Source organism: Ranitomeya variabilis, chromosome 5 (assembly GCF_051348905.1).
Source record: "Ranitomeya variabilis isolate aRanVar5 chromosome 5, aRanVar5.hap1, whole genome shotgun sequence".
NCBI lineage: Eukaryota > Metazoa > Chordata > Amphibia > Anura > Dendrobatidae > Ranitomeya > Ranitomeya variabilis.
The window spans coordinates 85224738-85368916 of NC_135236.1; the positions used below are offsets into that span (position 1 = coordinate 85224738).

Below are 144179 nucleotides of genomic sequence, written 5' to 3' on the forward strand. Positions count from 1 at the left end.
CAAGACATGCAGCTGCTGCAACTCGAACATATATTTCAAGCACGCCGAAGACACTCTGTTAGCACCCGAGCATTCTTGGATAACGCCTTATCTGAGTACGTTCACTCAACACTACCACTGTTATATTCCATGGATATCCAGGCCATTTGAGTTCCCTTTTTTTTTTGCAGAATGTATCAAACTGTTGATTTGGCCACTCCTAACATTTCTACTATCTCTTTGATGGATTTGCTATTTTTTTCAGCATAATGATTGTCCGTTTCTCTTCCATTGAGAGTTCATGTGACCACATGTTGTGGGTTCACAGCAACAGTTTGCAAATGTGACACCTGGAATGACCTCTAGACCTTTTACCTGCTAAACTGATGATGAATTAATGAGGTAGCAACTTATTAAAGAGCTGTACTTCCTAAACCCTTACTCCAATTAGGATGTGAATACCCTCAAATTAAAGCTGAGAGTCTGCACTTTAAGCCCATTTTGATTATATAACTGTATCTTGAATATGTTTTTGTAAAGCGCTAAAATGCCAAAACTTGTTTCACTGTCCAAATATTTCTGGACCTGACTGTATATGACGGACGTATTAGACCAGGGCTGGGGGACGGGACGCTATGTGTGGTACATGGATCCAAATGCTGCTCATGTTAATCAAGCACCAGGAGTCAGTGTGGTTGTTCTGGGAAGCCATGAGTCTGTTGTGTGAACATTTGGTTGAGTAGCTCTGTATCGGTGATATCCTTCTTGAAATGGTATTCCCGTCTCAGTAAATGATTGCATAATATCACCAGGATATGCCATCACTTGCTGATCTCTGGGGGACTTATACTTCCACGGCTCCTGTGTAAATAGGTGACGTGCTGCCGAGAGCCAATCTTCCATTGTTCTGTGTGACTAGCACGGTCGTTGCATGTAGCCGATCGGCTGTCCTGTATGACCTGGGTGCTGCCGTTACTGATGTGCAGGTGATTTGTATGTTGGCTATGCTACGTGGTTTTGGTATGTTTGTGGGAGGCTCAGGGTTTGAGTTATCCTTTGTGAATGTTAAAGGGGTTTTCCACCTTCTAAATGGACCTCCCGTATATTATATCTGCCCCAGATTGGCATTTGCCCAAATATCTTCCTGTTCCAAAGTTGCTTTTGAACCCCAATCCCACTCTTGGTCTTTAGATATGGCAGCCAGGACACCTACGATTTCCTATGATGTCACGTCAATTCCAACCTCTGGACGCTGACCTGACATCACAAACGCGTCACTATACTTGATCTTTCCATGGCCGGTATTAAAAGTCAATGCTGACCAAGTGGACAGTTCAGATGTCCCATTTTTACCACTTGGTCTTGGCACTTGGAGACCACATTACTGTCCCCAGATGAGCATTTTAGTTGGGTGGCATGCTCTATAAAGGGTGAGGCTTGGAAGGGGGTTTACAATAAATCATGTACTCGTACAAGGTCCCGACAGTGCAACTGGCTTCAGCCCTGAGACCACCAGTGATCACCAATTACGATAGAGTTGGGGACCTTTCTTTCCTTCCTAGTCGTGAGGGACCTGCCTCCAAGACCATCAGTGTTAAGCAGTTGTAATCTGCGTTGTTCTTGCAGGTGTTTCTCCTACACGGCGCCATGCCGGAGCACAATGATCCCAGCCTGCCCCCGGAGGAGCGGATACGAGCCCTGGTGACAAAGGGGACGTCTGTGGAAGTGAACGATGATATACCTCCTAAGCGCTATTATCGCTCAGGGGTGGAGATGATCCGTATGGCTAATGTATATGCGGGAGAAGGAAATACTGAAAATGCCTTTATTTTGTACAACAAATATATTACGTAAGTAGAAAGACACTCATTTTGTTTTTTCCCCCAACATTGTAAGTTTGTCTCCCAGGTCTGCAGCCAGTCCGGCTCTGATCATTCCTGTGTAAGAGAGGCGAGGCGGACAGGCCACCATATCCTCTTCTTAAGGACACGGAAGAGATCGTGGCTATTTTCAGGATTTGGTGATGCAGATGCCTTTGTGGTCACCATATATACATATATTTATCTTTATGGCCTATTGCTCGAACAGATAGAATAGGAATAGATTTCTGGTCGGCGATGTTCTGATCCATTCATGGAGTACTATGTTTTGGGTAAAACACCTGGAGGGCGCAGCAGGATACCAAGAGGAAGAAAAATAATTAAAGAGATGGCTGTGCATAAAAATATTTTCCTTAACTTGCAGTTTCAGTAAAATGTTTCTTGGCATAATTCCCCTTCATCATACAGTCTGAGCGCTCACTGCCCAGACGACTCTTGGTGAGCAATTTACATAGGCATGCGTACAAAGCTATCACCTAGAGAGGTGCCGGCGGTTTCCTCTCTGATAAAGCTAGTGACGGAGTGCCTTTATCGCCTTAAGACCGGGGTCACACTTGCAAGTATGATGCAAGAAACTCCCATGGATACCTGGCACTCGGGACCGGAGCATGCGGTTGCATAGAAATACATGATGTGCATGCTCCAGTCCCGAGTGCCGGCGGTAGTGGCGGGTATTGATGCGATAGAAAATAAAGAAACCCTCCCAAAAAGTGCCTCATATTTGATATTGCCATGTCTGTAATGACCCGTGATATAACATTATATTATTATTTATCCCACACGTTGATGGTAACGAAAACAGTGGGAAAAAACAATGCCAGAATTGCTGTTTTTGTTCAATCAGCCTCTCGAAAAATGAAACTGTCTACTGAAAAAAAGCAAAAAAAAAGTTATGAGCCTCAGAACATGGCAAACCCCAAGCAAAATGTTTTTTTTTAAATTGTGTAAAAGTAGTAAATCTTAAAAATCAAACTATATAAATTTGGTATTTTGATTATGAAATGCGGAATAAAGTTAAATAGTGAAAGGTGTTTAAAAAAAAAAAAAAGAAAAAAATTGTACAGAATTTTTTGCTTTGTACATTCCACTTCCTAAAAAGTAATCAGAAAGTTGTGTGTACGAGAAAATGGCACCACTGAAAACTGCATCTTGTCATACTAAAAATACTCACACATCTCTGTTGATCGAAAATTGGAAAACTTATGGATTTCTTAATATAGTTACATGGTTAGAAAGGTTGAAAAAAAGACCATGATCCATCAAGATCAATCTTTCTCCACCAATTGTGCATTTTGTCACTAACTTAACTATAACCTATAACTTTATGTGTATTGAGGAAAGCATCCGGCCCTTGTATAAAGCTGCTATAGTGTCGGCCATTACTACCTCTTGTGGTCGGCATTCCACAGCCTCACTGCTCTAACTGTAAAGATCCCTTTCCTTTTTAACTGATGGAAAGTGTTCTTTACAGTTAGAGCACAAAAAAAAAAAATTGTCAGTGTATTTATTGTACAAAAGTCATAACTGTATATAAATTTGGTATCTCCACAATCCTGCTGACCCACAGAATAAGGTAACACTATTTGTGCAGCAAATGAAAAGCATAAAATATTCTTTTTTTTTTTTTTTTTTTTTTTTTTTTTACATTTTATAACAGAATTGCTCTTTTTTTTTTTTTCTAGTTCTCTTCTCGGTGTTATAAGTTATATGTACCCCAGCATGGTGCCACTGACAAATACAGTTTATCCTGCAAAAAAATATATAGTTTCTTCCTTAGTGCCCAAAAAGGACCGGTCGGGAAGGGGTTAAGCGCCACGCTTCTTTTGATTTATCGGGTGCTATTCTTGTGGATGATTCAATAAAATGTGATTGGTGCAGAATACAAAAATGGAATTTAAAAAGAAAAAAAATGAAATGACCTCCTGTCTCTCTTGTGTCAGTCATTCTTCGAAGTCTTCGCTTTATCTTAGGCTTTTCATTGAAAAACTTCCTAAACATCGAGATTACAAAACCGCTAGCGCGCCAGAGAAGAAGGAGACGCTGAAGGTAAGATGTATAGATTGCACGCACAGATCTTAGAAGATGTCTTGTCTGAGGTCTCGAATTGAAGGATATCCATTTTTTTAGACAATGAAGGAAGTGGCCTTTCCAAAAGCGGAAGATTTGAAGAAAGAACTGCAGCGGCGCTACAGTAAAGAGTTTGCAGAGTACCTGGACAGGAGGGTAAGTCAGTGCTGGTGCAGTCCTGTATGAGGCACAGGGTTATGTGATTGACCCCTGACAGTGTTTGCTTCTGACCCCTCAGCGATGCGAGGAAGAAGAGTGCGCCCGCCGCCTGGCCGTACTGCAGCAGCTCGACGCCGAGAAGCAGCGCGTGGCTCGCATGAAGCAGCAGCAAGAGCAGCAGGAGCAGTTTCAGGTCTTTGAAGATATGATCCGTAGGAAAGAACTGGAGAACGAGCGGCTACGGATCCTCCACCAGTTCTCTACCGACAAATCTAACACACAGATATCTGACGGACCTCTCATCCCGGGGGTCAACGAGCCGCCTGCTGCTCCACAGCTACCCACCAATGATGTCGTCCTCCCCCAACCTCCCGTGGTTGATAGGAGTCTGAAGCCAACATCGATCGGTCCCAATGAAGGCTGTGAGTAGGCTGTGCTGAAGTCACTTGTGGATAGCTGTGCTTTATCTAAGGAATGCTGAAGCATACATTAATTGCATAGAGCTCCATATTGGCTTCAGCAAAGATCTCAGTGTCTCCTCATCAAGTCAATCAATGAGAAATATGACCGAATCGCGTCCAGAAAAAAATGGGCTTCTTTTTATGTAGATGGACTTCCATTTTTCCCTGTTAGATATGTAGTAACTCTGTATTGGCTTCACAGTTTCATGTTCCCAATAGTTTTAGATATGATACAAACCGTTAGTGCCCTAAGCAACTGGATGCTAATGCAGGTCCACAAAAGAGATTTCTCCAGATCCATATCACAGAGTCTCTGTTGACTTCCATGGGGAATTCTGGGCTGCAGATCTGCGCCTGATGATGCACGCTGACTGTTTATTTTTACAAAATGCTAAAAAAGTCTTGGTTGCATCACATCTTATTATAGAATGCATTGCGCTCAACCACACAGATAGGAAACTGTTACATGAATTAGTCCTTCAAAGCATTGTCCCACTAAATACATTTTTATAGGGTAAGTGTATAATCGGGGGGGGGGGGTGTCTTACCACTTCGCCCCCACTGATTACGAAACTTCGGATGCTCTGTTCCCCATGTCAAGCAAGCAGTAGCGTACATATGTGACCACTCCTCCATTCACTGTCTGTGTGAGCGGTGGTCTCTTGTGCCAACTAACCCTCACAGATATGAAGTGGAATCACTATTCACATGGGATGCCCGTGATTTGTAGGGGTACAACTGCCGGGACACCAGACAACCATAGGATAGTTGCTAAATAAAATGTTTTGTTTTACGGGGGCGTCATTGGGGGCCACAGAAATCATGGTTAATATGCTGACACTAAGAAGACATCTTAGAAAAAGTTACCAAGAAAAAAGTGAAGGACAGCATCCAATCCGGGTGAAATATCAAAGTTTCCTTTATTGTGCTTATTGTATTTATTGTATTTATTTTTCATGCTTGAAAAAGACCTTTGTGGTTGAAACGTTGCACTTGGCACAATAAAGGAAACTTTGATATTTCACCTGGATTGGATGCTGTCCTTCACTTTTTTCTTGGTATGTATTTTTTCCATCGGGTCCAGTGGAACTAGGACTTGCATCCACATTTCTGCTGTGCTGACAGCTACCTTCTGATCTTAGAAAAAGTTGTCTCGTCCCCAACAGGTTCCACTATATGTGCTGCCACCTTACTATTTGGTTTAGTGTCGGGTAGGAGGCAGACACCACCACTGTTTGGTTCACTCGGGGGAGCGATCTGTGTCTCCCTCCTAATGGACACTAAGCCAAATAAACTAGTAGTGTGGCCCCAGGCCAGGTGTAGCTTGAAGGGAAGGAGCTGACTTTTTTTTTTTTTCCCCCTAAAATATATTCTTAGTGCCATCTTCCAGGTGGCAGCTTATTATCCAACGTTTGTGTCTCCCCCAATAAAGTCGACGAGAAAAATATTTTATAGTTTAAAGAAAGCAAATGTTCTGTTCTGCAGTAACAATATAAATGTGAGTCACACTGCAGTCTTTTTATTGCTATGTGAACCACCTCACAACCTAGGAAAGGGACGGGCCGGTAAATTTGCAACCACCTCTCCCCATGAAATGTGGACATACCGGAACGTACTTTCTTCTTCTTTCCTCGATCTGGGTTATCTCTTTGTTGCTTCCAGTTGTTGTGTCCACGGACGGACTTCGCCATGTGAGGATTCCCCAGGAGGTGTGCGTGAAGTTTCTGAGCCTTGCAGAGGGCAATACACAGAGAGGAGTGGAGACCTGCGGCATCTTGTGTGGGAGGCTGGTAAGAGAGATCACATAGAGACAAAGGCTTTCATCTATTGGCAAGTGAAACCGCAGGTCTAGAGACGTCCAAGTTTTTGATCGGTGGGGACTGGGTGCTGAGATCCCCAGCAATAGCTGGAATAAAGGGGCAGAAGCTGGGCGCTGAAGACGAGCTGGATTTGACGTCTGTAGAGTCCATGTTTGGCCTCAGGGAGAACAGAACCCTTCTCCTTTTTAGCAATTGAGTTCTTTGCACTCAGACCCCCATTAATCAAAACTTCTGCCATGTCTCTGATCTGCTGTGTAAATCTGCAGTTACACTTTAACGAATGTAAGACGTGCGGTGCATCTATGTTGTTATGAGATATTCATTGTATGTACTATCATTTTTCGGCATCATTTTTTGTCACTTGTTTATCTACTTCTTCTCCGATTACCATGTTCTAGATGCAGAATGAGTTTACCATCACCCACGTCATTGTGCCCAAGCAGTGTGGTGGCCCGGACTACTGTAACACTGAGAACGAGGAGGACCTGTTTGTGATCCAGGACCAGCATGGGCTCATCACACTGGGCTGGATACACGTATGTGAGAACAATAAAGCTTACACTGCTTTTAGTGCACAATAGCTTCTCCTAGCTACTATATACATAGGTGATCGCTTCTAGGTCAATGGAGGACCACCACCAATTATCAGAATGAAACACTTTTTTCTCTCTTAGAATAGTGCGACAGTGTGAATGCTCATCATCTGCTCCATTAATTTACTATGGGGATGCCGAGCGCTGCACTCTCTTTTTTCTGGCAGCCCTATAGAGAGTGAATGGAGCTCTCACCCAATTCTAACTGGGATAAAAATGCCACGTTCTGGCCATCAACAGGGGTCCCAAGGGGTATTCTTCCAACTGGAATACCACTTTATTCCTTTTTTATACAGTGATGACATATCACTAGGGTAGTCTTTCACTTGATTGAGGCCACACTGCAGCTTCTTTGCACAATCGTGGGCCTCCATGCACGGGATATAATTAGTTGAGGGTATTACCAGTAATACACCAATATGCACAATTCATTTTCAGGATCAGTGGGGGCTTTGTCATTGTAATGAAATATTCTAGCAATAACGTACCACTTTCAGAGAGGAATACCCCTTGAAACAGAATCTGCTATATAATCTGAGAGCAGCATAATGTAGAGATCCTGATTCTATGGATGTGTCACTTACTAAGCATCTTGCTGTAGTTTCATGAAGGTACCTTCACATTAAGCGACGCTGCAGCGATAGCGACAACGATGCCGATCGCTGCAGCGTCGCTGTTTGATCGCTGGAGAGCTGTCACACAGACCGCTCTCCAGCGACCAACGATGCCGAGGTCCCTGGGTAACCAGGGTAAACATCGGGTTACTAAGCGCAGGGCCGCGCTTAGTAACCCGATGTTTACCCTGGTTACCAGCGTAAAATGTAAAAAAAACCAAACAGCACATACTTACATTCGCGTCCCCCGGCGTCCGCTTCCTGCACTGACTGAGCACCGGCCCTAACAGCAGAGCGGTGACGTCACCGCTGTACTTTCACTTTCACTTTACGGCGCTCAGTCAGTGCAGGAAGCGGACGCCGGGGGACGCGAAGGTGAGTATGTACTGTTTGTTTTTTTTACATTTTACACTGGTAACCAGGGTGAACATCGGGTTACTAAGCGCGGCCCTGCGCTTAGTAACCCGATGTTTACCCTGGTTACCAATGTAAAACATCGCTGGTATCGTTGCTTTTGGTGTCAAACACGACGATAAACGCCGGTCTGACGACCAAATAAAGTTCTGAACTTTAATCAACGACCAGCGATATCACAGCAGGATCCTGATCGCTGCTGCGTATCAAACTAAACGATATCGCTATCCAGGACGCTGCAACGTCACGGATCGCTAGCGATATCGTTTAGTGTGAAGGTACCTTTACTCTTGTGTTTTATCAGCAGGATAATCTCACTGCAGGACTAGATGTCATGTGCCTGGCAGTCCAGCTAATCCGTGTAACCCCTCCCTCACCACTGATTGGCAACTTGCTGGCAGTGTACACCGGAAGCTGCCAATCAGGGGTGTGGGCGGGGTTATACACAGCTCGGCATTCTGAGCACTGCTAGATCTACAGCAGAAAAACTGGGATTCTATCAAAACTGCAGCAGACAGTCCAGTAAGTGATACATTGCTGGTATCGGGGTCTCTGTCCCTACATTATGCTGCTCTCAGATTACAGAACAAAAACCTGCTGACAGATTCCCTTAAATACATGTCTTTTACTAGTGGGTGAAAAACTGTGCTTTGTTTTATCCAACTGCAAAAGATGCCTTAGATAAGTAACCAAACACCTAAAGTCTGACTTTAGGGCATACAAGGATTGGTTTAGCATGAGTTTAGCCAACGGTTTCCCTTGTTCCCTTAACTATGGCAATGTGCATGCTCTACTCGATCGAGCATACATGCATCTGTGGGAATCTGGAGACGTAGATCTGTGGGCCCTACCTTATATGTATGGGCATTTTTCAGCAGTTCCGTATAATGGATGTTGCCTTAAATCATTTTCAACACAATATTTAGCTGAATTGACCGACATTGCCCATTTTGTCTCATCTTCTATGGGTGATTTTCTCCATATTGTAAGTTTGCAGTCAATTTTTAGTGCCCATGAAAAGGTGAAAAAAATATAAAGAGCTGCTAGTATGCAGGATGTCAGCCCTACTTCTGGCATGCAGCAGACATGGTGGGGGATGGGGAATCACAGTCACGAGGCATTGCTGTATATTTTTATTCTTAGACACATCCCACTCAGACCGCCTTTCTCTCCAGCGTGGACTTACACACTCACTGCTCCTACCAGATGATGCTCCCGGAATCTATCGCCATCGTCTGCTCCCCCAAATTCCAGGAGTAAGTACCTGTGTATCTCGGTACCTGTGTGTCTCGGTCCCTGTGTGTCTCGGCACCTCTGTGTATCGGCACCTCTGTGTCTCGGTCCCTGTGTGTCTCGGTCCCTGTGTGTCTCGGTCCCTGTGTGTCTCGGTCCCTGTGTGTCTCGGTCCCTGTGTGTCTCGGTCCCTGTGTGTCTCGCTCCCTGTGTGTCTCGCTCCCTGTGTGTCTCGCTCCCTGTGTGTCTCGCTCCCTCTGTGTCTCGCTCCCTCTGTGTCTCGCTCCCTCTGTGTCTCGCTCCCTCTGTGTCTCGCTCCCTCTGTGTCTCGCTCCCTCGGTGTCTCGCTCCCTCTGTATCTTAGTACATGTCATTTTAGTATTGATAGGCGCTTGAACGTTGGTAACTATTAAAAAAAGCGTCACCACTTAGCATAAAGTATAGATCCCCCATCCTGGAGGTTCTTTGGCTGCTATAGGGGCATTGCTTGACATGTAATTGCTTGTTAGGCCTCATTCAGACATCCATGATTTTGCTTGTACGGAAAAACATGTTCTGCGTGTCATAGGTGTTTGGTCAGTGTTTCAGTGGTGATTTTCACATATGAAAAAATAAATTGCAGATTTCCTTATCCACTACCATGTCAATCACAGACAGCACATGCACCCATAGACTTGTACAGGTAATTTTGATCCGTGACTTAAAGATGATTTTTTATTTATTTATTTTTTTGACACATGGTGGCAAAAAACCCTGGACATGTGAATGGCTCCATAGACTATAATGGGTACATGTTCTATCAAGTAGAGTACGTGATTCACGGAGGTCTGAATGAGGCCTTAATGTCGTGATTGTGACTGCAGTATGTAAGGTGATTGACATTGCAGCAGCGGCCGGAGGGCCTTTCTAAGATCTACCTACAAGGCTCCCACTGTCAGTCCATCTGCTTTCCTGCAGCGCGATCGGATACTGCCAATGGTTTGCTGTGGAAACATGGAGGCATAACCATGAGCTTTGTGTCATATCCTGCCAGATGAGGGATCTACCATGCCACCTGTCAGTCAGATCTGTACAATGTGATCAAAGGATCATATGTTCAAGTTCCCTTGAGGGTCTCGTAAGCATTGTGTAAAAAAAAAATGTTAAAAAATATATTTTTATCTATAGAAAAATATGTATCTATATACTTGTGTTAATTATGGAAACATAATCTATATATATAATTGTCTAAGGGTTTTTCCGTCTGTCTGTCTGTCTGTCCTGGAAATCCCGCGTCTGATTGGCCTGGCGGCCTCGACCGATCCAATCAGCGATGGGCACAGCATGACGACGATGATGTCATAATGGAATTCCCGCGTCTCTGATTGGTCGAGGCCGCCAGGCCTCGACCAATCAGCGACGGGCACAGTATCGACGTAGATGTCATAATGGTTGCCATGGCGACGATGATGTCATAAAGGTTGCCTCGACCAATCAGCGACGGGCACAGTCTGCCGCGAATCACATACTACGGGGACATGCATATTCTAGAATAAAACCAAAACCACCAAAGAACAGAGAGGCAGAGAGCAGTCCGATTATTAGAAATATACAAAAATACTTTATTAGCTAAAAAAACAGGAAAAAACATGACAGGGGGAATTATCCCCATACAATCATCAGCATGTATCCATATGGACAGGGTAAAGGTGACTATAGTACATAGAGAAAATCATCATTTACTAGCCGGCAGAAACCATACATATACCAGATTAATATGTCAGACAATCAGTGTAAATATACTATGGATCCTAGTCCTACATCAGTGGAAAAAAAAAAGCCTGACATACAGCAAATCTAAAATATACATACCGGGCAGTGTGGAGGTATATCAAACCAAATTAGCACCTCACCCACGTCCACCCCGACGCACGTTTCGGCGGATGCCTTTATCAAGGGGTACGGTGGTATAGTGCTGGGTTTCGTATATATATAGGGAAGGGGGCACACAATAATGACTGGACTAGCCAATCCCATCAGATTGCCTCCCAGGTGTACTCAGGACACACCTGACGCCGCACAACAGAAAACCACATGGGGCCCCATGCGTTCCTGAGATACCGGCGCCATGGCGCCGAGGACAGAGGGAAACAGTTCCGGGGTGAAATCAAAGAGTACGCGCGTGCGCACATCATTAAGATCTGTCATTGAACAAAGACCGCAACAGGATACACTATGCGGCCATATTGCTGTCCACAGACATGCGCAAATAGTATTAGTGTTGCCAACCGCTAGAGGATTACAGCAATGATAGCAGCAGCCATTTTCACGTAGTCCGACATGCGCAGTAGAAGCTGCGTAGATATGTTAGTAAAGGCTGCAGCGAGATTGCGGAGGGTAAGTAAATTGTCAGTAAGGTATATAATGGCAGGTATCACAGTAGTCCATATATACCCATATCTTATTTACTGATCAAAGTATAAATGACCAATATTACACTCATGCAAAAATCGCCATAGCCTCCATGGATTGGAATAGCCCATACACATTAAATAGGGTCACACAGGAAAAAGGACATAACAGAAAATATCATAAAAATACAAAAACAATTTATGAGAAAATGTGAAGAAAAAAGAAAAATTTAGGACAGTATTCAATATAGCTTTATATATTTTTTAGTAAATTCCTCCCCTTACTTGAGAATATTGTCTCCAGACAAAAAATCAAAAAAATAAAAGAAATCAAAAAATCACTCCATGGTCCGAATAACAGCCCTAGCAGATATGAAAAATGGCCGAGGTTCATATTATTCAAGTTTTATCTATGCCCATAAATGCATGCAACAGAAGATGTGAATAAAGTCCAAGTGGATTTCTTCGACCATACTGATCATTATCTGCCTGGTGATCCATGTTTCAGAGAAAGATGCAATGTCCATGGAGATGATAGACATCAATATTGGGAGATAGCCAGATGAACGTCCGTAATGTGCCACACATCAAAACTAAAATATAGAAATAAGACCCATTAAAATCAAATAAAACCAAATACATGCGGAGATATATATAGAGGGAGCACAAACAACCAATGGACTACAAAAATGGGGCAAATGAAATATTTTCGTTAAGGCCTTCCGGATGGATAGTGCGGAGACGCCATATCCATTGCGTCTCCAGTCTACCCAACCTCTTAGAAAGTTGGCCCCCCCTGATATTTATTTTTAAGGTGTCAATACCCCTCACTCTTAACAATGAGGCATTACAGCCGTGAAACTCCTTGAAATGTCTAGGTATTGTATCAAGTTTGGATGCATCCACATGGCCACAGGACGCCTGTATCCCCAAAACATGCTCCCTAATGCGGACCTTCATTTGGCGGGTAGTCAATCCCACATACATAAGTCCGCATGGACAGGTAGCATGATATATTACATACCGTGTGACACATGTAATATGTGATCTGATAGAATATATCTTAGTCCCACTAGAGTCAGTAAATGTGTCACAGGTATCCACATTGGGACAGGCGACACAGCGGCCACATGGATAGCATCCAGCCTTGGGAGCAGACCTCTCCAGGAAAGTTGGAGGATGTTGACTCACATGATGACTCTGTACCAAACAATCCCGGAGATTCCTAGCACGTCTGAATGTCATCAGGGGTCGAGATGGGAGGAATTTCCCAATAATTGGGTCTACCCTTAATATAGGCCATGCTTTCTCCAGAGACCGACGTATCTGATCAGACTGGCTACTAAATGTGGTGATAAATCTACTTTTTCCAACTGAAGAGGATCGTATAGGAGAACCATAAACCAATTTATCCCGAGGGGTATGCTTGGCTCTCAAATATGCCCTTTTTATCGACCTCCCACTATATCCACGTTCTCTAAATCTCTGGGACAGCTCCTCCGCACGTTTTTCAAAATCAATCATGTTAGAACATATTCGCCTTATACGGAGGAACTGCCCCACCGGGATAGATTTTACCATATGCTTTGGATGTCCAGAAGTAGCATGCAGAAGGGTATTGGTTGATGTTTTTTTACGAAATATGTCCGTATTTAAAATACCCCCACTGTTTTTCTTAATCGTGACATCCAAAAAGATCACATATTACATGTGTCACACGGTATGTAATATATCATGCTACCTGTCCATGCGGACTTATGTATGTGGGATTGACTACCCGCCAAATGAAGGTCCGCATTAGGGAGCATGTTTTGGGGATACAGGCGTCCTGTGGCCATGTGGATGTATCCAAACTTGATACAATACCTAGACATTTCAAGGAGTTTCACGGCTGTAATGCCTCATTGTTAAGAGTGAGGGGTATTGACACCTTAAAAATAAATATCAGGGGGGGCCAACTTTCTAAGAGGTTGGGTAGACTGGAGACGCAATGGATATGGCGTCTCCGCACTATCCATCCGGAAGGCCTTAACGAAAATATTTCATTTGCCCCATTTTTGTAGTCCATTGGTTGTTTGTGCTCCCTCTATATATATCTCCGCATGTATTTGGTTTTATTTGATTTTAATGGGTCTTATTTCTATATTTTAGTTTTGATGTGTGGCACATTACGGACGTTCATCTGGCTATCTCCCAATATTGATGTCTATCATCTCCATGGACATTGCATCTTTCTCTGAAACATGGATCACCAGGCAGATAATGATCAGTATGGTCGAAGAAATCCACTTGGACTTTATTCACATCTTCTGTTGCATGCATTTATGGGCATAGATAAAACTTGAATACTATGAACCTCGGCCATTTTTCATATCTGCTAGGGCTGTTATTCGGACCATGGAGTGATTTTTTGATTTCTTTTATTTTTTTGATTTTTTGTCTGGAGACAATATTCTCAAGTAAGGGGAGGAATTTACTAAAAAATATATAAAGCTATATTGAATACTGTCCTAAATTTTTCTTTTTTCTTCACATTTTCTCATAAATTGTTTTTGTATTTTTATGATATTTTCTGTTATGTCCTTTTTCCTGTGTGACCCTATTTAATGTGTATGGGCTATTCCAATCCATGGAGGCTATGGCGATTTTTGCATGAGTGTAATATTGGTCATTTATACTTTGATCAGTAAATAAGATATGGGTATACAGGTCCTTCTCAAAAAATTAGCATATAGTGTTAAATTTCATTATTTACCATAATGTAATGATTACAATTAAACTTTCATATATTATAGATTCATTATCCACCAACTGAAATTTGTCAGGTCTTTTATTGTTTTAATACTGATGATTTTGGCCTACAACTCCTGATAACCCAAAAAACCTGTCTCAATAAATTAGCATATTTCAACCGTCCAAACAAATAAAAGTGTTTTTTAATAACAAACAAAAAAAACATCAAATAATAATGTTCAGTTATGCACTCAATACTTGGTCGGGAATCCTTTGGCAGAAATGACTGCTTCAATGCGGCGTGGCATGGAGGCAATCAGCCTGTGACACTGCTGAGATGTTATGGAGGCCCAGGATGCTTCAATAGCGGCCTTAAGCTCATCCAGAGTGTTGGGTCTTGCGTCTCTCAACTTTCTCTTCACAATATCCCACAGATTCTCTATGGGGTTCAGGTCAGGAGAGTTGGCAGGCCAATTGAGCACAGTAATACCATGGTCAGTAAACCATTTACCAGTGGTTTTGGCACTGTGAGCAGGTGCCAGGAAGCATGAAGTGCTCCAAAATCTCCTGATAGCTAGCTGCATTGACCCTGCCCTTGATGAAACACAGTGGACCAACACCAGCAGCTGACATGGCACCCCACACCATCACGGACTGTGGGTACTTGACACTGGACTTCAGGCATTTTGGCATTTCCTTCTCCCCAGTCTTCCTCCAGACTCTGGCACCTTGATTTCCGAATGACATGCAAAATTTGCTTTCATCAGAAAAAAGTACTTGGGACCACTTAGCAACAGTCCAGTGCTGCTTCTCTGTAGCCCAGGTCAGGCGCTTCTGCCGCTGTTTATGGTTCAAAAGTGGCTTTACCTGGGGAATGCGGCACCTGTAGCCCATTTCCTGCACACGCCTGTGCACGGTGGCTCTGGATGTTTCCACACCAGACTCAGTCCATTGCTTCCTCAGGTTCCCCAAGGTCTGGAATCGGTCCTTCTCCACAATCTTCCTCAGGGTCCGGTCACCTCTTCTCGTTGTACAGCGTTTTCTGCCACATTGTTTCCTTCCAACAGACTTACCATTGAGGTGCCTTGATACAGCACTCTGGGAACAGCCTATTTGTTGAGAAATTTCTTTCTGGGTCTTACCCTCTTGCTTGAGGGTGTCAATGATGGCCTTCTTGACATCTGTCAGGTCGCTAGTCTTACCCATGATGGGGGTTTTGAGTAATGAACCAGGCAGGGAGTTTTTAAAAGCCTCAGGTATCTTTTGCATGTGTTTAGAGTTAATTAGTTGATTCAGAAGATTAGGGTAATAGGTCGTTTAGAGAACCTTTTCTTGATATGCTAATTTATTGAGACAGGTTTTTTGGGTTATCAGGAGTTGTAGGCCAAAATCATCAGTATTAAAACAATAAAAGACCTGACAAATTTCAGTTGGTGGATAATGAATCTGTAATATATGAAAGTTTAATTGTAATCATTACATTATGGTAAATAATGAAATTTAACACTATATGCTAATTTTTTGAGAAGGACCTGTATATGGACTACTGTGATACCTGCCATTATATACCTTACTGACAATTTACTTACCCTCCGCAATCTCGCTGCAGCCTTTACTAACATATCTACGCAGCTTCTACTGCGCATGTCGGACTACGTGAAAATGGCTGCTGCTATCATTGCTGTAATCCTCTAGCGGTTGGCAACACTAATACTATTTGCGCATGTCTGTGGACAGCAATATGGCCGCATAGTGTATCCTATTGTGGTCTTTGTTCAATGACAGATCTTAATGATGTGCGCACGCGCGTACTCTTTGATTTCACCCCGGAACTGTTTCCCTCTGTCCTCGGCGCCATGGCGCCGGTATCTCAGGAACGCATGGGGCCCCATGTGGTTTTCTGTTGTGCGGCGTCAGGTGTGTCCTGAGTACACCTGGGAGGCAATCTGATGGGATTGGCTAGTCCAGTCATTATTGTGTGCCCCCTCCCCTATATATATACGAAACCCAGCACTATACCACCGTACCCCTTGATAAAGGCATCCGCCGAAACGTGCGTCGGGGTGGACGTGGGTGAGGTGCTAATTTGGTTTGATATACCTCCACACTGCCCGGTATGTATATTTTAGATTTGCTGTATGTCAGGCTTTTTTTTTCCACTGATGTAGGACTAGGATCCATAGTATATTTACACTGATTGTCTGACATATTAATCTGGTATATGTATGGTTTCTGCCGGCTAGTAAATGATGATTTTCTCTATGTACTATAGTCACCTTTACCCTGTCCATATGGATACATGCTGATGATTGTATGGGGATAATTCCCCCTGTCATGTTTTTTCCTGGTTTTTTAGCTAATAAAGTATTTTTGTATATTTCTAATAATCGGACTGCTCTCTGCCTCTCTGTTCTTTGGTGGTTTTGGTTTATTGTCTGGCAGTTGGTCCAGTATGGTCCTGTATTCTGGGTCCCAGTCTATGAATATATGAACAATCCCTATCTGGGTAAATAATTAATATGGTGGTGACCTTGTATTGTTCCACGATTTTGTTCTTTCATATTCTAGAATACCCGATGCTTTAGAATCGGGCCACAATCTATATATAATAATTCTTGTCTCCTTATTTTTATTTTTTTATCCCAGAACAGGAATTTTTAGATTGACGGACTATGGCATGAAAGAAATTGGTGACTGTCGAGAGAAAGGCTTTCACCCCCACTGCAGAGACCCTCCCCTGTTCTGTGTAAGTGTAATATTGTGTGGAGCATTGCGGCTTAAGCCTCCTGATCTTGGCATGTCAGGCTTGACATCACTCTTCGCAAGGAGAAACGTTACCCTTTGTATCCCGGTCAGACGCCTCTCACCTAGCCAAACTAGAGCTCACACTTCGCGCTGACGAGGGAAAGTAGGGCGAAACAGTTTCTGCAAATTGAGATTCTGGGTTTGGCTTTTATCCTAAATCATGTGACAAGGCTCGTTAGAGAGTCGATATTGACTTCCTATTAGTGGCGCTAGAGTTCTAGTCCTCTTCCTCTCTGAAGAGACAATTTATTATAAAGAGTGAAATCCTGGAGGCTTGTAATGTTCTTTATACCCTCCGGGTGGCCCCGTTCTAGCAGCGTCCAGTCTCTATTTCAGTTGGCCCCTTTCTTCCTCACTGGATTTTCTCGTGATGCCATCTCTGTACTTCTGACCACAAAGGTCAGTTAAATCCCAGAACTGTAACCGTGCAGTTATCAACCAGCCCCCTAAGGCTACTTTCACACATCAGGTTTTTGCCATCAGGCACAATCCGGCGAGTTTTGAAAAAAAACGGATCCGTTTTTTTTTTCTCGCTGGATCCGTTTTTTTTTTCTCGCTGGATTCGTTTTTTTTTTCTCGCTGGATCCGTTTTTTTTTCTCATAGAGTTATATTAGCGCCGGATTGCGCCTGATGGCCACACGTTTCATCCGTTTTTTGCCGGATCCGTCAAAAAAGCTGTTTCCGGCAGACAGAGAAAACGTACAGAGAAACTTTTTTTTGTTCCGGCAAAAAACCTGATGGTGCCGGAATCGGTGCCGTCCGGCTTTTCTTACAATGGACGCCTATGAGCTCCAGACTCCACCTTCCAGGCTGAGCATGCCCTGTTCGCATGTTCCAGATATCTCTCTATCTCTTTTTACTATTGATGCTGCCTATGCAGCATCAATAGTAAAAAGATATAATGTTAAAAATAATTTAAAAAAAATAAAAAATCGTGAAATTCTCACCTTCCGGCGATGCTCCCGTTCCCAGGGATGCATTGCGAAATGACCCCAGATGACGTAGCATCACACGAGACCACTACGTCATCACAGGTCATCGCGTAATGCATCCCTGGGAACGGGAGTATCGCGAGAAACGGGAAGGCTGCGGGGGACGCCGGAAGGTGAGTATTCTGGATCCAGCGGAAAAACTGATGCGGCGCATCAGTTTCTCCACTACTTTCACCGGATCCAGCAATCCGTCCTGCCGCTAGATTATGCTTGACGGCACGGGACGGATGTGTGAAAGTAGCCTAAGACACCGGATACATGAGACCCCCGGAGAGGTACCATCCTGATGACATGGGCTGAGCATCACAATACCCCTGAGCATCACAATACCAGTCAATGTGTTGGCATTACGACTCTGAGGGTACTGCAAAAATTAAGTCATAAAAAATCCTGGGCGGACGGTCACAGTGCCCTAGGGCCCCCTATTCACACTGGACTAAAGGTGGCTGAATTCACGACAGCCTAATGTGTATTGGGGGTCTCCAGTCTCTTCCCCCAAAAGATGTTGTGGAAGAGAAGGATCCAGTTCTTACAATGTCCTCTTGTTCTCCAGAAGATAAGCCGCTGTCTGGTCTCATAGAGATCACAGGAGTGTTCAGGTGATCCGTGTGGTCCTGTGTAGGGAGCAGTCGGGGGAGGTGGCTGTCGCCCGAACGATCATATCTAAGGCTCTGTTGGGGCCTAGGTCTAAAGCCCTGGAAAACTGAATTCAGGCCTAATCGCTTAGGGGGCCGTTGACCATAATCATGCAGACTGAGTCACTGTGTGTTCTTTTCAGCCACATATTTGAGACAGACACCAAAACGAAGACAACCACATTTTGACGCCCACCTCGAATAGGCGGGTTCAGTAGAAAATGATGTCCTTGAGAACACCCTGTGACTGTCTGCAACAGTACAGCCAATAGTTCCCTGAGCACATATGCCTGAATCTTGTTTTCCAGCCCTTTGGATGTAAACCCGACCGAGCTACTGATGTGGTGATCAAATGTTCTGTGAACCTAGCCTAATGTGTATGGGGGCCTTTACGTTTTTCCCCCTTTATGATGCCACTCTTATTTTCTCCCCTATAGGCCAGCAACCACACTACAATCTGTCAGAAGGACGTCACGGTCATGGACCTACGATAACTTCTCCAGTGTCTGCCAACTCCCAGACTCTACGTCTTCACCCCCCGAGTTGCCAATGAGCTTCCTACAAAGAGCTGTCTGCAGAGGAGGACTCTCCAGCTCAGAGCGGAGATTTGCTGATCTATCAGGGTTGTGGCGGTTGTGCCGTGTCGCCTACGGTTATCGCCTGGTATTGGCTAGAGAACTATACGGAGCAGTGTTCCTGGCTATACCCGGCTTTCTGACACCAAGGGCATCTAATTGATTGGTTGCTTTCCTCTCTACAAAATTAACAGCTTGTAACACATTTGGTGCTAGAGTTTCCTTTCATAGATATTGGCGCTGCACATTTTCCAAAAATGTTTTTTTATGTGTTTTCATTATTTTTTTTTTTTTTTACTTTTTTTTTAAAAAATACAGCCGAGCTCTAGGTAATCCCTTTTAGCAGCATTTCTGCACATAAGCATGCTTTCTTTATTCAGATGTTATTTTAGTAATGCAAAATTTGTATATAATTTAATTTATTTGATTATTTTTTTCCCTAAACAAAAGCCAGAAAAAAACTGATATCTCACTGTTTGATAAAAGAGGATAATACTGTATAATGTTTATTTTCTAGCAGCATTAAATATTTTCAGTGCTTCCTGAAGGTGATCAGAGGTGTGGGGCTGTTATTACTCTGTGTCATCATACTCAACGGACTGACTAAGGCAGGAGGACATTTAAAGGGAAAACCTTAATAGGGGTCACCCCGTGCCACTTCTGTTTCGGAGATGGATGGTGCGGATGGTGCGGATCACGTTCTGGACACATATTGCAGACACGTACATGGTTGGCAGGTATTATGCACATGATTTACTCTAGTAAACAGGACTTGTGCACACCGCCTGTCATTCGTGCCCCTGTCTCTGTAGGTCTGTGGGGCCGTAACATGATTAAGTGGCGGCGGACAAGCACTTTAATAGTTAATAGTAGACATTCACTCTAACTTCTTCCTACATAATACAGTTCACCTGATTGACAGCCACATTCCACATTAATGGCTAGGATTGCAGAATGCTCTGATCCTGGCGAAACGTGATCAGTCCTGATTAATGACCTGTGCACATCAGCTCTGCCTTAGTGATTAAGGGGTTGACATTTTCGCAGCCCTAGGTCTGGCTATGGACTCTAGGCTTGTTAATTATTAGTGCCTGTTAGAACTGTCTCCTTTTTTCTGTAGAAGTGCACCGCTCACCTGACTTCCTGTTGCTGGGCAGCAGTGCGCTTCCGCTGCAGTGACAATTTGGAAGAGCGCCATTGTTGCGTTTCTAACCCGAACTGTGTGCTCTTCCATGCTACAAACAGAGGCAGCTTTGCATCTGCAGCGTTGGAGGAGCACAAATCCAGTGAACAGAAGCAAATGAGACGCTCCAGGGGTCCGGCCAACTGCAGAGCAGTGGTCACAAGCTCAATTGGAAAGAGGTTGTAAGCACCTGACATGTTCTGCTAGAGTGATTGAGGCATTCCATCAGAGAGGACTGACCCAAGATGTCTTGTACCACACGGCCACCATGCCACATCAGATTATGGACAACTAATAGCTAAAGGTACCTTCACACTAAGCGACTTTGCAGCGAGAATGACGACGATCCGTGACGTTGCAGCGTCCTGGATAGCGATCTCGTTGTGGGCCGATCTGGGCCGCGCTTAGTAACCCGATATTTACCCTGGTTACCATTGTAAAAGTAAAAAAAAAACACTACATACACTCACCTTGTGATGTCTGTCACGTCCCCCGCCGGCGGCTTCCCTGCACTGAATGTGTCAGCGCCGGCCGGCCGTAAAGCAGAGCACAGCAGTGACGTCACTGCTGTGCTCTGCTTTACGGCCGGCCGGCACTGACACATTCAGTGCAGGGAAGCCGCCGGCGGGGGACGTGACAGACATCAGAAGGTCAGTATGTAGTGTTTTTTTTTTACTTTTACAATGGTAACCAGGGTAAATATCGGGTTACTAAGCTCGGCCCTGCACTTAGTAACCCGATGTTTACCCTGGTTACCTGGGTGCTGCAGGGGGACTTCGGCATCGTTGAAGACAGTTTCAGCGATGCCGAAGTCGTTCCCCTGATCGTTGGTCGCTGGAGAGAGCGGTCTGTGTGACCGCTCCCCAGCGACCACACAACAACTTACCAACGATCGCATCGCTGGTCGTGATCGTTGGTAAGTCGTTTAGTGTAACGGTACCTTAAGGCCTCCTTTATCAGCCTCGGAAGAGGGGAGATGCATCGAGTGTATTCATCAGCGTTACGAGGTTATAGAGTGTTTTGTGGGGTTGTGACCTGTACAATATCGGCACACATTACCGCATGGGTTGTTAAAAAGAAGTGAGGGGGGGCACTTCCCACTCACTACTTCTCTGCATTGCTCCCACTGTACCTAATGGGTTCATTAACTCCTTGTGCATCTTTTATATGTATAACCCGGAGTGTAACCATGAGTGTTATGAGGGTATAGAGTTTTCTGTGGTGTTATGATCTTTACCTTGTGGTTATGATATCATCACTAGTGATGAGCGAATATACTCGCTACTCAAGATTTCCCGAGCACGCTCGGGGGTCCTCCGAGTATTTATGACTGCTCGGAGATTTAGTTTTCCTCACCGCAGCTGAATGATTTACAGCTATTAGCCAGCCTAAGTACATGTGGGGATTGCCTGGCTGCTAGGGAATCCCCGCATGTAATCAAGCAGGCTAGTAGCTGTAAATCATTCAGCTGCGGCGAAAAAAACGAAATCTCCGAGCACTAAAAATACTCGGAGGACCCCTGAGCATGCTCAGGAAATCTTGAGTAACGAGTACACTCGCTCATCACTAACCAGCACACGTTACTGCATGGACCGTGGATAACTCTGGTTCTCTGTACTGCTCCTACTGTACTGAGTGGGTTTATTAACTCTTTATGCATTTTTTGTATATATTACTATTTCATCCTTACAATAGCAATCTATATCACTACATGAGTTGCGATTAATAAGTGAATGGTATTTTTCCACTCGACTTGGTTCTCGGCACCACACCCACTGCACCAAGTGGGTCTATTAACTCATTGTGTATTTGTGCATAACCAATCCTCCCTATCTCCTCCTATGTCTTTGGATCTTCATACTGGAGTCCTTCCTTATGTATTATTACATCTTGATTTTTCTTTACTGAACCGTGCCACAATGGGGATGTCAGCAGCACTTTCTTATCTGTAAAGCACTGAGCAGCTTATTCCTCTTTTCCCTCGCCCCATTACTTTAGCCCCTAACACATTAATTAGGGATAGGAGGGACAGGCGGGGGCGCCAATCTCGTTATTATAGGGTGCCAACCTGTTAGGCAGGCAAATATATATAGAGGCATCTTGGGCGACATCTATACGCCCAGACCTCGCCTGACCTCATCTTATGCCATTATACATCCCTACTTCCATAGATCAATGAACCTCCCTGATCTATCATATTATTCATACAATAACATCTTCCTTTTTCTGCTGACATACATTTATCCTTTTCTAATTAGGAATCTTCTGCTCCCCTCAGGGCTCTGCAGGGGGAGCCGGCGATGGACATGGGTGCCATTGCACAGGTATAGGGAGCCAACCTCCGCTGGTAGGTAGTGCAGTAACAGAACACGGCAGGCACCTCCCTATAATATTTTCATTTTTGTACCTAAGTGTCTGGTGGTGGTGTGTTTTTGTTTTCGTTTGCTTTTTTTTCACGCTTTATAATTTTTAGAACATATATATTTTATTGATACAGATTACCGTAAGTTATATTTTATTACTGCAATATAATGTAGGATTTCACCTCCTGAATTCAAATATGTCTAATTTTTTTTCATCAGGTGTTTTTTTTTTTTTTTTTACTTAGTTTTTATTTTAGCATTTTTTTTATGGTTTGCCATCAGATGATTAAACTAAATAATTTAGTGTTCTAATCAGTGTGTGATCAGAGGAATGAGGTCTTCTGTTATGTTAAAAGACCAAATAACAAGATTATGCAAGTTTATTCCTATTCAGAACACGCTTAGATATTGCATCTTTGTAAGTAGACAGCCAGTAGTGATATGGCAGTCAGTCTGTTATTGTATTTGTTCTTCTGTTGATCCAAAGTGTTTTTCCTGTTACTCATACTTTATTAGTTGTTATACATTTTTAAATAATGCCAAGACCAAGGAAGTCTTTAAATCATCCAGACCATTTCTTATATGTGTGTGCTGAACTGACGTTCAAGAGTCGGAGATTAAATTTTACTCCTTTGGTTAAAAAAAAACACTTCATTTCGGGTGTAAAGTTGGTGATCTCGAAAGTTAGTGGGCACCACATATTTGCTGTTAGGCTTCTTACTGGTTGGAAAAACAGTTCACTTCATGTCATTTGCTTTTCCGAAGGTTTGGAGGGAACCCTAGGACCGTTTAACAGACTATTTATGCTTAACAAACAGTAAAGGAGTTGCATCTAATACAAAATATACAATTTATTGCCCCAATTTGCCATCTGCAATGAAGCCTGTCTTACATCGCGAAGAGCTTCCTGTACCCAAGTGTCCAGATTTTGTGTCTGTAAAGGACAGCTCTGACTCTAACCGTAACTTATGAGGAAGCATACAGTGATCCTACTTTCGAAGTAAGTTGCTCATCAGAACCTCACTTCTTATCTCAAGAAGATCTGAACAACCTTTTCCGTGATTTAGACTTGTCTAAATAACAATCAGAGCTTGTAAGGATGGAATCTTCTCCACAAAGACACGATTAAATATTGATGATTTGAAAACTCTATTTCTCTGAAGAAAAAGGCATCGTTTTTTGTAGTAAAGTTCTGTGATGGAGGCCCTTGGACATCAACAGTGGGCAGACGAGTGACGATTGTTCGTAGACTCGTCAAAAGTTAGTTTGAAGGCCATTCTTTTGCATGATGGTAATAACGAAAATATGGAACTGCTGTTAGGAGAAAGTATGAAAAATATAACTGGAATATTTGTAGAGGTTTGAATGTGATTGCTTTATTGCCACAAATATGATCGGTGATGGACGATGAACAATTTCAGGAACTGTTAAATCCATTGCACAAAGCAGCCTGCATGTCCTTCAAAAATGTCTCCCCCCTTCTGTTCTCGGAAATCCAAAAGCAGAAAACTACGATGATTATAGTGAGTGATCTTGTGAAATCATGCCAAACTGTGGGATGCAACATGTTCTTAAAACTTCATTTTTTGGACTCCCACCTGGACTTCTTCCAAGAAAATCTTGTGACCAGCATGGGGAGCAGATTTCTACAATTGAATGGAAATACCCGTGCAAATAGAGCCCCAGCATGGACCATGAAGAGAGACCATCCGAAAGCAAAATATTTTTGTAAATTATAATCAAAAATTTCTAAGTGTATTTCATAAAATGTTGACTACATAAGTATTACAAAGGTCTACAAAAAATTTTTTTTTCGGGTGACAAGGTTTTTTGAATGAATTTAGGGTATTTTGAGGGTACTGAATTAAAAAAAAAATTTGCTGAATTGGTTCTAGTTTTTGAGATTCATCCATGAAAATAATGCATTCCCCCTACTTGTGTGATAACAAAGGCAATAGCTTTTTGGTCTGTCTTTTGAATCTTTAACAGTGCGTTAGGTAATGAAATATCCCACACAATTACCATATTTTTAGGGCTATGAGACACACTTTTTTTCTCCAAGTTTGGGAGTAAAATGTGGGTGCATGTTATACTCCAAACGTAGCTTACCGGGGGAAGGACGCAAGGTCGATGCTATAGGAAGCCGGCAGTGGTAGGTTTGGGGTGATGTTGCAGACCCTGGGCTAAGAGTAGGGCATGTCCCAGCGGTGCGAGGCAGGAGCGGAGTGCTCGCTTTTCACATTGACCTTGGGGTGGGCTTCAGGAAAATGGCGCCGGTTGTCAGTATGTGCACGGATTGCGATCTCTGGTCAATGACAAGCCAAGATCTCAATCTGCACATTCGCTTACAACCGACACCATTTTCCTGATACGGATAATAGCAGAGAGATTGGGATTCGGAGAGTGCGGTCTTGAGCTGGTGGTCTCACCATCAAACGTGTGTCTTGGACTGTAGGAGGTCTTGACAAGAGGTCAATTCTCTCAAATAAGGAGAATCTAATCTACTTATTGTCTGTCTCCAGGAAACACATCTTATTGAAAATTCTAGATGTCTGTCTAATGCAGGGGTGGGGAACTTCAGACCTTTTATCTGGCCCCTGGGCAGATTCCTGGGCAAGGGTGGACGCTGACAGCTTGGGGCCCCTGTAAAAGAAATATGTCTGGGCCCCCCTTCTTTTATGGTGACAAAGCTACAGATATATATAGCCACACACATACAGATGCATCTCACAAAATTAGCATATCATCAAAAAGTTAATTTATTTCAGTTCTTCAATACAAAAAGTGAAACTCATATATTATATAGAGTCATTACAAACAGAATAATCTATTTCAAGTGTTTATTTCTGTTAATGTTGATGATTATGGCTTACAGCCAATGAAAACCCAAAAGTCATCTTAGTAAATTAGAATATTTTATAACACAAGCTTGAAAAAATTATTTTAAAAACTGAAATGTTGGCCTAGTGAAATGTATTTTCAGTAAATGCACTCAATTTGGCATCAGTTAGTGCATCAATGCGGCATGGCATGGAGGCGATCAGGCTGTGGCACTGCTGAGGTGTTATGGAAGCCAAGGTTGCTTTGATAGCAGCCTTCAGCTCGGCTGCATTGTGGGGTCTGGTGTCTCTCATCTTCCTCTTGACAATACCCCAGTGAGGGTCAAACTGTAACGAAGGACAGCGTTATACATAATAAGTGAGTACACTATATACTAAGGGACTGCTGTACATAAGTGAGTACACTATATACTAAGGGACTGTGCTGTACATAAGTGAGTACACTACTAAGAGAGTGTGCGGTGCGTTATAAGTGAGTACACTAAATACTAAGGGACCGTGCTGTGTAGAATAGTGAGTACACTAAACACTAAGGGACCATTCTATGCATAAGTGAGTACACTATATACTAAGGGACCGTGCTGTACATAATAAGTGAGAACACTACATACTAAGGGACCATGCTATTCTTAATAAGGTTGCATTCCTGTATCCGTGTGCAGTGTCGGTGTGCTACCTGCTTTTACAGACGCATTGAGCATGTCCTATTCTGATCCTCAAAATTGGATCAGAACAGAACGTTCTCTGACCCTCATGGATCTCATTCTCAGAGCCGTGATTTTTACGGATGTGTGAAGAGTTTCATATCATCATACGAGTCTGTGTGCCGTCCCATTAAAAAAAAAAAAAAATCTGTCCGCACATGGACATTTCACACTGAATGTTAGAATACAGCCTAAGGGATTTTACAAATAACATTATCACTCTAAGTCATAATGTGCAGATACTGATTAATATTTACATCCAGTGACCACTGGTGACTCATCTGATTAGTCATTTTCTGCTGTTTCTTCTCCATCTGGTCAGACCTTCATTTCGACTTCTCCCACCCATGACTCTGTCTAGGATTAAGGAGCAGGAGACGTACAAGGTCACTTTTTTACCATTTAATTTAACACCTGTTTCATAGGTGAGACCCTATGGGCAGTTATCGTAAGGCAATATTCATCTTTTTACTTCTTGCAGGTCTAAGTTGTAGTAGGAGCTACCTCCTGAGATTGTTAATTAAAAGGGGTGTTAACGGTGTGAGACATGTAATGACTGACAGTCTGCTCTCATAATCACACACAGCTCTGCAGTGATATCAGACATTACAAAGTGTCAGCCATTACATATCACACTGGTAACTTCCCATTTCATTTGCAAGAAGATGTGGAGGCAGAGTCTCGTGGAGATCTATGTCTGGCCCAAAGATCTTAACTGCTCAATTCCATATTAAGAATAAAGTGCATTTCTCTGGAATACGACATCAGATCGCAGCTATCAAGCTATTACTTTATTCAACTTTCCATGCCCTGCATGCCTATATAGATGGCTTAGCAGGGTCGATCCTACAGGAAGATTCCCTTTAAGGGGTTAAAGGGAATGTATCATCACAAAGTGACATTCTGTATATTATGGTGCTGTCACAGTCCCCTCTGTCGGTTACTTATTTTTCATGGGACCAAAAGGTTTCAATGTTAAAATTCCAGATGCCCGATCCTTATTTCCCCGACATCCTTCCCACACACATTAGATGGTCAACTGGTAGCGCCAGGAGTTGGGCTTTATAGTATAACACTTTTTATGAGGTTGAAAGGTCTGTTTATTTTTCGCTCACGTTTACCATTAAACCACATCATTGGCCATTCTAAAGGGTATTTGCTGACATGATTAGAGGATTTAGATAAGACTTTGGTATGTCTTTAGTGCACCCTAGCTGGAAGTTTCACGCTTGTTTAAAGGTCACTTGTTTTTCATGGATAATAGGCTAATGAAATTAGAATTTCCTTCAAAATAAAAATAAAAAATCACCGGTAAATATAAAGTCAACCGCCCTTGGCCGATCGAGGGGCTTTTTCTGCTGCCTCCCCCATAGATGTGTATGCTCGGCTTTATTGAGGAGTATGGAAACTCCAAGGAAATTCTCATTCTTAGTGAAATAGACATAAAGTCAAGACTAACTTATATTCATTTTTCCTTTTCGTATAATGCTTTTCATTTGGAAGACTTCAAGGTGTTTTGTCCTATAGGTCGTGTGTCATAGATGTCGGCACCAGTATGATCAGAGTAGCTATAGATCCCCTGATGCAGTACCTTTACAAGTGTGTAACTAAAAGCTTCGTCTTAACATGGCAATGTTTCCTGCAAGGCAATGAGACTGTGGAGCTACGCGTTTCTCTCTATTTCCAGGGCACAAAAAACAAACAAGCACCAGACAAATAAATCTCCCAACATGAGAGGTTATAGACAAGAGCGCCTTCCGGCCCGCAGCTCATTGGTGTGGCCTTCTCGAGGATTGACAGAAGATATTGTGAATGTCCATGACCTTTGGCCTGAACTTTTCTCCTATCTTATTCTAGTCCAGGTCTGTGCCAAAATGACTCGTACTGATTGACAGCTTGGTTCCTATTCTGTGGATTAGAAGAGAGCTGTCAATTAGTGGTTGGTGGGCAGGGTTGAATATCCCATTCTCAGCAATGTCACAAGGTCAAACATGACTTTAGCACTGCAGCTGATAAAGTGGGATTTCATAAGAATCTGCTTCAACGAGCCCATTAAGTGCCCCAGTGCTGGAATCTGAGTGTCCATCACTTCCTTAGGGTACCGTCACACAGTGAAATTTCCATTATCGTTACGATATCGCACTGTCTGACACGCAGCAGCGATCAGGGACCCTGCTGAGAATCGTACGTCGTAGCACATTGTTTGGAACTTTCTTTCGTCGCTTGATCACCCGCTGACATCGCTGGATCGTTGTGTGTGACAGCGATCCAGCGATGTGTTCGCTTGTAACCAGGGTAAACATCGGGTAACTAAGCGCAGGGCCGCGCTTAGTAACCCGATGTTTACCCTGGTTACAAGCGTAAACGTAAAAAAAACAAACAGTACATACTTACATTCCGGTGTCTGTCCTCCGGCGTCTCAGCTTCTCTCCACTGTGTGAGCGCCTGCCGGCCGGAAAGCGAGCACAGCGGTGACGCGGTGACGTCACCGCTGTGCTTTCCGGCTATGGTGCTTACACAGTGGAGAGAAGCAGAACGCCGGGGGACAGACACCGGAATGTAAGTATGTACTGTTTGGTTTTTTTTACGTTTACGCTTGTAACCAGGGTAAACATCGGGTTACTAAGCGCGGCCCTGCGCTTAGTAACCCGATGTTTACCCTGGTTACCCGGGGACTTCGGCATCGCTCCAGCGCCGTGATTGCAAAGTGTGACCGCAGTCTACGACGCTGGAGCGATATTCATACGACGCTGCGACGTCATGAATCGTGCCGTCGCAGCGATGGAAATTTCACTGTGTGACGGTACCCTTACACTTCCATCAGATAGGGCAGCATTAACCTGATTATCTTTAAGACACTAATTAGAGTAAGGAAAAAATATTTAAAGGGATATGTGATTTGTATGAACTCTGCTGATAAAAGTTGAACAGAAAGGGGAGAGTTCAGTAAAAAGGGCACATTGTGATAGTAGCGAGATGGAATAGTTAAGAATAGTTTTCAGGATATTTGGCAGCACCGATCAGAGTCCAGGACGGGCGGACAAATTGCACAACAAAAAAGTTAATGAGAATATAAAAAACATGCAAGATCAGGGCCGGTCTGTGTAACCGTCATTGCCAGTGTCTGTACCGTCCAGACTAAGCAGAAAATAAGTAAAACTGGGGTTATTATAAAACTATGGGCTCAGGCAGATGACCGTAATAATCGGATGAGTTCTATCTGCCGTTTTGATAGACAGCACTCTTCTCATGTCATTCTTTGGGGCCGTGCATATGTCCGATTTTTTTCCTTGGATAAAGATTGTCCGATGATAAAGTCGCACAACATGCCCGAGTTGGATCTGATATTCAGATCGCACTCGGCCACACAAGTCAATGAGTGCATGGGAAACATCGTCCCCTATACCTGACTTCAAAAGCAGGTTATCAGCTATGTACAGTTTCCCTCCTGCTATAAAACCTGTTGATTGTCACGTTCTGGCTCTGAGGGTCAGGATTTCATCCCAAATCTAATATAGAAAAAAAAATCACCACCATCTGCATGTCCATCACTCAAGCTCTGATCCCTAGCAATATAATATCTATTAGCATTATGACATCTCTTCTCATTGGCTCCTTGTCACTATTTAATACCACTCTCTTAGAAGAAGGCACGCCAGCCAAAACGCGCGTTGGGGTGGTGGCACCACAATATTCAGGTAATTTATTACGGCTTATACATTTATGTCCTCTGCAAGGCCATTATTTACCAGCTGATATGTGATAACTACCTCAGGACACCAGTGTGTGGTAGCTCCCAGGTTATCTCAGCCATTTACTTACTTCCTAATTTATATTTTACTACTTATATTGTTTTGCAATTTATTACACATGTATATTACTTTACCATGCTTTGTTGCGGTGCCACGTTCTGGCCATTCTCTGTCCTCACCCTAGTTATTATTAGTATGTACTATTTTAATCTTTGAATTAATAAATATAATGTTTTATATTTTCACTGTTTGGTGCATTCTTTCTATATGCTCGTCATGCTGAACCATTTACTCCTATCTGTATATCAGTACAGTAGTTACACAGTATTTTTTTTATGTACTGTTTATGCTATCTACTTAGATACTGTATCAGACTTAAAAGCCAGACAAAGAGGTCAAAAGAAGTCCAGAGTGTCAGACTTTGTAGTCCTTATCCTTGTTGTACTCATTGGCTTTGTCAGGGTTTTTTCTGAATCCTGGTTTCAGGACTTAAGGTGGAAGCCCCAAATGTAGTCACGAAAGGAGACTCAAATGTGGTGTGAAAGTGGCCTCCTTCGGTAAATCATCATGAGCTTGTATCCTCCTTTCTCTGTTTTGTAGTTTCCTAAATCTAAATGTCCTTGTTATTTGCCTGAATTAATATTTACCCAACTGGAGAGACTCCACATTGCCGAGTCCCTTTTAGCTCAGGTGGATTTGCTGGTTTCAGACTCTGCCCCATAGAGTCATCAGACACTCTGTTAAAAGGACGGGTGGGGGGTGCGACGATCACAAATGAGCAGGAGCACTATAGGGGTAAAGACACAAGAAAAGAAAATGGAGGTAAAACTGGAAGACTGTTATGTCTCTGAGGAATATGGATTCATACTACAAGACCCCCTGGTGAGCTAAAAGCACTTATTATTATTATTATTATTATTATGCATTGCTTATATAGCCCTACCATATTTCGCAGCACATTACATACCTTATTATTTATTATAACACATTCTGCAGCGCCGTTCACAGATTACACTCCTGGTCCCACTGCAGAATCTAACTGGACCCAATTTACTGAGTGTTTTTTTTTTGTTTTTTTTTAAAATTCTAGTGGGTTTTTTTATGTGGTGGAGAAATCTATGGGTCACCTTAGGGTAAATTCATATATCGTATAAAATATTAATAATTTACAATGCAAAAAAACACAAGCGCAATTAATATTGGGAACGTTTTTAAATAATTTCTGTCAATTTGTAGTGCAATTTTCAATGTGGAAGGTCACTGATTACACATTAGAAATCTTCAACAAATATAGAAAAGTCTGGAATGTATTTCTGAATTGGAAAAATATAGTGTGGAAATTGACTTGTGTATGTGTTTTGGATTTTTTTTCCATCCATTGGGCTATGCTATGAAAGCACAACATCTGAGATTTTGCTCTTATGCACCCGGACTTCTGTAGCATCTACAGTCGCTCCTCTGGTCACTCACATTAGTCTTTGACCCCAGTGGGGTAAACAATATCCTTTTTCTACCTCCATAACTTAGCAAGCCTACTACTATTTTTTGTGTGTATTAGAAATCCAATTTTAAAGAAAAGGAAACAGACAGACTCCGAGCAGATGTGACCCCGGTTGGATTAGTATTTATGCCTCCTGTGTTGTCAAGAAGATAGAATCTAAAGCATGGATGTCAAACTCAAACACACAGAAGCCAAAATTAAAAGCTTGGACAAAGTGGTGGGCCAACTTTGATATTTGTTTAAAAAAAATCAACAATTGAGGAAGTTTTCCCTTATCAAATATAACAATTAACTTTTTCATATGGAAACAAACTTAAAGGGATTGTCCCACGAAAAAAGTACATTTTAATTAATAGATCTTAGAATAAAATATTGGAATAATATAATATGTTATGTAAGAGCAGTAAAAAGCATACAGCTACATGGCCTAATTTAATTATGTAATAATAAAGGATTAAAAACCTTGAACATTACAGATAAAGTATGATGCAAACAAAAGTGCCCCCAAACAGTGAATTCTTCCACAGTACCCTCCACACATATGGTATGATGACCCTACTGTACACCCTCCCTCAATCCCCCTGACAAAGAATGGTGACCTCATCACAGTATGGTTCTCGAACTGTAATCCCCACACAGCCTTACTTACAGTATAAATGCCACAAAAAGTGCTCCATACAGTATAATGGCCCCACATGATGCTCAGTACAGGATAATGGGCCCGGCTGGTGCTCCATATAGTATAGTAGGCACCACATTGTGCTCGATAAAGAATAATGGGCACCATATAGCCCTCAATACAGCATAATCACCCAATATAGTGCCACATACAGTATAATGGCCACAAAAAGTGCTCCATACAGTATAATGGCCTAACATACTCCTCCATAAAGTATAATGGCCCAACATAGTGCTCCATACAGTATAATGGCCCCACATAGTCATTCATACAGTATAACTGGCACTCACATTGCATTCCATACAATATAATGGCCCACATAGTGCTCCATACAGTGTAATGCACCCCATATAGTGCTCCATGGAGTATAATGGCCCCACAGTCCTCTATACAGTATAACAGGCACCTACATTGTGTTCCATACAATATAATGGCCCCACATAGTGCGCCATAGAGTTTAATGGCCCCACACAGTGCTTCATACAGTATAATGGCCACAAAAAGTGCTCCATACAGTATAATGCACCCCATATAGTGCTCCATGGAGTATAATGGCCCCACATAGTCCTCTATACAGTATAACAGGCACCTACATTGTGTTCCATACAATATAATGGCCCCACATAGTGCACCATAGTTTAATGGCCCCACACAGTGCTTCATACAGTATAATGGCCACATAAAGTGCTCCATACAGTATAATGCACCCCAAATAGTGCTCAATACAGTATAATGGCCCCACATAGACCTCCATACAGTAGAATGGGCACCTAAATTGTGTTCCATGCAATATAATGGCCCCACATAGTGCTCCATACAGTGTAATGGTCCCACACAGTGCTTCATATAGTATAATGGCCACAAAAAAGTGCTCCGCACAGTATAATTGGCCCAAGATAGTCCTCCGTACAGTATAACTGGGTCCTGCATTGCCTTCCATACAGTATAATAGAACCACATAGTGCTCAGTACAGTATATTGGCCCCACATAGTGCTCCATACACTATAATGGTCCCCACAAGGTGCTCCATACAGTATAATGGGCCCTACATGGTGCTCCATACAGACTAATGGGCACCACATGGTGCTCCTTACATTATAATGGGCAACACGTAGTGCTCCATACCATATAATGCACCAAGAATAGTGCTCCATACAGTTTAATGCACCCCACATAGTGATCCGTACAGTATAATGTGCTCTATATAGTATAATACGCCCCACATAGTGCTCTCTTCGATATAATGGGCAGCATAGTGCTCCATATGGTATAATGTGCCCCACAGTGCTCCATACAGTATAATTGCCCCACACGGTGCTCCATACAGTATATTAGCCCCACATAGTGCTTCATACAGAATAATGGCCCCACATAGTGCTCCATGCAGTATAATGGCCCCACATTGTAGTCCATACATAATAATGGGCACATACATTGCTCCATACAGTATAATGTGCCCCACATAGTGCTCCATATAGTATACTAGGCCCACATAGTGCTCCATACAGTATAATAGACCCCACATAGAAACATACTCACCTCTGCCCATTGTCCCCTGCTCCGGTCTCTTCATTGTGTTTTCAGATCCTTTGAACGTCTCTGTACAGTGGATGCACTGTAATGACGTAATCACACCCACTGCACTGAGACATCAGACTCAGAGAGTGAATGATGGGAAAGAAATCATCTGATGCTCCCTCCTCTATCATTGCTTTCAACTGTGTTGTCATCCAGGACTCAGGAAAAGCATCATGGCTCTACAAATAAAATCCAGTGAAATCTGAGCTCCAAAATCCAAATGCCCTCCTCCTTCTGAGCCCAACTGTGCCTAAACCACAGTAAGCGGCGAAGGTTTGAAATTTCTATAGCAGAGAGAGCCCAATTAAAATTTTACAGGGTGTGTGTGGCCAGAATCACAAGCTGAGCACAATATATGGGGACCCTACAAATAATACTGTATATAGGGGCTCATACACTGTATGGGGGCACAATGTATGGGGGCACTAAACTGGCAGATTTACAATTCTTCAGAATAAAGCTTGGCATGGATGTTACAAAATTGTCTTTGCAGCTGTAGATGAATCAATTGAGAGATGCAATTTCTACAATGGGGTCACTTTTTTTTTCTGCCGTTCGCAAATGTCGTCCGCAAACTATTCTAGCAAAATTTGTCCTCCAAATGCCAAATAGCGCTCCTTTCTTCTCAGCCCCGACATGTGGCCTAACAGTAGTTTCTGAAGACATATGGTGCATCACTGCTCTAGAGGGAATTTGCTCAATAAATTGTGGAGTCCAGCTTCACCTATTAATCCATGTGTAACAGACAAATTTGCAGTAAATACAAAAATAACATTTTCAAAATTACTTTTATTGTGAATAGTTAAGCAAGTTGAAGATGAAATGATCTCTAAAAGGCCTATTGTTAAAGATGACGTCTAGTTTGTATTTTAGGCAAAAAAAAATATTGTAATTTTTTATTTTAAAAATTGGCAAAATGGAAAATGGGTCGATGCAAAAGTTTGGGCACCCTTGGAGATTCATGTGTGCAGATAACTTTGACCAAGGTTTCAGACCTTAATTAGCCTGTTAGGGTTATGGCTTGTTCACTATCATTAGGAAAGGCCAGGTGATGCAAATTTCCCAGCTTTACAAAAACCCAACATCCTCTTACCTTGTGCCAAAAAACAGTAGCCATGGGTTCTTCTAAGCAGCTGCCTAGCACTATGAAAATGATGGAGGCCACAAGCAGGAGAAGCCTATATGAATCTGGCAAAGCGTTTTCAAGCTGCCCTTTCATCAGTTCAAAATGTAATTAAGAAATTACAGTGGAGGTCAAGATAAGGCCTGGAAAACCATGCACAATTTCAGTGAGAGCAACTGGTAGGATTGCTAGAGAGGCAAATCAGAACCCCCGCTTGACTGCAAAAGACCTTGAGGAAGATTTAGCAGACTCTGAAGTTGTGGTACGTTGTTCTACCGTTCAGAGTCACCTGCACAAATATGGCCTTCATGGAAGAGTCATCAAAAGAAAACCTCTCCTGCATCCTCACCATAAAATTCAGAATCAGAAGTATGTAAAATAAACATCTAAACAAGCCTGATGCATTTTGGAAACAAGTTTTGTGGACTGATGAAGATAAAATAGAACTCTATAGCCACAATGAGCAAAGGTATGTGTGATGAAAAAAGGGGACAGAATTTCAGGAAAAAAACATCTGCAACCATTAAGCATGGGGCGGATCAATCATAAACATGTGGGAAATGTTGTTTGTTAATTAATTTGTACAGCATGACTAACTGGTTTAAGAATACAAAGATTGAAAGTTTGAAAATTGTGAATTTTTCTAAGTTTTTGCCCAAATTCTGATATTTTCACAAATAAACGCAAAACATATCTACCTAAATTACCTTTAACAGAAAGTGAAATATGTCTTGAAAAAACAATCTCAGAATCACTGGGATCCATTGAAGCGTTCCAGAGTTATTACCACATGATATGACACTGGTCAGATATAAAAAATTGGGCTTGGTCTTTAAGATTATAATTGGCAGCTTTTGTGTGTTTTGCTCTAAGGGTATGTGCATACTTAGGTGGGATGTCTGCGGATTTTTCCGCACCTGTTTTTCTAAATCCGCAGGTAAACCGCACTGCGGATTACCTGCAGATTTACTGCGTTCTTTTTGCGGATTCCACCTTCGGATTCCTATTATGGAGCAGGTTTAAACCGCGGCGTAATCCGCACAAAGAATTGACATACTGCGTAATAAACAACTCAGCGTTTCTGCGCGGTATTTTCCGCAGCATGTGCACTGCGGATTTTGTTTTCCATAGGTTTACATGGTACTGTAAACTCATGGAAAACAGCTGCAGATCTGCAGCGTCAAAACGGCAATGTGTGCACATACCCTTAGAGTTTTGCCTCTTGGTTGATGTAATGTAACAAGCAAAAGGAGGATAACATCAGGTGGGATTCTCAGGCACGGGTTGTCCCCACCAGCTGTTTCTCCATGATTCCGGCCCCAAACATGACTCCTCCACCTCCTTGCTGACGTTGCAGCCTTGTTGGGATATGGTGGCCATCCACCAACCATCCACTACACCATCCATCTGGACCAGGGTTGCTCGACGCTCATCAGTAAACAAGACTGTTTGAAAATTAGTCTTGATGTATGTCTGGGCCCACTGCAACCGTTTCTGCTTGTGAACACTGTTTAGGGGTGGCCGAATAGTAGGTTTATGCACCGCAGCAAGCCTTTGCATGATCCTACACCTTGAGGTTCGAGGGACTCCAGAGGCACCAGCAGCTTTAAATATCTGTTTTCTGCTTTATAATGGTATTTTGGCAGCTGCTCTCTTAATCCAGTGAATTTGTCTTGTAGAAACCTTCCTCATTATGCCTTTATCTGCATGAACTCTGTCTGTGCTCTGTTTCAGTCACAAATCTCTTCACAGTATGATGATCGCACTTAAGTTTTTGTGAAATATCTAATGTTTTCATCCCTTGTCCAAGGGATTGCACTATTTGATGCTTTTCAGCAGCAGAGAGATCCTTTTTATTCTCCATATTGCTTGAAACCTGTGGCCTGCTTAATAATGTAGAACATCATTTTTAAGTAGTTTTCCTTTAATTAGAATCACCTGGAAAGCTAATTATCACATGTGTTTAAGATTGATTTCTGTGATCCATTGAGCCCTGAGACACAATACCATCCACAAATTTATTTGAAAAACAAAACAATTAAATCTTTATGACACTTAAATCCAATTTGCATAATAATTTGGAACATGGTGTATATATATAAAACTGATTGAAACCATATCAATAATTAGTATTAATTAATTGGAGTGTTGAAACCATTAAAAATAACTCTTACTACAGCAGTCCAGAAGAAAGACTATGCTTCTGTGCTGGGGTAGTGGGAACCTCACTAAGTTTACTGAGGTTGTTGTTGAACTTGTATGCGCTCTTTCACAAGGAAGAAAACTTCCTGTGTTACCTTTCATTGCTGTTCACTGTACGCCATTATACGCATTATTTATTATTTAGCACTGTGCCTTTTTGTATGTTCATATCAAACATGGTGGTAGCTCCTGGAATTAGCCTGGGAAGGTTTGGCCTCAGGCACCATGACTTGTGCATATTCAAACCATTAATGGACCTTATTTAACCCCTTAACGCCGAAGCTTTTTTCGGTTTTGGGTTTTCGTTTTTTTGCTTCCCTTCTTCCCAGAGCCATAACTTTATTTTTTCTGTAAATGTGGCCATGTGAGGGCTTGTTTTTTGCAGGACAAGTTTTACTTTTGAACAACACCATTGGTTTACCATTGTCATGTACTAGAAAATGGGAAAAAAATTCCAAGTGCGGTGAAATTGCAAAAAAAAGTGCAATCCCACGCTTGTTTTTTGTTGGGCCTTTTTTTCTGCTAGGTTCACTAAATGATAAAACTGACCTGCCATTATGATTCTCCAGGTCATTACGAGTTTACAGACACCAGAAACGCCTAGGTTCTTTTTTAAGTAGGTGATGAAAAAAAATTCCAAACTTTGTTAAAAAAAAAGAAACAATTTGCGCCATTTTCCGATACCCGTAGCATCTCCATTTTTCGTGATCTCAGGTTGGGTGAGGGCTTATTTTTTGCGCACCGAGCTGATGTTTTTAATGATACCATTTTGGTGCAGATATGATCTTTTGATCGCCCGTTATTGCATTTTAATGCAATGTCACGGCAACCAAAAAAAGTAATTCTGGCGTTTTGACTTTTTCTCTCTCTACGCCGTTAAGCAATCAGGTTAATCCTTTTTTTATTGATAGATTGGGTGATTGTGAATGCAGCGATACCAAATATGTGTATGTTAGATTTTTTTCATTGTTTTATTTTGAATGGGGCAAAAGGGGGGTGATTTAATCTACGGTATATATTTTTTATATTTTTAAAAACATTTTTCTTCAACTTTTGGCATGCTTCAATAGTCTCCATGGGAGACTAGAAGCTGCCATAACTCGATCGGCTCTGCTACATAGAGGCAATGATCAGATCGCCTCTATATAGCAGAATTACTCACTTGCTATGAGCCGGTTGTCATGCCAACACACCGGTGACCCGCGATCACGTGGTGGGTGTATTTCCGGCACAATTGCCGTAAGCACTTGTTAAATGCTGCTGTCAGAGTTTGACAGCGGCATTTAACTGATTAATACCTGTGGGTGGATTACGATTCCACCCGCGGCTATTGCAGGCACATGTCAGCTGTCCAAACAGCTGGCATGTCTTGGGAAAGATGTGGGCTCACCACCGGAGCCCACATCAAAGGGAGGGAGACAGACATTGGCGTAAATGTACGCCCAATGTCGGAAAGGAGTTAAAAGACGTCTCTTCCCGCCATAAGCAGAAAGAAGCACATGCTACCTGGTTATGTGGTGTACAGTTGGGGCCAAAAGTTTTGAGACTAACACAAATTTTGCTGTGTCAGTATTTTTAGATCTTTTCGTCAGATGTTTCAATGGTTTTCAGCATTTATCAAATCATGATAATTGATATAGTAATTGCTTTATAATTGATAATTGTAAAGCATTTCACAATTATCAACATTTCATAAATTCATAAATTTTTAATTGACAAATACATCAATTTTATGCAAAGACTCAATATTTACGTATTGTTCCATATTTTTCAAGGCTTCCTGACCATCGCCATGGCAGCTGCATATCAGCTTGTGGGCCAAATCCTGACAGACCATTCTTGCCTAATCAGTACTCGTACTTAGTGTTAGATCTGGGATGTTTCTTGGCCATGGACCCAAAATTTCAAAGTATTCTCCAGTGAGACACTTAGTTACCACTCTGCCTTGTGACATGGTCTCTAACATGGAAAACCATTGTTCACCATCAAATTGCTGAGGATGGCTAGGAGAAATTGCTCTTGGAGGATGGTTAGATCCCTTTCTTTATTCATGGCAGTTTTCTTTGGAAAAATTGTGAGCGAGCTACCTCCAAGTATAAGGTGTCAGAGGGCGGTAGTCGTGGGCAAGCTGCTGCTCCATGTCGCCCTGGCACTTTACAGGAAAATCGTGTCCCAGTCCCAATGTGCTGTCACGTGTAGGATGTGTTACACTCTCTTGTAGGCCGTAGGCCTCATCTGTCTCAAGGCCTTCAACTTCAGGAGCCACCGCACATGAATCAGTAGACACCCAGTTCGTTTACAGCCTCAATCCCCTGATGATGCCAGTTACTCTGGCGAAACATGTCTGGGAGGCTTAGGGCAATTTTTCAGATAACACTAGGCAGTGTAGGTTGATATGGTATAGGTAGCGGCCGAACCTGAATCCACATGCCTTCTATTGAATATATTAATGGGGTAATGAGTATCTTATAGGACATGCGTTCAATCTATAATTAACCATTGATATATTGGTGTCCCCAATACCACACTGTCCAGTGCAAGATTTAATTTTTTTTTTGATTGGTTTAATAAAGTATAATTCTTTTAGGTCTTTAGTTAGGGTTACTTGCCTTAGGCAATTTGTTATTTACCCAGTACGTTTCAATACACTGAAGTTTACTCAACAGTTGAAGTGCATCAGATTGTAGCATGCAGTAAGGGGCACAACACTCTCCATTTCTTGTTTCCGTAGACATGCTGGAAATGTACTGTACTATCTATTCTTCCTAGAGTTTCCCTACGTTCACTGATGATGTCAGCCCCAGGAATTCCCATTCCAGTAACGCAGTACACCCGAGATCCGTTACCTCTCCCACATGCGGTTCCACGTCCATCTTGATCTGTACGGAAGGGGTTGAGGTACCACAGCAATTGTCTCGAGCCTTGAGCTCCTAACGTTGCAGGAATCTTCACAGTGAATTTTTGTAAGGCCCTGTACCCCTCAGAACAATATGTACTCGCTTACACTATCAGCCCACTGCACCTTGAACTTGACCTTATAGATCTAGCTAATAAACTCTGTCCCAGCCAGTTGTAGGAATGATCTCTTTTATAAACACTGTGCATCATATAAAAGTATTCACTAAGCATAGTTCCCTCACAATGCCTATCACACTCTATCTTACCTTATACGTATGCTGCGCTGTACATTACCAACTTTATACATTACGTATACACTATGCATATCACCTTTACATGACAATTCACTTTATATCACATGAATACTTAACCCCTTCATGACCTTGGGATTTTCCGTTTTTCCATGTTCGTTTTTCGCTCCCCTCCTTCCCAGAGCCATAACTTTTTTATTTTTCCGTCAATATGGCCATGTGAGGGCTTATTTTTTGCGGGACGAGTTGTACTTTTGAACGACATCATTGGTTTTACCATGTCGTGTACTAGAAAACAGGAAAAAAATTCCAAGTGCGGTGAAATTGCAAAAAAAGTGCAGTCCCACACTTGTTTTTTGTTTGGCTTTTTTGCTAGGTTCACTAAATGCTAAAACTGATCTGCCATTATGATTCTCCAGGTCATTACAAGTTCATAGACACCTAACATGACTAGGTTATTTTTTATCTAAGTGGTGAAAAAAAAATCCAAACTTTGCTAAAAAAAAAAAAACAAAAAAAATTGCGCCGTTTTCCGATACTCGTAGCGTCTCCATTTTTCGTGATCTGGGGTCAGGTGAGGGCTTATTTTTTGCGTGCTGAGCTGGCGTTTTTAATGATACCATTTCGGTGCAGATACGTTCTTTTGATCGCCTGTTATTGCATTTTAATGCAATGTCGCGGCGACCAAAAAAAACGTAATTCTAGCGTTTTGAAATTTTTTCTCGGTACGCCGTTTAGCGATCAGGTTATTGCTTTTTTTATTGATAGATCGAGCGATTCTGAACGCGGCAGTACCTAATATGTGTAGGTTTGATTATTTTTATATTGATTTATTTTGAATGGGGCGGAAGGGGGGTGATTTAAACTTTTATATTTTTTTATTTTTTTCACTTTTTTTTTTCACTTTTTTTTTACTTTTGCCATGCTTCAATAGCCTCCATGGGAGGCTAGAAGCAGGCACAGCACGATCGGCTCTGCTACATAGCAGAAATCTGATGTTCGCTGCTATGTAGCAGAAATGCAGGTGTGCTGCGAGCGCCGACCACAGGGTGGCGCTCACAGCTGCCGGGGATCAGTAACCATAGAGGTCTCAAGGACTTCTATGGTTACTATTCAGAAGCATCGCCGACCTCCGATCATGTGACGGGGGTCGGCAATGCGCTCATTTCCGGCCGTCCGGCCGGAAGTGCCGGTTAAATGCCGCTGTCTGCGTTTGACAGCAGTATTTAACTAGTTCAAAACAGCTGACATGTCCCGACTTTGATGCGGGCTCACCGCGGAGCCCTGCATCAAAGCAGGGGAGCTGACCTCGGACGTACTATCCCATCCGAGGTCAGAAATGGGTTAATACATTTCAAAACTCCAGGACATAGTTTACACTTCACATGACACAAAGACGCATGACACTATTCACATGACGCAATTGGTGTCTTCAGGGGCAGGTCAAGCTAATGCACATAGCTGGGAGCTGGTTTTCCCCACTCTGGTGAGGGGCAATATCCATTGGCCCCCTAGCCTAAAAATAGCAGCCCGCAGCTGCCCAAGAAAAGGGACATCTAATAGATGAGCAAATCTGGCCCTTTGCCCGGCTCTTCCCACTTGCCCTGTAGCAGTGGCAAGTGGGGTTCATATTTGTGGGGTTGATGTCACCTTTGTATTGTCTGGTGACATCAAGCCCGCGAGTTAATAATGGAGAGGCATCTGTAAGTCACCTATCCATTACTGTCATCGCCCAGTCCATAGAAGCCAAATACAATACAAAGGTGACATCAACCCCTCCAACTATCACCCCACTTGCCATCGCACTAGGGCAAGTGGGAAGAGCGAAGCTAAGTGCCAGATTCTGTCTTTAGGTATGATAATAATATTGGCAAATACCTATGATTAGAAATGTAGTATAGTTCTTCTAATTTGCTATGTCACTTACCCCACATGCAGGGCATTGCAGTAGCTTAGGTATCCATGGTTATGATCACTCATATTGTGACAGTAAGGTAGTTGCTAGTGGTTGTAACCATGGATACCTAAGCTACTGCAATGCCCTGCACATGGGGTAAGCGACATAGCTTATCAAAAGAACTATACTACATTTCTAATTGGAGCTATATTTGTGAATATTATTCCTATTACACCTACTACTTATTGGGATAAGATTTTCGAGGAGGAAATACCCCTTAACTCAACATCAATTTTCTGAGTTTATGTCTGAAAAATAATTTCTCACAAATTATGTTAGATTCTTTGTTACCGTTACAATTCCGAACATCCAAATGGAAACCAAATGGACCCTGTTTCTTGCAGGAATTTCTGTTTTCCTTTTTTTTTCTGTTCCTGCAACAGAACAGAAAAAAGAGCTGTCAATTAGAGTGTGAACCCAACCTGAGACAGATTCCGGGCCTGCAGGGAATTTCAGCCCTGAAGTTCTGAGAGTTAACTGTGCAGGTCTACAAGTTCTAACCCTCTTACAATATAAGATAATTAATTTACTTTCACTGTGACCATACACTAAAGGTACCGTCACACTAAGCGACGCTGCAGCGATAGCGACAACGATGCCGATCGCTGCAGCGTCGCTGTTTGGTCGCTGGAGAGCTGTCACACAGACCGCTCTCCAGCAACCAACGATGCCAAGGTCCCCGGGTAACCAGGGTAAACATCGGGTTGCTAAGCGCAGGGCCATGCTTAGTAACCCGATGTTTACCCTGGTTACCATCGTAAAAGTAAAAAAAAAACTGTTTACCCTGGTTACCATCGTAAAAGTAAAAAAAAAAAAAAACACTACATACTCACCTTCGCATCCCCCGGCGTCCACTTCCCGCACTGACTGAGCGCCGGCCCTAACAGCAGAGTGGTGACGTCACCGCTGTGCTTTCATTTTCACTTTCCGGTCCCGGCGCTCAGTCAGTGCAGGAAGCGGACGCCGGGGGACGCGCAGGTGAGTATGTACTGTTTGTTTTTTTTACTTTTACGCTGGTAACCAGGGTAAACATCGGGTTACTAAGCGCGGCCCTGCGCTTAGCAACCCGATGTTTACCCTGGTTACCAGTGTAAAACATCGCTGATATCGTTGCTTTTGGTGTCAAACCTGACGATAAACGCCGGTCTGACGACCAAATAAAGTTCTGAACTTTCTTCAACGACCAGCGACATCACAGCAGGATTCTGATCGCTGCTGCGTGTCAAACTAAACGATATCGCTAGCCAGGACGCTGCAACGTCACGGATCGCTAGCGATATCGTCTAGTGTGACGGTACCTTTAGTAGTATGTTCACACTGAACAGCTGGATGAGGAATAGAGCTGGAGTGACAGAGGCTTCAGATATATAAATAGCTCTTCAGCCTCATTTACATATCAATTCAAACTCTGATTTCTCAGTAGTGGGGGAATGAACTTGGCCATGTAAATGTGTTGTTGGGCTTGTCTTTGAAAGAGCTACACATGCAAATAAACTGTTTGGGGTGTGAAATCCTGCTGACAGATTCCCTTTAAGGACTAGGCGATTTTTTTTTATTTTTGTGCTTTCATTTTTTTCTCCTCTTCCAAGAGCTACATTTTTTTTTATTTTTCTGTCAACACAGGTCCCCAAATTTGAGAAACTCCTATTGGCTGGAGAGTATTTATTCTAATTGTATATTTCTGCATTTTTTTAAACAAAGGTTAAACTCTCTGACTACTACAAGCCCTGGACGGACATAGCAGAACATTTAGCTGAACTGATAGAAACAAAGAAACTTCGGGATGAAGTCAGCAAGGTGAGTGTGGTATTTCAAGATTTTGTTGATTAATGATTAACAAATAACAATCATTCTATGTAAACAAGAAACAAAGAACAAATATAACACCCATATATACTTTACAGTCATTGCCGAAAGTGTTGGCGCCATTGATATTGTTCCAGAAAATTAAGTATTTCTCTCAGAAAATTATTGCAATTTTGTATGTTCAGTGTCAGCTGGGTTTGCGTCCTAGGTCATGGGTCTTCAATCAGGACAATTTCCCCAAACATACTTCAAGAAGCCCCCAGAAATGGATGGAAACAAAGCACTGGACAGTTCTGAAGTGACCAGCAATGAGTCCAGATCTAGATCCCATTGAACACCTGTGGAGAGATCTTAAAATTACCGTTGGGAGAAGGCGACCATCAAATAAGAGAGACCTGGAGCAGTTTGCATATGAAGAGTGGTCAAAAATTCTAGTTGAGAGGTGCAAGAAGATTATTGATGGTTATAGGAAGCGATTGATTGCAGTTAATTATTCCAAAGGGGGTGCAACCAAATATTAAGTTGAGCCAACAATTTTGCCTGGACCATTTTTAGGGATTGTTTGTGAAATTATGTCCAATTTGCCTTTTTTTCTTTGTTTTTTTTTTTGTGTTGTTCCCGTACACACAAAGGAAATAAACATGTGTATAACAAAACATGTGGAATTGCAATAATTTTCTGGGAGAAATACTTAATTTTCTGGAATTATTTTATGGGCGCAAGCGCATTCAGCCATGACTGTTTATATAAATTCCACATACGGATGTAACAAAGGTTGCCTGACTCGGATAATTCAGCACTTTGCTATCATGGCACAGACAAGTGTTATTCGACACCCGTCTTGACACCAGTCAGTGGCTTCTGCAGAGTTAAGGTTTTCTTGATGACTTTTAGTGAGAGAACCTTCTTTGACACGTGATCAGGATGATGTGTTGTGAGTCATAATAACCTTTGCTACTTTTGCATATAACGAACACTACGCAATCTAGACTGGAAGACACAGTTCAAAGAGTTTGACTTGGTACAACAAAACCACAAATCTGTTCCATACTTACCAAAAATTACTACTCAAAATTTGGGATATTTAAAGGGATTGTCTGGCTTTAAAAAAAAATGTTTACCCTGAGCAATGATCACTTATAAAAAAAAAAAATAATAATCTGACCTATACTTACTGCTGTCATCCCTTCTGGATCCAGTGGAGGTCGTTCTAATGGTCTGCACTATAAACATGAGCAATAATGTCACCTTTCCTCTTCTGTGAAAGGATTGAGACTTGTGGTTAGCTGCAGCGGTCAGGTGATTAGAACAGCAAGTCCTTGGATGTTCCAGCGATGACATGCAGTTCAAGTCACGTGACTGCTGCAGCCAATCACTGGTGCAACCACTAAGGTAGCTTGTGCTGGATCCACAGAGGTGAATGCTGGACCACGAAGGTGGCAGCAGGTCAATCCTTTTACAAAACCTTTGAGTCCCACCCCAGGACGTCAGGGAAAGGCCTAAAACAACCAGGAACAGAGCTGAAACACTAAGGTTCCACTAAGTCCGACCCCTCGGTGGGAAATTCTCAGCAAAATTATAATTATTGACCAGTATAGATCCAAATGAGGTTGTAAAACACCTATATTCTACCATCACCAAAACAGGGAAGACAAGAAACGTTTCGACCTTAAAATATAGGTAGGTCTTTTTCAGGCCAAGGCTTGAAAAGCCATTTCTATAGGGAAATTCTACGAGAAAACGTGATGCCGTCTGGGAGGAAACTGAGGTCATTATTGGAGCTTCCAACATGGACAATAATCCCAAGCTACCCCAATGTCCATCATTCAGACCCCAATAACCACCTGAAGAAGTCACAGTTGCGTTGCATAGTCGTTACTGTCACAAGTGCAGACCCTTTGGAAAGGCAATAATCTTCAATATTTGGAGTAACTCTTTCAAAAGACATTGGAGATAGACTTGAAAATGTTTTTTAGCGTAGAGTTTCGGAATCCACAAATAAATAGACCAAATGTAGAAGTACAGTACTAAGTTTCAGCACCAGTGGGCAGCAGCACATTACAAACTCTCACTGTTCCTCTATAATGGAGATATAAGGACCGTCCACATTTCACTGCTCGGTGATTACCATGTTCTGTGTTGCTCTGTGTTGTACCAGTCAGTTATTGCAGCTTTACGTGATACAAACCAACATTTTTGTCTTTTTCTCTAGATGCCAGAACTTGGCATACAGCACCTCAATGGGCACAGACACTTCCGCTTGGCCCGAGTGATCCTCAGTCATATAGTCATGGGCTATGTATGGCAGAACGGAGAGACTGGGGGAGTTAAGGTGAGCAGATCTCCCATTTAATGGCTTGGAAATTAAAGTTTTGTTGAAGCGCAACTTTCTGACATTTATGGTATGTCCTGTCAATGTACCATACATGCCCCAGATGAGAATTTCATTTCCAGGCAGACTTTGTTCTCTCATATTGCCAGCCACAGTGTGTTTGGTCCTGTTGTCCTTTTCTTTAGTACTGGGTAAAACAAGCCTTTTGGACGTTACATATTATCCCACCAATTTTTTTTTTTAAATTGGATAAGCAGTGCCAGGGGTATCTAGCAGCAGTGGCGTAACTAGCGACCAATAGGCCCCTATGCAAAATTTGGACCTGGGCCCCCACCTGCATGTTCGTCAGATGTATGGGTCCTTATAGCATTCCAGATGCCGTGAAAACATATGTGGCGCCCCAGGGTCCTGGTCGTCACAGTGGTATTGCTTTCCTCCAGGGGAGAGTCATGGTACGTTCGGAGGCAAGGAAGGATAACGGCATCCAGGTACCACAAGCATGCAACACATTCACACTCCAGGCCACCAGGGGGAGCTTTTGATTCTATTTACTAGGTGACTCCCCATATATATATATAACTGGTAGTCTGTAGGGAAAGTTAGTCAGTCCTTCAGGGAAGCTGTTCCTGGCAGGAGAGAATTCCTGTCAGAGGACGGAGGAGAGGGTCCACGGAGCTGTGCATGCCCTAAGAGCTGCAGCTCCCAGAAAGAGACATTTTGAAGGCAGAATTGTATTGCAGCGAGCGTGAAGGAAAGCAAGGCACAGGAGAGGATACCAGAAGGGGACCAGCCCCGAACAGGCTGCCTCCTTCTGAGGCGCAGAACACCGGTGGCCGGAACACCGAGGTAGTAAGGACCTCTATGCCTTACTTCAGAGACCGGCAAGACAGCTAATTGCATGTTACCTGTCCGCACCTACACCCAGGAGGCACGGTGGCACCCCTCAGAGGCAGTGGTATGCTAGAGTCCCTATAAACTGCCTCAAGCCACCAGTCATACGGGTTTTGTCCTATCCGACTTCGGGGGACAGAGAGAGAGACACCACATCTGTGAGGCCCTTATTTGAAGCTTATGCAGTAAGGGACTACACCACTACAGCGCAAGGGAAGGCTATTGATTTCAACCTGGACAAGGGGACTCTGGACTTGCCTCCAAAGCGGCCGGACTCTACCTGCCCTGTGATCTGGTGCCCTGGACTGTGGCTGCTGAAGACTTCAGTAAACGAGGTAAAGAGACTGCAAACCTGTGTCCTCGTTCTTCACTACACCTCTCACCATTCTACCATCTACACCAGGGGTCCCCAACCTGTAGCTCAGAAGCCACATGTGGCTCGCGGTCCCATGAATTGTGGCTCGCGACTGTCTGCCAGCTTGATGAATTAGCTCCATGTCTAGCAAACAGGTATGAAGGGCACATCTCAAAATGGTGAATTTTGTGAGTAGCCCTGCACAGAAGAGCAGATCTGGATGCACATATACTGGTCTTAGGGGTTTAGAGGTGTTTTAGGTATGGTACACTAGAAGATGGTACTACCTGTTAGAGGAGATGCTCAAAGCTGGATGTGACAGTGTGTTGGGAGTCCTTGATGGGAGAATACTGAATGGGGGGTATTGTGGGAACCCATGGATCTCAGTTTACTGCTTTGGAGTGATTTTTGTGCAAAAGCTTTGGTTATCATTATACCTGTAATGGGGGCTTTGGTTGCCACTACTTTGAAGGGGGTGAGAGCTGAATGTGGCTCGCGACCCTCTCTAAGCTGAATGTGGCTCTCAAGGTCAGAAAGGTTGGGGACCACTGATCTACACACTGGGAAGCCCTGGGGATATACTTCACCTGTGGGAAGGTATACTATCTAGCTGCCATAACATCACCCCAGTGGACCCCTTAAGCAGCGTTGGTCACCCTGACCGAATACCACTGTCAGGACTCTGAACATTTTTTACCTTTTGTGCATTACTGCCCTTTCCAAGATGGCGTCTTTGGTCTCATGTGCACTGTGTCTTCCTGCTATAAAACTCCACCCCAGCCTTCAGTCTGTGCTAGAGTATTCTGCCTTGCATCCAGCTCCTGACCTCTGATTACTCCCTGCCTATATACCTGCTCCTGTGAACCTGTGTGGTGATCCTGCTACTCTGCTCTGAGTTCCTGCTGCATACACCAGTTTCCAGTAATCCTCCTTCATCTGCTGCTCGTGTTTACTTCCATCTGCATTTTGCTGGACATGAAAGCTGTTGCTGCTCTGCAAAAACCTGAGACTATTAACCAGGCCTCCCTGGTTGAGCTAAGATATGATTTGAACTGCCTTATAAGCATATCTATCTGTGTTTGGACTAAGACAAGGATTTATTCGTGTCAAGTATCCTCAAGAATAACTGTGCTTCAAAGACTTTCTGTTTGTTTGCATTTTCCTCTGAAGTTTCCTATAGACTGCTAAGCTGCGTTTAATACTTACACCAAGTGTTGTGGACTTGAGTTTCTCTCTGCACCTGTTTGAATCACCGTGTGATAATATAGACTTTACCACATATAAAACTGTGTCCTGTAGTTGTCTTGTTCCACGCAAAGAGTCTCCTGAGTTATCCCCTATAATTATTATAACCACAGGTGGCGTCACGAACATAAACTTTATCTCTTTAAAGACCTTTCCCTTTTATACGGACGTCCCAGGGCCACGGACCAGGTCACAGCCACCGTGACATCCCCCTGTGAACCGCAGGACTCGGTACCGAGTACCCCCTTGCCCTGACGGGGCGCTCCACATACTTGTTCGCCCTGTAACTATGTCCTCATTTTGTAATAATGTCCCTATCTCATGCCCCTTCCTGTAATAATGTTCACCATCCTGTGCCCTTTTCCTGCAATAATGTTTCCCATTCAGGCTCCTTTCTGTTCTAATGTTTTCTATATCCTGAGACCCTTCTAGATATAATGTCCTCCATCCTGGTACAATGTCCCCATCCAGGTATAATGTCCATCTTAATGGGCTTCTCCCTGTAATAATGTTCTCCATCCTGGACCTTCCTTGTAATAATGTCCCCCATCCTGGGACCCTTTCAGGTATAATGTCTCCCATCCTGGTACAATGTCCCCATCCAAGTATAATGTCCCTCTCAAGGGCTTCTCCCTGTAGTAATGTCCCTGTTCTGCAGCTCTTTCTCAACAAATTAAAACAAATAAATAAACGATTCTACTCATCTTCTGCTGCTCCAACAACATGAAGCGTCCTCTTCCATAGTCGGTGCAGATGTTGGCAGCTGACTTCAGCGTGCAAGTGACGGGCAGTGCATAACATCTCCACCTTGCGCCGCCAGTGACTTGCATGCTGACGTCAGCTCCCGGCTTCTGATTGGCCGAGAGCGTGTATAGCAGTGCAATGACCCAGCGGGTCTCTGAGCCACAATACATTTCAGCTGAATTTGCGTCCTCTGGTGGACATCCAGCTGATATCGCTGCTAGTGTCAGTGGGCCCCACTCCCACACATTATGCCCCTGTCTGGCAGCTTCCTTATCAAACAACAAAGTCAGGCTTTGCTTTATCCTTGGCAAAGATTTGTTTCATTAGAAGGAATTCCAGAAAAACGTGCAGAAATGTCAGAACCAAAGTGACCTCTGTTTGGTCAGGTATGGGAAAAATTGTGCATGGCTACTGTAAAGGAAGGCCGGTAGGAGAGACCACGTGGCCATGAAGGCGAGTGCCAGTACAATGTCGGTATAGTCATTCCTACAGTATTAGTCACAGGTAAATCACCCCTGTGATGCTGGAGAAAACCTTTATCTCCTGGAGTTTCATGAGGAGCAGCCACTATCCACACATAGACTGAGCAGGAATAACTGATGGACTTTAGTACGGGATTGTCATTCTGTAACTTTACTCCATAGCGAGCGCTCATATAAATGTTACAACCAATCTCGGATTGTTCCATCTAGGAAACCAAATGAAAGGGAACTTGTCATCTGATTCATGCTGCTCCAACTGTGTGAACATGAGCCTCCTCGTCTAGCATCAATAACACAGCTCTGGCGGAAACAGGGTCCTAGCGTGAACATACCCCAACACTGCCACAGGCCCTGCGTCTTATGGCCCTTTCACACAGGATTTTCTCTTATATTTAGTGACTCCGTCGGGGCTTACCTCACTATGTCGGGGCACGGTCATGCATTGTTTTCGCCCGTGTATGTCTATTGGAGGCGGACAAATGAGTCACCCTGCCAGGGCCGTGGGTTACTCGGTATCGGGTCCTGCGTTTCACAGGGGGATGTCACGGTGGCGACCCGGTCCATGGCCCTGGACGGCCCATGTAAAAGGGAAAGGTCTTTAAAGGCAATAAAGTTTATGTTCGTGACGCCACCTGTGGTATTCGGTCAGTGGGGGCTGACGCTGCTTTATGGGGTCCGCTGGGGTGATGTTATGGCAGCTAGATGGTATAACTTCCCACAGGTGAAGTGTATCCCCAGGGCTTCCCAGTGTGTAGATGGTGAATGATGAATAGTGCAGTGAAGAATGAGGACACAAGGTTGCAGTCTCTTTACCTTTACTGAAGACTTCAGGCAGCCACAGTCCAGGGCACCAGATCACAAGGCAGGCAGGGTCCAGCCGGCTTGGAGGCAAGTTAGGAGTCCCCTTCTCCAGGTGGAAATCAAAGCCTTCCTCTAGCGCCGTAGTGGTGTAGTCCCTTACTGCCTATGGCTTCACATAAGGTACTCACAGATGTTATCTCTCTCTCTGTCCCCCGGATAGGACATAACCCGTATGACTGGTGGCTTGAGGCGGTTTATAGGGACTCTAGCATGCCCCAGCCTCTGAGGGGTGCCACCATGCCTCCTGGGTATTAGGTCGGACAGGTAACTTGGAGTTCAGCTGTCCTGCTGGTCTCTGATGTAAGTCATGGAGGTCCTTACAACCTCGGTGTTCCGGCTACCGGTCTCAGAAGGAGCCAGCCTGCTCGGGGCTGGTCTCCCCCTGATATCATCTCCTGTGCTTTGCTCTCCTGCATGTTCACTGCAATCAATTCAGCTTTCTGAATGTGTCTTTCCAGGAACTGCTGCACTGCGGCTACACAGCTCCGTAAGCTCTCCTCTGCCTCAGACTGATCCAGTCTGTTTCCTGGCAAGAACTGTCGGACCGATGTTCTTTCCTTCTCAGTTTCCTCTTTCTGCCAGGAGCTGCAGACCCCCACGTCTGCTCAGCTATTCTCCTATCGTACCAGCTCCACCTCAGCTGATGTTCCACGACAAGCTCCCTTCTGGCAATCTCTCTCTCTAGCACATCTTTCTGCTTCCTTCCCCTCTGTCTCTCTGACAGGAACTGACTGAAACTCTCTAACTACTTTCCCTCCAAAACTATCATATATCTGGGGAGTCACCTAGTAAATAGGATCAAAACCTCCCCCTGGTGGCCTGGAGTGTGAATGTGTTGCATGCTTGTGTTTACCTGGTTACAGTTATCCCTTCTTGCCTTCAAGCGTAACATCACTCTCCCCACGAGGAAAGCAATGCTACTGTGATGACTAGGACCCTGGGGTGCCACACAGAGAGATGTAGTCTACTGACGCTTGCTGTCCATCTCCAACCATTATAGTCAACGGTGCCAAACATCCAAATCCCAAAGATGGGAGTGGTTTCGAACATAGGCCCCAACGTGGCCACAAAACGTAGGGAGTAATGCAATGTGAAAGGGATCCTAAGGCAAGAACAAGAAAGTGTCAAAATAACATACTTGGTGGAACATAAAGACGTAGCAGAGCTAAGTTTGTCATATTGGGTCTACATTGGACGATACCAGTGCGTTGATTCATGGCCAGCATGGTGTAACTGGAACAGACTATACATTAATGACATTTTACACAATATTCTACAAAACTTTTTTATGACGACCACACCAATTTTTCATTTGACTCAGGTGCTGCCTCGCAATCTGGCCATGCCATATCATCAAGTGTCCCAGACCCTTGGGCTGCCGCTGATCATGGTCCATGCAGACTTTGTTTTGGCTAACTGGAAACGGAAGGATCCTGCGGGGTAAGTGAAGCTCTGGATTTAGTGTCTATATGGCCGGGACTGTTGCGGATTTCAGCTTTCAGCAGAATCATCCAATGCTTAGAGTCAGACTATGTGGGAGAATTAACTGTTTTATTTGGATACACAGTAACCATTATCTGCATCATCAGACTGCATTTTGGGGGTGACAGACTCCCTTCAATAATCTTTTAACACATTGCCATCTGTCTACGCAGCACGGTCCCTCAAGCATAAGTCTGCAGCTGTTGTTTACTCCAATAATAACATGTGCTCGGCCTTCACGGAAGGGGTTAATAACAATAAAATGTGTCCTGAACCCTTTGCCTGGCGCTATGAATAGAGAAGATATATTCTATTGTTATATGGCACACAATACATTTTGAGTAGATGGAAATCTCATTACGGGCTGGGATAGCCTTTGGCAACCTTCTCTCCGTACTAATTGTTTGTTTCCTTCCTTTGTCGGCTCCCGGGGATTCTTGCTCAGACCTCTGACAATAGAGTAAGTGAAACTCCATAACTTTTAGTGTTCTCTTTGATGTTAATTAGGGGGTGTCACACTGGGGTACACACGGAAAGGAATGCTGATAGAAACTGTATAATGATAAGTTGTAAGCTCTGTGGATGGACTGATTATTAAAGGTGCATTATGGGAGGAGCGCTGCTCTGCAGGACAGTGCAATTATGTGGGTTCAAGAGTTTGATTTGCAAAGGGCTCATCTGAAGAGCACATGTTCTTATCGTCAATGTTAGGTGCTGGTCTCAGACAGGGCACTATGTACATGTCCCCCGTCCATACACTGTAGGAGTCACTATGAGCGGGACCCCTCCATAACTAACTAGACCACCTGTAATCAGTCAGTGCTTGAGAACAACAGGGTGATGGCATGTAACAAAAGCAGTCACCCTGTATAATGTGAGCCCAGCTACACCGGCATGTGTGTGCACGTCTGACTGTTTTCAATAAAAACAAACAGAATTGTGAATACAGCTCTGGAGTATAATATAGACTGTGACTTGGAATCAGTACAAGAAGAATTTATGTAATTATGTATTTTAATTTCTAATCTACTTAGATAAGAGGTTACACTGGATGGAGAAAAGTATTGGGACACACAACTTAATCATAAAGTTCAAGTTTATCATTGAGGAGCATTGACCCCCGATGTATAACCTCCGGCCACCCGCCATGCTATCTGCCTCTACTAACATGTGAGAGAATGGGTGGTGCAGAGCTGCCCAATACAGCGCGCGCTTTTAATAGGGGCCATCGGGGTAACAAGTCAGATCGTAACATTTCTTCCCTCCTAAATCTTCCCCATCACCTGTGAGGGATATTATTGGGAAATGGAGGAACCGCAGTAACTTAGCCATGAAGTGGAGACCCCGCAATGTCACCGAGTGCTGAGGAGCAGAGGGCAGAAAATTCATCAATGCTCTGCTGACTCCGTAACTGCAGAATCCAAACCTGCTCTGGCATTAAAGAAGCACTCCTCCCATCAAAGCTTTTATCCTCCTAATCATCAGGATTTGAAGAGTATAAGTCATCATATTATACAGCACTGTGTACTACCCAGTTACTCTTTTCTCTGCATTCTGTAGAAACAGGAAGTCTCTTGTCCACTGCATTGATCATTTCCCTCTTCACCTCCTGACCCTGCTGTTCCCTCCTCCCCCTGCCTTAGACTTTTGCAGTGACCCATGACTTATACAAGGAAAGTTGACCTCCTATTTCTACATAGAGCTTAGAAGTATTTAGCTCGTCAGTTTTTAATTACGTGATGTCATAGATCTAATCGAAAACAGAAGAATTAACTGGGTAGAAAGGCAAAATGAGCAATTGTAAATACAAAGTGCCATATAATATGATGATAGTAATATATTAAGAGGATAACATTTTTGATGGGAGGAGTGCTTCTTCAACATCAACATAAAAACTGTGACCTCTTCCTGAGCTTCGTGACTAAGCAGCTGCATGCAGTCTTACATCACCAAGCACAATGCCAGGCACTGGTTATAGTGGTGTAAAGCTGCCTGTGGATTCCGGATCAGTGGAAATGGAGCGCCCCCAAGGGCAGCGGGGTACTCGGTACCGGGTCCCTCGGTTCGCGGGGGGATGTCACGGTGGCTGACCCGGTCTGTGGCCCTAGGGACGTCCGTGTAAAAGTGAAAGGTCTTTAAAGGGGAAGCGTTCGTGACGCCACCTGTGGTATTCGGTCAGGGTGACCGACGCTGCTTTAAGGGGTCCGCTGGGGTGATGTTATGGCAGCTAGATGGTATACCTTCCCACAGGTGAAGTGTATCCCCAGGGCTTCCCAGTGTGTAGATGGTGGATGATGAGAGGCGCAGTGAAGAACGAGGACACAAGGTTGCAGTCTCTTTACCTTTACTGGTGGCTTCAGCATCCACAGTCCAGAGCACTAGACCACAGGGTAGGCAGAGTCCGGCTGGTTTGGAGACAAGTCCTGAGTCCCCTTGTCCAGGTGGAAATCAGTAGCCTTCCTCTAGCGCCATGGTGTTCTAGTCCCTTACTGCTAAGCTTCTCATAAGGTCTTCACAGATGTTGTAGATGTTATGTCTCTCTCTCTCTGTCCCCCGGATAGGATAGGACAAACCCGTATGACCGGTGGCTTGAGGCGTTTTACAGGGACTCCATCATGCCCCAGCCTCTAAGGGGTGCCACCTTGCCTCCTGGGTGTAGGGCGGACAGGTAACATGAAATTAGCTGTCCTGCTGGTCTCTGGAGCAAGGCATAAAGGGTCGTTGCTCCCTCGGTGTTCCGGCTACCGGGATCCTGCGCCTCAGAAGGAGGCAGCCTGTGTAGGGCAGAACTCCTCCTGGTATCCACTCCTTTGCTACGACTTCTTCTCACCCTCTCTGCAATACAGTTCTCCTTCAGTGTCTCTTTCTAGAAGCTGCCGCACTTAGGGCAGGCACAGCTCCGTGTCCTTCCTCCTTGATCTCTGACAGGATCCCACCCCTGTCAGGGACCAACTACCTGAGCAGAGCTCAGCCAGCAACTAACTCACTTCCTCTCCAGGCTACCAGTTTTACCAATGTGAGGAGTGCCCTAATAAATAGGAGCAGAGTTCCCCCTGGTGGCGGGAGTGTAAAATGTGTTGCATGTTTGTGATACCTTGATGCAGTTGTCCTTCTTTGCCTCCAAACATAACATCACTCTCCCCTAGAGGAAAATGACATTACTGCAACGACCAGGACCCTGGGGCGCTGCAGAAACGTGTTCTGTGAAGAGAAGAATCACATTTTTCTATCTGGAATCTAAGGAATGACTTTGGGTTTGATGAATGCTAGGAGAAAGTTACCTGCCTGACTGCATTGTGCCAGCTGTAGTTTGGTGGATGGTGGATAATGCTATGGGGTTGTTCTTCAGGGTTTGACCTGCATCTTTTAGTTCCAGAAAAGAGAAATCTTAATCCTTCAGCATGCAAGACATTTTGGACTATTATAGTTCCAACTTTGTGGGAACAGTTTGGGGAAGGCCCTTTTCTGTTCCCCATGATTGTACCTAGTCCATAAATCAAGGTCCATAAAGACATGGTTGGAGGAGTTTGGTGTGGAACAACATGACCGACCGCACAGAGCCCAGACCTCAATCCACCCAACACCTTTGAAGGAACCAAAACAGAAATTGTGAGCCCGGCCTCTCCTCCAACATCAGTGTCTGACCTCACAAATGATCTTCTGGATGAACAGGCAAAAATTCTCACAGACACCTCCAAAATCTTGTAGAAACCCTTCCCAGAAGAGTGGGAGCTGTTATGGTGGTAAAATGAGGGAGAGCGATGATGGGGACCACCATAGTAATGCCTATGGATTTAGAATGGGAGGTCATAAAAGCTTCTGTAGGTGTAATGTGGAGGTGTCCCAATACTTTTACCAGATACTGTAGAATTTCTGCCCAGCATGTGCTGTGTGAACAGTGCCAGACTACTGGGTGTCCGATGGCTGTCATTGGGCCCAGGTCAGTAAAGGATATCTACAGCAACCTGTTGACCTCCTCTCTCCTGCCCATAGGAACCTTTCCACCATTGTGTCTGTCCCAGGAGGTGACAGTCTGCAGGGCTTTGTTCTCGTCACATTACTTGTGGAGGTGGCAGCAATTCCAGCAGTAAAAGTGAGTACAAATGTCGTATCTACTGTAAGGACGGGAGTCTGCAGTGAGCAGATCTTGGGAAAGTCTTGTGATGACGTGGATGAAGTGTGGGCGGCCTGGATTCCATTTATCTGTGTTGTGTGTGTGTTTTTCTCAGGCTGCACGGAGATAATCGGCGTCTATAATCTGTTATAAGGACACGGCGCTAAACAGTGCGACATGAGAAAACCACTGTTTGTGTTACACATGAGTCTGCGCGATGTGTCATCGTTTTTACCGTACTCCGTCCTCACGCTAATACCATAGTAGTGCCGGATCTTGTGCCCAAGATATGCCTGGTAGGAAATGCATGTGCTGACGGGTCTGAGGTAAAACCAAGGATTGTACAAAAAGTGCACACTGACCTCAAAAGATGACCCCTCATTCCCATAAATAAATACATCCACATGTCATACTTGGCAACATCTTGCTTAAAGGGGTTGTCCGGCCTTAGGCAACAAGACTGCAGTCACTATGTAATTGCAGATTTGTAAATCGTTACATCGCTGTCAGGATTCTCAGGTGCTGATGCCAGGGGTGGCAGATACGTGAGGGCAAGTATGCGATTTGTATACATGTGGTCACATGCAGACTAGACGTGCGGTTAGACTCGTCTAGTCGGAATGTGTCCGGGAGTATGCAAATCACATATCTGTGGTCACATGACCGCCAGCACCTGGTGCCAGCATCAGAGAATACGAACAATCCCTTTAATAGAATAGAGATTAGCCGTCGTTTTATGTAAAACATTAACAGTACACATGAAAATAAGCAACTTTGTAAAAATATATTATCAGCAAAATCTGCTTGTTTCTCCTCCTGGACTGATCTTTCACTCTTAATTCATGGGTAAAATCTGATTTCAGCAAAGACAGATTTTACCATTTCTGAGATGGGATATGGCAATTGGTGCTTTTAAAGTTCTAAGGAGAAGGGAGGAGCTAGAGGAACGCACAGACGTTCTTGCTGTAAGTATTCCTAAAATGACAGTTACATTTCTCCATAGAACTTTATGAGCACCAACTGTCATCTCCTATCCCAGTAATGGGAAAGTCTGTAATTACTGAAGACAGATTTTACTCAGAAATTGTGAATTTTGAGAATGAAAGATCAGTCGTCGCGGAGAAAGAAGCATATTTCTCCAATAAAATATAATACAAAGTTTCTTATTTCCACATCTTATTGATTTAAGAAAAAAATAGTTCAATGATGGTTACTCTGTAATGGGAACCTATTGTCAGCATTTTATACCCCAAACTAAGGGCACGTATGTAAGAGTGCTTTAATGCTGAGTAAATCTGTACCTTTCGGGTACAAATCCAGTTTTTCTGTATTAGAAAAATCCATAGTTGAAATTGTAAGCTGATTTGGTGCAAGTGCAATGGGCAGGACAATGCACTTACAGCTCTCCTGTGTCTATCCCTATTCCCCATCCGGGACTTTTGACATCTATGACAGTGCCTTTAGCTAAATTGCAGAGTGTGCCACTTTTATTTAAATCACTTGAAATAGAGAGTAAGGGGCCCCACTAAGCGGGGGCCACCTGTCTCCAGCTCCCAAACCTTTGAACCAGACACACCATACCCACCAGCAAGGACTGGCACACTAACACCTGCTGGGCTTTGTCCCATGCCAGTAGATCTTCAGGACATTTACGCCTGGGGCAAAGGCCAAATCTGCCTCCTCCCAACTACACCCGAGTATGGCTACCTACGGAGATCATGCCATGTGAGATAACATATGAGGTGCAAGTTCCAAAAACATTAGGTTACTTACTAGAAGTGTTGACATGTTTTCAGAGGGGCATATAGAATAAAAGGGGAACTCCTCTCACACACAAACTAAATGACTTGACTTAAAGAGGATCCATCAGCTCTCCTTACAGGTCTGTTTTCGCAGATATTAGTATACACTATGAAATAACAATTCTGAAACATTACTTTTTGCTATTCCTCATGGTGTTACCACTCATTCTTGTCAAAGGGGTGTCTCCCTGCGGAATGGTATTGTCAGCTCTGATTGGACACTGTCAGAGAATGTGGAGACACACCCCCAATTGGTGGGTGTCTCCCTGCGGAATGGTATTGGCAGCTCTGATTGGACACTGTCAGAGAATGTGGAGACACACCCCCAATTGGTGGGTGTGTCCCTGCGGAATGGTATTGGCAGCTCTGATTGGACACTGTCAGAGAATGTGGAGACACTCCCCCAATTGGTGGGTGTGTCCCTGCGGAATGGTATTGGCAGTTCTGATTGGACACTGTCAGAGAATGTGGAGACACTCCCCCAATTGGTGGGTGTGTATCTGCAGAATGGTATTGACGGCTGATTGGACACTGTCAGAGAATATGGAGACACTCCCCCAATTGGTGGGTGTGTCCCTGTGGAATGGTATTGGCAGCTCTGATTGGACACTGTCAGAGAATATGGAGACACTCCCCCTATTGGTAACACCCATTTTCTAATACATTTTTGTAGGAATAACAGAGGAACAACACAACAGGTTACTAAGAAAATGTTCTCCAGAGACGTTAGGTAGTAACGTTACTGTGTTAAAATAGTTGGTTGAACGGAGCGGCCCTGAGAACGATGCAATGTTGATATTCTGTGTTTTACCTTCTGGGCAGTCTATGATCAGGACAGTGAGAGCCGTCCAAGAGGAAGACAGTAAGACGCTTCTTCCAGCACTGCAAGACCTGCAGCAATCCATAATGAAGATGAGTGCAGCTCTGCAGCTCATGTACGGTCAGTGAGTAGGTGTACTTCTGTTATTCCTCCCCCACTCCAACCCTGATTCTCAATTATTTCCCCAGGCAGCCTGGTCTAATGTGTATGGGGTCTTAAAAGGCTTGTTCAGTTTCAGATAATATTCAGCCTTGGCTGCAGTTTGTTAAAAAAATAACAAACCATGATATATTCACCTTTCCCAGGTCCATCTGTACATTTACATGAGATCAATAGCTCTGTAGATGCCACACCCCCTTCAGAGCCGATGATCTCACTGATTGGCTGCCGATCTGTTGATGTTACGTCAACGCCGCAACTAATACCAGGCACCGGGAGAAGTAGATGAGACTCAGCGCTGGACCTGGTGAAGACGAGTACATAGTAGCTTGTTATTTTTTTTAATAAACTGCAGCCGGCAGTTATCCAAAATGTAACAAGCCCTTTAATTCCATGTATGCCCATTCGTTGATCTGTTGTGTTTGCCCTAAAATGTACAATTTTCTTCTTTCCTTTAGATTACGTGGACTCTGATGTGTATTACAACACAATCCGCATATTCCTGTCCGGGTAAGTAACAAATATACAATATTGCTCACTCTGATAAAGAATCCATAACTTGGACATAAGTAAAACAACTAAACCCCTAGATCCACAATGGTCATGTTTTCTTTGCTTTGTATTGTGACTCTTGACCAGAACGAAGCTACTTTGACAAAGAACATCCTCCCCCCAAAATGGAAACTTACGGAGGGGCAGGTCAGGAAGGTTTTTTTTTCCTTACAATATGGAAGTCCAAAAATTAACTCCACCCATTCACCTGAGGTTTGGATGGACTGGGGTGGCCATGTAAGCACACGAGCACCAACCCATAGGATGTACAACTGCAGTTCCCTTCTCCGAACACCCTATATAAAGTACCCTGAAAGCCACAGGCTCCCTGGCATAGCCACTGAGGAGCCCTATCAGGCTAGACCTACATGTCAATGACTCAGACTTCTAATAGTTTGATTTAGGATAGTCCACCAATGACATCGCCATCGAGAGCAACCCAGTTCTTTTCTCAATGGGAATATTAAGATTTACTGTTTTTCATACCAAGACTGATGGAGGTCTGTTGGTCACTTCCATTATATTCGTACCGCGCAGTAGTAACTTCAAACTGACTGCCAATTCCAGCCGAGTGAAGTTATTCACCCAACATTACTAAAAACTACGGAAACTCTTGTTTTGAGAATGGAGAATCTGGGAAAGATGTCTACTCCCATGCACCACCCCATGATCCGTAGATTCTTGATGCAATTCTCCACAATATTGTCAGATCATTAAAAATAAAAAAAGGTCGATGTTTTGGCCACTTGGGGCCCTTTTCAAGCCAAATAGAGTAAAAGGTGAACAACAGAATCTAGAAAATTCAGAGAGGCCTGAGTAGTGAAGACAACTTGATAATGTAAGTCCATGGGCAATTGCCGACCGGTCCCCTAGATAAAACCAAATTATTTCTATCTTTTTGGAGGCATGAGAAATGCAGCCTTATCTTTTACAATGCTTCTATTACTAATGTTTTTGATTGGAAAATATATGACTAGGCAGGGCAGATTACATTCACCATACCATAAATAAAACACAAGATGTGTGACATTGGTAAACTTAATGGCCACAGCCTCTGCAATATGACTAATAGAAACTCATTACCATAACAAACATAAATAACATTCCAAACATTCAAAAAGTTCTGTTGAACTGAGGAGATCTTGGATGTGCTCATACCAACAAAACCAAAATAACTGCCCCCCCTTCCCCAGTTGCTCTACCCTGGAATGACAAGTCTGTCCCAAGGTACTGGATCCATTTCAGAACCTGTTCTCCGGGACTTCTTCTTCATGATTCTATGATTCTGTGACCTCCCTGGAGGGAACAAGTCTGGTCATTGAGTAGTAGTGGAAGCTTCAATGTTTGGAGGGCATAACAGATCCATTTGTCGTAGCACTTATGGAAATGGGTGACCATAATTTTGATGGACCTCAACTACCCCAATAAGTCATCCATGCTGTCCAAACTGCAGAAAACACAAATCTGATCTAAAACATAGTTTGAAAAAATAATCAAGGACTATAGGGAGAGACCTGACTAGTCCAAGCCCCCAACTGGCTTTCCTCGCCCTTGCTCCAGATGATTGACAGGTCTCTCCCGATTGTGCAGCCAGGCTCTGCTTGATGCTGCCTGTTGTTCGTGCAGCATTAATCTAATGACAGGTTCCCTTTAATCCTGTCTCCTGCTCCACTAAAATCCTCCCATAACTATTCTTATACTCCTAGCCCTCCACCCCAACTGATTAACCCTTTCTTAACCCTCCGTCAGGCGCAATATAGATTCTCGTCAGTTCAGGCGCAATGTGCCTGACAAGCACAGGTCAGAAAACCACCTATAGTAGCTACATATTTCAATTTCAGGACTATAGAAGTAGTCAGTGACCTTCATAGGAATGTATTAAAAGAGATTACACCAAATCAGATGCAAAAAAAACCATTTATTAACCATAAACTTATTAAAACGAAAAGTACCACTTTTTGGTAGTAACGCCAAATAGGCTCCAGTTATCTTTACTTAACTATTGCTTAAATATTAAATTATGGCAAAAAACTTAAAGGATATTGCACTTAGATGTTACTTAATTATTTTCTACTCATCTTCAGTGGTTTCAATTGCAGCAGAAGCAGCACAGGTACACTTAGAAAAGCAAGGCTGGCAGACGAAAGTTGCATGGGAAAGGCAGATTGATTCTTTACATATTTTGCAGTCATATTTAGAAAGCCTTCTGAAACCAGATACAAATGAGCAGGTAGTACAACTGCGTCTTTTAGAAGGTGGTAGAGTCGGTGTTTGTCCTGAAACGTCCGTGGGACGATATCTCTTCAACCGGTGTTGCAGGGCAAGGGGCATTCCAACCGTCTTTGTACTTCTTAGGCTTAGCTCTCCACTCACCAGTTCATTAGCCAATTGTTTTAGTTACATTCTTCTGCGCATTTGTTTAAGTTCATTATCGAGGTAAATTACTTGTGAGTTGATGCCACCCACATTCAGCATTGTAAAGAAGATTACCATCGGCCAGTGTTTGGTATTTCGACTTACATTGAAATTGCCACACATTTGGTCAGCAGTGTCAACGCCGCTTTTGGTCAAATTATAAAAAGTTATGATTTCTGGTTTCCTTAGCTCCCCAGACTCTGGATCAATGGTGTAATCATTATGTAATGAAGAGACCAAAATCACATTTTTCCTCTCGCGTGGGATGTAAGAAACTAAAATCTTTCCATTACTGAACCCAAACATAGTGCTATACTGTTGTTTGCCTTTTGTATATAGAAAATCTGGCGGCAGCTGCCTTTTGTTTTTTCTAACAGTTCCCACATATGACAGCTTTTTCGTTTTTAAAAAATCAATCAGATCAAAGTCAGTAAACCAGTTGTCAGCAGTGATATTTTGACCAGATCCAAACATTGGCTCAGCAATTCTCTTTACCACATCACTAGGCTTGTTGCTCACATTGAAAGGACCTGGTGGCTGTCTTCCACAATAAACTTCCATGTTCATAGCGTACATCATCCTTGCATCAACCATGGCAAAAATTTTAATTCCATATTTGTTTGGCTTCGATGGTATATATTGCCGAATACCACATCTTCCACGGAAACCTGGAAGCATCTCATCAATAGTGAGGTTTTGCCCCGGGCAATAGCTTTTTTGACAATTCATAATAAATTGTTGAAATATGTCCCGAATTGGTGCAAGCCGGTCATAACCTTTTTGTTCTGTCCGGGTACTTCGATCATTGAAACGGAGGCAATGGATCAGGACTTTGAATCGTTTCAGATTCATCACAAGGCTGAATTTTTCGATGCCATCACCGTCTGTCCCCCACAGCTCCTCCAAACTTTGCCTATTTGCTCTGAAAGCACCAGCTAGGTATAACAAGCCAATAAATGCCTTGAGTTCAATCACATCAGTGTTTTTGATGTCCCTCTCTCTGGAGAATTGCTCTTTGATTGTGTCAATATACTGGTTAGTGAACCGAACAATAGTTTCCAACATGCTATCTGTAATTAGATTACTCCAACATTCCACTGCAGTTTTAGCTTTTCTAGCACTTCCAATAACTCCAGGAAGGTGTGTAATAATATTGTGGGATTCTCTGCGCTGTTTGTTCTTGGGTGCCTTTTTGTTCCACTTTGTATTTTTATCTTTGCCCAAATAATAAGCTAGATCTGTGTCTGTTTCCTCTGTATCAGTGTCATCACCATCCTGCTCTGTTCCAGAATCAGTGTTACATTCTGCTACCTCATCTTCAGATGAAATGTCACTAGATTCCTCTAAATCCTCAGTTACTGCTGGTTCTTCCTCATCATCTTCTAACAAAAAAATCTTCATTTCTTCTAAATGAAGGGGTTTAGATGAATCATACTGTTTTCTGGCCATTGCAGCAGAAAATCTGAAGCAAGAGAGAAAGAGTATGTGTTAGGGCGCAATGTGCCTTAGAAGCCACCCTCCTTTTGTCTAAGAAAACAGTACTTATGTACACTAACTTAGCATTAATCCTTCATAAAACAAGCTAAATACACAATCGTGATGAATAAAAAAAGAAAATACTAACCTTTCAATTTGTGTTGAAATCAGGCGCAATGTGCCTGAGAAGCCAAAGTGTTGATATCTGCTCACTAGAAGGTCTGCTGAGTCACTGTGATATCAGGTTTCACAGAGCCTGTAGAGTCAGGAGATAACTAGGATGGGTGGGGTTTTCTGATAAGTGGGCAAGGAGAGAGAAGTGAAACTAATTACTGTGTGCCTGTCAGATGTATTGCGCCTGACGGAGGGTTAATGACCAAGCCCTGTCCAGGCTTGATCCATTATGACTAGTGATGAGCGAATATACTCGTTACTCGAGATCTCCCGAGCATGTCCGGGTGTCCTCTGAGTATTTTTTAGTGCTCGGAGATTTAGTTTTCCTTGCAGCAGCTGAATGATTTACATCTCTTAGCCAGCATAAGTACATGTGGGGATTCCCTAGCAACCAGGCAACCCTCACATGTACTCAGGCTGGCTAGTAGCTGTAAATCATTCAGCTGCGGTTATTAAAACTAAATCTCCGAGCACTTACAAATACTCGGAGGACACCCGAGCGTGCTCGGGAAATCTTGAGTAATGACTATTCGCTCATCACTAATTATGACCCTATCTTTTCATTATTCATATATTTGAAATAATAGAGGCAAATGTATAGACTGCGGTTTTAGTTTGATCTTTTTTTTCTGGTTTTATTACTTCCTTGATCTTTTTTTACATAGTTTTCATCTGTGAGAATATGCAAGAATGCCATCCATTGTTTCTTAGAATTTCAACTATTTACTGTCCAAGTATTGAACTCCATTCCCTCCAGTTCTATATATGGAATTTCTCTACTTCCCAGGAAATTGTGGAATATTCTCCATTATAGTTACTCATAGATAAATCACTCCATGGGACAGCCAGAGATTATAGGTCAGCATCTTACATGTTTTATTTAGATATTGGGAATCCATTCTGAAGACCTCTGGGTTTCCGAGTTACTCATCCGTTATTATCAGTTACTAAGAAAGTAATGACATCTCAGAATGCAATCTAATGTTCTGCACTGGTCCTACTTCTTCATTCTCATGTTAAACCTTAGGTAAAACAATTAGTTAGAGTTTCTGTCATGGAATTAGATAACTGTAGGTTCTTGCTTTTACACTACTGTATGGCCTAAGTGTAAAAAAAATGTTTAACTTAATCTGCTTCGTAAATATCTACCAATAGATCATCCTATCATAAAATTTTACATTAAAAACATGTCCATAGTACTACACTCCTTAACATTGTAATTGCAACATCAAGAAGAAAAGGTCATGGAATTATGGCAATCACAGGATGGATAGACATGGTAATTACCGTATGTACAAATGGTGAAAAATGGAAACAAACATCTCGATTTATTCGATATCGAGTATGAGAACCACGTGCATGAATTCATGCACTAACATATCTTGGCTGATATTAATGAGTTTATTAATGGTTGTCTGAGGAAGGTTCTACTGCTCTAAATGCTCTTGGGGAATTCATCAAGATCTGCCGCTGGCAGCTCCCTTTGCAACTGTCAATCAGTGACATCCCAGATGTCATCAATGGGAGACAAGTCCGGAGATGCTGTAGACCTTGATGTCACGTTTAGGGCATGCAAGTCTTTCACCGTCACATGAGCGACATGCGACCTGGCATTTTTGTGTTGAAAAAATGCTCCTGGGACACCTTGCAGAAACGGTGAAAACACTGGTCCCATGACCAAATCAATGTATGTATGTTCATCCAGCTCTCCTATGAAGTGCACATAATACATCACCCAGCTTTGCACATAGACTTCCCTGCTCTTTGCTTTCATATGGTATGTTCATCCAGCTCTCCTATGAAGTGCACATAATACATCACCCAGCTTTGCACATAGACTTCCCCGCTCTTTGCTTTCATATGGTATGCCTTTCAGCTAACCCCAGCTTGCCCTGTGTTATTTATGACATTGTTTACTTAGTCTCGATTGTATGCATCTGGTCCACCCTTAATTCTCTGACCAAGATGAGCAGAGACCACTCCTCTCTGCTCCACACCTGAACGCACTTAGTTTTCCATATATTGCATAGCACAAGTCTGCTAGACTTCAGTCTGCAGTGTGATTTCTAGAAGTGTGTTCTAAAAGTGTGGATTACAGTAGAATTAAAACCTGAATTGAACCTGAAGGGAACTGAAGGTAACTGGCCAGTCACTGCAAACAATGTTTCTGTTTGTTGTCACTTTTACCCCTATAGTCTTTCACTTTCTGCTACCTCCCCCAATCCCCACACCAAGTAAGGAACTGTTCATCTCCTCTTCAATCCTCCCCATCCATCTCACCTCCTCCTCAGAACTGTTCCTTAACATACAATCCTCTGTCTCAAAGCACAGGCAGCCCCCTCACGCTCTCTCCTGCTCCCACCTGCTAACACTATCTCTGCTCCTTCTCACTGCTGGTGATATCTCTCCAAATCCTGGTCCTCCTCACCACATTCCCACAGTCATTTCTACCTCCCATCCATGCTCCATCACAAACTTCCGTAACCTCTCTAACCTTATACCCATTCGCCCAGCCCCCGCTTCCCCAGTCCCACTAACAGGAGCTCTATGGAACGCTCGCTCTGTCTGTAACAAGCTTTCCTACATCCATGATCTTTTTGTTACTACCAAACTTTCCTTCCTCGCCATCACCGAAACCTGGCTGACCCCTTCTGACACAGCCTCTCCTGCTGCACTCTCTTACGGTGGCTTCCACCTTTCTCACACACCCCGCCCCAGCAGCAAGCATGGTGGAGGAGTTGGTTTTCTCCTGTCAGATAACTGCTTCTTCACCCCAATCCCACTGCCACCCTCTGTTACCCTCCCTTCCTTTGAGGTGCACTCTGTGCGCATCTACTCCCCCTCCAACCTCCAACTGGCTGTCATTTACCGCCCCCCAGGGCCAGCCACCATCTTCTTTGACCACTTCACCACCTGGCTACTTCATTTCCTTTCTGCAGACATCCCCACTATCATCATGGGCGATTTCAACATCCCCATTGACACTTCCCTCTCAGCTGCCACTAAACTTCTATCTCTCTCTTCCTCCTTCGGCCTCACTCAATGGTCTTCTGCAGCCACTCACAAAGATGGTCACACACTGGACCTCATCTTCACCCGCCTCTGCTCCCTATCTAACCTCTCTAACTCACCTCTTCCTCTCTCTGACCACAACCTTCTCACATTCTCATCTCTCTTCACTCCATGTCTAGAGTCCCCACCCCACAAACTGTCACACCCTCGCAGAAATCTTAAACATCTTGACCTACATTCATTCTCTGAATCCCTCCTCCCTCTCACAGACATAAGTTCCATACACAACGCGGATGACGCTGCCGCTCTATATAACACCACAATAGCTGTAGCTTTGGAATCTGCTGCCCCACTTACACATACCAAAGCTTGCAAAATCAACAGACAGCCCTGGCACACCAGCCTGACCAAAGAACTGAGGCGAGCTTCCAGGGCTGCTGAGCGCAGATGGAAAAGATCCCACTCCAACGACCACTTAATCGCATTCAAACAGTCCCTCACTACTTTCAAGACCGCACTCGCCACAGCTAAACAAACCTACTTCTCATCTCTCATATCCTCCCTGTCTCACAACCCTAAACAGTTATTCAACACCTTCAATTCTCTCCTCCGTCCCCCAGCACCTCCTCCCTCCTCACTTATCTCTGCTGAAGACTTTGCCTCATTCTTCAAGCAGAAGATTGATAACATCAGAGACAGTTTTGGTCAACAAGCCCCAGAGCCCTTCCTCCCAACTTCCCTACCCTCCACCTCCAAAACCAACTACTCCACCATTACAGAAGATCAACTCGCCACTCTACTCTCAAGATCGCATCTCACCACCTGTGCACTTGACCCGCTCCCATCCCACCTCATCCCAAACCTCACCACAATCTTCATCCCAACCCTAACCCATCTCTTCAACCTATCACTAACAACTGGTGTTTTCCCCTCAAGCTTTAAACATGCCTCCATCACACCTATCCTCAAAAAGTCCTCTCTTGACCCATCCTCTGTATCTAGCTATCGCCCTATATCACTTCTCCCCTATGCCTCAAAACTACTGGAACAACACGTCTACCTTGAACTGTCCTCCCATCTCTCTTCTTGCTCCCTCTTTGACCGCTTACAATCTGGCTTCCGGTCACACCATTCCACTGAAACTGCGCTAACTAAGGTCACCAATGACCTCTTAACCGCCAAGAGCAAGCGACACTACTCTGTTCTCCTCCTCCTCGACCTGTCGGCTGCCTTTGACACAGTGGACCATTCCCTATTATTACAGACCCTCTCATCCCTTGGCATCACAGACTTGGCCCTATCCTGGATCTCATCATACCTAACAGACCGGACATTCAGCGTCTCCCACTCACACACCACCTCCTCACCTCGCCCCCTCTCTGTCGGAGTCCCACAAGGTTCAGTCCTTGGGCCCCTGCTCTTCTCCATTTACACCTTTGGCCTGGGACAGCTCATAGAATCTCATGGCTTTCAGTATCATCTCTATGCTGATGACACACAGATCTACATCTCTGGACCAGATATCACCTCCCTACTAACCAGAATCCCTCAATGTCTGTCCACTATTTCATCCTTCTTCTCCGCTAAATTTCTGAAACTTAACATGGACAAAACAGAATTCATCATCTTTCCCCCATCTCACGTGACCCCCCCAACGAACCTATCCATTACAGTAAATGGCTGCCCACTCTCCCCAGTCCCACAAGCTCGCTGCCTCGGGGTTATCCTTGACGCTGATCTCTCCTTCAAACCACATATCCAAGCCCTTTCCACTTCCTGCCGACTTCAACTCAAAAATATTGCACGAATCCGTTCATTCCTCAACCAAGAATCTGCAAAAACCCTAGTCCATGCCCTCATCATCTCTCGCCTTGACTACTGCAACCTCCTGCTCTGTGGCCTCCCCTCAAACTTTCTCGCACCCCTCCAATCTATTCTAAACTCTGCTGCCCGACTAATCCACCTGTCCCCCCGCTATTCTCCGGCCTCTCCCCTCTGTCAATCCCTTCACTGGCTCCCCATTGCCCAGAGACTCCAGTACAAAACCCTAACCATGACGTACAAAGCCATCCACAACCTGTCTCCTCCTTACATCTGTGACCTCATCTCCCGGTACTTTCCTACACGCTCCTACTCCCCTCTTATCTCCTCTTCCCACAATCGTATACAAGATTTCTCTCGCGTATCACCCCTACTCTGGAACCCTCTACCACAACACATCAGACTCTCGCCCACCATCGAAACCTTCAAAAAGAATCTGAAGACCCACCTCTTCCGACAAGCCTACAACCTGCAGTAACCACCGATCGACCAAACCACTGCATGACCAGCTCTACCCTCACCTACTGTATCCTCACCCATCCCTTGTAGATTGTGAGCCTTCGCGGGCAGGGTCCTCTCTCCTACTGTACCAGTTATGACTTGTATTGTTCAAGATTATTGTACTTGTTTTTATTATGTATACCCCTCCTCACTTGTAAAGCGCCATGGAATAAATGGCGCTATAACAATAAATAATAATAATAATAATAATAATAATAATGTAATGCCGAGCTATTCAATTTTATATATTTAATCCTGAAAGGTAGGCAATGTTTATAAAACATATACAAAGTTGGTGCAAAATGGGAAAAAAACAATATACAATCACATTGGATAAAAGGGATAGCAAAAGAAAATTACTAAACCTGTGTCACTCAAATGGCTCAGAGCTAAGGGAAGGGAGGCACTCCTTAGGAAAACGGACAGAACTACAGCAATCTGTACCTAACAGGACTGAGAATTCACCAAACCCATATTGTGCTTATTATTAGATAAAGGTTACGCTCACATACATCCTCTTGGTTAGCTTATGTGGGGGTTGGTTATGGGATGTGCTTAGTCTTTCCAAATTTTATGGATACACAACTTACAGGATATCTTCGTCCCTAGAGGTTCCATTGATATGTGTGAATGCGTTATATTCTCCCTTTGATGTCGAAAATATATCTCCCATAAATATTGGATTAATGCAAATCACAATATTCATCACTGGCTCCAAAAGGTCTGGGAGCTGTGTTTGATCTGGGGAAGCTTATGCTGGGAAGCGTACTTCTCCGTCTCTGCATAAATTAATCTCAGTCTTCATGTCTTTTTCCTAGAGCATATCTCCTGTTTTAATTAGCTGGTCACTGTAGGAGGCCCCTACTTCAATAGAGGCTGACATGTCAGCTCTCTCTCACTTCCCCAGTTATAAGCTTGTCTCTTACCCAGCTATAAATAATCCATATGTTCAATGTGAGTGTGATATGTCCTCTCTCCAGAGATGTTTTATGGATTTTAATTTTTGTCTGCCTTCCAGAGATTAGTTTGTAGACCTCATCAATAGCAACCAGGGCGTGTAAGTACATGTATTTCTGCATGTGGTGCTCACACTCGATATTGAATAAATTGAAATATTTCAAAAATTTGGTTTCCATTTTATCATAATTTGCATATCAATAACATGTTTATCATCCTGTGATTTCTATAACTCCATGACTTTTCCATCTTGGTGCTGCATTGTTAATGTTGAGTAGTGTATAAAAGTAAACTTAGATTGGCTTCAAAGAGCGCCTCCCGCAGTGGAGAACCTGACATTGCACAGGCACATGTTTTTATTTTTTGTGGGAACTGTGTAATTCTTCGTTAAATTCAATTTCCCACCATGCGGAGTAGCCTCTGGGGTCTTCTGGTACTTGAACAAACAGGTCCACCTTCCATTCAAGAGGTTTTCTCGGTTCCACTGGATAGACAGTATGTTTGTCTTTCTGTGATTAAACTTCAATAAGCAAAAAGTTGGACTAGTCCACTGTGATGTACAATGATAGCTAATGGGGATTAGCAATATCCGGCTCTATGTATGAGGATAGAGGAGGCTTTCAAATACGTCCACTCACATGTATTCATTGGTCGTAAGTAGTGATGAGCGAATAGCATTGTTGCTTGGGTTTTCCCGAGCAGGTTCGGGTGGTCTCCGAGTATTTTGGCATACTCGGAGATGTAGTTTTTGTCAACGCAGCTGCATAATTTACGGCTGCTAGACAGGCTGAATACATGTGGGGATTCCCTAACAAACAGGCATTCCTCACATGTATTCAGCCTGTCTAGCAGCCGTAAATCTTGCAGCTGCATGGACAAAAACTAAATCTCCGAGCACTAACAAATATTCGGAGATCACCCGAGCGTGCTTGGGAAAACCTGAGCAACGAGTTTACTTGCTCATCACTAGTCATAAGTAGTGATAAGCGAGTATAATCGTTGCTCAGTTCTCCCCGAGCAAGCTCGGGTGGTCTCTGAGTATTTTTGTGTCCTCGGAGATTTCATTTTCGTTGCCTCAGCTGCATGATTTACGGATTCTAGACAGGCTAAATACATGTGGGAATTCCCTAACAAACAGGCATTCCTCGCATGTATTCAGCCTGCCCAGCAGCCGCAAATTATGCAGCTGAGGCGACGAAAATGAAGTCTCCGAGGACACAAAAATACTCGAAGACCACCCGAGCGTGCTCGGGAAGACCCGAGCAACAATGCTACTCGCCCAACACTAGTTGTAAGACATGAATGACAGGGGCAGCTGTTACATTATAGAACAAATTCCCACAAATTGTCTTCATGGTAATTTGAGGATTAGCTCTGCTTTATTTTTGGCTTGTAATACAATTATGCTTTATTGGAAATTTCAATAGAAAGCTCAAAGTTTAGGAATTTTCACACCAAACTCCAGATTTGCAATGGGATTTCGACTTTTTGTTTTTTTTGGATTCTAATGTTACAGTCTTTTATGCGATCAAGTGTGTTCCAACCACATATAATGGACCAAAATAACAGTGTGGAGTCATTTTGGGTGCGCATGCACAGGTTAGTCTGCATTTTTACTGTGACATTCTTTCCGCCAACATTTTTATGTATACGCCATAGATTCCCCAAGCACCTGTCCAAATACCCCTGTTAATCTCACAGATGTCACCATGTAGCACCTACCACATATCACCCCTTGGAATGCCTGCCACCTCCCTTCATCACTCGGCAATTACAGATATATAATTTGTGCTCCTGTGCACAGGGGCCCAAGAGGTAAGGGGGCCACGTCTCCAAAGCAGGTGGAAATGTGCATTATGATGAGCTGCAAGGGCCAACATAGTGTTCTTACACGGGGCCCTCTTCTCTCTGTGTCCGCTCTTGAGATGCCCCATATCAGTTACAATTCCTGCAACAGGTGCCCCAATGACAACCACAAATGTCCCCCCCCACGGCTCGTCTGTAAAGTCCCAATAGATAGGAGCCCTTCTTGCCCGATCAGCCCTACCTAAACCCCATCTCTACCTTTTCCCTCGCACCTTCAAGTCTTCAATTTTCCACTGTTCTGCTCCCACAGGGCAAAGGGGACCCCAAACACATCAGTTGATTGGCCAACCCTGACAAATTTTATGTGCATGATAATGGGCCACCATAGCACCATTATCTTGGTTCCTGCCTCACCCCAAAACCTTGCTTATTCTAAGCCCCCACTATCTGCTCCTTGGTTGGAGGTTCTCCTTGGTCGTCCATACTGAGTGCGTCTGGCTGGCACGGTTACTTTCTGGCACAATACTCAGTATAAGGCTACATTTCCACTTGCGAGGAAAACGGAGGAGTGCAATCCGATAAAAAATCGGATTGCACTCGGACCAATGTTATTCAATAGGTGTCTTTTCATTTGCGATTTTTTTCTCAGCCGAAATCGGACTGAGAAAAAAATCGCAGCATGCTGCGATTTGCTGCGAGTCTCGGACGAGACTCGCCAATGCAAGTCAATGGGTGCGAGAAAAAAAACGGACGGAATACGGACCATCCGTATTCCGTCCGTTTTTTACGGATACATCACCATTCTGTGGCCTAGAACACTGTCCATGGTCCTGTAAATGACTGTAGAAAAATAGTTGCAGAGAAATAAAACGGATTGCATACGGATGTCATACGGATGTAAAACGGATGGTGCGATTAAAAATCGCATTGCACTCGCATACGCTACATCCCTTTTTTCGGTCCAGATTACGGACCGATTTATCTCTCGGCAGTGGAAATGTACCCTAATCCCTATTGTACAGAGTAATATGATTATTCCAATTTTGTCATTCTCGTTTGACCACAAATAGATAAACATGTTGGTTAGATGTTTTCCAGGGGTTATATATTCAGAAAGGTTAAGATTTTCATTCAATGGTAATTAGAAGTATTTGAAGTTGTGGTTTTGGTTTACAACATGCATTTTAGTTCCCAGGAATTAGCTGTACTGACTCCATCTGGAGGCCAATGTCTGCTGTTATTCCATTCTTTATTTAATTAGATGTTATAAAATTTTAATAGATGCTTTTAAGATTGCGTATTGCATAGTAAAGTCCTCAGGGTTGTGAGGGCTCAGCATTTCTTTGAGTTTGTGGTCATCTACTCCCTCCACTAAATGTAATGTTCTCAGGATAGAACAGTTGTTGCCTCTTTTCTACCTTATTTTGCTTTCATAAGTCTTCGAAATGCAGGTAATGTTCTTTTGGGTTTTATTTTTGCAAATGTATCTGTATTCTCATTTTCCATGTGGTTTATTCTAACTTGCATTAGAACCATTTGGACAGTTTTAGGTGATTACTTGATGGACAAAGGAGCGACCTAAATTGTGAAATGTAAAGAAGTTTCCTGATTTCAGAAAACCCTCGTCCCCAGGCGTAGTTTTTTCGTTAAACTCTGCCTTTCTCACCTTCATCAGGCCCAGTGCTCCAGTCTCTGCCGATGCTTTTCAGTTTATGCTGCAGTAAGGTGCAAGAGGGCGGATAACTGTGGTCGAGCTGCTGCTGTTCCATGACACCCTGGCACTTTACAGGAAATTTGTGTGCTATCCCCAGTGTTCTGTCTCGTGTAGGGTGCGTTACACTCACTTGTAGACCGCAGGCCTCCGCTGTCTTCAGTTCTCCATGTTCAGGAACAGCTGCACCCAGATTAGGGGACACCCGGTTCATTCCAACACATAAAAGTTTACTAGACTGTTCTGATCATAACACGCAGTATCGGGCTCAGCACCCTCCATTTCTTGTTTCAGTAATACAGTACATTTCCCGCTTTAATTTCCGTTCTGCATGGACTCTCTCTACGCTTAATGTTCCTGCCAAACCCATGGATTTCCCATCCAGTCCCACAGTATTGCCAAGATCCTTTACCTTTCCCACGTCCATCTTCCTCTGTACAGAAGGGGCTGAGGTGCTCTCCATAGCACCTGTATCGAGCCTTGCGCTCCGGACGTTGCAGGAATGTCCGTAGGGAATTTTGTAAGGCCTCATACCACTCAGAACAATATGTACTGCTCTTGCTATCAGCCTACTGCACCTTGAACTTGATCTTGTCACACTACTCAACAAACTCTCTATCTGCTTAACTATCAGGAAGTAGTCCTTTTTAATGGCCCTTTCCCCCTCCCAATGTGGGCTAATCCCAAACATTAACTGTATCTTGTCCTATTGTCCTACTTTACCTACAGTTACTATCTATCTTTATTCTAAGCACTAATCTATGTCTCATCCTGTGCTTACCCTGCAATATACAGTAAGAATTACTTATACATTACACTTTACCATACCACAGTAAATGGTAATTCACGTTGTATCGCTTACTACACAATATACACAAAAAAAAGCAGGACATAGTTCGCACTTCACATAATACAATACAGAAAAAAAAAATAATAGTAACATCTTTCGGGATAGAATATATATATATATCAATATATATGAAATATGATATTAAAAATAGAAAAATATATAGAATAAAACCACCTGGTGTACTAAAAAACAATTGAGTAAATAATTACTCACAGAGTGCAAGAAACCAACACTATGGAAAAACATAAAAGTTCCCAGACAATAGTGATAATAGTATTAAAAATGTCTTTATTGATACAAATGACAGTAGTGTAATACTTAAAACAATTAAAAACTGTGTGCACACAATAAAATGAAATTTCAACCACACTGAAAATAGAATGGGATAAAGTAATATATATATTACGACTAAAAAAGGTATAGCTTATTGGACCTAAGGTATATCATAAGGGAATGAAACATATGCAGCAATACTGCCTTAACCCCTTTCTGACCTCGGACGGGATAATACATCCGATGTCAGCTCCCCTGCTTTGATGCGGGCTCCGCGGTGAGCCCGCATCAAAGCCTGGACATGCCAGCTGTTTTGAACATCTGACATGTGCCCGTAATAGGCGCGGGCAGAATCGCGATCTGCCCGCGCCTATTAACTAGTTAAATGCCGCTGTCAAACGCAGACAGCGGCATTTAACCTGCTCTTCCGGCCGGGCGGCCGGAAATGAGCGCATCGCCGACCCCCGTCACATGATCGGAGGTCGGCGATGCTTGTACATTGTAACCATAGAGGTCCTTGAGACCTCTATGGTTACTGATCGCCGGTAGCTGTGAGCGCCACCCTGTGGTCGGCGCTCACAGCATACCTGATTTTCTGCTACATAGCAGCGAACATCAGATCGCTGCTATGTAGCAGAGGCGATCGTGCTGTGCCTGCTTCTAGCCTCCCATGGAGGCTATAGAAGCATGGCAAAAGTTTAAAAAAAAGTTAAAAAAAATGTGAAAAAAATTTAAAAAAATATAAAAGTTTAAATCACCCCCCTTTCGCCCCAATCAAAATAAATCAATAAAAAAAAAAATCAAACCTACACATATTTGGTATCGCCGCATTCAGAATCGCCCGATCTATCAATAAAAAAAAAAGCATTAACCTGATCGCGAAACGGCGTAGCAAGAAAAAAATTCGAGACGCCAGAATTACGTTTTTTTTAGTCGCCGTGACATTGCATTAAAATGCAATAACGGGCGAACAAAAGAATGTATCTGCACCGAAATGGTATCATTAAAAATGCCAGCTCGGGACGCAAAAAATAAGCCCTCAACCGACCCCAGATCATGACAAATGGAGACGCTACGAGTATCGGAAAATGGCGCAAATTTTTTTTTTTTTTTAGCAAAGTTTGGAATTTTTTTCCACCACTTAGATAAAAAAATAACCTAGTCATGTTAGGTGTCTATGAACTCGTACTGACCTGGAGAATCATAATCGCAGGTCAGTTTTAGCATTTAGTGAACCTAGCAAAAAAGCCAAAGTGTGAGATTGCACTTTTTTTGCAATTTCGCCTCACTTGGATTTTTTTTCCCGTTTTCTAGTACATGACATGATAAAACCAATGACGTCTTTCAAAAGTACATCTCGTCCCACAAAAAATAAGCCCTCACATGGCCTTATTGACGGAAAAATAAAAAAGTTATGGCTCTGGGAAGGAGGGGACTGAAAAACGAGCACGGAAAAACGGAAAATCCCAAGGTCATGAAGGGGTTAAATAGGATGGGCAGTAAAAAAATGTGCTATAAAAGTATAAAAATATATAGTGTGAAAATTGTGCAAGTTGTGCAAAAAGATATACAGTATCACATAAAAAAGGTACCAACCTAATCAATCATTTTCCATATAGGAATACAGTGCAATGCAAATAGTAGTCACAAATTAGGTTAAAACCAAGAAAAAAATTATGCCATTAAGATATAAAGTGAACAGGAATATGCCAAAGTATACAAGAGGGGAAAGTATATATATGGGGGGATATTTCTTTAAGGTCGGTATGGTCCAGGTAATGTGCACACCCCGACGCGCGTTTCAGAATTATTTTCCTTCGTCAGGGGGTAGTATCTCATTTATCCCATTCTATTTTCAGTCTGGTTGAAATTTCATTTTATTGTGTGCACACTTTTTAATTGTTTTAACTATTACACTACTGTCATTTGTATCAATAAAGACATTTTTAATACTATTATCTCTATTGTCTGGGAACTTTTATGGTTTTCCATAGTGTTGGTTTCTTATAATAGAATACAGGTACAAAATACAGGAACTGCGCATGCTCGGCCAGCTGATCGTCCACTGGGAGGACGGATAAAGCTTGCAGACAGAATATCGCCTGTGGGCAGACTTCAGCAGTTGAAGGCTTGTTATTTTTTATGGAGCATAATTTTTAATAACTGTAAATTACAAAACCATGTATTTTCACCTTTTCTGCTTAGATAAATGTATTCTTTACGGGGGCACAACCCCTTTAACCCCTTCACCCCGAAGCCTGTTTTCAAATTCCTGACCAGGCCATTTTTTTCAATTCTGACCACTGTCACTTTATGAGGTCATAACTCTGAAACGCTTCAACGGATCCTGGTGATTCTGAGAATGTTTTCTTGTGACATATTGTACTTTATGATAGTGGAAAAATGTCTTCAATTTGACTTGCATTCATTTGTGAAAAAAAACAGAAATTTGGCGAAAATTTTGAAAATTTAGCAATTTTTAAACTTTTAGTTTTTATGCCCTTAAATTAGTGAGTCATATCATACAAAATAGTTAATAAATAACATTACCCACATGTCTGCTTTACATTAGCACAATTTTAGAAACATAATTTTTTATGTTAGGAAGTTATAAGGGTTAAAAGTTGACCAGCGATTTCTCATTTTTACAACAAAATTTGCAAAACCATTTTTTTTTAGGGACCACCTCACACTTGAAGTCACTTTGAGGGGTCTATATGACAGAAAATGCCCAAAAGTGACACCATTCTAAAAACTGCACCCCTCAAGGTGCTCAAAACCACATTCAAAAAGTTTATTAACCCTTCAGGTGCTTCACAGGAATTTTTGAAATGTTTATAAAAAATTGAACATTTAACTTTTTTCACAACATTTTTACTTCAGATCCAATTTGTTTTATTTTACCAAGGGTAACAGGACAAATTGGACCCCAAAAGTTGTTGCGCAATTTGTCCTGAGTACGCTGATACCCCGTGTGTGGGGGTAAACCACTGTTTGGGCGCATGGCAGAGCTTGGAAGGGAAAGAGAGGCGTTTGACTTTTTAATGCAGAATTGGCTGGAATTGAGATCGGACACCATGTCGTGTTTGGAGAGCCCCTGATGTGCCTAAACAGTGGAAACCCCCAACAAGTGACCCCATTTTGGAAAGAAGACCCCTAAGGAACTTATCTAGATGTGTGGTGAGCACTTTGAACCCCCAATTGTTTCACTAAAGTTTAGAATGTAGAGCCGTGAAAATTAAAAAATCATTTTTTTTCCACAAAATTATCTTTTAGCCTGCAATTTTTTATTTTCCCAAGGGTAACAGAAGAAATTGGATCCCAAAAGTCATTGTCCAATTTGTCCTGAGTACGCTGATACCCCATATGTGGGGGGGAACCACCGTTTGGGTGGATGGAATGGTCTGCGGGCGTCACGTTGCATTTGCAGAGCCCCTGATGTACCTAAGCAGTAGAAACTCCCACAAGTGACCCCATATTGGAAACTAGACCCCCCAAGGAACTTATCTAGATGTGTTGTGAGAACTTTGAACCCCCAAGTGTTTCGCTAAAGTTTATAACACAGAGCTGTGAAAATAAAAAATATATTTTTTTCCACGAAAATGATATTTTAGCCCACAAATTTTTATTTTCCCAAGAGTAACAGGAGAAATTGAATGCCAAACATTGTTGTCCAATTTTTCCTGAGTACGCTGATACCCCATATCTGGGGGGGAACCACTGATTGGGCGCACGGCAGAGCTCGGAAGGGAAGGAGCGCCGTTTGGAATGCAGACTTTGATGGAATGGTCTGCGGCGTCACATTGCATTTGCAGAGCCCCTGATGTACCTAAGCAGTAGAAACCCCCCACAAGTGACCCCATATTGGAAACTAGGCTCCCCAAGGAACTTATCTAGATGTGTTGTGAGAACTTTGAACCCCCATGTATTTCACTACAGTTTATAACACAGAGCCGTGAAAATAAAAAATCCTTTTTTTTCCACAAAAATTATTTTTTAGCCCCCGGTTTTGTATTTTCCCAAGGGTAACAGGAGAAATTGGACCACAAAAGTTGTAGTCCAATTTGTCCTGAGTACGCTGATACCCCATATGTTGGGGTAAACCCCTGTTTGGGCGCACGGGAGAGCTTGGAAGGGAAGGAGCACTGTTTTACTTTTTCAACCCAGAATTGGCTGGAATTGAGATCGGACGCCATGTCGCGTTTGGAGAGCCCCTGATGTGCCTAAACAGTGGAAACCCCCCAATTCTAACTGAAACCCTAGCCCCAACACACCCCTAACCCTAATCCCAACCATAACCCTAACCACACCCCTAACCCTAATCCCAACCCTAATCTCAACCGTAAATGTAATCCAAACCCTAACTTTAGCCCCAACCCTAACCCTAACTTTAGCCCCAACCCTAACCCTAACTTTAGCCCCAACCCTAACCCTAACTTGAGCCCCAACCCTAACCCTAATGGCAAAATGGAAATAAATACATTTTTTAAAATTTTATTATTTTTCCCTAACTAAGGGGGTGATAAAGGGGGATTGATTTACTTTTATAGCGTTTTTTTATGATTGGCAGCCGTCACACACTAAAAGACGCTTTTCATTGCAAAAAATAGTTTCTGCATCACCACATTTTGAGAGCTATAATTTATCCATATTTTGGCCCACAGAGTCATGTGAGGTCTTACTTTTTGCGGGACGAGTTGACATTTTTATTGGTACCATTTTCGGGCACATGACATTTTTTGATCGCTTTTTATTCTGATTTTTGGGAGGCAGAATGAACAAAAACGAGCAATTCCTGAATTTCTTTTAGGGGGGCGTTTATACCGTTCCACGTGTGGTAAAATTGATAAAGCAGTTTTATTCTGCAGGTTAGTACAATTACAGCGATACCTCATTTATATCTTTTTTTTATGTTTTGGCGCTTTTACACAATAAAAACTATTTTATATAAAAAGTAATTGTTTTTGTATCGCTTTATTCTGAGAGCTATAACTTTTTTATTTTTCTGCTGATGATGCTGTATGGCATCTTTTTTCTTGCGGGACAAGATGACGTTTTCAGCAGTACCATGGTTATTTATATCCGTCTTTTTGATCACATTTTATTGCATTTTTGTTCAGCAGTATGATGATAAAGCATTGTTTTTTGCATCGTTTTTTTTTTTGCGGTGTTCACTGAAGGGGTTAACTAGTGGGATAGTTTTATAGAGCGGGTCGTTACGGACGCGGTGATACCAAATATATGTATTTTTATTGTTTTTTTTTATTTACATAAATAAATGAATTTATTGGAAAATATTTATTTTATTTTTTTTTCTTTATTTGCGGATTTTTTTTTTTTTTTTTACATTCTATTTTTTTTTACTTTATAACATTGTCCCAGGGTGGGACATCACTATATTTCATCAGATCGCTGATCTGACACTTTGCATAGCACTGTGTCAGATCAGCTCTGAGCAGACGCCGGTAAGCCACCTCAGTGAAGGACCCGGAAGGAGCCCCGCGGCCATTTTGTATCCAGTGACTCCTTCCAGAACACCGGAACAACGCGATCGCATTGCGTTGTTCCCGTGGGAGAGCGCCACCAGAGGGATTAAATGCCCACGATCGGCGCTAGTGCCGATCGTGGACATTGCTGTGGGGTGTCAGCTGTCACATACACTGTGAGACTGCGCGATCGTGCCGCCGTACTAGTACTGCGGTTTGCGGGAACTCAGTTCCCGCAGAGCAGTACTAGTACGGCGCATGTCGGGAAGGAGTTAATTATGGGTTTTGGGTTCATGCTCTAGATCACCTGCCCCCTTTAGTAATGACAAGGATGATACAGGTCGGTCCTGCTACCAATGTTAAATAATATATTGTGGGATTGGCTCACTCGGCTGCTCTCGGAGTCAGACACAGGAACGTTTCTTCTGCTGGTTTATTTAAACCAGTGCAGGATTTAACCAATTAAACTTGGCCTTTCTGGCATAACGGCAAAACAAAAGATAACTTATAGCACAGTCCATATGCCTGTGAGATTTGCCCGCTCTGGATGCAACAAACTTCAGCTCCCACTGGAGCTCCAGACTGGAGACTTCCCTTCCTCCAAACCTACAGACAGAGAAAAAAACTCAGTGGCAGGACATTTAACTTGCGGATTACAACCTTGAGGTGAAGATTTGGTGTGTAACCGCCCAGTCCATCTCTTAAAGCTACTCACAAAAAAATCCAACCCTGTCATGGATGATTAACCCCTCTCAGCACAGAACATGCTGGAGAGAAACGTCTTGGTTTCACGGTACATAGCAATCTTCATGATATATATTATTATTATTATTTATTTATTTAGCACCATTGATTCCATGGTGCTGTACATGAGAAGGGATTACATACAAATTACAAATATCACTTACAGTAAGCAAACTAACAATTACAGACTGATACAGAGGGGTGACGACCCTGCCCTTATGGGCTTACATTCTACAGGATGGTGGGGATGGAGACAATAGGCTGAGGGTTGTAGGAGCTCCGGTGTTGGTGAGGCGGTAGCTTCAGTAGTGGTGAGGAGGCAGCGGGGTCAGTGCAGGCTGTAGGCTTTCCTGAAGAGGTGGGTTTTCAGGTTCCGTCTGAAGGATCCGAATGTGGTTGATAATCGGATGTGTTGGGGCAAATAATTCCAGAGGATGGGGGATATTCTGGAGGAGACTTGGAGGCGGTTGGGTGAGGAGCAGATAAGTGTGGAGCAGAGAAGGAGATCTTGGGAGAACCGGAGATTACGTGAGGGAAGATATCGGGAGATTAGTTCAGAGATATATGGAGGAGACAGGTTATGGATGGCTTTGTAGGTCAGTATTAGTAATTTGAACTGGACACGCTGAGGGAATGGGAGCCAGTGAAGAGATATCTCCCCTCACTTACATTGCGAGTGACCTTGACACAATATATATAAGTAATGTAGTTGATTGGTAGAGTTTTCTAAGAGCTGTAATAAAATATGGTTTACAACTAAATTAGTTTAAAGAAAAATCAGATTAATAGCAGTCAATAGTGAGGCATTATCATTACCAAATTTATTTTCCTACATCTCCACAGTGCCAATCTAATTACGTCAGGCAGACTGGTCACTGGGGACACACATTTACAATAGACATAGCTGTTTATATGGGGTTGTCAAGCATTATGTCCATAGCAACCAGAAAATGTCAGATTAGTAAGGTCTTGATTTTAAGAAAGTGGACCCTAAATGCTCTAAATTACTTAAAATAACAAACACAGCAGGTTCTCGCCCTTCTAGAGTGAAGCGCCAGCTTCCTGTCGCCAACACATCTCGATGTTTTGGCTGGAGTGGTGACATCACATCGACAATGTGCCACACTGCTATGCTGTACCTAATCACTGAGCTCAGCGGTTGGGGTGAGGTAGACGGCAGGAGCTGCTAAGCTCAGCGATTAGCTACAGTGGTGATGCACGCTGTCGACATGACAACACTGAGACATGAGCCCCCGACCTGACAATGGAAAACCCCTTGAAGAGCTACTGAACTGAGTGTAGAGGAGGGGTAAAAATGGATTGTAATATTTAACTCTAACTGAGATTCATAAGTTACTTGGTACCTGTCCAAGATGGATCTGATCCTCGTTCTAACATGGCTTTATCCCTTTATTATCCGACCCCATTCCCTTTCTGTTGCTCTTTCTGGCCTCTTTGCCCATGGCTTCAATTTAATGACTTTTGTTTATGAAGATATTTTTAGCTAAGTCCTCTAATTCCCAAGCTCCCCGGAAAATATTATCTTTAGAAACTTCCTAAATATTCCCAGGGGACCTAAAAATATGTAACCTCAGAAGAAACTCTAGTGGTATGTAGAAGGCCATAAATGAACACCAAGCCCCATTAAAGTCCACTCTGTGATTTTTAGAGCTATTGTTCACCATTGTTTCTATTTCCTAGAATAGTTCAGTTTTTTTTTTTTTTCACTTTAGCTTGGTATATTTTGTTTTCCTAGAAGTCAGGTCCATACGATATTGCACAATCGTCAGAGTTCAACATGTGTATATATTGGGAAGTTTATCAGACACAGGTCGGATGGGCACAGATAACATTTAAAAAGAATTTAGGATGATTTTTTTCAATGCTGTGAGCTGTAGTTTAGGAGGTTTTTCATCTAAAAAAATTGATCGATAATGTCAGCTGAGATGGGAATGCCATGGTTTCACTCCTAATCACATTGCTAAGGCCGGGGTCGTACTTGCAGCGGCAATGTGAGAAACTTGCGCGAGTCTCTCGCCTCAATACCAAGCACTGCCGCCGACACTCGGGACCGGAGTGTGCGTCTGCATGTACTTCTATGCAGCTAAGCACTCTGGTCCGAACCGCTGGCGGCAGTGCCGGGTTTTGAAGCAAGGGACTCGCGCAAGTTTCTCGCATTGCCGCTGCAAGTGTGACACCGGCCTAAAGCTATAATTTGCTCAGCTTCAAATTTGAAGGGGGGAGGTTGTTGTGGATATTTAAAAACAATTTGGGCACAAAAATTTCAAAAATTCAAATATACATACCTTAACTTTACTCCTGCTTCTTATTGCCAATGTCCATCCTCTTATTTTGTCCTTCAGTTTCGCCAATAACGGCTGCAGCAGAGGTATTCTGTCCATAACAATGTCATTTCTACTTCTGTTACTGATGTGAATCGGACTCTGTTCATACTAGCTTTTGAGATCCATTTGTAAGGGATCCAGCTGAATATAAAAATAGAAAGAAACAAACATAGATGTAGACGCAAACCAACATTTCTGTTTTTAAACACATCCGTTAAAAAAGAAAATTTTGGTATCAGTTTTTTTTATTTGTTTGCATCCATTTTTTTTTTGTCTATTATTACTGTCTCTGACTACCTCTTTTGTTCTACGTGCAGTGCTTAAAATTTTATCCGTTACACAGAAAGAATAGTGGATGTCCATTATGATCCATTTTCTCTAAATTATCAATTTAAATAAAAACAAAAGTGTCCATTTTGTAGGCTATCTATCTTTTTTTTGGGCAGGGAAAAAAACAATTGCCCAGACCAAATTTTCTTGTCCAGCCAAAATATGAATAGCAGATGCGATCTGAAGACATTTTAGGAAAGGAAACTAAAAATTTAGAAAAGAAAAATAAAATTTTAGAAAAGAAAAATTAAAGCTAATTGGTCCGTAACTGAAATACAAATGAAAATGTGAACATAGTCTAAGTATGCAAAGACCAGGGTGGGGATATAGATAATTCTGTAAGTTAAATATATGGAAACCTTATAAAAAAAATTTAAAGGGGCCTTCCTATACCACATTGTTTTAAAGGGATTTTCCAAGACCAAAAAGCAACCATCTATTATTAAAACTACAAAAAGTAATATTTTTGTAATTGTAATATTCTTGCACTTTTGATAGTTTCATTTTTTTCTGCAGTGTTTTCATTTTTCTATATTTTTTTTATCCCAATAACTTGGCACAGAGCATTTCTTTGGGATTTGATTGAAGCACTTGGGTTCCTTCACTTTGACTTCTTCAGCCCATTAAAATTCCATGAAAAGCACTGATGAGGTAATTGGGAAATTCCAGATTTCCAGTAGTATTAGAGTTAAGGGGTAAGGTGATACAGAGAGAAAAAAGTTCCAATTCTCCAATTATGTCAGTGTGCCATATTGTGGACATGTAATATTTTTAAACGGGATTTATTTTTAAATGGCATTTATAGTGGAAAAAACTGGAGGGACAAAAAGCGCAATGGGGTCTTATCCGGATATTAAGCAGGGAAAATGTGGGCAGTTGTGCTCACCTGATCAGGTTGTGTGCTCACAACCACTGAAAAAGCATAGGCTGCTATAGAACTACCCTGATGAAGAAGGACGCATCTCCTTCTAAACGCGTCGGTCTCCCTTCTGGTCTCTGTGCCTCCCCGTAGCAGGTGTGACGTCACATGCTGTGCTTCGCGTCAGCAACTTGCTCTCTTGCTCGTATCCAGGGACGCCACCGGCTGGGGCTTTCCCTGGCTCTACGCAGCTTCCTCATTGTGCTACTGTGCTGAGGATGATTACTCTCGCCTGCCCGATCCTCTGCCTGCACTTCTGCACGCCGGGCCTCTCACCGTAGCATCAGGACGGACTTCACCTCGGTATACAATGCTGTCCTCCCACCTTGATTAGGACGGACCTCATCCCGTTAATCTACGCTGCTTTCCTATTTTAGTGAGTCTCGCCCCGTTGTGGCACTAATTGTGTTTTCAGTTTTGTGCCCGCCCTTTCTTCCCTGACGGCACGGGGTATACCACAACTTGTGTCCTGCAGGGCAATACAGTACGCACACCATTTTATTCCCTACAGCCTCACCATGTCTCTTGACTATAGTGCCCAGTACAGGGGTTTGATGGGGATTGTGTTTGCACTAGCACAGTAGTCTATTATTTCATCTTCTTTCATTTTTGCATCCCTTTAGCGCGGAATCGGTTATATTTATATTTATTGGTCCTTTATTTGACAGTGGTGGCACCTACCTGTCCTGTTTCCTGCTGCTTAGGGAGTGATTTGTCCTTTGTGAGTTAGTGTTTCATTATACTCCAGACCTACAGTGTTGGAAACGTGAAAAACTAGAATCAAATGGGTTAAAAGTGAGCTGCCATCAGAAGGTCGATGAGACAGGAACCAAGTATCTGGTTTATTAGTCAACGCGTCGAATTATCAAACTTCTTCACCACTGTGGTTTGTCCTGATGAAGAAGTTTGAAACTTTGAAACACATACTTGGATTTCTGTCTCCTCATCATCCTTCTGATGGCAGCTCAGTTTTAACTCAGTTCTTCAAGTCAATGGGATTTATGACATTGGGTTTATATTTTGCATTTACTTGCAGCTGGAAGGATAACCCCAACATGCAGGAGGGTCTGCTCTATGAAGGTGTATCAGACGAACCCCTCTATTTCTCAGGGGGAAGTGCTGCTCAGAGCTCGGTGTACCATGCCTTTGATGAACTTTTGGGAATTCAGCACCAACCTCAAAGTGGTAAGTAATGGGACAGGCATAGCATCTGTGTTGGAGGCTAATGTTTTAGGATTAGACGCTAGGAAGGGCACTAATTGCCTTGAATGCATCTTTGATTATTTTTCTCTTAACTTCAAATTTGGGCAAAGTAGACGGGCACTTCAAAAATTGAAAAAACATTCTTATTAATAAAGTAGTGGGCAACATACTGTGCTTGTGCTGGTCAATATCGTCTTGTGTTCTTCTCCTCCTGCAGCTGATTTTCTCATCAAGATGCGCAGTTATATGCCTCCTGCCCACAATAATTTTATTAATTGGGTTCGAGAGGCCCCGAGCTTGTCCGAGTTCATAATCAGATCTGAAGATCCAACTCTCCTGTCAACTTTCAATCAGTGTATCTCTGCACTCACAGAGCACCGCTCCCTGCATATCCGCATTGTCTCTAAATATGTGAATGCAGCTGGTGTCCGGGCCAGGATGAAGAAGAATGAGAAGGATAATCAAGGGCAAGACCAGCAGGAGAGGGGTACTGGTGGGTCACAAGCTTTGACCTTTTTAAAGAGTGTTCGCGACACCTGCAAGGAGGGACAGCTGAGGCACAGTAATCCAGGGGACCATTGATGCAATTCTCCTCTATAATTCTCTTCTTTCGGAGGTACTCACAAACCATGAAGGATCTGTTTTTCAGACATCTCACAATATCTAGAAACATTAAAGGATAACTGCACTCTAACTAGATTGGATTATGATTAGAACTCCACCATCAGGGTGTTTACTTACTAGGAGACCAAGGTTTTACAGTTTTAATGGTGCACCATGGTCTTGAGTCTCCTACCTGTTCCAAGAGGAACGTCTTTTTTTTTGCAACTAGTGTTTGTCATCTCTATAGATCGAGCGCTACTAACATCCGTATTAGTTGTCCAATTAAAAACTACCATACACGATAACTTTTAAATTATCAGTCTTTTAGTATAATACTTGTAATATATTAAATTGCCATTTAACTTTTCTTTCTGGATTTTGTTTGTTTCCTTTTTTACCATTTGCATTTTTATGTGTCAAGATACATAGAGTATATGTAAAGACCAACAGGCAATGAAGGTCATGTATGGTGAACCTGTAGGCCAAGAACTCCATATTGGTTGGAGGCTAATGATGAAGGGCAGTAGAGCTGAGTGGATCGATTGTAGGACACTGGCCCAGCAGCCACATTAAAATTCTGTATTTGCCAGAAACGACATCGTGTGTGCGTCATACCATAATAATTACATAATTCCAGGGTACAAATCAGAAGAGCGTTCCAGGGTGTCAAGGATAACAGCTGGGGGTCACACATATCCCACCGCTGCCACCAGTTTGTCAGGGCAATGCAACGCCATTGTCTCCAATTGTAAGGGCAACTACACAATTGACTGACGAGTGATGGACAATTCCGTGGCTGCTTCCATGACTAGGACAGTTATTGGGGAACTCACAGCGACCATATGATATATACACCTCAGGCTTCAATGCATGAAGTATATATATATATCCTGTTATGGTCACTGACAGCTACAATAACAAAAGAAACAGGAGCCACTACTAGCTGTCAGCACCAATCGTTTATAAAGGCCTATTGGACACCCATTACACGTATTGTATGACTTCAGGGGTGCGGTTTACAGAGCAAGAGGAACAGAGCTATTAAATTTTATATATTTATTCCAGAAAAGTAGGCAGTGTCTATAAAAATATATATACAAAGATGGTACAAAATGAGAAAAAAAAACAATGCGATATATACAATTACATGAAATAAAAAGGAATAACTAAAGAAAATAATTAAACCTAATGTCATGGAAATGGCTCAGAGCTTAATGGAGGGAAGCACTCCGATTAGGAAAATGGAACACTCACAGTAAATGTATGTCTTCCAGAATGAGCAACCACAAAGACCCAAACTATCATTTTTATTAGCTCAAGGCTATGCCCACATACCTCGCCTTGATGAGCTCATGTGGGGGCTGGTTGTGGGATGGGCTAGGCTCTTTAGTATTTTATGTGATCCCCAACTTACAGGATATTTTTGCTCCTGGAAGTCCCAGGCGATAGATATTGTTGTTATGTTTCTTATCGCAATTTTACCTGTCTATAGAAATGAAACCTAACATAGATAGCACTATCCATGTTAAGTTTGAGGGCTTCTGCTGGCCTTATCGTGATGTGAGTGGATACGTTATGTCCATCTCTTTGCTACAATGCCGAAAATATATCTCCCATACAGATCGTATCGATGCAAAACTCCAATATTCATCACTGGCTACTGGCTCTAAAATATGTAAGAAGATGCTTTGGTGAGGGGAAGCTCTATCCTTGGGAAAGGTACTTCACGACTCTGATTAAACAAATCCCAGTATTGCTGTCTTTTTCTCAAAGCATTTCTCTGTTGTAATTACCTGGACACTGCAGGAGGCCCCTAATTTAATGGGGGGTTGAAGCGTTAGCTCTCTTTCTCACTTCCCTAGTTATAATTAGTTTATTTTTCCCCAGCTATAGTTAATCCCATATGTTCAATGTGAAGTCCTACTTCAATAAAGATTGAAGTGTTATTAATTAATCCCATATGTTCGATGAGAGGGTGATATGTCCCCTCTCCAGAGCTGTCTTTAGGATTTTAATTTTTCTCTATGACACAGGGATTCCAGCATGTAGGAGGAAGTTCACAGGGCTCCTTTTCAGCGACCTCAGAGTACTGATATGGCTTCTGGACCAGGGTCCTGCGAATTTATTTTCTCATCTCCTATTGATTTAAATAGAGCTAGGTTGCAATAATTGGCAGGCGGGGCCCTGCTTTGGGAGAAAATAGCCATGTTTTATTTATCCTGGATAGGCTTATTATTACATTGAAATGTGAGGGGATCAACTCTAGGTCTTAGCTCCATCTTTGGATTTTGTCTCCTATGTTGATCATTGCAAAGGGCAACATTTGGGCTCCTTTCCCAGTTTTGAAGGCAGTTTTCAATCTAGTGGGGTACAATGAGTCGTGACTTTATAGTTCTAACCTTACAAATGTAGGTCTACACCCGCTAGAAAAACAGATTTTCCATTTCTTGTAAGTATTCAAATACAAAATGAAGGTAGCTCCTGGGTCCTAATACAGTATCTGTGAATGAGTGAGTAAGTAAGATGATAAAGACATTGTTGACCACACAGTTTGTGAAGTAGGAGCATTTGGATTGTAGCCTGAGGCCCAGTGTAGAAAATGTTCCCAGCCTTCTCCCACGGTGTCTCAGTGGTACAATTATAACAAAGAAATAACTGATTTTCGCATGATAAACTTTTTGCATATTCTAATAAAGAGCTGAACGTTTTGTTCCACTTCAATATCTTTGATCATGAAGCCATATAATATCACTTGGCCCAGGATAAATATTAAATTGTGGGGTGATATTGTGTAAAAAAAATAATAAGACTGCCAAGGTCATGTGGCAACGATTCTGACACTGGCTTAGACTTTAGCTCCAGCCGTGTCATATGCAGTAGCGACATTGTCTGCAGAGTAATATACAGGCACAAGGAGGCATATATACCATAGAGGTAGATCATGGGGCCCCATGAGCTATCAGGCCCATACCAACTTGAGTGCATCTTTTATGTTAATGGGTGGAAAGGACCTTTGGAGGAATTCCTTCTTTACATTATGTCGTATTGGGGACTATTACAGATCTCAACTTTCAAACATTGTGGGACAATTAATTGTTTTACAACAATCATTATTTAAATAATCACAACATGGATGATTACAGGAAGACACCTGACATATGCTAATTAAAGAGGTCATACAATGCAGTATTACCAAACTTTAATAAATGACAAACTGTAGTTCCACTTGCTCAGCATGGTTCCCTTCAGCACAAGCCTGCAGCTGTTGGATACTCTCAAACAGGGACCCCATGTTCAGTACCTCTTTTTGTGACTGAAGTGCTGATATGTATCTGTCGTCTGTGCTCTGACAGATATGAACTGTTAACAAATTACATGGTTGGCCATTCATTCGAATAATAATATTTTCCCGGTAGCGGTTATGGTGGGGTAAATGTTCAGATGGTTGAGGCTTTAGAAGGATTGTGATCAACTGATCACCAGGCTGGCTGCTCAATTTCAAAATTGGGGCATCAAAATGGACTTGAGACAAGCCCTTCAGTTTTATTCTCCTAACCTAGTCCCCCCCCAGTGCCATACACCCAGCATGGGACATTATGAGGTGACATTTCACAGAATTCAATAGTTTGGACGACTTTGGATTAGGAATGGCGTTTCATGTCCCCTCCTGACAGGTTGTATATACATGTCCATAGTTTACACCTCTATCTGTTAACATCATTTCTCAGGCCTGTAGTTTATATATATTTCAGCTATTTCTGTCCCATGCAATTATGAGAGATACTGTGTTTTCTTTCCACGTCAATTACGGATTTTGGGAAACTTTTAGGTGTTTGCGCTAATAATAGTTGAGCGTTGGAATGTCTCCTTCCCATAAGCGGGGGTGTTTAGAAGAAATAATTGCAATTTCCAATAGATCTGTGTACATCACAGGTCACCATGGCCAGTTTATAGCGAATGTCACCATGTGGAAGTGATCATGACATGCACTGATGTTTGTGTGTCTTTCCAGAAACCATGAATGGCATGTCTCATTGACGCAACAATGTCTCGTAGCTTCGGGCTGTGCTTAGTTTCCTCATTCTGGATGTTGTGCAGAATAATTTATCCTAATTTTTCAAAGGTTCCAAGATTACTAAAGAGATAACTACAATTACACCAGACTTAATTTTATAAATTAAAAACATAGTGTACATCTAAAACAAATTAAAGATGCATACAAATTAAATCTCTAAAGCGGATTCCCACTAAGGGAATGGGTGGACTGCAAAACCAAGACAGGTTAATAAACTTGGGGTTAAAAAAAATACAAAAAAAGCTTAGGGGTGATCTTACTACAATGTTCAAATATATGAGGGGACAGTACAGAGGTATTTTTAATGATATTTTTACATCTAGAGGCCTGAGACGGGAACAAGGGGGCATCCTCTACGTCTAGAGGAAAGAAGGTTTCATCATAATCACAGATTCTTTCCTGTAAGAGCAGTGAGACTATGTAACTCTTCCACATGATGTTGTAATGGTGGATTCACTACTAAAATTCAAGGAGGGCCTGGATGCCTTTCTTGAAAGACATAATATTACAGGTTATGGGTGATAGATTCTGTAATGGGGCGCTGGTCCAGGGAGCTAATCTCAATGCCATATTCGGAGAAAGGAAGGACTTTCTCTTCTAATATGAGGCATCTGCTCCATGGGGTTTTTGCCTTCCTCTGGACCTACATGTTAGTCTATAGATTTAACCTGATGGACTTAAATCTACATTCAACCTTAAAACTATGAAATATCCATAAAATCTAGAAAGTATTGGGTGGTGCAGCTTTTTCAAAGTTATCAGGGGAATAATTCTTACGGTCTGGTACAGACTGCAGTCTATGTCCCATTTCATATCCCTGCATGGATTACATGACTGCTCCTCAACCCAAAATCTAAACTCTCCACAGTCAGCAGCCATCACACGATCACAAACGGCTCTTCTTGTTCCAGTGATAATGTCCATCCATTAATTTGTCTAGAAGAATGGAAGATTTTCTGCCTCTATGTCGCCTTTTCTCAATCTTACTGAATACACAAATCTGCAAGGGTAAAATTGTTTGGAATGTAAGAGGTGATTTTTACATACTTTCTATCCCAGAACGAAGTAAAAATATCGAAAAAATTCTATCACCTCCAGTTTTTTCACAAACACTGACTCCATAGGGTTTTCCTTGTACCATACTTTGACCCCTTTGCGTGACCTTTGTTGGATGATTTTTGTGTCATTAGATTGGTTAGAATTTAATGGACGCTGTGCTGCGATTGGCTGCTGTGGGCAGAGAAGATTTTCTTAACCCAGCTTCCAAAGAGTGTGGTGGTGTCCATAGCATCCAATCATAATAAATCTTTCATTTTACCTCAGCAGTATAAGAAATGAAAGCCACTCAGTAATTGGGTGTTATGGGCAATAAAGACAGAATTTTTCTTAGTCACAGTTCATAACAGTGTGGTGGCGTCCATAGCAACCAGTCAGAACACAACTTTCGTTTTACCTCAGTAGTATAAGAACTGAAAGCTGCACTGTGATTGGTTGCTCTGGGGAGCACAGGCAGATTTTCTTTTAGACGTTAGGCTTCTTTCACACTTCAGTTGTTTGGCGTCAGTCACTTCCGACATAGTGACGGATCAACGGATCCGTCACAATTGTTGAGAAAACGGTTCCAACGGATCCGTTTTTTTGACGGATCCGTTACTTGGGGGTTGTCTGGGAAAAGTATCTACTTTTTGGAGCATGCGCAATTGAAAAACGGATTGGGGCGACGGATCCGCCGAAATGACGGTCGCGACGGATCCGTCGCCCATAGGCGGCCATTCTATGGAATGACGGACACGACGGATCCGCCGTGAACCGTCATTTCGGCGTTGACAAAAAACGTTTCAATGTCCGTCTATGTCTAGACAACGTCCGCCAAATTTCGACGGATCTGTCGCATGACGGATGGAACTGACGACCATCCGTCACAATCCGTCGCCAATGCAAGTCTATGGGAAAATAACGGATCCGCCAAAAAAAATGACGGATCCGTTATTTGAGGAAACTGGCGGTTTTAGACTGACGCCAAACAACTGAAGCGTGAAAGAGGCCTTAGAGTTCATAAGAGTGTGGTGGTGCACTTACCACAATTCCTTTCAGTATTTAGTGGTTGTAGTGGATTAAGAATCTGTTTCTAACTAGTGATGGGCGAACCACCCGATGTTCGGGATTGGCAGGTTCGCCCGAGTTTTTTTGTAAAGTTCGAGCTCGGGGCCGGAGATGACACGAACTTGCGTCCGAACCCCGATCTCAGACTTTACATATATGGGAAGGGTAGGGGGAGCTGTAGAAAAAAGCAGAACTTTAATAATAAACATGGCCCCATAGAACCCATTCATACAATAAAAACACAAAACGCTTTAATTGTGGATAAAAATGGCCGTGTAGTTTATTTAGGGTTACATAAATTAATTAATCACCAATAAATAAACTCCTTAAATAATAAAACCAAAGTACCAAACTTTTCCAATAAACCAATCCACCCAGACATGGGTGATTTTCCCACAATTAAACTACACGACAGCAAATTTACAAGAATTCAGGGGAGGGAGGGTGGGGTCTTCTTTATCTTCTTCCGCTGACAGAATGACCAGATACCACAAAACAGGTGTGTATATATTCAAAAAAAGAGCGGCAAAGCTGCTAACAGCCAATAGAAAACCGTTTCAATAGCTGCCAAACATACCAGAAAAAACTGGATAAAACCAGTTTCACACTTTCAGAGATGACTGACCTGACCTTTACTTGACCTTTCTTCTGACAGAAAGCCATATTAAATGACAGGGTCCATGTGGCCATGAGACCCCCGCTATATTTCTTTCAGGTTTACGCGGGGGGGCTAACATTATAATTATACTTACCTGTCCAGTGACGCGTCCTCCTGTTCCACTGTCTCCCGACCACATCTGCTTCTGGGGCTGCTCAATACCTTCTGCTGATATTCACTTCACTTGGCAGTCTTCAGCTTCCGCACAAACACTGCCTGAAAAAGCTGAAGACTGCCGAGTGCAGTTAGTGAGCGTATGCATCGCTGGACAGGTAAGTATAATTATAATGTTTATTATTAATTTTCTGCTTTCTTTTACAGCCCGAACTGGTCCTGAACTGTAACACGGGTTTCCCATGGAAACCCGTGTTTGGGACCATGTGATCGAACACGGTCCCAAACTTTACAATTCGGGTTCGCCCATCCCTATTTCTAACATCGTGATCGAAAAGGCTACAAGTTGCTGTTGTAGGAGGGTGGCTCTGATAAAGAAGACGCTGTGTCAGCAAAAGTGTTAAAAAAGTAGTGTTATATTTTATCCCTATGGCCGCTGTCTACCTCAACGTGTATCACAAGCCCCTAACGGGATTCTTGTACCATTTGTGCACAATTTCTCTTCATGACCTTCCATACGAGCAAGGTTTGAAAAAGACCCAAGATAGGGTCGAAATGTTACCTTTGTCTTCCTCATTTGACCTGACCGGTGAATTTATTGCACTTTTTTGTGATTGAAATAAATCTTTTTCTTTACTAAAAATATGATTTTTTGAGTGCGACTGTTTATCTTTATGAATGTCAGGACAGTCTTGGACCTAAGGTCTGGAAGAGGTATAGAGAGTCATGCCTCTGTTTCCCTGATGAGGAAGATTTCAGCCAGGTAGCAGAATGAGGTGAAGATGGTGGGTCTTAAGGCCCCGTCACACATAGCGAGATCGCTAGCGAGATCGCTGCTGAGTCACAAGTTTTGTGATGCAACAGCGACCTCAGTAGCGATCTCGCTATGTGTGACACGTACCAGCGATCAGGCCCCTGCTGCGAGATCGCTGGTCGTGTCGGAATGGCCTGGACCTTTTTTTGGTCGTTGAGGTCCCGCTGACATCGCTGAATTGGTGTGTTACCCTGGTTACCAAAAAAAAACAAACACTACATACTCACCATCTGATGTCCGTCAGGTCCCTTGCCGTCCGCTTCCTGCTCTGACTGAGATCCGGCCGTACAGTGAGAGCACAGCACAGCAGTGACGTCACCGCTGCGCTCTGCTCTCACTGTACGGCGGCACTCAGTCAGAGCAGGAAGCGGACGGCAAGGGACCTGACGGACATCAGATGGCGAGTATGTAGTGTTTGTTTTTTTTGGTAACCAGGGTAAACATCGGGTTACTAAGCGCGGCCCTGCGCTTAGTAACCCGATGTTTACCCTGGTTACCCGGGTGCTGCAGGGGGACTTCGGCATCGTTGAAGACAGTTTCAACGATGCCGTAGTCGTTCCCCTGATCGTTGGTTGCTGGAGAGAGCTGTCTGTGTGACAGCTCCCCAGCGACCACACAACGACTTACCAACGATCACGGCCAGGTCGTATCGCTGGTCGTGATCGTTGGTAAATCGCTATGTGAGACGGGGCCTTTAGGATAGTTCGGGGACAAGGACTGATGGGACACAAAAGCAAGGGAACATCACTAAAAAGAGATACTTTGTCTTAATCTGTATGCTGCAGCCATGTGTAAATGATTTGCACAGTAAAGTCAGACCTGTTAACCTGAACCCAAGATCTTCTGCCTTGTTTGTACCTGGGATCGGTCCCATGGACAGGGAAGGTAACAAAGGCTTCCGAAGTAAGAGTGAGTAAAGAGCATACTCCACCACACCACACACTCCACCCAGATATCCATTTAGTACAGGTGTTGCAGGGCAATCAGAACTCTGTTCCGGCCCACAGCAAACACAAAGTGGTGTGCCCCGGCCCCGCTTCACTGTCGTAATACACCCGACAACTTTTGTTTCATTTGTGGTTGCTTTGTAGTGAAGAAACAATGAAGGAACATTATACAGTAGACTTCGTTAGAAAAGTGTGTTTTACTTTAGTGTACAACAGGGTGATCAGGACAAGCTCCACATGTAGTGTGTTCTGTTTATGCAGAAGAAATACAACAGTGGTCTAAAGGGAATTGCAAAATCATAGTGATGACTGCTACTTTTGTATGTGCAATGTGGAGGGACTCAACCATAAAAATAAGTAAGAAATTATATATCTGGACCTCCCATCAGCGATTTGCCCTGTGCCTCAGAATCCAGGAATGCGTCTCCCTTCACCTCCGGGAAAACTTGAAGATACACCTGATTCAGAAAATTCAAGACATTAAGTGCAGGAATCTGATGAAGATTTTCACGCTAGTCCCAACGAGCCACAACTTTTTTCACAGTTGAAATTAAATGATTTAATCAAGGACTTGGACCTTCCTAAATATTCTGCAGAACTTTTAGGCTCTAGACTAAAGAAAAAGAGCCTTCTAGCTCCAGTTTTTCATGTTACAAAAGCAAAGAAAAGGAATTAATTCCATACTTTTCTCAAGACAGTGATCTAGTGTATTCCTGGGCTGATGAAAAAATGTAACATTGAGTGCAGTATGAGCGAGTGCAGACTCTTTATTGATTCATCCATCCAAAAAAAAGTCTGAAAGCTGTGCTACTGCACAATGGCAGCAAGTATGCTTCATTACCTGTAGGGCGTTCTATGCACTTAAATGAAAGCCATAAGAATTTTTTACTTTATTCTCAAGAAACTTAAATAAAAGATGGTGATCTGAAAGTTCTGTATTTGCTCCTTGGCAGCAAGGAGGATACACAAAGTACCGATGCTTTTTGTGTGAATGGGACAGTTGGTATAGGACTCATGACTGGAGCCAAAAAAGTTGGCCAATGAGAACATCTTTGATCCCACTAAAGTTCTCCTGCCACCACTCCACATTAAGCTTGGACTGATGAGGCAGTTTGTGAACACTGTACCGAAAGGAGAGACTTTTAAGTACCTGTGTACCAAGTTTCAGTGACTGTCCAACGCAGAACTGAAGGAAGGCATTTTTATGGGTCTGTATGTTCGGAAACTCATGAACCATGACGTATGGGGATTTTCCAACTGATCTTGGAGGCCTCCTCTGTTACTGAGAGCTTCAAGGTCATTCCAGTATAGATGGCAAGTATGGTTGGTATAGAGTCGGACTGAGGAGCATTCTTCTTACCGGGGTAAAAGTTTCTTAGAGTGCTCCTTCCTTCTATACAGAGCATGTGTATTCTGATCACTGGTGGACACAGAAAGAAGAGGGCCACTGGGCAAAAACAATATATGGGCAGACTAATAGCTAATCATAATTCATAATTTCACCTGCTTTGGAGGTAGAAATAAGCCCTCTCTTGGGCTCTGGTATGACGGCACAAGTCGTACCAGTGGAATATCCACCCCTGATTCTGGAGCGCCCCCACACCGCCGCAGGGCCGAGGGGTACCCGGAGCCGGGCCTCTGGGTCTCAGTCCTGGGGTTGTCACGGTGGCTAGACCCGGTCCGTGGCCCTGTCTGTCAGTGGGGGACGTCCGGTGAAATCAGTGGTGTTGTAACGGTGCAGTTGTGGGGTGCAGGTCGCGGTAAATAACGAGGACACCAGGTTGCAGTCTCTTTACCTCTTTACTGGAGATCTCTGAGTCCTCAGTCCAGAATACGGTTCACCAGGCTGCGCAAGTCCGGCCGGTCCAATGGCACCTCCAGAGTTCACTTCACAGGTGGAAATCGGTGCCTTCCTTCTTAGCGCTATGTGTTGTAGTCCTCCCCTGCTGTGCTTACGGAAAGTACCCCACAACCGTTGTGTCTGTTTCTTAAGTTCCCTCACAACTCGATTAAATGATGTTCTTCTAATCTTCCGTCCCTTCCTGATGTTACAGTTAGAACGGCACCCGTTTGTCGGATAGGCCTGGAGTTCTTCCGGGACCCTAGAGACGCCCCTCTCCCGCAATTGCCTCCCAAGACTTCATAGGTGATATGTGTTAGACAGCCCGCCTTAAACTGACTGTCCTGCCGCTGTTTAGAGTATTGCTTGAAGCTGAATGTTATAATACTCCCTCGGCGTTCCGGCCACCGGTAGTGCGCCTCAGTAGGGTGTTGCTCCGGTCTTACAGCACGACCCCTACTGGAATTCTCCTATTGCTTGATCTCGTTTCTCACTCAGCACAATCTATCTCGCTTCTAGTCCTTTATTGGGTCCCGCCGCTTCCCGGAGCTGGCGCGGACCCGTTACGTTCTTTTCAATGCCAAGCCTCTGTCAGGATCCCACCCCTGACAGAGACCCTACTGTCTCTTCCTCCACAACACCCTCTGCCACTAGGTGTTGCTTCGTCCAATCCAGTCAGCTTTTTGATCTAACTTCCTGCCTGACCCCCAGTTTACCCACTATGGTGGGGAGTGGCCTAATGAATAGAACCCTTAGCTCCCCCCGGAGGCCCGGCTGTGAAATGTATTGGTGTCTGTGATACCTGGTCAGATGAACTCCTTCAGTGCCATCGGACGCACCATAGCTCCCCATAGTGGCGGAGCCACAGTACTGCAACGACCAGGACTCTGGGGCGCTGCACTCCCCCCTGGTTAAACACAGTACTCCGGGACTGGGAAGAAAACAACAATACAAGTTTAGCAAAAAGACATACAATTTTGTTGAGTGCAAATAATAAGTATACTTGAACAGAGCTTCCATTTATGGGAGGTGAGGACACTTGAACGTTACAAAACATGGTTAAATATTAAAACATTATAAATTACAGGCTATAAATAACTCCTGTTACCCAACCGGGTATTCTACTAAGTGCAAAAACTGCTGAATAATACTTTAACATTGCCCTTAAGGACATACACTCTATATCCACCAAAGGCCTTCCTATAATCACATTATAAGGTAAGTTAACTTTTTCATTCTCCTTCTTTGAGTCTGCAGGACCGCCTGTCCTATCGGCACCAGACCTACTGCCTCTCCTTTCTATTACAGGACCGTCCCGTTCAGCCAGGACCTACTGCCTTTTCAACTGCTATACATAGTATAGGACATAACATACTTTCAGTTTTAGAAGCTTTGAGCCATCTACGTATGGCTCCTAGGAGGACTCGCTACCTAACCCCTACGGGTTCACTTTCTGTCCTCTGTAACACATTACTAACTCTTTCTTAACTTTCTATGGAGGACTCAGGGTTTACCTTCTATCCCCATTTTCTTATCAACATTATCAACTATCTTCTTAGATCATCAACCTTCATTAATACTTTCTTACTTCCGACTATGCAGGACACTCTGTCTACCCCTAGGGGCCTACTGCACCTTCCTTCTGTCTCTCAATCTTTCTTCTAAGGAACATTATCAGCATTTCTTTACAGTTAACCAGTTGGATACATATAACTTTTACATGTAAGTATCATCATTTTCTCTTATCAAACATCATTGCTATCTATCAGTCTTAAAGCAATACCATTTCTTTAAGTGCAACACGTGAACATCCCCTTTAAGAGGGGACCAAGTCTTTAGGAGGTAGCATTTGTTCTCTAGCTACCAGTCCTTTCTCAGCAAAAGCTCCGGTATGGTATCTTCACAAAGAGTCTTTAAGTAAAACCAGTAGGGAACACCCTTAAGAAGGTGTAAACTATTTACAAAGAAGAGTTTGTATCATGCACGGTCCATGATTACTGCAGTTCTTTCAACTTGTGCAAACTTGAGGAAAAATAAACAAACAAGAAGGATCCCGGGTCAGCAAAGGGATCCCTTTAGAAAGTTAACCCTGAACGGGTTTGACAGCAAACAGTAAACAAAGGGAGAACTATTTACATTGTCAAAGCATTCATGCTTACTCATTTTCAGAATCCCTCACGAGGCGCCACCTGGCGGGTAAACCCCTGCAGTCCAGGTTCCAGGTCCACTCCTGCTGCCAGGTACACCCCATGGGTTCGGGTCTGTTGCACAACCAGGTCATGTGCGGTGATAAAGGTCTGTGTTCCCACTTCTCTCTGTGCTGGCACAGCAGGAACACCAGTCACTCGAGGAGGCGCCTCCTTGGCCACTACAGTGGTGGTGGTGGTGGCCAGACTGCAGGTCACAGTTTCCGTTAGTGTACAGGTGGGGGTGACCAAGGTGGCCACAGACCGGTCACACGGGGACACTTTGGCTACAGGGGCCGGTTTTTCCGGCACCTTGGGCGGGGGTTCCATTGGCCTCTTCTTGCACACATTCAGAGCGAACCACCCCTTCTCCCTGAAATGTCTGGTGTAGATGACACTGTCTCCCGGGTAGAGGTCTCGATCGGGGTGGCCCTCCCTGAGGTGCGACTCAACGTCCCGGCGGTTAACAAAGACCTCCGCGTATAACCCCGGTTCTTTAATAAAGCCCCAGCCTCCTCGGAGCTTAAAGGTGGTGACGATGCCCTGCCTGCGCGGGGCCTGGTGAGCGATGGGGTCCTTGCGGGCCCGATCCTTTACTGCCAGGTCCTTCTGATGGTAAGCCTCCATCCCAGCCCGGTACGCCTCGTCCTCTTCCTTCCATTGCTGTTCCAGCTGGGCCTGGTATGTCTCCCAGCTCAGGGCCTGCACCATCTCCCCTTCCCGCGTCTCCACCCCGGGGAATCCCATGAGGTCGGGTCCGGGGTTCACCCAGCGGTATACCGTGCGCTCCGCACGGGCCTCGCAGGACAGGGTGATTGGTGTGATCGGGGCCTTCATACGATGTTCCATGCCCGTAGCTTCCTCCCAGGGCAACAGACGTTGGAGCTTATGAGTCCCAGGGGGAGGGGGCGCTGCAACGGGGCCCACTAACACACCCTCTGCTGGCGGGGCAGGATCGGCGGACTCACCAACCGGTGCGAGTTCACTTTCCGCGACAGGTCCCGCTGGTTCCTCCGGTGAGGTCTCCGATGTCCGGGAACTCTCTGCCGGCACCACTAAGCGCGGAGCCTGGGCCCTCACATTCAGTTGGAGAAGTTGGTTGAATAAGTCCTCCATCTCGGCCCTCAGGAATCTGGTGTTGTCCACGGAAGACGGGCTGCGGTGCTCATCCGGGTAGTCGGGGGAGATTTCCACTTCAACCCCACTGTCGGGTTCAGAGCTGCTGGCCATGGCGTCCTCCACGTGGGTCGCTTCCTGGTCTCTTTCCCGCTCTCTCCTTCGTGGGCGGTGTCGTTTTCTCGGTCTTCGCCCTCCATTGAGGATTAGGAGGCGGATCTCTGCCGCTGACGGACACGTCCTCACCGTGCAGAAATATTTAGACTGGGCGGCCATTGTTTTTCGCGCTCTCCAGCTTGCCTACGCCCACTCCACGCCCCTCTTCTCTTCCTGCGCTCTCCTCAGCGCTGTAATGGCGGCGGATTTTGGCGGTAAATGGCGCAGCACAGTTCTTGCAATAAAGTACAGTCCAAGCACAGTAAATCACAGTCCCAAGGCACACATGACCCGATTCTTCAGGCTTAAGTAGATCCTGTTCGTGACGCCAAGTTTGGAGCGCCCCCACACCGCCACAGGGCCGAGGGGTACCCGGAGCCGGGCCTCTGGGTCTCAGTCCTGGGGTTGTCACGGTGGCTAGACCCGGTCCGTGGCCCTGTCTGTCAGTGGGGGACGTCCGGTGAAATCAGTGGTGTTGTAACGGTGCAGTTGTGGGGTGCAGGTCGCGGTAAATAACGAGGACACCAGGTTGCAGTCTCTTTACCTCTTTACTGGAGATCTCTGAGTCCTCAGTCCAGAATACGGTTCACCAGGCTGCGCAAGTCCGGCCGGTCCAATGGCACCTCCAGAGTTCACTTCACAGGTGGAAATCGGTGCCTTCCTTCTTAGCGCTATGTGTTGTAGTCCTCCCCTGCTGTGCTTACGGAAAGTACCCCACAACCGTTGTGTCTGTTTCTTAAGTTCCCTTACAACTCGATTAAATGATGTTCTTCTAATCTTCCGTCCCTTCCTGATGTTACAGTTAGAACGGCACCCGTTTGTCGGATAGGCCTGGAGTTCTTCCGGGACCCTAGAGACGCCCCTCTCCCGCAATTGCCTCCCAAGACTTCATAGGTGATATGTGTTAGACAGCCCGCCTTAAACTGACTGTCCTGCCGCTGTTTAGAGTATTGCTTGAAGCTGAATGTTATAATACTCCCTCGGCGTTCCGGCCACCGGTAGTGCGCCTCAGTAGGGTGTTGCTCCGGTCTTACAGCACGACCCCTACTGGAATTCTCCTATTGCTTGATCTCGTTTCTCACTCAGCACAATCTATCTCGCTTCTAGTCCTTTATTGGGTCCCGCCGCTTCCCGGAGCTGGCGCGGACCCGTTACGTTCTTTTCAATGCCAAGCCTCTGTCAGGATCCCACCCCTGACAGAGACCCTACTGTCTCTTCCTCCACAACACCCTCTGCCACTAGGTGTTGCTTCGTCCAATCCAGTCAGCTTTTTGATCTAACTTCCTGCCTGACCCCCAGTTTACCCACTATGGTGGGGAGTGGCCTAATGAATAGAACCCTTAGCTCCCCCCGGAGGCCCGGCTGTGAAATGTATTGGTGTCTGTGATACCTGGTCAGATGAACTCCTTCAGTGCCATCGGACGCACCATAGCTCCCCATAGTGGCGGAGCCACAGTACTGCAACGACCAGGACTCTGGGGCGCTGCAATTCTGACTCTAAGTGCGGGGTTCTGTGACAGTTCTTCTATAAATGTCTGATAAAGTTCTTGGTTTGAGCACTGGTTTTATACAGACAGTGTAAACTCAGCCGCAGATGCATATACGAAAATTCCAGGAGAAATGGTCTCCAAACTAATTGGCTCCACAGTTAGCTCTTATCCTGAACTTTTGGGCCATTATTTTGCCACAATAGCACTCAGTGGAAAATTGTCTGGTACTCTGATGGGACCAACCCAAAGTACAGGGGCGTAACTACCGCGGTCGCAGGGGTCGCAATTGCGACGGGGCCCGCAGTGCTTAGGGGCCCCTAAGAACTCTGAGCTACAAAATGGGCCGCCGGCCCTTTATAAACCTTCTTTACAGGCCCTGGTGCGCGTGCACTCTCTCAGTGCATGCGCGATCACAGGTGGGACTGCACTTGTCACGGCAGCAGAGCCCTCCACCGCAGAGAGCCGCACACCACAACTATGGCTGCAGCTGCTCTGTGCGCACAGGACCTAGGATGAGGTCACAGGAGGGGAGGAGTCGGAGTCACATGATCAAGGGCTTCCGTGTAGTGCAGGACAGTATTGCAGTGCTGGTCGTCATCATGCCGGAGGAGGGTAAGTTTTTGTGTGAGGTCAGGAGGGGTTTGTGTGGATGTAGCAGAGCAGTGTGTGTATGAGGTGTACAGAGCGGAGCCGTGTGTGTATGAGGTGTACGGAGCGGAGCTGTGTGTGTATGAGGTGTACAGAGCGGAGCCGTGTGTGTATGAGGTGTACGGAGCGGAGCTGTGTGTGTATGAGGTGTACAGAGCGGAGCCGTGTGTGTATGAGGTGTACAGAGCGGAGCCGTGTGTGTATGAGGTGTACAAGGCGGAGCCGGGTGTGTATGAGGTGTACGGAGCGGAGCCGTGTGTGTTTGAGGTGTACGGAGCGGAGCCGTGTGTGTATGAGGTGTACGGAGCGGAGCCGTGTGAGTATGAGGTGTACAGAGCGGAGCAGTGTGTGTATGAGGTGTACAAGGCGGAGCCGGGTGTGTATGAGGTGTACGGAGCGGAGCCGTGGGTGTATGAGGTGTACAGAGCGGAGCAGTGTGTGTATGAGGTGTACAAGGCGGAGCCGGGTGTGTATGAGGTGTACGGAGCGGAGCCGTGTGTGTACGAGGTGTACGGAGCGGAGCCGTGTGTGTACGAGGTGTACGGAGCGGAGCCGTGTGTGTACGAGGTATACGGAGCGGAGCCGTGTGTGTACGAGGTATACGGAGCGGAGCCGTGTGTGTACGAGGTATACGGAGCGGAGCCATGTGTGCAAGGTGTACGGAGCGGAGCCATGTGTGCAAGGTGTACGGAGCGGAGCCGTGTGTGTACGAGGTGTACGGAGCGGAGCCGTGTGTGTACGAGGTGTACGGAGCGGAGCCGTGTGTGTACGAGGTGTACGGAGCGGAGCCGTGTGTGTACGAGGTGTACGGAGCGGAGCCGTGTGTGTACGAGGTGTACGGAGCGGAGCCGTGTGTGTACGAGGTGTACGGAGCGGAGCCGTGTGTGTACGAGGTGTATGGAGCGGAGCCATGTGTGTACGAGGTATACGGAGCGGAGCCGTGTGTGCAAGGTGTACGGAGCGGAGCCGTGTGTGTACGAGGTGTACGGAGATCATAGACGCCGGTATAGTTGAATGCGACGGCGGGGGGGGTGAGTTGGTGGCGGGGGGAGGCGGATCGAGCAGCCCATGACTGGCACCGGCTCTTCTGGCATTTGCCAGAAGTGCCCGATGGCCAGTCCGGCCCTGCTCTGACCTGCCGGCCCCGGGCCCCTGACCTGCCGGGCCCGGTCGCAGTGGCAACCGCTGCAACCGCGGTAGTTACGCCCCTGTCCATACTGTACAATGGCCACACATAGTGCTCTATACTGTACAATGGCCACACATGATGCTCCATACTGTACAATTGGCCACACATGATATTGCCTACAGTATAATGGCCACACATAGTTACTCCTACACACGCGGCTGAGCTCCGTACACCTCGTACACACACTGCTACGCTCCGTACACCTCGTACACACACGGCTACGCTCCGTACACCTCGTACACACACGGCTCCGCTCCGTACACCTTGCACACACGGCTCCGCTCCGTACACCTCATACACACGGCTCCGCTCCGTACATGGAGTACGGTGCAAGGTGTACGGAGCGGAGCCATGTGTGTACGAGGTATACGGAGCGGAGCCGTGTGTGCAAGGTTTGCGGAGCGGAGCCATGTGTGTACGAGGTATACGGAGCGGAGCCGTGTGTGCAAGGTGTACGGAGCGGAGCCGTGTGTGCAAGGTGTACGGAGCGGAGCCGTGTGTGTACGAGGTGTACGGAGCGGAGCCATGTGTGTACGAGGTATACGGAGCGGAGCCGTGTGTGCAAGGTGTGCGGAGCGGAGCCGTGTGTGTACGAGGTGTACGGAGCGGAGCCATGTGTGTACGAGGTATACGGAGCGGAGCCGTGTGTGCAAGGTGTACGGAGCGGAGCCGTGTGTGTACGAGGTGTACGGAGCGGAGCCGTGTGTATGAGATATACGGAGCGGAGCCGTGTGTGTACGAGGTGTACGGAGCGTAGCCGTGTGTGTACGAGGTGTACGGATCGGAGCCGTGTGTGTACGAGGTATACGGAGCGGAGCCGTGTGTGCAAGGTGTACGGAGCGGAGCCGGGTGTGTACGAGGTGTACGGAGGGGAGCCGCATGTGCAATGTGTACGGAGCTCAGCCGCGTGTGTAGGAGTAACTATGTGTGGCCATTATACTGTAGGCAATATCATGTGTGGCCAATTGTACAGTATGGAGCATCATGTGTGGCCATTGTACAGTATAGAGCACTATGTGTGGCCATTGTACAGTATGGACAGGGGCGTAACTACCGCGGTTGCAGCGGTCGCCACTGCGACCGGGCCCGGCAGGTCAGGGGCCCGGGGCCGGCAGGTCAGAGCAGGGCCGGACTGGCCATCGGGCACTTCTGGCAAATGCCAGAAGAGCCGGTGCCAGTCATGGGCTGCTCGATCCGCCTCCCCCTGCCACCGACTCACCCCCCCCCCCGCCGTCGCATTCAACTATACCGGCGTCTATGACGCCGGTACAGTTAAATGCAATGACGGAGGAGAGAGCGTCTACAGACGCTCCCTCTCCCATCATTCCCCGCTCTGCCTCTGACACTGCAGGTGCGCGATGACGTCATATCATCGCGCACCTGCTGTGTCCCGGGCAGACTGCAGCCGAGCCGGAGATCGGAGCAGGAAGCAACGCTGGCAAGAGGAAAGGTAAGGAGAGTGTTTTTTTGTTTTTTTACTGGACTGTGGGGGCATTCTCGGGGGGGGGCGAGAGATGCGGGCTGTGCTGTATAGACCACTGTGCGGGCTGTGCTGGATAGACCACTGTGCGGGCTGTGCTGGATAGACCACTGTGCGGGCTGTGCTGGATAGACCACTGTGCGGGCTGTGCTGGATAGACCACTGTGCGGGCTGTGCTGGATAGACCACTGTGCGGGCTGTGCTGGATAGACCACTGTGCGGGCTGTGCTGGATAGACCACTGTGCGGGCTGTGCTGGATAGACCACTGTGCGGGCTGTGCTGGATAGACCACTGTGCGGGCTGTGCTGGATAGACCACTGTGCGGGCTGTGCTGGATAGACCACTGTGCGGGCTGTGCTGGCACCCAACACCATATTGCAGTGCAGGGGATTCCTCCTGCACAGCAACAGTCCGAGGCGTATCTAGGGGAAGGGGGCAGCCGGGGCACGTGAGAGACAGGAAGCCGCTCCAGTCATCACGATGAGACAGCTTCTCAATCTGTTTTTTCCCCCTCATACATCTCATGTACCTCTGAATGAGATCGTATTTAAGAGAAAGCCAAAATAACCCCGGGACAGAAGGCGAGAGCAGGGGGGAGGTGCGGGACAGAGCCGCTTTAGTCAGGAGAAGCTGAGGAGCTGCAGCCGGTTTACATCAGCCACCCCTGTACCAGAGAGGAGATTGTGAGGTGTGTGTGTGTGTGTGTGTGTGTGTGTGTGTGTGTGTGTGTGTGTGTGTGTGTGTGATATCTGTAGTGTGTGTGTGATAACTGTAGTATGTCTGTGTGTGTGTGATATCTGTAGTGTGTGTGTGATATCTGTAGTGTGTGTGTGTGTGTGATATCTGTAGTGTGTGTTTGATATCTGTAGTGTGTGTGTGATAACTGTAGTATGTGTGTGATATCTGTAATATGATGTGTGTGTGTGTGTGATATCTGTAGTGTGTGTATGTGTGATATCTGTAGTGTGTGTGTGTGATAACTGATGTGTGTGTGTGTGTGTGTGATATCTGTAGTATGGTGTGTGTGTGTGTGTGATATCTGTAGTATGTGTGTGTGTGTGAGGCAGCGGCGTAACTACCACGGTCACAGCTGCAAGCGGCTCTGGCAGGTCAGGGGGCCGTGTGTCCCCTTGAGCCTGTCTCCCTTATGATTGTGTCCCCATGTGCCAGTCTCCCTTGCCCATTAGTCCCTGTGTGTCCCCATGTGCCTGTCTCCTATGTCCCCTTGTGCTTGTGTCAGTCTCCTTTGTCCCCTTGTGCTTGTGTCAGTCTCCTTCGCCCACTAGTCCCTGTGTGTCAGTCTCCCTTTCCCACTTGTCCCTGTGTGTCCCCTTGTGCTTGTATCCCTTGTGTCAGTCTCTTGCCCACTAGTCCCTGTGTGTCCCCTTGTGCTTGTCCCTTGTCCCCGTGTGTCCCCGTGTGCCAGTCTCCCTTGTCCACTAGTCCCCATGTGCCCTTTGTGTCAGTCTCCCTTGCCCACTTGTCCCCATGTGCCCCTTGTGTCAGTCTCCATTGTCCCCTTGTGTCAGTCTCCCTTGCCCACTAGTCCCCTTGTAACCTTCTCCCCTGCCTCCTAGCCCCCATGTGTCCCCTTGTGCCTGTCTTCCTTGCCCACTTGTGCCCTCTCCCCTGCCCCCTAGTCACCATTTGCTCGTGTCTTTCTCACTGCCCCTGTATGGAGGGGCTGCATTATACTATGAGGGGGGCTGCATTGTATTCTATGGGGGTTACATTGAATTTTATGGCGGGGGGGGGGCCCCATTTGGAAGTTCGCACCGGGGCCCATAACTTTGTAGTTACGCCACTGCCAAAGTATATATACTATTGACAAAAAACTAACAAACTGGGATTGATCATCAATTCCAACTTCTGCTACTGGTTGGTGTTGGCTCCTAAAGAGGACCTATGATTGCCATATAGTTCCAGAGATATGGGTCTTTTTATTTAGTGCTAATTTTCCAAAAAAGCCTTGCCCACAGAATCCTTTGGAGTGTGTCCTTAGGCTGCTCTGCATAACTACCCTGTAAGCCACACTCCTTTGGTAAAGACCATAAAATTACCAGAAAATAAGAAGGTCAATATCTATGGACTCATATGGAGGATTTAAAAACAAACAAACAAACAAACCATATACTAAAGGTACCTTCACATTAAGCGACGCTGCAGCGATAGCGACAACGATGCCGATCGCTGCAGCGTCGCTGTTTGGTCGCTGGAGAGCTGTCACACAGACCGCTCTCCAGCGACCAGCGATGCCGAGGTCCCCGGGTAATCAGGGTAAACATCGGGTTGCTAAGCGCAGGGCCGCGCTTAGTAACCCGATGTTTACCCTGGTTACCAGCGTAAAATGTAAAAAAACCAAACAGTACATACTTACATTCGCGTCCCCCGGCGTCCGCTTCCTGCACTGACTGAGCGCCGGCCCTAACAGCAGAGCGGTGACGTCACCGCTGTGCTGTACTTTCACTTTACGGCGCTCAGTCAGTGTGGGAAGCGGACGCCGGGGGATGCAAAGGTGAGTATGTACTGTTTTTTTTTTTTTACATTTTACGCTGGTAACCAGGGTAAACATCGGGTTACTAAGAGCGGCCCTGTGCTTAGTAACCCGATATTTACCCTGGTTACCAGTGTAAAATATCGCTGGTATCGTTGCTTTTGCTGTCAAACACAACGATACACGGCGATCGGACGACCAAATAAAATTCTGAACTTTATTCAGCGACCAGCGACATCACAGCAGGATCCTGATCGCTGCTGCGTGTCAAACTAAACGATATCGCTAGCCAGGACGCTGCAACGTCACGGATCGCTAGCGATATCGTTTAGTGTGAAGGTACCTTAAGGGGAGCAGGGGTAATAAAATAAAAGCAAAAACTGCCTCTTTTCATTTTATTACAGGGCATTTTTAAGGGCCTTGTAAACATTAAACTAAATTTGTCAGAGCCTGCTGATATTGGTGTGACTGGCCAACAGTCTCATGTGTATGGAGGCCTCTCGACTCCTCCTTGACTAATGGTTTCTGAGGAGATAAGGGCTGAATTTTACCACCCATCCCACCCTTTTGTTATTCATGAGATAATCTGCTATCTTTCCCAACTCCCCTAAACAACCATATGTATAGGAGAGTCAGAAGAGATGGCTGACAGATATTTATTGTTTATGAGAGCCTTTATTCTAGGTTTGTTCATCACAACTCCATCTTTTAAAAGATGTCACTGCTGATCTGGCATCCAATCTTGGTGCAAATCCCAGTTTGACACTTAAATTTGTTCTGCCAGTTTATGTCCGGTGTTTCTGTCACCAGTATCTGCCTTTGGGCAAGGTGTGAGGCAGATTTTTTTCCTATACATGGAATTTCCCACTACACTAATGAAACTCAAAGATCACCTCCACAAACGAGGAAAATCCACAAACATATCCTGTCTTTGTTGCAAGAGGGCTGGTACATAATCCTTAGAAGACAGACATCAAACCTGTGATCCTTGGTTTACAGTATGGGAAAGAGTCAGGCATCCAGACATTGCCACATATTTGTCTGTGACCCAAAAAAAAGAAAAAAGAATCCAACTAGAATGTAATTTGTGTGGCATTAGGAAAGACTGGGCATTTGCTTTTGCTCATTGATGTCGCTTTTATGTTTCTCCTCGGGCTACAGTAGAAAGTTTATTTTACTGTCTGATCTTTACAGTAAAGCAGGATATGAAGGCTGCGCCCAACGAATGCAAAGTATTCAGGCGATAGACAAAATGGGATTGAGACACAGAAGTTCGGTTCAAACATGGCTTCTTCTGTTCTTTATAATTGGTGTACTAAATAAATGTAAATATCTTTACATCCAAGTACAAAACACAAATTAACCCCTTTACCCCCAAGGGTGGTTTGCACGTTAATGACCGGGCCAATTTTTACAATTCTGACCACTGTCCCTTTATGAGGTTACAACTCTGGAACGCTTAAACGGATCCCGGTGATTCTGACATTGTTTTCTCGTGACATATTGTACTTCATGATAGTGGTAAAATTTATTTGATATTACCTGTGTTTATTTGTGAAAAAAATGGAAATTTGTCGAAAATTTTGAAAATGTCGCAATTTTCCAAATTTGAATTTTTATGCCCTTAAACCACAGAGATATTTCACACAAAATACTTAATCAGTAACATTTCCCACATGTCTACTTTACATCAGCACAATTTTGGAACCAACATTTTTTTTTGTTAGGGAGTTATAAGGGTTTAAAGTCGACCAGCAATTTCTCATTTTTACAACACCATTTATTTTTTTAGGGACCACATCATATTTGAAGTCATTTTGAGGGGTCTATATGATAGAAAATAACCAAGTGTGACACCATTCTAAAAACTGCACCCCTCAAGGTGCTCAAAACCACATTCAAGAAGTTTATTAACCCTTCAGGTGTTTCACAGGAATTTTTGGAATGTTTAAAAAAAAATGAACATTTAACTTTTTTTCCCAAAAAATTTACTTCAGCTCCAATTTGTTTTATTTTAGCAAGGGTAACAGGAGAAATTGTACCCCAAAAGTTGTTGTACAATTTGTCCTGAGTACGCCGATACCCCATATGTGGGGGTAAACCACTGTTTGGGCGCATGGCAGAGCTCGGAAGGGAAGGAGCGCAATTTTACTTTTTCAATGCAAAATTGACTGGAATTGAGATGGGACGCCATGTTGTGTTTGGAGAGCCCCTGATGTGCCTAAGCAATGAAACCCCCCACAAGTGACACTATTTTGGAAACTAGATCCCCTAAGGAACATATCTAGATGTGTGGTGAGCACTTTGACCAACCAAGTGCTTCACAGAAGTTTACAATGCAGAGCTGTAAAAATAAAAAAATCATAATTTTTCACAAAAATGATCTTTTCGCCCCCAATTTTTTATTTTCCCAAGAGTAAGAGAAGAAATTGGACCCCAAAAGTTGTTGTCCATATGTGGGGGTATACCACTGTTTGGGCGCATGGCAGAGCTCGGAAGGGAAGGAGCGCCGTTTGACTTTGCAATGCAAAATTGACTGGAATTGAGATGGGACACCATGTTGCGTTTGGAGAGCCCCTGATGTGCCTAAACAGTGGAAACCCCCAATTCTAACTGAAACCCTAACCCAAACACACCCCTAACCCTAATCCCAACCACACCCCTAACCCCAACCACACCCCTAACCCTAATCCCAAACCTAACCACACTCCTAACTCTAACTCTAATCCCAACCATAACCCTAACCACACCCCTAACCCTGACACACCCCTAACCCTAATCCCAACCGTAAATGTAATCCAAACCCTAACCCTAGCCCCAACCCTAACCCTAGCCCCAAACCTAGCCCTAACCTTAGCCCTAACCCTAATCCTAGCCCTCTGTTGTGAATTTGCTTTTTGCTCCCTCTAGTGGTTACTAGTTTTTTGACTCTGGTTTTTCTGTCATTCCTTTTATCCGCACCTGGGTCGTTAGTTAGGGGTGTTGCTATATAAGCTCCCTGGACCTTCAGTTCAATGCCTGGCAACGTAGTTATCAGAGCTAGTCTGCTGTGCTCTTGTCTACTGATCCTGGTTCCAGTTATATCAGCTAAGTCTGCCTTTTGCTTTTTGCTATTTGTTTTGGTTTTGTATTTTTGTCCAGCTTGTTCCAAAACTATATCCTGACCTTTGCTGGGAGCTCTAGGGGGGCTGGTGTTCTCCCCCCGGACCGTTAGACGGTTCGGGGGTTCTTGAATTTCCAGTGTGGATTTTGATAGGGTTTTTGTTGACCATATAAGTTACCTTTCTTTATTCTGCTATCAGTAAGCGGGCCTCTCTGTGCTAAACCTGGTTCATTTCTGTGTTTGTCATTTCCTCTTACCTCACCGTCATTATTTGTGGGGGGCTTCTATCCAGCTTTGGGGTCCCCTTCTCTGGAGGCAAGAAAGGTCTTTGCTTTCCTCTACTAGGGGTAGCTAGATTCTCCGGCTGGCGCGTGTCATCTAGAATCAACGTAGGAATGATCCCCGGCTACTTCTAGTGTTGGCGTTAGGAGTAGATATATGGTCAACCCAGTTACCACTGCCCTATGAGCTGGATTTTTGTATTCTGCAGACTTCCACGTTCCTCTGAGACCCTCGCCATTGGGGTCATAACAGTTTGCCAGGCCAGTATTAAATGTTTAATGCATTGCAGAAGAGGGATTATAAGAAAGAAGATTCTGAGTTTTTTTTTTTTTTTCTTCTTCCCCTTTACCTCAGAGTGGCTATGCTTGCTGCAGACATGAATGTCCAGACCTTGATTACAAGTGTGGACCAGCTGGCTACTCGTGTGCAGGGCATACAAGACTATGTTATCAGAAATCCTAGGTCAGAACCTAAAATACCGATTCCTGAACTGTTTTCCGGAGACAGGTTTAAGTTTAGGAATTTCGTGAATAATTGTAAATTGTTTTTGTCCCTGAGACCCTGTTCATCTGGAGATTCTGCTCAGCAAGTAAAAATTGTTATTTCGTTCTTACGGGGCGACCCTCAGGATTGGGCTTTTTCGCTGGCGCCAGGAGATCCGGCATTGGCTGATCTTGATGCGTTTTTTCTGGCGCTCGGTTTACTTTATGAGGAACCCAATCTTGAGATTCAGGCAGAAAAGGCCTTGCTGGCTATGTCTCAGGGGCAGGACGATGCTGAAGTGTATTGCCAAAAATTTCGGAAATGGTCCGTGCTGACACTTTGGAACGAGTGTGCACTGGCCGCTAATTTTAGAAATGGCCTTTCTGAAGCCATTAAGAATGTTATGGTGGGTTTTCCCATTCCCACAGGTCTGAATGATACTATGGCACTGGCTATTCAAATTGACCGGCGGTTGCGGGAGCGCAAAACCGCAAATTTCCTCATGGTGTTGTCTGAACAGACACCTAATTCGGTGCAATGTGATAGAAAAACCGCAAATTCCCTCATGGTGTTGTCTGAACAGACACCTGATTTAATGCAATGTGATAGAATCCTGACTAGAAATGAGCGGAAAATTCATAGACGCCGGAATGGCTTGTGCTACTACTGTGGTGATTCTACACATGTTATCTCAGCATGCTCTAAACGTATAGCTAAGGTTGTTAGTCCTGTCACCGTTGGTAATTTGCAACCTAAATTTATTCTGTCTGTAACTTTGATTTGCTCACTGTCATCTTATCCTGTCATGGCGTTTGTAGATTCAGGTGCTGCCCTGAGTCTCATGGATCTCTCATTTGCTAAGCGCTGTGGTTTTACTCTTGAACCATTAGAAAATCCTATTCCTCTTAGGGGTGTTGATGCTACACCATTGGCAGCAAATAAACCGCAGTATTGGACACAGGTTACCATGTGCATGACTCCTGAACACCGCGAGGTGATACGTTTCCTGGTTTTACATAAAATGCATGATTTGGTTGTTTTAGGGCTGCCATGGTTACAGACCCATAATCCAGTCCTGGACTGGAAGGCTATGTCAGTCTCAAGTTGGGGCTGTCGTGGTATTCATGGGGATTCCCTGCCTGTGTCTATTGCTTCTTCTACGCCTTCGGAAGTTCCGGAGTATTTGTCTGATTATCAGGACGTCTTCAGTGAGTCTGAGTCCAGTGCACTGCCTCCTCATAGGGACTGTGACTGTGCTATAGATTTGATCCCAGGCAGTAAATTTCCTAAGGGAAGACTGTTTAATCTGTCGGTACCTGAACATACCGCTATGCGTTCATATATCAAGGAGTCTCTGGAGAAAGGACATATTCGTCCGTCTTCTTCCCCTCTTGGTGCGGGATTCTTTTTTGTGGCAAAAAAGGACGGATCTTTGAGACCTTGTATTGATTATCGGCTTTTAAATAAGATCACTGTCAAATTTCAGTATCCTTTACTGCTGTTGTCTGACTTGTTTGCCCGGATTAAGGGTGCCAAGTGGTTCACCAAGATAGACCTTCGTGGTGCGTACAACCTTGTGCGCATTAAGCAAGGTGATGAATGGAAAACCGCATTCAATACGCCCGAAGGTCATTTTGAGTACTTGGTGATGCCTTTTGGGCTCTCCAATGCGCCTTCAGTTTTTCAGTCCTTTATGCATGACATTTTCCGGAAGTATCTGGATAAATTTTTGATTGTTTATCTGGATGATATTTTGTTTTTTTCTGATAATTGGGATTCGCATGTGGAGCAGGTCAGGTTGGTCTTTAAAATTTTGCGTGAAAATTCTTTGTTTGTCAAGGGCTCAAAGTGTCTCTTTGGTGTACAGAAGGTTCCCTTTTTGGGGTTCATTTTTTCCCCTTCTGCTGTGGAGATGGACCCAGTCAAGGTCCGAGCTATTCTTGATTGGACTCAGCCCTCGTCAGTTAAGAGTCTTCAGAAGTTCTTGGGCTTCGCTAACTTCTACCGTCGTTTTATCGCTAATTTTTCTAGCATTGTGAAACCTTTGACGGATATGACCAAGAAGGGCTCCGATGTAGCTAACTGGGCTCCTGCTGCCGTGGAGGCTTTCCAGGAGTTGAAACGCCAGTTTACTTCGGCGCCTGTTTTGTGCCAGCCTGACGTCTCACTTCCCTTTCAGGTTGAGGTGGATGCTTCGGAGATTGGGGCAGGGGCCGTTTTGTCGCAGAGAGGCCCTGGTTGCTCTGTTATGAAACCTTGTGCCTTTTTCTCTAGGAAGTTTTCGCCTGCCGAGCGAAATTATGATGTGGGCAATCGGGAGTTGTTGGCCATGAAATGGGCATTTGAGGAGTGGCGTCATTGGCTCGAGGGTGCTAAGCATCGTGTGGTGGTCTTGACTGATCACAAAAATCTGATGTATCTCGAGTCTGCTAAACGCCTTAATCCGAGACAGGCCCGCTGGTCATTGTTTTTCTCCCGCTTTGATTTTGTTGTCTCGTATTTACCTGGTTCAAAGAATGTGAAGGCCGATGCTCTTTCTAGGAGCTTTGTGCCTGATGCTCCTGGAGTCGCTGATCCTGTTGGTATTCTTAAAGATGGAGTTATCTTGTCAGCTATTTCTCCGGATCTGCGACGTGTGTTGCAGAGATTTCAGGCTGATAGGCCTGAGTCTTGTCCACCTGACAGACTGTTTGTCCCGGATAAGTGGACCAGCAGAGTCATTTCCGAGGTTCATTCCTCGGTGTTGGCAGGTCACCCGGGAATTTTTGGCACCAGAGATCTGGTGGCCAGGTCCTTTTGGTGGCCTTCCTTGTCAAAGGATGTGCGGTCATTTGTGCAGTCCTGTGGGACTTGTGCTCGAGCTAAGCCTTGCTGTTCTCGTGCCAGCGGTTTGCTCTTGCCCTTGCCTGTCCCGAAGAGACCTTGGACACATATCTCCATGGATTTCATTTCTGATCTTCCGCTATCTCAGGGCATGTCCGTTATCTGGGTGATATGTGATCGCTTCTCCAAGATGGTCCATTTGGTTCCTTTGCCTAAGCTGCCTTCCTCTTCCGATCTGGTTCCTGTGTTTTTCCAGAACGTGGTTCGTTTGCACGGCATCCCTGAGAATATTGTGTCAGACAGAGGATCCCAGTTCGTTTCCAGGTTCTGGCGATCCTTTTGTAGTAGGATGGGCATTGATTTGTCGTTTTCGTCTGCTTTCCATCCTCAGACTAATGGACAGACGGAGCGAACCAATCAGACTTTGGAGGCTTATTTGAGGTGTTTTGTCTCTGCTGATCAGGACGATTGGGTGACATTCTTGCCGTTGGCTGAGTTTGCCCTTAATAATCGGGCTAGTTCCGCCACCTTGGTTTCACCTTTTTTCTGCAACTCTGGTTTCCATCCTCGCTTTTCTTCGGGTCATGTGGAGCCTTCTGACTGTCCTGGGGTGGATTCTGTGGTGGATAGGTTGCAGCAGATCTGGAATCATGTGGTGGACAACTTGAAGTTGTCACAGGAGAAGGCTCAGCGCTTTGCCAACCGCCGCCGCGGTGTGGGTCCCCGACTACGCGTTGGGGATTTGGTATGGCTTTCTTCCCGCTTTGTTCCTATGAAGGTCTCCTCTCCCAAATTTAAACCTCGTTTTATTGGGCCTTACAAGATATTGGAAATCCTTAATCCTGTATCTTTTCGTCTGGATCTTCCTGTGTCGTTTGCTATTCACAATGTATTTCATAGGTCCTTGTTGCGGCGGTACATTGTGCCTGTAGTTCCTTCTGCTGAGCCTCCTGCTCCGGTGTTGGTTGAGGGCGAGTTGGAGTACGTGGTGGAGAAGATCTTGGATTCTCGCCTCTCCAGGCGGAGGCTTCAGTACCTGGTCAAGTGGAAGGGCTATGGTCAGGAGGATAATTCCTGGGTGGTCGCCTCTGATGTTCATGCGGCCGATTTAGTTCGTGCCTTTCATGCCGCTCATCCTGATCGCCCTGGTGGTCGTGGTGAGGGTTCGGTGACCCCTCACTAAGGGGGGGGGTACTGTTGTGAATTTGCTTTTTGCTCCCTCTAGTGGTTACTAGTTTTTTGACTCTGGTTTTTCTGTCATTCCTTTTATCCGCACCTGGGTCGTTAGTTAGGGGTGTTGCTATATAAGCTCCCTGGACCTTCAGTTCAATGCCTGGCAACGTAGTTATCAGAGCTAGTCTGCTGTGCTCTTGTCTACTGATCCTGGTTCCAGTTATATCAGCTAAGTCTGCCTTTTGCTTTTTGCTATTTGTTTTGGTTTTGTATTTTTGTCCAGCTTGTTCCAAAACTATATCCTGACCTTTGCTGGGAGCTCTAGGGGGGCTGGTGTTCTCCCCCCGGACCGTTAGACGGTTCGGGGGTTCTTGAATTTCCAGTGTGGATTTTGATAGGGTTTTTGTTGACCATATAAGTTACCTTTCTTTATTCTGCTATCAGTAAGCGGGCCTCTCTGTGCTAAACCTGGTTCATTTCTGTGTTTGTCATTTCCTCTTACCTCACCGTCATTATTTGTGGGGGGCTTCTATCCAGCTTTGGGGTCCCCTTCTCTGGAGGCAAGAAAGGTCTTTGTTTTCCTCTACTAGGGGTAGCTAGATTCTCCGGCTGGCGCGTGTCATCTAGAATCAACGTAGGAATGATCCCCGGCTACTTCTAGTGTTGGCGTTAGGAGTAGATATATGGTCAACCCAGTTACCACTGCCCTATGAGCTGGATTTTTGTATTCTGCAGACTTCCACGTTCCTCTGAGACCCTCGCCATTGGGGTCATAACAGCCCTCACCCTAACCCTAGCCCTAAACATAACCCTAGCCCTAACCCTAAATTTCCTAAATGGGAAAATGGAAATAAATACATTTTTTAATTTTTTTAATTTTTCCCTAACTAAGGGGGTGATGAAGGGGGTTTGATTTACTTTTATAGCGGGTTTTCTAGCGGATTTTTATGATTGGCAGCCGTCACACACTAAAAGACGCTTTTATTGCAAAAAATATTTTTTGCGTTACCACATTTTGAGAGCTATAATTTTTCCATATTTTGGTCCACAGAATCATGTGAGGTCTTGTTTTTGCGGGTCGAGTTGATGTTTTTATTGGTAACATTTTTGGGCACGTTACATTTTTTGATCGCTTTTTATTCCGATTTTTGTGAGGCAGAATGACCAAAAACCAGCTATTCATGAATTTCTTTTGGGTGGGGGGTATTTATACCGTTCCACGTTTGGTAAAATGGATAAAGCAGTTTTATTCTTTGGGTCAGTACGATTACAGCGATACCTCATTTATATTTTTTTTATGTTTTGGCGCTTTTATACGATAAAAACTATTTTATAGAAAAAATAATTATTTTGCATCGCTTTATTATTTTTTCACTGATGATGCTGTATGGCGGCTCGTCTTTTGCGGATCAAGATGACGTTTTCAGCGGTACCATGGTTATTTATATCTGTCTTTTGATCGCGTGTTATTCCACTTTTTGTTCTGTGGTATGATAATAAAGCGTTGTTTTTTTGCCTCGTTTATTTTTTTACGGTGTTCACTGAAGGGGTTAACTAGTGGGTCGGGTCGTTACGGACGCGGCGATACTAAATATGTGTACTTTTATTGTTTTTTTTTATTTAGATAAAGAAATGTATTTATGGGAACTATTATTTTTTTATTAATATATTATTTAGGATTTTTTTTTTATTTTTTTCTACACATCTGAATATTTTTTTGTTTACACTATAACATTGCCCCGGGGAGGGGGGCATCATGTTATAGTGTAAGATCGCTGATCTGAAACTTTGCAATGCACTAGCGATCTGACGTGCACTGCAGAGAGGCTTCCCGGCGCCTGCTCTGAGCAAGCGCTGGTAAGCCACCTTCCTGCAGGACCCGGATGCAGCCCCGCGGCCATTTTGGATCCGGGGCCTGCAGGGAGGAGACGCTCGGTACAACGCGAGCACATTGCGTTGTACTGAGGGTCTCAGGGAAGACCGCTGGGAGCCCCCTCCCTGCGCGATGCTTCCTTATGCCCCCAGAACACTGCGATCATGTTTGATCATAGTGTTTCAAGGTTAATGTGTTTTGGGGTTAATGTGTTTTGGGGTTAATGTGCCAGGAGCGGTCTGTGACCGCTCATGGCACATAGTGCCGGAGGTCAGCTGCGATAGTCAGCTGACACCCGGCCGCGATCGGCCGCGTTCCCCCTGGGAGCGCGGACGATCATTATGACATACTATCCCGTCAGTGGGCATATGGGCCCACCCCACCTCAACGGGATAGTACGTCACATGTCAGAAAGGGGTTAAAGGAGTTGTCCACTACTCAGCCAACCCTTTCTGAATCCCTGTGTTTTCCCCCAGTAAAATAGTAGCACCTACAGTGGGTACGGAAAGTATTCAGACCCCTTTAAATTTTTCACTCTTTGTTTAATTGCAGCCATTTGGTAAATTCAAACAAGTTAATTTTTTTTCTCATTAATATACACTCTGCACCCCATTTTGACTGAAAAAAAACAGAAATGTAGAAATTTTTGCAAATTTAATAAGAAAGAAAAACTGAAATATCACATGGTTATAAGTATTCAGACCCTTTGCTCAGACGCTCATATTTACAGTACCTTGCGAAAGTATTCGACCCCCTGGAACTTTTCAACCTTTTCCCACATATCATGCTTCAAACATAAAAATACAAAATGTAAATTTTTGGTGAAGAATCCACAACAAGTGTAACACAATTGTGAAGTTGTACAAAATTTATTGGTTATGTTAAATTTTCGTGGAAATTCAAAAACTGAAAAGTGGGGCGAGCAATATTATTCGGCCCCTTTAACTTAATGCTTTGTTGCGCCACCGTTTGCTGCGATTACAGCTGCAAGTCACTTGGGGTATGTCGCTATCAGTTTTGTACATCGAGAGACTGAAATTCTTGCCCATTCTTCATTGGCAAACAGCTCAAGGTCAGTGAGGTTTGATGGAGATCGTTTGTGAACAGCAGTTTTCAGCTCTTTCCACAGATTCTCGATTGGATTGATGTCTGGACTTTTACCGGGCCATTCTAACACCTGGATAAGTTTATTTGTGAACCATTCCATTGTAGATTTTACTTTATGTTTGGGATCATTGTCTTGTTGGAAGACAAATCTCCATCCCAGTCTCAGGTCTTTTGCACACTTCAACAGGTTTTCTTCAAGAATGGTCCTGTATTTGGCTCCATCCATCTTTTTTTTTTTTTTAATTCGTTTATTAGTTCAGAATTCATTAATTATACCATGAAATACAAACAGTTGCAAAACATCTTCATACCAGAAGTTACAAAGGTAGTAGAATGGGCATGGTAAATCATTAGTTCCTTATAAGAAAATACCTATTATACAACTTAACAACTCTAACCATTAACAGTAAGTCGCCGAAAGAAAAACAGATTTAAATCCTGCTCTATGAGCGATGCCCCCGAAAACCACAAGCCCACCTTCCCATGTAGATGTCTAGTTAGTGTAGACTATAGAGTACGACAAGAGGAATTCCATCTGCCCCATATCTTCTCGAATTTACCTGGACATCCTCTATTTTGATACATTGTTTTTTCATATGGGATAATTGAATTCACCAGATCAATCCAAACTCTAAGGGTCGGGGGAGAGCCACCAATCCATCTTAACGCTAATACCTTCCTTGCCAAAAAGAGCGTCTCTCGGAGAAAGATCCCAGTATAGTGATCCCAAGTCTCCGTATCCCACACCCCGAACAAACAGGTCAATGTTTCGAGCGGGACAGGGATCGACAGTAAAGACGTTAATAATGTCGTTACCTCTCTCCAGTAATGGAGAACTACAGGGCACCTCCAAATCATATGGACAAAATCTGTATCAGGCATATGACACCGTAAGCAATCTGACGAATGTAAGCGGCCCATTTTAAAAAGTCGCATCGGGGTCAAATAGGCCTGATATATGATATATAACTGGGTCATCCTATTATTGATTGAAGGGGAAACTTTAGTTGAAGATTCAAGAATATCTTCCCATTCCTCTCCCAGTACATCGGGAAGGAGTTCCTCCCATTTCCCCTTGACAGAATTGATGACAGACCCATCTCCCACGGATAATAAATATGTATATAGAGAGGAAATAAGTCCTTGAGGACCCTGTGATTTGAGGATACCTATCAAAGGTAGAGAAGAGATCGCCCGACCCGTACCTACATTTCGTATGTGCGATTGGAAAGCTGATCTTAGTTGTAAATACCGGTAATTGTTCAAAGGTTACAAAACCCCCCTGGTTATGTATATCACTCACCGAGAGAACACCACGGGAGATCCAGAAATCAGTGGATGGGTGATTTAGTAATTCTGGCATATAACCATTATTCCACAGTGGCATTTCAGCTATGACATCCACAAATTTAATAATTCTTTTTATTTGCCTCCATACCAATCTCGCCAGCCGGAGCATAGGCAACAGACGACAAGCACTAACTTTCTCCATCTCCAAAAATCCCAGTGGGCAATCAATCCGGGCAGAATGAATTAAATGACTCTCGGAATTAGGTAGGGAGCTATTAGGCATCCACTTACTTATCGCCTTAGCCTGCCCAGCAAGATAGTACAGATAGAGGTCTGGTAAAGCCGCCCCACCCCCCTTTTTTGGTCTCTGTAGAATAGATAGTTTGAGTTTGGGCCTGGTCTTCCCCCATATAAAGGATGTGATTAAGGAATTTAATTTTGGGAAAAATGACGGTACAGCACTATGCTGAAAGCAATAATTGAGTTTGGGAAGCAGTATCATGGCTCCATCCATCTTCTCATCAATTTTAACCATCTTCCCTGTCCCTGTTGAAGAAAAGCAGGCTCAAACCAGGATGCTGCCACCACCATGTTTGACAGTGGGGATGGTGTGATCAGGGTGATGAGCTGTGTTGCCTTTATGCCAAATATATGGTAAGTAAGAATTTTTGAAGAGTCAAAGGCAAGAAAAGCGCAATTCTTGAGATGTTTTAAGGTGAAGGAGACATGAGCGAGTGAGTGATTAGATATAGAAAGCGAAGTTAAGATGTGATTCAAATATAACCTAAAGACAGAGAGCATGCTGCTTGAAGTTACCATAGTACCACAAACAGAAATTGCAATATCGGATTAGGTAGGTTAGTACAGGGAGAAAACACAAGAAGCTTAGTTTTGGAAAGATCCAGTTTTAGGCCACGTTCACACGTTCAGTATTTGATCAGAATTTTACATTAGTATTTGTAAGCCAAAGCCAGGAGTAAGATAATTAGAGGAAAATTATAATAGAAATGTCACCACTTCTGCATTTATCACCCACTCCTGATGTCGGTGGCTTACAAATAATGATGTAAAATACTGACCAAATGCTGAACGTGTGAACATGGCCTTAGATACAGGGAGGACATAATGTTAGAGACAGCGGTATTTTGTAGTAATGCAGAGGTGATGTCAGGAGAAGATTTGTACAGTATACTTGGATGTCATCAGCATAGAGATGGTACTGAAAACTACAGTAAATCTGCCGATGGTTTGTGCGATATTGGTAGTATAGCGAGAATACGTGCTGGCGTGCTATTCCTTTCATTCCCACCAGAGTTATATTACGGGATCAGGTGCTCCAGATAACGGACAGGTTGGAAATGTGTCTTCCATCTAATGCTATGTTATTATGTCTAGGAAACTGTTTATAAGCACAGCACGTAAAAGAAATGATGTTCTTCACCGAAACATAGCTGGCAGTTCCTGTGATTGCCAGGGCTGCTCAAAACAGTTCTGTTGTGTTAGATGTACCCCCGCCAAGTCTATCGTCACCATCTTCTGATTGTTATTTCCCTACAAGTCAACCCAGGATAGTAGAGATCCCGGAATAGTCAGAATAGGACACAAACTACGTGACAAAGACAGATACAAAGTCCCGATGGGGGGACTGATTCTAGGAAATCTAGGGCAGTGAATGGAGAGTGACACAGGGACATGGAAGCCATTACGTGCTTTATGGGGTCCCTCATGTAAAATACAATCAATCACACACATTTTTATATTCTCTGGTGTGTATTACATAATGTGATCAAAAGAGAAAATATAAAGTAGCAGAATGCAATGTCTAGAATGTGGAGAGAAAATTACTTTTTTTTTACATTTTCCATGTAACTATTTATATTAATAAAAATACCCTAAAATCTTGCAATTTGAACTCTGGCGTCTAAGACTAATATTAGGCTGATACTTCTTGTTCTGGAGAGATAATTTTTCTGTGATTATTTATTATGCTCCTTTATAGTTATCTCTTTTTTATGATAGGCAGGATTACAATGAAGGATATTGCCTAGGTAGATATCACAGGTAGAGACAAGCAGATTGCTTTGAGTGTCCCCGGTCCATGGTCAGTAATTTATGGCTGTGAACAGGAGCTAAAAAGGGTATTGGGTATTTTAAGAAATGTTTAATAGGTTAGGCCAGGTTCATATTGCGTTAACAGCAACCCGTCCAACACATGCGTTAACGGGCTGCTGTTAACGCAAGTGCCGATGTGTCATCGCGGTAGCGCAGATAGAGCTAGCAGATGCTCAATCTGCGCTAGCAGTGATGGACCCAGAAACGCTGCAGCCCGCGTCTGAGGGTCCGTCACTCAATGACGGCACATAGCTAGCGCAAGCCCACAATGGGCGTGCGCTAGCGATGCATCCGACATTGGACATAATGGCGGCGTTAACGGACTGCGTTACACCGCGTTATGCCGCGGTGTAACGTATTCCGCTCAGGCTCCACTCCAGCACCACCTCTTTAAGGCTGGGTTCACATTACATTATAGGTGTCCGCCTATAACGTAATGTGAACCCAGCCTTAGAGTAGAGTACAGCCCTGCCAAAAAGTCTACCTTGTGTTGACAGGATTAGAATTTCTTTAGCCAAAATAAAAGCTGATGGTTATATATGTGATATGGTGTTCGATGTCAACTGTTAATGTATGATTGATGAGGATGTGGTGCGGAAGTGGGTGGTGGGACTGTGGAAGGTTGAGGGGTGGAGGTGGTGCTGGAGTGGAGCCTGTGCGGAATCTCAAAGGGGCCAAAAAATTTGCCAATATGTGGCACTGAAATCACTGGTGGCAGCCCTGATCCTATATAATACAGCCTGTCTCACTGCCTCCTGCTGGTGATAAGTTTCTCCCTGTCAGCTGTATACCAGTGTGAAGATTCATATTCTAAATACAGTTGAGATTCTGCACACATAACGCATAGTTATGTAAGGTCTATGTGAGTCAAGAGAGTTTTAAAACTATTCAGCTAAACAATATATAGGCACACCTACTGGGAACAAACAGAGGAATAAGAGGAGTTTAGAAAAGATGTCTCTGATAGATGGCAGATGGGTTAAAAAGCTGACAATATCATCCTGTAGTTCACAGGAAGTCATAGACTGACTTCCTCTGTACACAGGAGAGCATGCACTGGACTCACATGAAACTGCTGTGATAATACAAGGTTTAATATGTATGGAAGCAACTGAGCTGCAAGGAAATAAGTTACACTACTTGAGAATATTACTGGGGAGTTAATGTTTTATATATGTAAAAACACTAGTGATACTTTATAATATAATTTGATAGTTTTTCCTGCGGTCCTATACAAAACTAAAGAACACATTTGATTATGAGATATGACATTTTCAATGATTGTTTCCATAAACATTTAAGCAAATTCTATCTCTTTCAACCTTTATTCTTCATGACTGGGCAGATTACAACTTTTAATATACTTCTTCAGAAATTATACAACCACTCTCATTTTTTATTAACTCATATTATATATTAGCATAAATAACGTGTTAGCCTTAAAGACGTTGTCCACTACTTAGGCCGGGGCACACTTGCGAGTTCAATGCGAGAAACTCACGCGAGTCTCTCGCACCAAGTTCCGGCACTGCCGTCGGAACTCTGGACCGGAGCATGCGGCTGCATAGAAATACATGCAGCTGCAAACTCCTGTCCCGAGTGCCGGAACTTGATGTGAGAGACTCGGCGAGTTTCTCGCATTGAACTCGCAAGTGTGACCCTGGCCTTAGACCACCTCTTTTCATACCCCTCACTTGGCCCTCATAAAATAGTAAAGCATATACTCACTTGCTACGCTGGTGCTGTTCCTGCGATGTCAGCACTCGCGGTCCTCTCCATTGTTGTGACATGTGGCACCGGCGTCACTGTCCCCACCTCCTGTCGAATTCAGCAGGAAGAAGAAGCTGCAGAGCGGACGTCCTCGTCGTGTTCAATTTGTTCAAAGGTGGAGACAGTGATGTCAGCACTGATCACTCCCTTGCCCGACATCATCTTCCTGGTAAAAAAAAAATGGCAGGCACATGCACAGTGCGCCTGCCAAGATCAACAGGCCGGTACAAAGCAAAAATAGGACATTTTTTCTATTGTTTCCTTTTGATCACTTGGTGCAAGTGCAAAGACTGTACAATGTAATAGTGATGTCAGGCGGGGTGGCGAGGTGTGGGTTTTTCACATGTGGTTACAGCAGTGGAATCGAGATAAAAGTGTGTGAGTGTGGGACTAAGGGTACCGTCTCACTATACGATTTACCAACGATCACGACCAGCGATACGACCTGGCCGTGATCGTTGGTAAGTCGTTGTGTGGTCGCTGGGGAGCTGTCACACAGACCGCTCTCCAGCGACCAACAATGCCGAGGTTCGCTGGTAACCAGGGTAAACATCGGGTTACTAAGCGCAGGGCCGCGCTTAGTAACCCGATGTTTACCATGGTTACCAGCGTAAAAGTAAAAAAAAAAAAAACGTACATACTCACCATCTGATGTCCGTCAGGTCCCTTGCCGTCTGCTTCCCGCTCTGACTGAGTGTCGCCGTACAGTGAGAGCAGAGTGCAGCGGTGACGTCACCGCTGTGATCTGCTCTCACTTTCCGGCCGGCAGACAGTCAGAGCGGGAAGCAGACGGCAAGGGACCTGACGGACATCAGATGGTGAGTATGTACGTTTTTTTTTTTTTTACTTTTACGCTGGTAACCACGGTAAACATCGGGTTACTAAGCGCGGCCCTGCGCTTAGTAACCCGATGTTTACCCTGGTTACAAGTGAACGCATCGCTGGATCGCTGTCACACACAACGATCCAGCGATGACAGCGGGAGATCCAGCGATTCTCAGCAGGGTCCCTGATCGCTGCTGCGTGTCAGACACTGCGAGATCGTAACTATATCGCTAGAACGTCACGAATCGTGCCGTCATAGCGATGAAAATGCCACTGTGTGACGGTACCCTAATACTCCTAGACACTGAAGATTACCAGCAGTTGCTTTTTCCCCTAAGATCTTAAGATCAGATCAGCACTAGACAGTCTGAGTGCAAATACTGTAAAGTGTGTGGCTGCATGAGGTTGCAACTCTGTGTCAGTGACCAAAGATTGCAAGGCTGGCCAGTGGCACAAGGAGCAGAGCCAGGGAGATGGCCAATGCTATGGACAATGGAGAGGAGAAGGAAGACGATGTTGCTCAAGCAGAGGGGGAGTCCAGCCCAGGCTCCCCAAGGAGCCAGTCGCCGGTGGTTAGTCCCGTAGTGGGCTGCTCACAATCTGTCCATCTCCCCAGCCAGGCAGGCTCAGATATACTCCTGCAAGTTGCACTAGCCAGACTCAAGGCAGGAGGCAAGACCTTCTACGAGATGCTCATGCCAGCAGCCGAACGTCACAAGGCAGCCGCAGTGGAATGTCGCAAAGCAGCAGCGGAATGTTGCAAGGAAGCCGAGCGCGAGTACCAGTGACAAATGCTGAAGTTCCAACTCCAGCTTCAGCCACAGAGCCCAGACAGTCGTGAGTCCCTTGAAATCTGGGTCCCGAAGCTACGGGCGAAGGACTTCCTTCTACTGCACAAAGGAGAGGACTTGAACACTTTCTTGCTGGCATTTGAAAAAAATTGCCATCAATACCATCTACCTAAGGACCAGTGGGTCTGATTCTTAACCCGTCACCTCAGGGGTAAGGTGCTGAAAATCTTTGGGTACATGCGAGACCAACCTGAGCTATGAGGATATCAAGCAGGTTCTGGTCTGGCAGTATAACTTGACCTAAAGGCGTATCTAGGGAGGGGTAGCTGGGGCATGTGCCCTGGGCGCAGCCGTCAGGAAGGGCGCAATTGGTCAGCATAATGTATTGGTCTGAAGTGACTCCCCCAGATGATGCATTCTGCCGTCCCCCCAGACTGGGAGTTTGCAGTTACCTGAGCCGACTGTCAAGCTTACAGTAGTCTCCGAGAAGCTGCAGTGATAAATTGTACTTGCGTCTTTCAGACATCTTTCAGAAGCGAGTACAACTGAAGCTCCGACTGCCGGGTCAGAACGACATCAGGAACATGATCAGGTGTAGTGATCACGCAGCTGATGTCATTTGCCGGTGCACATTGATGGTAAATGCTCCTCAATAGTGGAGCTGAAGAAACCAAAAATTGAATGTAATGAGGGGAGGGTTGATTTAGTGTGGGGGTATTTACAGAATTGTGGATTTGGTGGAGGTATTTACTGTGTGTGCCGGGGAGAATTAGTGTAGTGGAGCTGGGGGAGATTTACTGTGTATGGGGTGTAAGGTGGCAGCTTTACAGATCATGCATGGGAAGTATGTGTCCCCGAGCTGCTAAGCCTCTTTGATTTAGGTCCCGGAGTGCTGAGAGGTTTTTAATGGGCCCAGATTATGGGTCTAGATTTTACGAACAGCTGAAAGAGCTTGGTGGGATCAGCTGCTTACTTACCTCCAGTCCAGATCTTGGAATGTCTGATTTAAGGCAGCTGTTGCTGTCTCACTTTGTCTGCTTGTTTGCAAGGTGAGGAGGCCTTGCATGTGCTGCTCAGACCTTGCTGGAGTCCGAGAGAAAGGGACGGACATTTAAACAGCTATGCCCATGTGTTATATGGACTAGTTATTTTCCATTTTTGTTCTGTTATACCTTTTTGCACCTGGAAGAGGCTTTATATTTTGTTAACCCTGACGGTTTATAAACTTTTAATAAACCGCCTATTCGTTTTGAATCAACACACTGAATACCGTGTGTGAAACAGCATCTACCACAGAGCCGATCCTTCTCAGGGAGTATTTACTGTGTGTGGGTATTTACTGTGTGTGGAGTTGTTTACTATGATAGGGCTGGGAGAGATTTACTGTGTGTGGGGGAAATTTACTATGTGTGGCGGGGGAGATTTACTGTGTGTGGTGGGGGAGATTTACTGTGTGCGGAGGGAGGATTAGTATAACAGGAGGGGGGGTGATTTGAGGACACAAGTTTGTGGAGCAAGGAAGGGACAGGTGCAGACACAATATGGGGAGATGGGAGAAATTTGAAGACACAATATGAGGAGCAAGGAGGGAAATGGGGGATATGTATGAGGGGATGGGTTCAGACACAGTATGAGGAGCAAGGGGAAAATATATACGGGTACAGTATTGAGAACGAGGGTGATGGGATGGGTGTGGGCACATTATGGTTGTTGGGGAGATATGTGAGGAGGCAGCATGAAGAGTGAGAGGATAAATGCGTAAGGAGACTATTGAGGGAATAGTGCAATGAGACAGTATGGGGGGAGTGTGAGTGGGCACAGAATAAAGACAAGTAATGTGGGGGTTGGGTAGTGTAGGAAGAGGGACTGGACCGGTGGTGCCTTTCTTGTGCCTGTCCCGGAACCATCGGGACTGTCATCATTGTTGCAGTGGGGAAAGCATTTAGATCTGGACAGACCTTTGCACTGCTTTGAAGGGGGAGTGACTCAGACGCAACAGGAGACAGTTAACTCTCGCTCCATGAGATGATGTTGCAGCACCGACCCTTATTGCCGTATGCTACCTCGCTCCCCTGCTGACCATGAGAGAATTGACTGTGTGCCTTCACCTAGTGGTAACACCGAATTGACCGCGCGTGCCGTTCCTCAGTCTAACGCGGGCACGCGGCCCACTGCTGAACCGGACTATCAGCCGGAGATGTCTGGCTTACATCCCGCCTCAGTCACTGAGCTTTACAGGACCCTTTACTATTGGAGTGCCACCGGAGAACATCCTTTGTCATTGGTGTGCCACCGAAGCACACCATTTGCCATAGGCCTACCAAAGGGGCACAATATGTCACCTTTTTGCCTACCATTGGGGCACCCATCTTGGGCTTTTTAGCGACTATCGGGGTGCATTCTCTGACCTTTTTTCTTACCGCCGGGGCTGCCATCTTGGGCTTTTTAGCTGCCACTGGGGTGCACTGTCTGACCAGTTGCATACCACCGGGGCACCCATATTAGCCTTTTTAGCTACCACCGGGTTGCACTCTCTGTCAACTTTGCTTACCATCAGGGCAACCATCTTGGGCTTTTTAGGTGCCACTGGTGTGCACTATCTGACCATTTTGCTTACCACCGGGCACCCATCTTGGGCTTTTTAGCAGCCACAGGGGTACATTCTCTAACCATTTTGCTTACCACCAGGGCAACCATCTTGGGCTTTTTAGTTGCCACCGGGGTGCACTCTTTGGCCTTTTCACTTACCACTGGGACACAGTGCACCCATCTCGGGCTTTTTAGCTGCCACCTGTGTGCACTTACTGACCATTTTGCTTACCACCAAGGCACCCATCTTGGGCTTTTTTTAGCTATCATCGGGGTGCACTCTTTGTCCTTTTTTGCTTACCACCGGGGCTCCCATATTGGGCTTTTTAGCTGACACTGGGGTCCACTTTTTGGCTTTATTGCTTACTACTGGGGCACCCATCTTGAACTGTTTAGCCTGCCACCGGGGTGCACTCTTTGCAAATTGCCTTCTATGTAGTATAATGTGCCCCACATAGCCTTCCATTTAATATACTGGGCCCCATATAGCTTTCTGTTTAATATAATGGGCCTCACATAGCCTTCCATTTAATTTAGTGGGCCCCACATAGCCTTCCAAATAATACAATAGGCCCCACATAGCCTTCTATTTAATTTGATCAATTGGCCTTCCAATTAATATAATGGGGCCAAAATAGCCCTCTATTTAATATAATGAGTGCCACAAAGCCTTCAATTTAATATATTAGGACCACATAGCCCTCCATTTAATATAATGGGCCCAACATAATCTTACATTTAATATATTTGGCCCCACAATGCTTTTCATTTAATATGCTAGGCCCTATGTTGCCTTCCATTTAATATAACGGGCCCCACATAACCTTCCATTTAATATAATGGGGCCAAAATAGCCCTCTATTTAATATAATGAGTGCCACAAAGCCTTCCATTTAATATAATGGACCCCACCTAGCCCTCCATTTAATATGATGGGCCTCACATAGCCTTCCATTTAATATATTGGGCCTCACATAGCTTTTTATTTAATATACTGTGCCTCACATAGCCTTTCAATTAATACTATGGGCCCTACACAATCCTCCATTTAATATAATGGGCTCACAAAGCCTTCCATTTAATACAATAGGCCCTACATAGCTGTAAGAATAGCAGGGACGCGGGATGGAGTGACGAGCAGTAGGCAAAGCAAAAGTTCAAGGGTTTATTACAGGGGTTACTCCACGCAGGGAGAGAAAGGGTTAAGAGGAGAGTTAAACTAAATATAACGTCAGGGCACGAACAAATGGTTATGCAACAGGTAAACTTATCAGTCTGATGGGTTCCGGCCTGTCGTAACTTGAACTCCCACGATGGCGCCGTAAGCGACGCGTGAAGTCTCTGGCCTGATGCTGAAGGAAGTTGATACAGTGCCTCCTGGCGGATGCGACAACTCCTCGCTCTCCGGGGAGAGGTCCTGGTAACCGGGAAGACGTTCATGCTGGGAAGTCATCTGTGGTGCCACCGGACTGGGACTCAGTTCACAGGCAGAGGCGGGGATGACGCTACTTGGCTGTGAATGACTCAGCGGGTCTGACTCAGGCCACGGCAGAAGGCGGAACGATGCAAGTCCCCGAGACTGGGGTAAGAGGGCATGCAGATATACGCTCCTTACAGTCGGTCTGTTCAAGGGCGGGAATGTTGCAGCGCAGGTTTGGGCTATTGCGTAGCTCCACGGATAGTGAGTGAACTTTCTCCTGCTGAGTGCTCTGTCTTCCCTCCAACTGACTCGCTTTCCCGCGCACCATCCCTTTTATCCCTGACATGCCCCCTACAGTCGGTCCATCCGAGTCAGAAAGCTTTTCCCCCGGCAACAATGGTGACAGCCCCGATAGTTCTGGAACTAACACGAGAGAGGTATTACCAGTGTAGTCCATCTTCCTACATAGACTTCCATAATGGGCCAAACATAGCCTTTCATTTAAATCTCTCCGGTCAGTGGATGAATTTCTTGTGGCCTTGGGCCTCCTCTATGATGACCCTGACGGGGTCTCCCTCGCTGAGTCTAAGCTCCAGCAGGGGAATCGGTTAGTTATGCATAATCCTGTTGTAGATTGGCAGTCTAGGGTAATAGCAAAATGGAGTGATTTCTGTCTGGTTTTGAGGGGTATTCTCAGAAAAGGGGTGCCAGGAGTTGCCTTCTCATTGGGCTTATGACTGTCCCGTTAACTTGCTCCCTGAAGCAAATCTACCCAAATCCAGGTTATACAATCTTTCGGGTCCTGCCAAGGGACACATCAGACCTTCCTCTTCCCCTCTTGCTGCAGGTTTCTTTTTTTGTCAAGAAAAAAGATTGAGGTCTGCATCCTTGTCTGGATTTTTGGGAGTTAAATCAGGTTACCATCCGAGACACTTATCCCATTCCGCTAATTCTGGATTTGTTTAATCAGATTGTTGAAGCAAAATGGTTCTCCAAGTTAGATCTTAGAAGGGCCTATAATCTGATTAGAATCAGAGCAGGGAATGAGTGGAAAATGATGTTCGACCCCCTAAAAGGACATTTTGAAAACCTCATTAGGCCATTTGGTCTGACTAATGCCCCAGCCATTTTTCAACATTTTGTCAATTATATATTCTGTCATCTGGTGGGCAAATTTGTGGTGGGATAACTTGATGATATTTTAATTTACTCAACTGATTTTGGCACACATCAGGGACATGTCAAACAGGTACTACTGATATTGCAAGATAATAAACTGTATGGTAAGCCTGAGAAATAGGTGTTCACCGTTCAGGAGGTGCAATTTCTTCAGTTGCCTTTTGTCTACTTCGTGTTTCCGGAAGGCTATGGATTCTTTAGAACAGGCAAGGTTCAACTTATTAAAGTGTTATGCTTTAATAAAAAAGGTACAGTGCTTACAAATAAAAAGAATATAAAAATATGGTGATAAAAAGACATACAGATATGCAAAACAGTATAAAATAAACAGGGGAAAACTTACAGAAATATCGAACTTGTAGTCTGCTTCTTCTCCCTGAGGGGGGATGAATATGGACTGGATCACATCAGCTAGGCTGCCCCTCAATCTGCGAACACCCCCCTTTGGTTGTAGGTCTAATTTATAGAGTCACCATGGAGGTCAAATTTCTAGACCAGACCCTCATGTTGATATTATAATTACTTGTCTCTGATTGGACCATGGCCACTCCACCAATGAATATATTATTTTCTTCTGGGATTCCCTATGTAAAAGTTTCTCACAGATAGATAGTGTCAGGCCGTAATTGACATCTCTCTTCAAAAGAGCCGAAGGTGTGAAGAGCTTCCTCTCCTTCCTGGTCCTTAGCTAGGACCCCTGGTGAGATTGGAGACAGATGGCTGCTTTCTCAGGATAACACATATTAACACCTTGGTGAGACCTGCAGCCTTCAGGGCAGATGCTAATCCACTGCAAGTCACACAATCATACCTATACATATTTCACTACAATTATCACCTGTATGCTTAGACAATGAAGCAAAGAGAATGCATTGTTATCAAGTAGTACACCCTGGTAAGACCTGTCCCAGTGCATGAAGGTGCATCATAGATTGCAATGGGGTAAAAAATAAGGGAAATGGGCAGAGCTTACCAGGGATAAGACCCTATGACCCTGAGCCGGTTGGCAAGACTCCCACGCGCGTTTTCGCGTGTTTCAGACACCGCTTTCTCAAGGGGATACGGTGAGGTTTACAAAAAGAACCTTCAAATAGCCCTGGTGATCGGTCACATGGTCCGTGTGGACCAATGAAATTGGCGCACTTGGTGCATGCATACTGCGCCTGGCGGGTCGCCACAGCTAGAGCACAAGACGTCAAGCATCATTGCGCACATGCAGGGAGAGGAAAGGTGCAGGAGGCATACAGACGTCCGGCCGAGCACGGCGGGCAGCACTGCGCACGGCCATAAATCAGAAATACCCAGCGCAAGCCCACAAACAAGACCAAATAAAAAAAAAAGTGTTTAGATACAGCGCATACCAAATAATACAGCAAAGGGGCCGTTAAAACATTACGCATTAAATGAACATAGAGGAGTACACGTCGGCAGGCATATTTGCAGGAAGCTGTGTAGAAGAGTTGCTGGGAGTAAGGGTACGTTCACACAGGACTTTTTTGCTGCGTATTTTTATGCTAATTTTCAGCTGCTTTTTACAGTTCCAGCAAAGCCTATGCGATTTCAGAAATCTCATGCACACACATTGGGTTTTTGTTTGATCAGTATTTTCTGCTTTGCTGCGTTTTTTGGACATAGGGCATGTCACTTCTTTCAGCGTTTTTGCTGCGTTTTTGCAGCGTTTTTTCACCCATTGACTTGAATGGGTGATGGAAAAAACATGTAGCATTATTTGCTGCGTTTTTGTGCAGAAAAATCATGGCCAGCAGGAAGTGATCTCACAGCCAAGAGCTTAGGGGTGTGGTTAGTGAGGTGTGAAGAGCCATTGTGAGCCATTGTGAGGTGTGAAGAGCCATTGTGAGGTGTCCTGATTGTGATCTATTGTGAGGGAGTTCCTGGTAGTGAGGTGTTAGCCATGTCTTGGTATAGGAGGATGAGCATTAACGTTTCCCAACTAATCATGGAGGTAATATTTTTTTTTAATTTGTGATATATCTATCTATCCGATTGTTTGCAATGGTACACTTTGCGATGCTCATGTGCTGTTATGTACATGTTCATGTGTTCTGCATGTGTATGTTTGTATCTTCCTTGTCATGAATGTTGGCTTAATTTCATCTTGCATTTGGTAATTACGTTTTCATTTATTTTTTTAAGGTGGAAGCAATGCCTGTAATTTGGGATGTAGCTTGCCCAAACTACAGTGATCGTCAAAAAAAGGCCGATGCATGGCATGTAATTCGCCGTAAATTGTTCCCCCGCTGGGATGAAGGCGATGCTAAGCTCCACTGGGGTCACTCAACTTTATTATCATGCACAAATAGACAAAAAAACGCACCAAAACCGCACAAAAAACGCATATATTATAAGCAGCTGAAAACTGGCATAAAAAAAGCAGCAAAAATACGCAGCAAAAAAGTCCTGTGTGAACTTACCCAAAAAACGCACCAAATACGCACCAAAAAAACGCACCTAAATTAGCATAAAAAAACGCAGCAAAAAAGTCCTGTGTGAACTTAAGGTACTTTCACACTAAACGATATCGCTAGCGATCCGTGACGTTGCAGCGTCCTGGCTAGCGATATCGTTGTGTTTGACACGCAGCAGCCATCAGGATCCTGCTGTGATATCGCTGGTCGTTGAATAAAGTTCAGAACTTTATTTGGTCGTCAGACCGGCGTTTATCGTCAGGTTTGACACCAAAAGCAACGATACCAGCGATGTTTTACGCTGGTAACCAGGGTAAAAATCGGGTTACTAAGCACAGGGCCGCGCTTAGTAACCCGATGTTTACCCTGGTTACCAGCGTAAAAGTAAAAAAAACAAACAGTACATACTCACCTGTGCGTCCCCTGCCGTCCGCTTCCTGCTCTGACTGAGCGCCGGCCCTAAAGTGAAAGTAAAAGCACAGCGGTGACGTCACCGCTCTGCTGTTAGGGCCGGAGCTCAGTCAGTGTGGGACGCGGACGCCGGGGGACGCGCAGGTGAGTATGTACTGTTTGTTATTTTTTACTTTTACGATGGTAACCAGGGTAAACATCGGGTTACTAAGCGTGGCCCTGCGCTTAGCAACCCGATGTTTACCCTGGTTACCCGGGGACCTCGGCATCGTTGGTCGCTGGAGAGCGGTCTGTGTGACAGCTCTCCAGCGACCAAACAGCGACGCTGCAGCGATCGGCATCGTTGTCGCTATCGCTGCAGCGTCGCTTAATGTGAAGGTACCTTTACCCTAATAGTAGCTGGAAGGGCAGAGTAGAAGGTCACTGTTGACACCATGAGTTACAGATGGCTCTAAATACTGTAGATAACAAAAACAAATAAGAAGAAAATGGACATGAAAACGAGGTTAAAATCAAAACATCCGGACTAGGGAGGTAAAGGTGGACAAAGGGGATTACAGACCAAATATAAGGATCACTAAATATACAAATAAAAATATTATTATAAGAAGGAAGCACAACTGAGGGACTCATTAAGGCCCTTGGGGGCATGGTGTCTAAAGTGACAATCCACTTAGTTTCCCTCTGAACAAGAATCTTTTTGTTGTTCCCCCCTCTGACACCCATAGGAATGCTATCGATATCCCTAACTATAAGTGATTTTGCATCACAATTATGGTGAACCTTAACGTGGCTGGGGATCGTTTTTAGGTCAGAGGGGTCGGCTACTGTCTTGGCCTCACAAAGGTCCCGCACATGCTCACATACTTGCACTCTGAGCTTCCAAGAAGTAAGGCCTACGTATATCTTGGAGCAGCAACATGTTGTATAATATATTATGTTAGTACTACTGCACGACATACGCTGTCGAATGTGGAACTGTCTGGAGCCATGTGAAGAGTGGAAAGCAGAGCAGTGTAGGACTTTTGCACAAGCAAGACAGTGGCCGCATGGAATAGAGCGGGGCCTCTAGTGCCAAATGGATTGGTAATGGCCGGAGTGTAATGACTATTGACTAAGAAGTCATTAAGATTTTTAGATCTCCTAGAGGTCATGGAGGGGAAGCTACCCAATGAAGATCCCAGGGTGGGCTCGGCACTGAGAATAGCCCAATAATTGTGTTATCCCACTCGTGATTGTAGATGAGTAGATGAACCGAATTTTTCCATCTCCATCGGCATTAGTATGACTCTTATTTGAATTCTCAAGGCAAGTGTGTCTAAACTATATTCATCTCATTCTTAAATATCCTCTTCTACCTGCTCCTGAGCCAATCATAGGAAGCGCATGTCGTCACCGCCCGCAAGTCACAGCTGTATCATGTTCGGGCACTCAGCTCCGGCATGTGTCGGGAGGAAGTGCCTCCATGGCGTCAGTGATACAGCCGACATGCGCTACCTACAATTACCACACTCCCCTTGAGAAAGCAGATCAGCGAAACGTGCGTTGGGACGTTTGTGACTTAAGGTTGGTCGACCAGCTGCACTATGGGCAAGCCTTACTCCATACCTGTCTCCATGTGGATACACTAATTTTTACATGCATATTTATATAATTACTCATCATCATGTTTTCTGGCATCCATAATATGGAGGATTTTCATACACTTGTGCTATTAGTACCCGCAGCTTGACCTTACTCCACTTGTGCCACTTCTTTACACCTGATTTATTTCCTCTTTGATTCTTTTAACATATTTCAAGTTTACTTTTTGACTCATGTACTTTTTATTATGTTATAATTTATAATAAGAAAAACATTTTATTTTAATATTTTATATCTCTCGGAGGGGTGATTTTTGAATACCTTGTATCCTTTTTTTGGCTGCATTAATTATTCACCCAACTACTAGTTTGTTCATGAATGGGATACTTATTGCATATCTTTAACCCTTAGAATTATTTTTATATGTTTTTTGGATATTTCTTTGATTATAAATCTTACTCCGGTCTCTGCTGTAGTAAGATTTGTGACCTAGCGAATGCTACTGCTTGCCATGAATTTGATGAGCGGACATCACCATGATGCGTCCTGTCCGTGCTATACCTACTTTGTTGAAGCTAGGTGAAAATGGAGTGAGAATGCCAACATTTTTTAAAGCTTTGTAAGCCATAATTCTGTTGTAAAAGCGTTGATGAATCGGGACCATTATGTTTCCTTATTGCCTTGGACTTAAAATGTCAGCTATTCCTGCTAGGTTCTGGTTGGAAATCTTTGCATGGATCAATGAGTAAAAATCTCTTTCCTAAGGATAATCGCAGCCTTGTAATAAGTGACCTTCTCTCCATCAGGGCATCCTGCCTCCACAAGGCTTCTAATATTTAAGTGAGAGGATGCTAGAACTGTCTCCATGTAGAAGTACAACAATGAGCCGGCTGTCCCCTTTGACCCGCCATTCAGCGCGCTGTTCTCTGTATTTTGGAACACACAGTCCTAAAGGCGATAAATGCAGAAGTTTCTGTTTACAGTCTTATCCCCCCATCACCTCCTTCTTCTTCCAGGCCTGGAGTCTCCGACTACAATGCAGGAAGCTTGATCTGTCCAAGGTCTGTCTGCTGGAGCCCCGGCCTGCCCTTCCTGAGCACGCAGCTGCCAGTATACGCCTGTCACTCAGCAGTACCCAGTCACCCACTCACCGATGAGCACAGTACTACTGACTGCATAGGAGTGTATGTGCACGTACACACTGCTAATGAAGCTACAGTATATATAATGTATAGCGCAAGTCTCTAGTGACGCAGGGGACAGCCCGTACTGAGGACAAGACGCCCTGTCCTGTGCACTGGTCCTTCACACATTGGCATTTGAAGAACATTTTTACCCAAAATATAGTTAAAGTGGGTACGGAAAGTATTGAAACCCCTTTAAATTTTTCACTCTGTTTCATTGCAGCCATTTGTTAAATTCCAAAAAGTTCATTTTTTTCTCATTAATGTAAACTCTGTACCCCATCTTGACTGAAAAAAACAGAAATGTAGTAATTTTTGCAAATGTATTAAGAAAAACTGAAATATCACATGGTCATAAGTATTCAGACCTTTTGCTCAGACACTCATATTTAAGTCACATGCTGTCCATTTCCTTGTGATCCTCCTTGAGATGGTTCTACTGCTTCATTAGACTCCAGCTGTGATTAATTAAACTGATAGGACTTGATTTAGAAAGGCACACACCTGTCTATATAAGACCTCATAGCTCAGGCTGGTTTCACACATCAGTGGCTCCGGTACGTGAGGTGACAGTTTCCTCACGTACCGGAGACACTGACACACGTAGACACATTGAAATCAATGCATCTGTGCAGATGTCATTGATTTTTTGCGGACCGTGTCTTCGTGTGCCAAACACGGAGACATGTCAGTGTTCGTGGGAGCGCACGGATTACACGGACCCATTAAAGCCAATGGGTCCGTGTAAAACACGTACCGCACACGGACGTTGTCCGTGTGCAGTCCGTGTGCCATGCAGGAGACAGCGCTACAGTAAGCGCTGTCCCCCCACATGGTGCTGAAGCCGCCATTCATATCTTCTCTGCAGCAGCGTTTGCTGTAGAGAAGATATGAATAATCCTTTTTTTTTTGTTTCTCGTGTTTAACATAAAGATCCATGTCCCACCCGCCTCCCTCGCAGTGTCATGTCCTGGCCGCAGCTTCTCCTGTATGCGGTCACGTGGGGCCGGCCATTACAGAAATGAATATGCGGCTCCACCCCTATGGGAGGTGGAGCCGCATATTCATGACTGTAATCGGCGGCCCCACGTGACCGCTCATACAGTAGAAGGTGCGGCCAGGACAGGAAGCAGCGCCAGTGAGGGAGCCGGGTGAGTATTTTAATAACAGCGGGCGGGCGCACAGGGGGTGGGAGGGGGGTGGGGACATGGATCTTTATGTTAAACACGAGAAACAACAAAAAAAAAGGATTATTCATATCTTCTCTACAGCAAACGCTGGCGGCTTCAGCACCACGTGGGGGGGACAGCGCTTATCTCTAGCACTGTCTCCTGCACGGTGCGTGTGGTACCCAGTCGGCACACGGGCGGCACACGGGTGCCACACTGATGTGCCACAGAAACGCACGGGCACACGGACACGGATAATTCCGGTACCGATTTTTCCAGTACCGGAATTGTCTGGACGTGTGAGACTGGCCTCACAGTGCATGTCAGACCAAATGAGAGTCAGGAGGTCAAAGGAACTGACCAAGGAACTCAGAGACAGAATTGTGGCAAGGCACAGATCTGGCCAAGGTTACAACAGAATTTCTGCAGTACTCAAGGTTCCTAAGAGCACAGTGGCCTCCATAATCCTTAAATGGAAGAAGTTTGGGACCACAGAAGTCTTCCTAGACCTGGCCGTCCAGCCAAACTGAGCAATCGTGGGAGAAGAGCCTTGGTGAGAGAGGTAAAGAAGAATCCCAAGAACCCCAACAAGACAATGACCCTAAGCACACAGCTAAAATAACAAAGAAGTGGCTTCAGAACAACTCTGTGACCATTCTTGACTGGCCCAGCCAGAGCCCTGACCTAAACCCAATTGAGCATCTCTGGAGAGACCTGTAAATGGCTGTCCACCAACATTCACCATCCAACCTGATAGAACTGGAGAGGATCTGCAAGGAAGAATGGCAAAGGATCCCCAAATCCAGGTGTGAAAAACTTGTAGCATCATTCCCAAGAAGACTCATGGCTGTACTAGCTCAAAAGGGTGCGGGAACTAGTGATGAGCGAACATGCTCGGATAAGATGTTATCTCAGCATGCTCGGATGCTAACCAACTGTTTTTGGCATGCCCGAAAATATGTTAAAGTCATCACGGTTGCATGTCTCGTGGCTGTTCGACAATCGCAACATGTGAGGGGATACCCTGATTGTTAGGCAATCTATGCATGTGTTGCATCTGTCTAACAGCCGCAGTGACTGGAACATATTATTCGAGCACGCTGAAGATACTCAATTAGGACCCAAGCATGCTGAGATAACACCTTATCACAGCACGTTCGCTCATCAATAATGGGAACATATCCTAATTCTTCAAATTAAAAAAAAATAACTCTAGCCATATTGAATATAAAACCTGTGTTGTGGAAATATTCCCAGAAGACGTCACCACAGGTATTTTCCAGCCTTACCTCATATCACAAAATATGCAATAACCTACAAGTAATATCCTGTGTTCAGATGGATTCAGATACAAACCTGCATTCAAATCCGGGTTCCGGGTGAGTAGAGACTTCCCATTCAGCCCGTCCCTATAATCTCCCAAAGATGTGCATTCCCCGGGTACACGGCACTGTGATCTGAGCAAGGCTTTCATTAACAGAGCTACCAGGCGGGACCGAATTCCTTCTTTGGAGGAGACAGCTCGATAGCTTCTATCAAATTGTTCTTGTCCTTTTCATTCAAAAAAATGACCTGAGGGTCTGAGCGGGAGGACATGTAGCTCTGTACAGTTGTTACGACATGTGTAACACGCTGTACTCATAAACATGTTATGGAATATAATGTGCGTGACTGGAATCAAAGATGGATGGAAATATTTTCCAATTCCTCAGCAACGTAGTTATAGTAGTATGGCGGAGCGGAGCGCGCAATGGCAGAACTGAAAGATCCTCCACCCAATGCTACGACTGCCATAGCGCTCCCATCTAGCGTGTGCAATAATGCTATATTGTTGGGGTGGTCTTACATGGCCGAAGTCTATTTGGGTCCTTTTAAAGAGGACCTGGCTTTTGTCAGGTCAAAAGTTAGCAATTTTTGCTCTTTTTTATGCCTTCTGCTCCTCTCAGTGTTCCTCTTTTTTCTTTTTTTAAATCTGTCAAACAGGTCCAGAGATATATATTTGCTTTTTATTTACATCTAATTTTCATTGCCTATCCAAGGGGGTGTGGCTAATAAGGTAATAATGGACTGTAACCCATAGAATCAGGTGGGCCAGGCCCCCTTGGTAAAGAGCATAAGGTTACATTCCCGCAATGAGTATTTGATATTGCAGAATTACCGCACCTATTATGGAAATTGGGTTACTTCCATTTTTTTAATTATGTTTTTATGTGGGTTTTTTTCATGCATTTCTATCGCGTTTTTGACGCTTCGTTTTTTGTCTCTTGTTGTTATGTCATTCTTTAAATAAAGCTGCTTTGTTTTTGATACTTCCTGCTATGTGTCTTTGACAAAACTTTATTAGCATACTTAGGTGTAGATTTCAGGCTTTTTTGATGCATTTTTCACTGCGGAAACGCACTTAAAATGCATGTGCTTTTTTTTACCTGCAGATTTTCCACACCTAATGTATGTCCATGGGGAAAATCTGCACAGAAAATTTAGCGTTCCCGCAAGATAACTTGACATTGGCGGATATGAAACACGCACCGCGGGTCAGTTTACGCAGCGCAAAAAAAGAAGCACAGTGTGTATGAGATCTCTACGAATCCCTTCCACTTTGCTGGAACTGTAAGAAGCTGTGTTTTTGATGCAGAAAAAATACGCAGCGTCAAAAACACACCAAAAGATCATAGCGGGAACGTAGCCTAAAAACGACTTATAAATATAATCATAGGGCCGCTTTAAGCCACGGGCAGCATGTATCAGACATTGTGACTCTGAAATGCTGCGGCGTTTCACAGAAAAACCTACTTTATAACCCTCCGGGGACTGAGGGGGACACATTTTTCACGATGGTGATGCACGCTGCACTAACTTTTCTGTCAAAAATACTGAAAAATGTAACGACACCCCACGTGACCTCTATAAAGTGATTTCGCCAGTCAGAATTCTACAGCTGTCCGGTATGGATCTGTAGCGCGGCGCTGCACGGGTTACTCTGTGGGCTGGTACGTGAGCATTGCTGATGGCGGTGTTATTGTTGAGGGTCTTAGAAAGCGGCGGCTGGTTAATCACATCTTTCCGATCCCCCGCGTTCAGTAAACATTATATATAGGCAGTTTCCTGTTATAAGTCTTTGTTCTATATTTAGAACGTCCAACTCGAAATAAATGTTCTCACCCCTGATACATTTATGATGTTCTGCTGGAGACACACATCCCCTGGGGGGCTACACAGACAGAGAACGCTTGTAGGGGGCCGCACACAGGTGGCTGTGTTTTCCTATGGACAGAACGTGTAATCTAGAGGGATAGTATCATTGGGAAATGATATTCCCCTGTGTGCCCCCTCACATTGCCCCACCTGTTTCATGGTGGTACGGGATCTACACTCCATGGATGACACATAGACCAGTCCAGAAGGGGAAATCTGCAGCAGCAAAATCCGATATGATGGCGGACATGAGTGCGGAAATGCTGCACAGGGAGAAATCCGCAGGATAAAATGAAATATGTTGTAATAGAAATATGTTGGCGACTTTTTACACAGCGCGTGGATGACATTTATGTTACCGTAAAACGCAAACTCAGGTGGAAAAATGGCAGCATATCCGTCCCAAGTGCCCTGGACTCATTTAATCGCTTTCATATGCTCCTACTGTCCTTCCATGCGCCGGGGCAATAAAGTGGCAGATAGAGAAAAAAGAACGTTGACTCTTTCCATCACATGCCAAATAACAAAGTATTCCATGGTGGAACATGATAGTGGTTTCGTCAGAAAGAAAAAGGGAGCTGTAGCCAAGATTGGGCAAAATCACTTGTTTTTATTCCTCCATCTTCATTCCATGACCCCTGAGGTCAATTTCCTACCCCATAGTTTGCTAATGATCAGGCGTAATAATAATAATGGCCTCGTAGAAAAACTTGTAATGGGATCCCAGTCTACCATGAAGGGTATGTGCACACGTCAGGATTTCTAGCAGAAATTTTCCTGACAAAAAACGGACATTTCTGCCAGAAATCCGCATGCGTTTTATTCGCGTTTTTTCATGCGTTTTTGATGCGTTTTTGTGCGTTTTTTTCCAAATGCATAGAATTGCGGGAAAAACATGGAAAATCTGCTAAATTAGTGAACATGCTGCTTTTTTTACCGCGATGCGTTTTTTTCGTGGAAAAAAAACGCACCATGTGCACAAAACATGCAGAATGCATTCTAAATTATAGGATGCATAATGTATGCGTTTTTAATGAGTTTTTATAGCGTTTTTATCGCAAAAAAAATGCGGGAAAAAACGCGAAAAAAACCTGAACGTGTGCACATACCCAAAGACCTTAAACACCGCAGGATCAGAAAATGAAAACCTTTCATCATTTAGTCGCCTAATGCACTGGTGTAGTGCACATAGTAGTGTCATAGTACAGGAAGAAAGTACACATGAATATCACCGAACAGAGATAATGTACACAGTGATGTCACAGAACAGGGATAATATACACAGTGATGTCACAGTACAGGGATAATATACACAGTGATGTCACAGTACAGGGATAATGTACACAGTGATGTCACAGTACAGGGATAATGTACACAGTGATGTCACAGTACAGGGATAATGTACACAGTGATGTCACAGTACAGGGATAATGCACACAGTGATGTCACAGTACAGGGATAATGCACACAGTGATGTCACAGTACAGGTATAATGTACACAGTGATGTCACAGGACAGAGATAATATACACAGTGATGTCACAGTACAGGGATAATGCACACAGTGATGTCACAGTGCAGCGCCCCAGAGTTCTGGTCGTTGCAGTACTGTGGCTTCGCCGCTAAGGGGAGCCATGGTACGTTCGATGGCACCGAAGGAGTTCCTCCAATCAGGTATCACAGACACCAATATGTTTCACAGCTGGGCCTCCGGGGGGAGCTAAGGGTGCTATTCATTAGGCCACTCCCCACCATAGTGGGTAAACTGGGGGTCAGGCAGAAAGTTAGAGAGAACGCTGACGGGATTGAACGGAGCAACACCCTGTGGCAGGGGGTGTTGTGAAGGGAGAGACTGTAGGGTCTCTGCCAGGGGTGGGATCCTGGCAGAGGCTTGGCATTGAAAGAACGTAACGGGTCCGCGCAGGCTCCTGGAAGCGGCGGGACTCAAGGAAAGGACTAGAAGCGAGACAGATTGTGCTGAGTGAGAAACGAGATCAAGCAGAAGGAGAATACCAGCAGGGGTTTTGTTGAAAGAGGCAGCACCCTGCTGAGGCGCAATACCGGTGGCCGGAACGCCGAGGGAGTGGATTAGAATACAGCTTCAAGCCATACTCCAAACAGCGGCAGGACAGTCGGTCTCAGGCGGGCTGTCTACCACATATCACCTATGAAGTCTTGGGGGGCAATTGCGGGAGAGGGGCGACTCTAGGGTCCCGGAAGAACTCCAGGCCTACCTGACAAACGGGTGCCATTCCAACCTGAATACAGGGAAGGGGTGGATTACAGAGGAACATCAAATCGAGTTGTGAGGGAACTTAAGAAACAGACACAACCGTTGTGGGGTTACTTTCCGTAAGCACAGCAGGGAAGGACTACAACACATAGCGCTAGAAGGAAGGCACAGATTTCCACCTGAGAGGAGAACTCTGGAGGTGCCATTGGACCGGCCGGACTTGCGTAGCCTGGTGAACCGTGTTCTGGACTGAGGACTCAGAGATCTCCAGTAAAGAGGTAAAGAGACTGCAACCTGGTGTCCTCGTTATTTACCGCGACTTACACCCCACAACTGCACCGCTCCACCGCTATCATTACTACCACCTATTACACCGGACGTCCCCCACTGACGGACAGGGCCACGGACCGGGTCTAGCCACCGTGACAACCCCGAGACTGAGACCCAGAGGCCCGGCTCCGGGTATCCCCTCGGCCCTGCGGCGGTGTGGGGGCGCGCCGCAACAGTACAGGGATAATGCACACAGTGATGTCACAGTATAGGGATAATGTACACAGTGATGTAACAGAACAGGGATAATGTACACAGTGAAGTGAGGACGGACTGGGCCGCAGGCCTTTAAGGGAGGACAGCATGACAGGGTTGAGTGGGCCTATAGGGAATGAACAGAAAGGAGCGGGTAATAGTGTAGAGTGAAGAAGCAATTTTCATTTGAATCGGGGCTCACGGATTGGCTAGGAGGTGAAGTAGGCGGGAAAAAGGGGGGTGACGATTATAAAAGGGGGCACCCATCTTAGAGGAGCAACCATTTTGGTGCCCCTCTTAGCAATATAACAAGCTCTGTGGGTTATTGACAATGGACGTTGAGGTGATTTTACAGCACCTCCGTGATGCGGCTAGAACCAGGGGCGCAGGCTGGCTGCAGGCGTCCTTAGAAGGCCTGCTTCCTGAGGGGGGATCTCGGTCATCTCATCCCCTGCCTGAGGGCCGCCGGCCTCGGAGGTCTCGGCCTCCAGAGCGCCTGAGCCCCGAGGTCACCCCCCGGGTTCGGCACTGTATGAGGAGCCCCTCAGGGGACCCTCTGGCTTCAGCAGCAGACCGCAACCATAGTGGGCGCTGCCAAGGAGCTGGGAGGAATCCCACGAATCAGCGGGGTCTGCAGCGGGGGGAGGTGTCGGCCTCCCCTTCATCTG

At 44.4% G+C, this 144179-nt stretch overlaps 2 protein-coding genes and 1 long non-coding RNA gene across 3 annotated transcripts in view; 2 read left to right on the forward strand and 1 right to left on the reverse strand.

Moving 5' to 3' along the window:
- Positions 1-19906, forward strand: part of STAMBP (STAM binding protein) — a 24811-nt gene extending 4905 nt beyond the window's left edge. The window contains exons 2-10 of the mRNA XM_077262812.1: positions 1606-1829; positions 3830-3905; positions 3987-4082; positions 4165-4507; positions 6209-6336; positions 6765-6902; positions 9131-9243; positions 16990-17089; positions 19214-19906. Of these exons, the coding sequence (XP_077118927.1) occupies positions 1627-1829; positions 3830-3905; positions 3987-4082; positions 4165-4507; positions 6209-6336; positions 6765-6902; positions 9131-9243; positions 16990-17089; positions 19214-19270 (1254 nt within the window). The 5' untranslated portion in view covers positions 1606-1626 and the 3' untranslated portion in view covers positions 19271-19906. The remainder of the gene's footprint in view (positions 1-1605; positions 1830-3829; positions 3906-3986; positions 4083-4164; positions 4508-6208; positions 6337-6764; positions 6903-9130; positions 9244-16989; positions 17090-19213) is intronic.
- Positions 19907-26204: 6298 nt separating this feature from the next.
- Positions 26205-42866, reverse strand: LOC143774999 (uncharacterized). Its single transcript, XR_013215575.1, has 3 exons — positions 42675-42866; positions 30841-30980; positions 26205-26792 (listed from the first exon to the last, which is right to left on the reverse strand). It is a non-coding gene; the product is annotated as an uncharacterized LOC143774999 (long non-coding RNA).
- On the forward strand, positions 30913-87338 carry IDO2 (indoleamine 2,3-dioxygenase 2). The gene is made up of 10 exons (XM_077262813.1): positions 30913-31075; positions 44085-44180; positions 46402-46521; positions 52421-52539; positions 53027-53041; positions 56575-56674; positions 59320-59437; positions 59935-59986; positions 85885-86033; positions 86269-87338. Exons 1-10 carry the CDS (start codon positions 30968-30970, stop codon positions 86631-86633), a joined length of 1242 nt encoding a protein of 413 aa, XP_077118928.1. The 5' UTR covers positions 30913-30967; the 3' UTR covers positions 86634-87338.
- Positions 87339-144179: the final 56841 nt, after the last annotated feature.

What these genes read in the sequence shown, in the direction of transcription:
- IDO2 (XM_077262813.1), top strand. Translation starts at nt 30,968, where the DNA reads ATGAGCAGGAGCACTATAGGGGTAAAGACACAAGAAAAGAAAATGGAG. An exon ending in TTCGGGATGAAGTCAGCAAG is followed by an intron (nt 44,181 to 46,401) that starts GTGAGTGTGGTA and finishes CTTTTTCTCTAG; the next exon opens with ATGCCAGAACTTGGCATACA. An exon ending in GAGAGACTGGGGGAGTTAAG is followed by an intron (nt 46,522 to 52,420) that starts GTGAGCAGATCT and finishes CATTTGACTCAG; the next exon opens with GTGCTGCCTCGCAATCTGGC.